The 143503-nt window shown below is 39.3% G+C and overlaps 1 protein-coding gene across 1 annotated transcript; it reads right to left on the bottom strand.

The window, feature by feature from the left end:
• Window positions 1–27737: 27737 nt before the first annotated feature.
• LOC122815558 (vomeronasal type-2 receptor 26-like) lies at window positions 27738–115945 on the bottom strand. Its single transcript, XM_044088152.1, has 4 exons — window positions 115904–115945; window positions 92593–92716; window positions 75363–75368; window positions 27738–28642 (listed from the first exon to the last, which is right to left on the bottom strand). Exons 1-4 carry the CDS (start codon window positions 115943–115945, stop codon window positions 27738–27740), a joined length of 1077 nt encoding a protein of 358 aa, XP_043944087.1.
• Between the last annotated feature and the right edge of the window lie 27558 nt (window positions 115946–143503).

Raw genomic sequence — 143503 nt, 5'->3', positions numbered from 1 at the left:
AAGCTCCCTAATTTTGTAGCTATTTTCAATTTTTGGGCAAACAATGGGCAAACCCGCACAAACACGCGCAAATACGGTCAGCTATATAGGATGAAATATAAAAATAAAAAAATCTTTTTATTTTTAATTTTGTCAGTTGTTTAACATATGGGGGAGTGTAGTGTTACATTGTGCACATGTGTGTAACTTGAAATTCTGGCATTTCTTCATTGCAGGGGCGTGAGTTTTTGGACTTCTCGGCAGTCCAACATGCCCCCTACACTCGTCCACACTCCGTGTAAGCTTTAGAGTTGAGGCAGTGTGCCCTCATTAATATGCATGGCACGCTGCCGTCGTACTCTTAGACTGGCGCTTCCGTGTAAGATTAATCTAGTCTTACACGGAAGATTAGTAAATCCTGGGGTTTGACTTTGACTTTGACTTTGACTTTGCCTTTGACTTGACTTTGACTCTGACTTTGACTACTAAACATGCAAGTGTATGCCTCCATTTTCTTGCACTTCATTTCACAGTTCAAATTCCCTCTCTTTTAATTTTCTTTAACTAGTATCTCGGATTCACATGGCAAATGACAGTCTGCACCTGACAGGGTAATGTGTAATTCAGTACATTTCAATGAGTCTCAGCCATGTACGAATAATAAAACTACTATTAATATTTCATTAACAGTTTTCCCCAAACTATCGACCTTTGAGACATTTTTATGCTGCAATGAATATGAATCATAAGATGCATTATCTCTTTAATGTTAAACCTGAAGAATAATCAAAAGGCAAAAAATGCCCAAAAATGGAGTAAGTAAATGAAATGTTAGTGCAGTGGGTGGCATATGAGGAAAATTTTTGCTTAAACCATGCCATCTTCTATGATGTAACAAATAATTATTTTTGTGTCCTTTCTCCATGTACTGCATCTGCAATAGTTTATGATGAATAAAATGAACAATAAAAATCATATACAATATATATATATCTGTTGAAGCACTTCAAAAATTCTTCTCTTGAAGAAAAGCTCCTGATTCATTTTGTGAGATTGCATCTTGTAGTGCTCAAAGTTGAGGCCTATCATGGAGTGGCAGTTAATCAGCAACAACGCAAACTCTAAAAACAAGCCACACTGGTAGAATCCTAACCTTAAGAGGGTATATAACAAAAGGAAAAAAAATCATAGCTAAAATCAGGAAGAGCAACTCACATAGTGATAGGAGCTTAAGCTAAACAGGAAACAAAGAGCCTAATTAAGTCCAACAAAGATAATTATGAGGTGAAAATAGCTTTACAGACTGAAGACAACCATAAGGCCTTCTACAACTATGTCCAAAACCTCAAAGGCAGCACACGTCAATCTGCTGAACTAGTGGTCAATGGTGCCACCTTCACTGAGCAGACTGCCACAATGAATTTGCTGGCTGACAAATTCAGCTGAAGCCTTACGCCCACTACCCCTCTGCCTTCCCCATGAAACTCCTACTAGTCTAACCCCCACAACTATTAACAATTAACAAGGAGTAGGTCCTTGCTGTGTCACTAAGGCCAAAAAGACAGCCTCAATGGACTCGCATGATGCCTCCTAAATTGCTGGAAACATGACCTGTCAGGAGCCCTAAAGTCACTTTTCAACTTTAGGCTCAAAATAGGCTTTGTATCATGAGAATGGAGGACTGCCGGTCAGATGATTTACTCTTTTATCATTCCCAAAATGTGGAACTCTCTCCTAGCATTTACCAGGGCCACTAGCAATTCAACTAGCTTCAAAAAAATCCTGAAACATCTTTCCTTTTCATGGAAATGTACATGCACCAATTCCATTCCCTTGAAAACTTGACTCCTCCCCTCGGTAATATTTTCTTGCTCCTACCTTGTGCCCCCTCCCATCCCCACTCTTCACTAGACATTTAAACAAGTCGTTCATATTCATGTACTCTTCTATCTTTTTACCTCTCAAGCTTATATTTCTCCAATAACCTACTATACGTTATGCTTGATATCCTATTCTGGGACATCTAACTGCATCTGAATGGATCTCTTACAATGTAATGCAATTTAACTTAGTTTTGTAACTGACTATGTTTAGCAATTTTTTTAAATCCTACTATGTACAATCTATATTCTATTTTGTCTCCTTCAACATGTTGTAACTTGAATAACTTGCTCAATGTCTAACTCTTACTTTATGTAAACAATTGTGTCTTTTGCATATCCTTTGTATGTGGAGCTTTTCTCCCTGGGCCACCACTGAAAATGGATTCACTTAGGCCCAGTGGACCATCCTGGAAAACAAATGCAAATAAATAAATAAATAAATAAATAAAATATGCAAAGCCACGAATTGAATTACCATGGAATTGATCAATAAAGACATAGGCAAACTTCAGACACTGTTTCCAGCCTAGTTTGGCTTTGTCAAGGGAAGATCATGGCTAGTAAATTGAGGAACTTCTTGAAGAAAATCACAAAGGCCAAGGATGAGGTGTATGCCCTCTACCTGGACCTGGCCGTGGCATTTGATACAATACCCCACTTGGTTATAACTGACAAACACACAGAACTGGGCATAACCCTCTACATAATGCACTGGTTTGCTAGCCACCTCACAGACAGGACCCAGGAAGCCAGGATTAGTGAAGCACCTTCACTAAGAGACTGGTCATCAGTGGGGTACCTCAGGGCTCCATTCTGAGACTGCTACTATTTGGCATCTACTTCTCAGAAGTAAAGGTTAATGCAATGGGCCTTTGGCTGATCAAGTTCACTGATAACTTCAAACTGGGAGCTGTCATAGATTCCCTCCAAATGACACAAACATCTTACAAGATGGTCTAACACAGACAAATGACTAGTACCAAAGTTACAGATTAAAGCTCAATGCCAAGACATGCATTATAGTACCTTTTGGAAAAACTGATAGCCAGGCTAATTAATCCATCAGTAAGATACCACTAAGAGTTGACCCAGTAGTCAGTGATCTGAGAATATATGTAAACAGTAATCTGGCCTTTGACCAACATTTGGCCAAAGTAATAAGTAAATCATTCTGTGTAACTCAACTCATAAGACAAAAACATGGCAAGCAGATCCAAGAAAGTTACTTTTCACTTTATTTTCCCCTTATCAGGCCCATCATTGAGTATAATGTCCCATTAGGCATGTACCTAAGCAGACATATGCAACAGATGGAACTCACACAAAGGTTCTGTACTAGCAGAATTCACTGTATAAATGCATTGTTCTGTATGGATTGCCTTAAAGCCCTAAATCCTACAGGGTTACTGAGAGGTGATCTATACCTGCTATACAAGGCACCCTCAGATTCAGCTCTGATAGATGTTTTGCACATCCATAAAATGTACAACATCAGAACCAGTAGATGCAAGGATTTAAATTTTGCTTGTGACATAAATCAGACATGTTGGTGATACAGATACTTGTCTTAGAGGATCCCGATGCTCTGGAACAGGCTCCTCATCCATGTGAATCAGAGTCCATTCCTAACCCTATTTAAACATAACCTTGACCAATGGATGTGAAATCATAAATTCACCTCTGGTCTGACTCCAATGCTTGTGATATACAGATGCAGACAGTAATGCCTAAATTAACATATCCCCCCCCCAAATAACATCTAGAAACCTCCTAACTAACATACCCTCTCCTAATAAAAGCCTGTTACACATAGGAACATGAATAACTTGGATTGCATGGCAAGGCTTATAAAGCCCTGGTGGACATTAGCGTAGTATATACCTATGAAACTAAGAACCTATAAACAAACATCACATTCACACTGCTGGCAAGTACTGATGGGCCCCACATGGTGTGCAGTCCTTGACCAGTTACCCAAAGAAAAAGTTCAACTCACAACCAAAGGAACTTGTGTTGTCTGTGCTGAATTATAATGTTTTGTTTATAGTTTTTGGTTCTATTCCCCGCAGAGTTCACAGTGCCGTACAGATGAGTGTTCTGTTGATTAAGGCAAGGAGTACTTGTGCATGTTGTACCCACAAGGAATTTCCAACACAGCAACAAAGGGGCTTCCTCACCAGAGTGATCTCAGCCATGGTCACTTTATGAATCTTATTTTGCTTAGTACTATATTTTTCTAAATAGTCTTTACATTTTACAGGCTCAGTGGCATTAATCGGTAAAGAAGAATCTACAGTGAATGATCTAGACATTTTAAGGTTGTTTAGAATGCTGTGACTTCAACTGCTGTGAGGTGGTATATTAACATTAATAAGCTGTGGCAAAGTGGGATTGTGATAAATTCATCTTTTTTTTCCTTCCGAAGGTTTACTCATCTCCCTTGCAGGAAGAAACTAATCTTTCTCTACAAATCATTATAAATACATAGTACGTGTCTGAACTAAAATTCAACAGAGTAGGAATGTGAAGTTTTAAGATCTGAAGTTTGGAATAACATTATCAGGTTTGTGGTTTACTTGTATGTTTACTTTTTCAGTTTATTCTTTTAGCAATTCTTTAACAATAAGCAATTATTTAAAAATAAGCAATCCTTTTTTTTTTTTAAATATTTTTATTCATTTCCAAAAACAAGAAAACATGAATGCAGGTTATTTATGACAATGAAGTATTTACAAATTATTTAAAAAGGTAGGCTAAAACCTCTAAACAGATATCAAACATTAAAACCAAAATAAAGTATTTACAAGGGTGTCTATTGTTGACATATAATTGACTTTCTATACAATTGTTTCCTGATTATAATCTGCTGCAGTCATTATTCTCCAGTATTTCAGTTACTTTTTGCCATGCTACGTATAATGATGTAGTTCTTTCAGTTCTTCCTTTAATAGTGTTCATTTCCAATTGCGATACTGCTGACACCATATTCATGAATTGCTTAAAAGTTGCAGAAGCTTTGGATTTCCAGTTTGATGTAATGTTCTTCCTTGCAATAGCTAGGAGAGCCCATAAGATTACATATTTTGTTCTTGGCACACAGTCGGGTACAGGTGCATTAAACAAAATAATAGATTTGGAAATCTGGAATTTATCATTGAATACCATTTGCAGAAAATAATTTATTTTATCCCAATATGGTTTAATCAAATGGCATTAGTAGAACATATGTTGCCAGTCTGCTTTTATTGATAAATCACATCTCCAGCAGCCAATATTTTTCTTAAACATAAGTTCCATTTTATGAGGGGTTACATAAGATCTGTGTATGAATTGCCATGTAAAAAGTCTCCAATGTAATGAAAGTGATTTCTGCTTTGGAGAGAGAAGAATTAGTTTTTTATCTCTATCATTTGGCACATGTCCATTAACTGATCTATAATAATTCCATATTCTGTCATTATTATGCATTTTTATTTATGTGCTTGTTTTATAAATAGATGATAAGTATCCCTTTCCAGTAATGGGTTGATTTGTTAGTAATATTATATGTTCTATAAGGTTAGGAACATTTTGTCTTATTGATGGTTGCATTGTTTCTTGTTTGCTTAATATATACTGTCTTAATTCTTGTACATGTAACCACAAACTATCTTCCATATTTAATTTCTGTTTAATCTGGTCTATTGTCAGAGGTTTTCCAGAGTTTAGCAATTGATGCCAATATATTAATCCCTTTTCTTTAAGCATGTTGACTACTTCCATATTAAATGTTATTATATTACCTTGTGTATGCGCTACTGGATATAAAAGAAATGACCATTCTTTAATATCAGGATTGCTATTAATAAGATTTTGGAAAATTTTTAATGTATTAGTAATGTATTTGGAACTTATATTTTTATTCTTATGTATCATCATATATTCCTTCATCAGCCATAGAAAATTGTTTGGTATGAAATCTGTATACTTATTTGCTACTACAAATCCTGATTTTAACCAGATTCTCTCATGAACTAGCTTCCATTTTGATGTATATTTTGTATTTAGCCATAATGATATTGTTTTAATAATGGATGAATGCAAATATATTTCTATGTCTGGTAAACCTATGCCACCTATATCCCAATCATCTAGATGATACTTCATAGCTATCCTTGGTTTTTTTTTGGATACTATAGGAATCTTACCATTAAATCATTTAATTGTTTTAGGTGCGATTTAGCTGGTGGCAAAGAACAAGCTTGTATGACATAAAGAATTTTTGGAAATATGATCATTTTAATTATATAAAGCCTTTCTTCCATTGAAAAGAAGAATTTATTCCATCTTTGTATTAGATTTTTAATATTATTTAAGGTCTCTTTATAATTTGTTTCAATTGTAGTATCTAGGTTGTTAGTTATTATAATTCCCAAGTATTTAATTATATTATCGGTAGAGATATATTTATGATATTTTTATTTAGATCTTTTTTATTAGTATTTATAAGCAATACATTTGTTTTGTTCTCATTAAATTTAAGACTTGAAAAGTTTTGAAGGTTTTGAATTGAGTCCCATAATGCTTTTAAACTGCTATTATTATTTTTTAAGGTAATTAAAATATCATCAGCAAAAGTTGAATTTTAAGCTCTAGGCTGTTGTCTAGTTGTATTCCTTCAATATTTTTATCCATACATATATTATTTGCTAAGGGTTCAATGACTAGCGCAAACAATAACGGAGAAAGAGAGCAGCCTTGTTTTGTGCCCTTAGTTATTTTAATAGATTTAGACAGACAGGATCCCAGTTTTATATAAGCCAATGATTTTTCATATAATGATTTTATTAACAAAGTGAAGTTGTTTGAGAAGCCATATTCTTCTAAAACTAACCACAGATAATCCCAGTTCACTGAATCAAATGCTATTTATGTCTAAGCTAATAACATTCATTTTGTTTTTTGTGACATTTATATAATCAATTAAGGAAAGAATTATTTTAATGTTGTCATAAGTGTTCCTATCTTTTATAAAACCTGTTTGATCCTCCTCTATCAAAAGTGGTAGTAATTGTTTTATTCGAGCAGCATGTATTGCCATAAAAATTTATAATCTATATTAAGAAGTGAAATGGGTCTGTATGATGAACATTCACTGGGATCTTTATTTTGTTTCAGAATTGGTGATATTAATGTGTACTTCCAAGAAGGAGGAATATCTTTACCATTTTTAACTGATGTAAAGACATTCAATAACAACAGCAAAGCCTCATTTGATAGTAATTTAAACATTTCTGGGGTGATATTATCTATACCTGGAGCTTTGTTTAATTTTAGCTTATTTACTTCAGCTTTAAGTTCTGTCATTGTTATTTGTTTATCTATTAGTTGTACCTGCTCCTCTAATAACCTAACTTTAACATTGTTTTTGAGAAAAGCTTTCAATGCTGAATGTGTTTCTGTTTTCTCATTTTGATTATTAAGTTTATGAAAAAATAGCCTAAAAGCTTCTAGTATTCCTTCTAAATCAGATATTTTCTTTTTGGTTTCTATATTATGTATTTCCTTGATTTGATTTGTTTTAATAATCTTTTTAGTCCTATTTGCTATTCTTCATTGGTTTTTAGGGTTCATTGAATAGTAACAATAGTATCAATTTCAACAATTGGCTTAAGTATTGGTGTCATTCAAAGGGGATCCAATGCCTGTCAGCCTGGGATGACATGCTCGACAAGCCACGATGCTTCGCTAGGGACGGCTTGCACCTGTCACCCCTGGGCTTTCGGATATTGGCGAAGGCTCTTGCTACCCCCATAGTGCCTTTTTTAGGCAAGGCTCAAAAGACAAACCCACCTCCATAGGTATCACAAGGGATAAGAAACTAAGAGTAATGCTACTCATGCCAGAAGTCTAAACCTCAAGATGCCTTCGAAACTCTCCTTAGCATGGAGAACATCGATATCTGTGCAGTAACAGAAACCTGGTTCAAGGCTCTCGAGAGCACCCCAGCACTACCAGGTTATACCTCATACCATGTTTTTCGGCCCCAAAACTTGGACTGAACCAGAAAAGGAGGTGGAGTATCAATATTCGTCAAAGATACCCACACCTCCAGGTTGGTGGCACAGCACGAAGCATCAGAGACTATCCATGTGCAACTAACAGTGGGTAAAACTGCCTTCCAGTTTATAGCCTGCTACAGACCACCCTCCCAAACCCAGGAACCCCATTCGGCCTTCCTGAGAACACTGGAAAATATGAAGGTCTCTCCAAACACCATTATATTGGGTGACTTTAACTACACAACCATAGACTGGGAGCATTACTCTAGCTCCAACACCCTAGCCCAAAGGTTCCTAGAATTTATAAACTCAAATGCTATGGAACAACTTGTTACTACTCCCACAAGAGGGGAAAACATACTGGACCTGATCATCACCAACATGGGGACTCTATGCTCCAGACCAGAAGTGTATCCCTCACTGGTAAGATCAGACCATAAACTAATCTTGCTAGATATTCACATCCCGACCCCACCCCCTGCCCAGAAAACCACAGTGAAAAACTTCTCTAAAGCAAATTTCACACTCCTCAAAACCGAGGTGGAATCCTTCAAAGCCCCCGGGCCTCTGGATAATACTGCCCAGACCACAAAATCCTTTATAAACGCATTCTATGAACACCTTCAGGAATGCATGGATCATGCAATCCCAAATAAAACCAAGACCCAATCATCCAAAGGCAGGCGTCCTGTCTGGTGGACCCCAGCCATAAACAAACTATACAATAGAAGGAGGAAGCTACTACATGACAGAGCAAAATCCCAAAGGAAGGCATCTCTGATCAGTATTAGCAAAAAACTATGGGCACTCATAAAATCGTATAAGGCCAGCCGAGAGAAAAATTGCACAGGACACTAAGGATAATCACAAGGCTTTCTTTAGTTATGTTAGGAACCTGGGTGGGAATTCCCAGATATGCTCAGAATTAGTCCAAAATTACAAAATACACGAACCCACAGACATTGCCAACATCCCAGCTGACAGGTTCAGCAAACTTCTCCTCCCACCAAAGGGCTAATATCTATCCCAGCAGAGTGCTGCTCCCCTGACATCTCAGTTGCTCAGGTAAGAGCTGCCCTCTCCAAAGCAAGAAACACAGCATCAATGGGACCAGACGGTGTCCCGGGCTGCATCCTACATGAACTCCAAGAAGAGCTAAACCAAAACCTAAAACTACTGTTCAATCTCAGCCTTACTACAGGATATGTACCCAAAGAGTGGCACAGCAACAGTGGTCCCTCTCCACAAAGGTGGTGCCTCAACGGATCCTGGAAACTATCGCCCCATAAGTCTCACTAGCATGGTCTGCAAAGCTATGGAAAGGATCATCATGGACCTTATAAATAAAGATATTGGGGACCTACAGACACTGGATCCTACCCAGTTCGGCTTTGTTAAGGGCAGATCCTGCCTCTTAAACCTGGTCAATTTCTTTGAAACAGTCACCAAGGCCATTGACAAGGGGAAGGTGGTCCACACAGCCTACCTGGACCTCGCAAAAGCCTTCGATACAATACCCCACTCGGGCATTATAGATAAGCTCACCAGCTTAAATATAAACCCCTATTTCACTAGATGGGTTGCACACTGGCTCAAGGACAGAACCCACATGGTTAGAATAGCTGGAGCCATGTCAGACTCCAAACCAGTTACAAGTGGCGTCCCACAAGGCTCAGTCTTGGGACCTCTCTTGTTCGGTATATATTTCTCGGAGGTACAGGCCAACATGGAAGGACTGTGGCTGACCAAGTTCGCAGATGACTGCAAACTGGGCACCATAATAGACTCTCCAGCTGACACAAGCATCCTCCAAAAGGGCCAGAGCCATGGCCTCAAGCTAAACGCCAAAAAGTGTATAGTCATTCCCTTTGGCAAAAACAAAGGGCCCACAAATTACCACATAGGTGGTAATCCATTAAGTACAGAAGAAGTAATTAGGGTCATGGGGACCCAAGTTGATAGCAATCTCTCATTTGACAACCACGTGGCCAAAGTGGTTAGAAAAACATTTTATATAGCCCACCTAATCATGAAGGGATTCACATCTAGATCAGGGGAGGTCATCGTGCCTCTTTACTCATCCCTCATCAGGCCCATAATTGAGTACAATGCCCCTTTTGGGATGTACCTTACCAGACACCTGCAACAACTGGAAAGACCCCAAAAGTACCTCACCAAGAGGATCAAGGGGCTCAAACAGATGCCATATGCTGCCGGTTAAAGAAACTCCAGCTCTACTCAGTGGCATACCGCCTGCTCAGAGGCGATCTGTGCCTGACTTATAAAGCCATGTCCAACCCGGAATTAATGGACATGCTGCACCTCAGAAAATCCAAATCCCGTCGAGCTACGAGGGACTTAAACCTCAGCACTGAAATAAATAGGACATGCTGGAGGGACAGATTCATAACCCAGAGGCTCCCTTCACTCTGGAATAAAATCCCAGTCCAGGTTAGGCAGAGTCCCTCATTGACTCTCTTCAAGAGGAATCTTGATGAGTAGATGGGAGATCGTAGGTTTACCCTGGGTATCACTTCTGTGTCACTGTTAGACAGAAGCGCAGTATACTAACCTCGAAAAAGGGCATAGCAAAATTAATTTAAAATGGGTGGCGAAAGCCATACACACTCTGGCTAGGCTTATAAATGCCCTAGGGCAGATAGCCTAGTATGAACCTATGAACCTATGAACATAGTTTAATTTTTTCTAAGTTGATCATTGTTTTGTGGTGTAGCGTCTCTGAGTATTTTTTATTAGTATCTTCTAGTTCTTTTATTAAGTTGGTGTTTCCATTTTGAATATCAAGCTTTAAATCATCTACTTTTGACTGTAATTCCATTAATTCCTTATTCCACTGTTTTTGTTTATTTTTATACCATCCCACTGCTCTTCCATATAGGTATGCTTTCAATGCATCCCATATATATATTTCAGATACATCTTTTGTAAGATTGATATCTAGGAATGTTTGTGTCTCTTTAATATAAAATTCCTTAAAATCTTTGAGATTTGTTATGTAAGATGGTATTCTTGTTATTGATATCCTTCTCTTGAAACATAAGTCTATCTCAAATGTTATGGTGTTATGGTCCGAAAATGGACATGAAATTGTCTTGACTTTATTTAATTTAGAGGTTAAATCCTTTGTTATGTACACTCTATCTATTCTAGAGTATGTATTATGTCTATGGGAAAAATGTGTAAAGAATAGTGAATCTGGGATAGCATACTCATTTATGTCAACTATATTAAAAGTTTCAACAAACTCAGATAACAACTTTGTTAAAGGTGATCTCTTACGTGTAGTTTTAGTATTTGTGTCAGTTTCTTTTATAATGCAATTGAAATCTCCAGCTATGATTAAATTGCCTTTGGTATATTGTACAATGTCTTCTAAGTGTTGTTTGGCCACTCTAACACCTAGTCCTGGTATCCAATAAATATTCACTAATGTATATATCATTTCATTGATAGATATTGTCACTAGACAAAACATTCCTGATTTGTCATGGAACGTGTTTATGATTTTAGGCATTAAAGTAGTGTTTTTCCACAAAATTGCTACTCCCCTTCGCTTCTGATTATAGGTGGAACTTACTAGTATTGTATAATTTTTATTGTTTATTTTATTTATGTCTTCCTGTGTAAGGTGTGTTTCCTGTAAAAATACTAGTTGCGCTTCACATAGCTTTAAATATCTATAAAGACTTCCCCTTTTGCAGCTATTATTTAAACCATTTACATTAAGAGATATACATTTTGCAATTGGATTTATATATCAAAAAAAGAATATACAAGTGCACTTTAAGACCCTTTATATTATGTGGTTGGCTTATTACTTGAATGTTATACCTGAATGCCACTCAATAGTTTAGTTTAAGATACAGCATGTGGCCATTAAAATGTGTATTTTCCAAAACCTGCTATTTGATTAATAGGAAATAAAGGTGACAAGCCCAGTTTCTCATATTCTGATATTGCCACTTACCCTCTCAAGCATGTGATAGTCTCCGTGATAATTTCTACATGCTGTACATGGTGCTCTGATAGTGTCACATTTATTTATTGGTGGTTAAGCGTTGTAACCTAACAGCAAACAGTAAGAGGTTCTCCAGCTAGGGTGCCTTCTGGTGTGTGGAGTTTGCATGTTCTCCTGTGCTTAACGCGTGGGTTTCCAGGTAGGTACTCGGTTTCCTCCCACATTCAAAGACATGCATCTGGAGCGTTCTCCCGGGCCTCAGCTGAAAACAGGCTCTGTGGAACCTAGTCGGACATTCCCGGTCAACAAATGTTAAATAAATAAATAAAATAAATAAATAAATATTAAGCTGGAAGTCTTAGATGAAGTTATGCACCATAGTCTTGCTTCCAGTGCTTTACAATGCTAACGGTGCTGGTATTAGATAGGACTTCCAAAAATTTTGTTTAGATTAATATAAGCAACTATTCATTACAAGATATGCAGAATAGCAAAGATAAGGGGTGTATTAACTGAAAAAAAATGGTTAGGTGACAGAGTTGTATGTTTTTCTGCAACATTTTTTTAAATTTAAGGCTTTCATTTAACAGCAAATCTTAATTTTATCTTGAATAAGACAAGTTTGATTAATAACAAGATTCATAAAATAGGCAATGATTGCAGTTCTCTCTCAAGACAGGCAATTACTCAACAGAAATAAGAAATTATACACTCATCTCTTTGCTCAGTTTTGATGTCAAGATTCTTGCAAAAATATTAGCCAAGAGTTTCAAAAAAGTTTTACTATGTTTATCAGTGTCAGATCAAAATGGGATTTTAGCCAGAAGATAGACTACAGATCATAGGGTACAGTCCCAAAACTTTCTTTTCAACTCAGTGTTCTGGAAATACAGAAGCAAGAGTTGGTTTGTATGGTATCATGAAAGGTTTTGACAATTACCATATAGGTGGCAGTACACTAAACACCGAAAGTGTGATAAGAGACTTAGGGACACAGGTGGACAGTGGTCTCACCTTCGATAACCACATCGCCACAACAGTCAGGAAATCCTTCTATGTGGCACACCTCATCACTAGGCTTTTCATCCAGAAAAAAGGAGGTCATTGTCCCACTGTACTCATCCCTCATTAGAACCATTATAGAATACAATGTCCCATTTGCTATGTACCTCTCAATACATCTGCAACAACTGGAAAGGCTGCAAAAATATCTCACTAAAAGAATCACAGGCCTAAAGCAGATGTCCTATGCTGACAGCCTTAAAAAACTCCAGCTATACTCTGTCGCATATCGTCTACTCAGAGGCGATCGCTGCTTAACATACAAGGCCATGTCAAACCCAGAGCTGTTGGACATGCTACACTTAAAGTAATACCAATCCCTCAGAGCCACACACTCCAGGGATCTAAACCTTGTCATCACAATAAACAAAACATGCTGGAGGGATAGGTTCCTGACCCAGAGACGCCCCAGACTCTGGAATAGATTGCTCATACATGTCAAGCAGAGTGCCTCTTTGGCCCTCTTCAAAAGGAACCTTGACGATTGGATGGGATAAAGGAAATTCACTCCGGGGATCACGTCAGTCACTCTGCTAGACAGGGGTCCAGGGAAGTAAATAGTGTGGGAAGAAATAGCCAGGGAATTGTTATGGCTAAGCTTGTATAGGCCCTAGGGTTGATAGCCTAGTACCAACCTATGAACCTATGAACCAATGTTTTCTGGAATTTTATGTCTAACGTATTGTACAGGACAGCCTTTGGTAATAAGTTTATATTGAGAATAGAAGCCCTGTATTTCAGCCCTAGATTCCAGTTCCAAATTCATGCAGGCCTTTCTGGCATAGAGGAACTAAGCAGGACTTGACACCAGGAATGTCACCTTTCACTGATCCTCTTCATGTTAGTCGCAGAAAAGCCAACATTATAACACAACATAGACCTAACATGCCAGACATAGGCAAATGTGGTAGTAGCTTTGTTATAATGTTTGCTGATGACCATGTATTACTTGGTGAAATACATGATTTAAAGCTAGCGTTCATTCTTACAATTTTCAGACATTTGGCAATGTTTCAGGGCACAGGTGCAATGAAGCCAAAAAAAAAAAAAGAAAACCAGTCCTGTTTTAGCTATGGTCAGATGTAGGTTAGTGAGAGGCAGCTAACATCAATGAGTACACGATCCAATGATATTTGTAGATGGTTATTGGGATAACACCAGTGAAAGAAATCCTCAGATATTCAAAAACAAGTTAATGGTTAATTATGCTAGCAAGATTGACAAATTTGGCACTTTTTTAGGTCTTATTTGAGCGATCAAAACAATTGCCTTACTACACGTTTTTCATGTGGTAAGAAGCCTGTGGTTACCCCCCCCCCCAATCATCTTATGGATTCAGCATCAGTTGAAGACTATTGAGAGGCATGTTTTAGAAAGGAGATGAATAGAGAAGTAGAGAAAGAAAGAAAGACAACAACTTTGGCAATGGTTTAGAAGAATCAGGAATGGTCAAACCTTTGAGACCACCAAAGGAAATGATTTATGGTTTGCATTTTACTTTAAGGAAAGTATTTACTATAGGCAGGAAGACAGCAGGCAATTACTAGAGGTGTTGCAAGGAGCAATTACATTTGTAAAACATGATCTGATTTTGTCCTAGAGCTCATTCTTAGCTATCGTCAATAAACATTTTTGGTATTCCAACACCAAACACATGGAATCTGGCTTATTTCATTTAAAAGAAAGGGATGTCTTAATAGCAAAGTAATGAAAACAGATGTTTTGGAACTTTACTCCCCTTAGAATAGTTCATTTATGAGCTTTCTCTCTAAAATTGATTTATTTCAAAAATAGGAACTTGTTAGCTATTACTCCAAAAGAATGACAGAGTCTTTTTTATTATTTTAAAATTCTTCCTGATTTATATCTGGCATTTATCATGAGACTGGTAGGAGTAAGACAGTATTTGATGCATTTCATAACTGGATCAAGTAACTAGAGGTTGGCATAACAGTTAAGGTGTGCACCTTTCAGATATAAGGTGTAGGGTTTGATTCTCATATGGAGTAATTGGCTAGCCTTAAAATGGCTGCTAAGTGCAGTTTGCTTTTTCCTAATCTATGAATTCTAGTATGTTGTGAAAATGTATATAACTATACATTATTATTTCTTTTTTATAACAGGATTGAGCCATGAAAAGGTGTACACAGTTTGGTTACATATTACATCTGTACTGCCACTCCTAATCACTGTCAAAAAGGTATGTTCATAGGATCATAGGATCATAGGAAGTTACTAGGCTATTGGCCCTGAGGCCCTTATCAGCCTAGCCAAGAGTTTAGCCCACGCATATACAAATTAGCACCCAATGCCCCTGTCCAGCAGGGGCACAGGTGGAATCCCAGGGATGTTTTTTCTATTTCCTATCCAGTTATCCAGATTGTGCTTAAAAGGGTAAAGAGGTACTCTGCTTGACATGGAAAGGGAGTCTATTCCATAGATGGGGGAGTCTCTGGGACACAAATGTGTCCCACCAGTAAGTCCTATTGATGTCACAGACCAGGTTGAGGCCGCATGTGTGGGTTACTCGTGTGGAACTTGTCTTGTAGATATGCAGCAGTCCCATCAAGGCGGGTTCTGAGATCGCCTTGTATGCCACACATAGGTCACCTCTGAGGAGTCTGTATGAAACAAGATTAGAGGGATAGGGCTTTTAGCCTATCTGTATATGGTAGATTTTTGAGGCCGTGGATTGTCCTGGTGAGGAACTTATGTGGTCTGTCCAGCTGCTGCGTGTTCTTTGTGAGGTACATGCCAAATGGGGCATTGTTCACAATAATGGGCCTTTTAAGGGAAGAATACAGGGATGTTATGACCTCCTTGTCCCTGGATGAGATACCCATACTTATGAGGTGGGCCATGTAGAAAGCTTTCTGCACAATGGAAGCAACATGGTGGTCAAAAGTCAGGCTGCTATCAATCTTGGTGCCCAGATCCCTCACGACTGACTGTGTGCTTAGAACATTGTTATTATTGTGATAATTTGTGGGGACATCTCTCTCCCCAAAGGGGATGATGATGCATTTTTTTGTATTCAGCTTAAGGCCTTGCTTCTGGCACCAGTCATTTGTTTGGGTGAGACTCTCTTGGAGGATGTCCAGGTTCCTAGGGGAATTGATGACAGCTCCAAACTTGCAGTCATCTGCAAACTTGGTCAGCCATTGCCTACTGGTTTTGGCCTGTACCTCAGAAAAGTATATCCCAAATAACAGAGGCCCCAAGACAGAACTCTCGGGTACACCACTCAATACGGGTGTACTGCTTAAGGTGGCTTCCCCTATTTTGACTAGGTGGGTTCTATGTGAGCCAGTTGGCTACCCATCTGGTAACATATGGATTGATGCCTAGTTGAGAGAGTTTATCTATTATACCTGAGTGGGAAAAAGTGTTGAAAGCTTTGGCCAGGTCAAGGTAGGTGGTATGCACTGTGTTCCCCTCATCCATGGCTTTGGTGACTGTCTCAAAATTGTTGCCCAAATTTAACAGACATGACCTCCCCTTGATGAAGCCAGACTATGTGGAATTGAGTGTTTGGAGGTTGCCAATGTCCTTGTTAATGGGGTCCATGATAATCCGTTCCATGGCCTTGCAGATCAAGCTAGTAAGGCTGATGGTGTTGGTTCACAGAAATTTATTACATTGTTTTAACTTGTAATAAAATGTCTTCAAGGAAACAATAAAGGAAATCCAATAAATCATAGAAATTCTTGTCTTAGTTATGAATTTTATAGCTGCTCTATAAGGCCTTAATTTCCTTAAGAAATAATTTCCAGTGTATTATTGATAATATCTTTGACAGCCAGACAAAATAATCTTCAGCCAGGAACACAGTCTAAACAAAACTGGATTACTTTACCGGCTGTTTTCAGCAGTTATTTGTTGTCTTGCTGAGAGAGCGCTATTTAAAATGCTTCTCATCTAATGACCATTTTGAAAAAAAATCCCATTTCCACTACATTGATCCTATGTTGTGAATGAGGAAACAGTCTGGAGAATAGAACAGTTACCCTGTAAAAAGGTAAAAGTGTAGTTGCACTTCCAGTATTCTTATTGAACTGTATGAGTCATATGTAAAAATTATATATATAAATATATTGGTCGGTGGGTTTATGTTGCTTCTTTAATAGAGCAGCATATGAAATTGCAACAGTAAATCCTCAAAATGTATTAAGAAAACAGCATTTTCTCAGGGGGAAGTCCCCCACACCACCTAATTATATATCCCAACTCCAAGACTGCATTACAGTGGAGAAGAGGGCACAATTCCTTATCCACACTGTACTGTGAACTCAAACAAAGATAAAGCAGACAAGTTTGAGCAGCTTATTTGCAATCAGTTGTGCTGCCTTATTTTTGGGTTCAACAAGTTGTTATTGACTATCATACACACATACACACACACACACAGACAGATATATATATATATATATATATATATATATATATATATATATATATATATATATATATATATATATATATATATATATATATATATATATATATTCAGTAGACAATCTCTAAATACTGAAATGTCGAATTTCAGTATTTTGAGACTTAGTAGAAAACCCACATATCCAGAAACCCACAACCGCGAAAAGCACAACTGTGACCACGCACACACACACACACACACACACACACACACACATGCACATGCACACACACACACACACACACACACACACACACACACACACACACACACACACACACACACACACACACACACATATACACCTAACTATAAGCAGGGGAGCGAGCCCCCCCTGCACCCCCCATGTGTGGGGCTGTGCCCCCCACACCCTCCCTACTTATATATACTAACTCTGAGGTCACACTAAACACACAAACACACAAAGACCACCACTACACACACTAAAATCCCTACCCAATACCCTTACATAAACACCAGTTACCTGAATCCCCAGATAAATCCACAAACTGCACTGCATGTCACAAACGTGACACCACAACAGTGAATTCAACATTTCCGTATTCGACATAGTACAATTTTGCATAACTGCACTTTCCACTATTCAGTCTCGAAATACTGAAATTCGACATTTCAGTATTTCAAGATTGTCTAGTATATATATATATATATATATATATATATATATATATATATATATATATGTATACAGTATATATATGCAGATATGTATGGGAGAGAGGAAACTTTAGCACCTTGGACAGTACTCAGCAGCTTCAGTGTCTTAATGGTAGAGCAGCTGAGACAATGACTCGAGTATCTAGATTTAACTCTTAGTTGAAACACAGTTTTGCAGTGCTATGCTCCTATGCTTTGACCAATACCTTTGCCTCTAGCAGTTCATCTGACTTTTGTTTCAGGGAGTTTTTTGTTGCATTATCTCCTTTTTTGCTACTCCACCCATTTTAGTAATGCATGCTTACCAGAGCTGGATCTGGCACTAGGGACCTAGGCAGTCACCTAGGGCCCACTGGCTGGAGGGTTGTCATGTTTAGTTTTTTAATAAAAAACAATTGTGTGTGTTATCATTGTCATCAGACACAGACACCTATTGCTTGCTTCTTCCTTTCCATCCTTGCATGAGTTGTCTTCCCATTGCTTCTTTCTTCCTTTCTGTGTTCTGTGCACAGACTTTAAATATAAGAATACCGACTTTGTCCATCTCTCTCTCCATGAAATGTACACGACTTTTTCACGGACCGGCTTCCATCATTCCATCACACATGGAAATAAGTGAGAGTGTGTGTGTGTGTGTGTGTGTGTGTGTGTGTGTGTGTGTGTGTGTGTGTGTGTGTGTGTGTGTGTGTGTGTGTAAAATGTCCTAGTTAGGGATGCCAGGTTAGTTTATGTGCTCAGGCTCAAACGCTGCACCTTAATTACAGGATATAAGAGCCTGAATCATCTACATCAACTACCAAATTGCACAAAAATGTTTTGAAGTAAATGAGTTTCAGTGCATTTTTAAGGAATTGTCAATTTTAGTGCATTTACAAGGAAATGGGAGGTTCAAGGGGAAGAGACTTTAATTGCTGCTTGTGCTGTTTATCAAGTGCAGTTGTTTTGTTTAGCAAGTGGTCATCACTATTGTGCTATAAAACTTTAAAGTGTTGGTAGTAGCACAAAAGGTAGAATCTTTGCTTTTGATGCTAAAGGCTGGGGGCTCTACTCCCACAACATGTAAATGGATTTCTGATACTATGTCCTGTGCTTGAGTAGGGGTGGGTTGCTGCAGTCCTGAGTGTGTTGTCCTTTGGATTATATGCCTAGTAATTATGAACCTTTTGTTAGTTTACTGTTGCAATATTATGAACTTACCATTTTTTTAATGTAGCATAGGCAATTTAGTGTTCAAGGGCAGCAGGCAGTGAATTTGTAGATGAAACACTGAAATGTAAAGTTGTTTGCTAGCAGCAACCTCTTCATTAGTTACTGATCTCTTTAATCTGGAATTATTCAGATGACTTTTGCTTTTGCAGAGATTGTGCATATTGTTTGATATTGATGGATTGGAATGGCAGAGGTTTGAGAAGCCTTTTATGGTTGAAATGTTCTCAACTGGACAGTTTTGTCATTATTGGTTCATATATTTTGTTTCATTGCTTACTGGAAAAAATGTTGAAAATTACAAATTTAAAACACACTGTAACAACTGGTGGTGTATTATACAAATAATATAATTTAATACAATCATGAAGGTGTATGAACGGACGTGCAGGTATGCATTGTTCCGGAGAATGTATGCATGGGCCTGTGGTTTGAAAACAGCCCAGAGGTAAACTTTATCCATCACTGGCCAGACGCATTTTCTTTGAATGTGGGTTTCAATGACATTTCAAGGAATGTGAGTTTCAAGGGCAGAGAAGTTTAATGCTAATGCTAAGTCCTTTCATTCAGAGATTGTATTGTTTTGTTTAGTAAATGTCTATCAGAGTTTGTGCAGTAAAATTTGAAATAAAAGTTTTAAATTAAATCCAAATATCTGTTATCATTGTAGAAGTAAAGCAGAAAATAGTATGCACACTCAGAGGCTTGAACAGTGCTTATGGTAAGTGGGATGTCCTGTTTAGTGTAGTGACATGGTTTAGGTCCCTAGAGCGTGTAGCTTGGAGGGATTGGGATTTCTTTAGCTGTAGCATGTCCAACAGTTCTGGGTTTAGCATAGCTTTATATGTTAAGCAGAGATCTCCATGGAGTAGGCGATATGCCACGAAGTAAAGCTGGAGTTTTTTGATACGGTCAGTGTAGTGCATCTGTTTGAGGCCAGTAATCCTCTTTGTGAAGTACTTCTATGGCCTTTCCAGCTGCTGCAGATGCCTTGTGAGGTACATCCCAAAAGGGGCATTGTACTCTATAATGGGTCTAATGAGTGTCGAGTAGAGGGGAAGAATTACCTCTTTTTTTCCTGGATGAGAACCCTTTTGTGATGAGGTGTACCACGTAGAAGGATTTCCAGACTACTGTGGCGATGTGATTATCAAAGGAGAGACTACTATCCACCTGGGTCCCAAGGACTCTTATCACACATTTGGCGTTAAGTAGACTGCCACCTATGTGATAGTTCATGGGTACAGAGTTGTTTTACCAAAGGGGATGACAATGCACTTTTTGGCATTGAGCTTCAGGCCATGGCTCTGTCACCAGGCATCTGTCTCAGACAGGCCCTTCTGTAGGATGTCCACATCATTTGGGGACTGAAGTATGGCTCCTAGTTTGCAGTCATCTGTTAACTTCATTAGCCAAAGGTCTTCTGTGTTAGCCTGTACTTCAGAGAAGTAGATACCAAACAGGAGAGGTCCCTGGACTGAACCCTGTGATACTCCACTGTCACTGGTTTGAAGTAAGATTTGGAGTCTGCACCTTTTACAGTGTGGGTTCTGTCAGTGAGCCAGTTGGCAACCCATCTTGTGAAGTAAGGATTTATACCTAGTTTAGTGAGTTTATCTATAATTCCAGAATAGGGGATGGTGTTGAAAGCCTTGGAGAGGTCAAGATAGGCTGTGTGAACTACCTTACCTTTGTCTACAGCTTTGGTGACTGCCTCAAAGAAGTCAATCAGGTTCAGGAGGTATGATCTGCCTTTCACAAACCTGAACTGGGTGGGGTCCAGAGTGTGGAGGTTGCCAGTGTCTTTGTTTATGAGTTCCATGATGATACGTTTCATGGCCTTACAGACCAGGCTCATAAGGCTAATAGGGCAATAGTTCCTGGGATCAGTGGTGGCTCACCCTTTGTGGAGTGGGATAACTGTTGCTGTGCACCATTCAGTGGACACAAAGACTGATGTGAGGCTATGATTTAACATGGTGCTTAGGTGGGGAGCCAGTTCATTTTGAAGTTCATGTAAAACGCAGCCTGAGATATTGTCCGGTCTCATGGATGCTGTGTTTTTGTATTTAAAGTGTGCAGCTTTTACCTGCATAGTTGTGATTGCAGGGACTCTGCATTCTTCCCGTATAGATATGGGGCCTTTAGGGGGTGAGAGGGGGGAAATTAGCACTGCCAGGATGTTGGCAATATCAGTTGGTTCTGTAATTTTTGTGCCGTTGGGCTGTAACTCAGAGCAGATCTGGGTGTTGCTACTGGAATTCCTGAAATAGCTATAGAATGTTTTGTGGTTGTCCTTAGAATCAGTGGTGATTTTGTTTTCATAGCTAGTTTGGAGGATCTTATAAGGGATCTTAGCTTCTTACTGAGGCTGACCAGGGAGCTCCTCCACTCATGGGATTTTACTCTCTTTTGCAACAGTTTCTTCCTTATGTTGCAGAGTTTGTTTATGGCAGGGGACCACCAGATTGGCTTCCTTTTTTTTGGAGGATAGTGTCTTGGTTCTGTTTGGGATAGCACGATCCATGCACTCGTGTAAGTGCTTATAGAGTGCATTTGTGTAGGATTCAGCAGTCGTAACTGTATTGTCCTTCTGCATGGGTGTCATGTTCGCCACTCCTGTCTTAAGAAGAATGAAGGTGGCTTTGGAGAAATTTTTTGCTGTGGTTTCCTTAATGGTGGGGTGTGGGTGGGATGTGGATATCTATGGTGATTAGCTTATGGTCAGATCTGAACATTGAGGAGTTGACTTCAGATGTGGAACACTGGTCACTTATGTTGCTAATGACTAGATCTAGGATATTGTTGCCTCTGGTGGGGGTGTGGATAAGTTGATCCAGGGCACTGGAATTTATGAATTCCAGAAAACGTTGAGCACCAGTTAATGGTGGGGTAGTTGAAATCGCCCATTATTCGGGTGTTTGGGTGAACCCTAATATTTTCCAGTATATCAAGAAAAGAGCAGTGGGAATCCTAGGGCATGGTGGGGGATCTGTAGCAAGCTACAATTTGGATTGCAGTTTTGCCCAGAGTTCGTTGCACTTGGATAACCTCGGATGCATTATGCTGAGCAACTAGCCTGGAGATGTGGATATCCTTAATGAATATGGACACACCTCCACATTTGGTGTTCTGGTCCAGGTTAGATGGCCGAAAAGTGTGGTATGAGTTTTAGCCTGGTAATGCAGGAGTGCACTCTGCAGCCTTGAACCAGGTCTCAGTCACTGCACAGATATTGATGTTCTCCATTTAAGGAGTGCCTCAAGGGAGTGCATTATGAGATTTAGACTTCTAGCATTGAGTAGCATTACCCTCAGTGTTTGCTTGGCTGTTCCTGTTATGATGGTGAATTTGTCATTTGAACCTTGCCTAAAAAGGCACTATAGGGGTGGCAAGACCCTTAGCCAGTATCTGGAAACCCAGGGGTGACAGGTGCAGGCCATCTCTGGCAAAGCATCATGGTCTGTTGACCATGTCGTCCCAGGCAGACAGATACTGGATCCCCTTAGAATGACACCAGAAGCTTAGCCAATTGTTGAAGTCAATCATTTTGTCCTTGTACTGTGGTATCCTTCTGGGTGATGGCAGGATGCTACTCAGGGCTAGGGTCATATCTGCCTGGGCTACAAGATTGGAGAGCTTTTCCATGTCTCTTTTCATGTAGTCCAGAGAGGTATGTCTGAGGTCATTCACACCAACATGGACAGTGACAGAGTCATATTTGTACTTGTTGTGGAGTGACCTGAGTGGATGGGTTATATGGTGGATCCTGGCACCCAACAGGCAGCTGACAGTAACCTTCTCCTTGTTTAGCCTGGTGAGTGGTCATCAGTGTGGCTGACTATAGAGTCACCTATGACTAGTGTGTTGGGTACGTTGTTTTGCCTTGTGGGCTGTGATTGAGTGGCACACTGAGTCTGTGGGCTATGTGTCATTTGGGTTGTGTTGAGGGGTGGAGGTTGATTGTGTTTCTGCTTTGCAGGTCTCTGTTGCTTGAGCAGATTATTATTGAGAGCCTCCGTGAATGTTTTTGTTTTTCTATGTGTGGATTTTGTTGGTGTAGGTTTAGTGGGACTATGTGTTGAGTGTGGTGTGGTGGAAGTGTTCACCTTCTCCTCTTGACTGTCAGGTTTAGTCTTGGATGGAGTCAGCTTTACCGCCAGTTTGGCTAGATAAGTGCATCTCTCACAGGTTATACTGTTGGGTGGTAGGAGGAGGGGGTTGTCTGTGTACATGAGGCAATAGCTGCATTGCACCAAGAGGCCCAGATTCATCAGATAGACAGGAGAGAACACTGGGAGCTAACCCTTGAACATGCCCGAATAAAAAGCTATTTTCCTCTAGACAAGTGAGGAAAGTGAGTACAAGAGCTGTTTTCTCTAAGCAAGTGAGGAAAGTAAATACAAAAACTGTTTTCCTCTACGTAATGAGGAATGTTAAGTGCTGTAGTAATTTCTAGATTATTTAACACTTAAAATAAGTTCTGAACAAGTGCTGAGCACGAATAAGCAAATTCCAGTGCTAAAACCAAGAATCTGTATCTGAAGTAGACTAGTTACAGGAAAGAAACAAGTGCAAATGCGGCTTTTAAATCATAGTTGAGAGAGATGTAAAAACTGCTCAAACGGCCAATAACTACAATTTATGGGCCAGAACCATTCCTTATGTGGTAGATAGGTTTCCTAGTGCTTACCACTCCCACTGATAAGCTAAAAGGCTTCCCTCCAACACAGAAAGGCTTTATAGGTTCATAGGTTCGTACTAAGCTAACTGCCCTTGCGAGCCATTTTAAGCATAGCCAATTATCCCTTGTGAGACTCAAACCCTGCACCTTGTGTTTGTAAGGCAACACCTTAACCATTAGGCCACCCTCCCATTTGGGGGCTCAGGAGCTTACAAACAGTCCTGGATACAGCAAATCTGTATCTGGACTAGACTAGTTACAGGAATGGGTGTAAACAAGTGCAAATGTGGGCTTTTAAATCAAAGTTGAGAGAGATGAAAAAACTGCTCAAATGGCCAATAACTACAATTTCTGGCCAGAACCACTCCTTATGTGGTAGATAGGTTACCTAGTGCTTACCACTCCCACTGATAACACAGACAGGCTTGGGGGGCTCAGAAGCATTCAAACAGTCTTGGATATAGCAAATCTGCATCTGGACTAGACTAGTTACAGGAAAGGCAGCAAACAAGCGTAATTTTTTTTTGTTACAGTTAAGCAGAACACAGGGAGATTCTAGCAAAGGGTTTTTTTTTTTTTTTTTAGGTTCATAGGTAGGTACTAGGCTATCTGCCCGGAGGCATTTATAAGCCTAGCTGGAATATATTGGCTTTTGCCACCCCCTTAGATTAGTTCCCTGTGCCTCTGTCCAGCAGAGCCATTGAAGTGATCCCCGGGGTAAACTTTCTGTTTCTCATCCCCTCATCAAGGTTTCTCTTGAAGAGTATTAGTGTGGAGCTCTGCCTAATGTAGATTGGAATCTTGATCCAAAGCATGGGAAGTCTCTAGGACAGGAATCTATCCCTCCAAGACGTCCTATTTATTGTTGTGGTGAGGTTTAGATCCCTGGAGCATGTGGCTCGAAAGGGTATGATTTTCTTTAAGTGGAGCATGTCCATCAATTCTGGGTTGGACATGGCCTTGTATGTCAGGCAGAGATCACCTCTGAGTAGGCGGTATGCAACCGAGTGCAGCTGGAGTTTGTTCAGTCGAGCTGCATAGGGCATCTGCTTGAGGCCAGTGATCCTCTTGGTGAGGTACTTCTGTGGTCTTTCCAGCTGTTGCAGGTGTCTTGTAAGGTACATCCCAAATGGGGCATTATACTCTATGGTGGGTCTGATGAGTGATGCGTAGAGGGGCACAATGACCTCTTTTGATCTGGATGTAAAACCTTTTGTGATTTAGGTGGACCACATAGAAGGATTTTCTAACCACTTTGGCAATGTGATTATCAAAGGAGAGATTACTATCTACTTGGGTCCCCAGATCCCTTATTACGTCTTCCATATTTAGGGGGCTATGACCTATGTGGTAGTTTGTGGGTACTTTGATTTTTCCAAAGGGGATAACTATGCACTTTCTGGCATTTAGCTTGAGGCCATGGTTTTGACACCAGGTATCTGTCTCAGTGAGACCCTTTTGGAAGATGCCTGTGTTAGCCAGAGAGTCAATTATAGCCCATAGTTTGCAGTCATCTGTGAACTTGGTAAGCCATAGTTCTCCTGTGCTTGCCTGTTCCTCTGAGAAGTATATGCCAAACAGGAAAGGTCCTAGGACTTAGCCCTGGGGAACACCACTTGTAACCAGTTTAGAGTCAGACCTAGCTCCCGCAACTCTTACCGTGTGGGTTCTGCCTGTGAGCCAGTTGGCAACCCATCTCATGACATATGGGTTTAGGTTCAGGCTGGTGATCTTGTCTATAATACCAGAATGGGGAATGGTGTCGAAGGCCTTTGTGAGGTCTAGGTAGGCTGTGTGGACCACCTTTCCCTCATCTATAGCCTTGGTAACTGTCTCAAAGAAGTCCACCAGGTTTAGGAGGCATGATCTGCCCTTAGCAAAGCTGAATTGGGTAGAGTCCCGTGTTTGGAGGTTCCCAATGTCTCTGTTAATGAGATCCATGATGATGAGCTCCATAGCCTTGGAGACCAAGCTAGTCAGGCTTATAGGGTGATAGTTCCCAGGGTCTGTTGTGGCTCCACCTTTGTGGAGCGGAATAACCGTTGCTGTGCCCCACTCTATGGGCACATAGCCTGTGGAGAGGCTGAGTTTGAACAGTGTGTTTAGGTGAGGAGTTAGTTCATCTTTGAGCTTGTGTAGGATGCAGCTTGGGACACTGTCAGGTCCCATTTATTCTGTGTTTTGGCTTTGGAGAGGGCTGTTTTAACCTGCATGTCTGTGATTTCAGGGGCACTACATTCTTCTGGTATGGTTATGGGCCCTTTTGGGGGTGAGAGGAGGGTGAAGTTTGCACTGAACCTGTCTGCCAGGATGTTGTTGATATCGATCAGTTCAGTGTATTTTGTGCCATTCTGCACTAACTCCAAGCAGATCTGAGACATGCCACTTAGATTCTTGACATAGCTAAAGTATGCCTTGTGGTTATCTTTGGAGTCCTTGGCAATTTGTCTTTCGAAGCTAGCCTTGGATGATTTTATGAGAGATCATTGTTTCTTGCTGATACTGATCAGGGATGTCTTCCCTTCTTGGGATTTTACTCTTTTCTGTACTAGTTTCCTCCTTCTATTGTATAGCTTGTTTATGGCAGGAGTCCACCAGACTGGTTTCCTTTTTTTGGAGGAGTGAGTCTTGATTTTTCTTGGGATAGCACGATCCATGCATTCTTGTAGGTCCCCTTTAGAGTGCATTAGTAAAGGATTTTGCAGCTTGGGCAGCATTATCCTTTAGCATGGGGGCTTTAAAACTTTCCACCTCGGTCTTAAGTAACGTGAAGTTTGCTTTTGAAATGTTTTTACCCTACAAAATCACTTTCTACAAAACTACCACTATTCAGACAAATTTGGTTTGTATGTAGCAGTAGGCTTTGTGTTATAAGATAGAAAGGTAAACTGTTTTGTTTCTGTTTCCATTTTTTTTATTTAATGTATTTATTATTTACATTGTTGTTATTATTTTGCGAGGTGTGTTCTGATTTCATACCATTTAAGGCTAATGTGGATCTTGATGTAGAGGGAGCCATCAATGTTTTTCTCTATTTACCATACATCAGACATGATATTGACTCTAGAAAATAACATTTTGATAGAATCTGCTAGTCCTAAATGACATGAGACCTTGTTGAACTACCCAATTGCATGTAACTTTGTAGAAAAAATAATTTGTTTTCAGTGAAAAAACTATAAAAAAGGTCTTAAATGTACAAACACTAAGAAATTATGCACAAGTTTTATACAAAGTAGTTAGAGAAAATCAACAAAAATGTGAGCAAACTATATTAAGATAAAGACTTGGCATGACAGTTTCTAAATTCTACAAATGCTACTTCCAGGAGACCTAAAGTGCATTACATGGTTATTCTGATAATATTACTGTTATTAGCTTTGTGCCACAGTATTGTCATAGCTATTCTGCAATAGAATCAGAAACACATTTAGAGTTACAAATAAACATTATTAAACATATAAAGCTGGCTGTAACTCAGAACTATTACTCTATACTAATGTCAATGCCTAACTAAGTTTTCCTTATATTGTCTCAATATGTTGTTTTTGAAATGTCTAGTGCTTCTATTGTAATGTCTAAATGCTATGCAATGTTTTTTTGTATATTGTTATTATACTGTATAATTGGAGCTTTTCTCCCCAGGCCTTCACTGAAAATGGACATGTATCCAGTTGGACAAACCCGGTAAACAAAAGTAAAATAAAATAAAATAAAAATAAAATAATATTAGGTAAAGCCAGCATAGCAACACAGATCCATTAATATTTTTTGTAGTGTAGGTGCCAGTTTATTTAAGTACAGTATTTTGCTGCCTCACAATGTATCCTTTTGTATTCATGTGTGGTCTTATTACAATAATATAGCACTTTGGTAAAAAAATACAAAGTAGTAATCCAATGCTGGATGAGAGAATGGCGAAAATCTCAACTGCTACCATATATTTCCCTTTTGTGCTGATGTAAGCTGGAATAAATGTCAACCAAACACTTACAAAAACAATCATACTAAATGTGATAAACCTGGTCTCATTGAAGCTATCTGGTAGATTTCTTGCAAGAAAAGCTATTAAGAGGCTTAGAGTTGCTAATATACCTAAATATCCCAGCATGCAATAGAACATGAATACCGAACCCTCATTGCATTGAATCACTTTTTTCTCTGGAAGCTTTTTGTCTGTCTCTGGGAAGGGTGGAGAAACTGATATCCACACAATACATATAATAAACTGAAACAAAAAACAACAAAATATTATACAAAATGATGTTTTTGACCCAACCAAGTTTTTCAGTCGGCTTCCAGGTTTTGTTGCCTTAAAAGCAATTACTACAGTGATAGTTTTGGCAAGTACAGCAGAAACACAGATAGAAAAGAATATGCCAAAAGCTGGCTGTCTGAAAATGCATGTTTCATTCTTTGGGGGACCAATGAATATTAAAGCAGTCAGCAAACATAAGAGGTTACTTATAAGGAGAAAGTAGCTGACTTCCCGGTTATTTGCTTTGACAACTGGTGTGTCATGATGTTTGATGAATATACAAAGGACCCCCACAGGCATGAGTGAGAAAACAACAGCAATGGCAGCTAGTGAGGTACCCAGGGGGTCTTCATACGAGAGGAACTCAACATATTTTGCGATACAGAAATCTTTCTCGGTATTTGACGAATAATCTTCTGGACATTTTATACAAATACCTGTAATAGTAGAAAATTACTCATGAAAAAATAGATCTACAATGTAATGCAGTAAACACAGACACTTTTTCTATACCACCATTATATGATGAATATTCTATTGAATTCTTAATAGAAACAGTACATTTTTATGAAAGCATACCATTACTAGAACATTAACCGTAATGATAATGCATTCGATTGATATGAAGTTGAAGTTATTAATAGTAATATACTTAATGTATGTATGAATTTTGAATGGTATGTAAATCAACATCACAAAAAAGGGAAAAGTAATTTTATATCATTTAAATTATGCTTTGACCTTGATTTTTAAAAAAAGATGATTTAACATCAATAGTATGATAATCTGGGGTGGAGCTTAGATGGCCAACTGAGAGCAAAGAATTTTGAGAGCTCCATAAACTAGTAAAATAATATAGGAAAATGTTATTATTTTTCAAGTTTAAAACATCATAAATCTATAGATAAACTTCTAAACTACATACATATCAATTTTGGTGGAGATATACAAAACTTTTCCTGTCAAGTAACTTGGAGATATATTGAGTCACTGAATATGAGCCACTCAAGGAATTATCATCCAGATGCTGCTTTGAAAAAAGAACTGCAATTGATGACATCTACCTTGCCATGTACCTTGCCATCTACGTTACAGGAACTATCTTTGAAGCTGGATGGCTTTAAAATGACTTAGAAAACCTCAAATTAAATTCTCAAAAACAGACTGATACTCTTAAGGAACTATTATAGCAACACCATACAAAAATAACAAATAAAGAGACTTCTCTAAATGACATTGAAGGGAGACTCAAAGAGGAAGAATTCCAAAAATAATTTCTGCTTAAACAGAATACATGTCTGCTTAACAAAATAGATGACTTAGAAAACAGGGAAAGGAGAAACAACATAAGGATCTTTGGTCTGCCTGAAAACACTGAAAACACTAAAGGAGAAGACATTATTTCATTCTTAACAACCTGGATTCCTGAATTTTTAGACTTGAAAGAGGGACTTTCATTTGGAATTGAAAGGGCACATAGAGCACTGAGGAAACCTGCTTTTAACTCAACAAATACTCCACCTAGATCCATAGTTATAAAATGTCTTTCATTTCTGGGCAAGGAACTAATATTAAAATATCCTTGGAGAAAATCACCCTTGATAAGGTTTGACAATGATTATTCTTCCAGAATACTAGAACAAAGGAAAACATTCTAGCCAATAATAAAACTGTTGAAACAAAACAACATTAAAGCACAGCTGGTCTTTCCAGCCAAGACAAAAATACATTTTGACAATGAGATGAGAACCTTTAATGACTTAGTAGAAGCTACTATATTCATCAAAAACAACAGTGTCTCTCCCAGAAGAAATGGAATGGGTGCCACCTACTCTTAACTGAATAAAAGAAACAAATCCTTGGACTGATGCTAGAAAGAAGAAACAAAAAACTGATTCCAAGATAGCTATCCCAAAAAAAAAACTCTTACAGCTACATCTCTCAAAGTATCAACTGATATGGTACATCACTTGTCATCTGTTTTTATTAAAAAAGGAGGGTTTTTTAAACAAGTGAGAAACAGTAATGATTTATTCAGAATATTCAAAGAGTCCAATAATTCTTCACAAATAAAGGTAGGTCAAGATGGGTTACTATTTACATTATTTATATATCCAAACAATGCAACATATAATACAAACATAGACATTTCTATTCCTCTACTTGAACTCAGTGAATACTTAACTTGTTCATTTTTCATTGTTTTTACTTATAATAATTTAAGTAATTAATTAACTAATTCAACAAGGTACCATTTATCAGAGTTCAAACTCAAATGTAACAAATTAACATCATATATAATAGCAGTAACAGTAGAGTGTTTTTAAAAAAAAATGCTGCATGGAGACTAATGCCTTCTTCAGTTAAAGTATGATTTAGAAATGTTACGTATATCCTGGTTAAATAATAGTAGCAAACTCTTAGTACAAATGTCATCATTATTCTGTCTTAATATAGTTAATATTAATTATGGCAGGTATCACAGCTTCAAGTGCTATTTGAGCAATCCTGATATGGGGGTGTGTGGATGCAGCTGTGTCTGGCAGCTAGTACAACTGTCATTATTATTCTGTCTAAACATAGTTAATATCAACTATGGCAGGTATCATAGCTTCGAGTGCTGTTTGATTAAGCCTGACATAGGTTGTGTGGATGCAGCTGTGTTTGGCATCTGTTGTATGTTATCGTTTTTGTCTCCGGGAAGCTGTGGGTTGCGGCTTGTGATCAAGGTTTACTGATGCTTGTGTATTAGGAAGAGACATTTAGTGTTTTAGCCTGGATCCAGAGGAAGGGGGGTAGATAAAACTAGAATTTGGGATATTTTGGCAGAGAATAGTTTGTTTATACATCTGCTGAGTGAGAGGAGGGAAGGCTGGAAGAATGTGTTATCTCTTGTTGTGACGGCTTGTTGGGAGGTTTTTTTTTTTTTTATCTGTTTGCTCTCTGTTCTTCTCCTGGCCACTGCCTCACTGAAAGGGAGGGAATTTTGGCTTGAAGTTGCAGTGAAGTGAAGCTTTGCTTTAGGTGCATTGTGGCCTCTGGTATGCGGTACACAAACACACTAACAGAAACAGATGCTCCCAGGTTGCTATGGTAATGGAGACAGAGTGACCATAATGTTTAACTGTTCTGAGGTGCCTCCAAGATGATGCTCGGCAATGAAGTTTTTGGTTTAAAAAATATAATAAAAGGGCTGTTTTAAACCATACGTACACATATTGATCGTCTCCCAACACTTCGTTTAACTCATTAAGTTGATTCTTGATAAAAAAATAAATTAAAATAATAATAAGCGTAATTTTTTATTTAAAATGTATTTGGTCCAAACACATTAAGGACTTTACATAAGAGTGGAAGTCTGAGTTATTGTGAAAGACTAAGGGCACTTGGTCTTGTGCAGTACCCTTTGCAGTGGTCTGGGAGGTGAGCTTGCTTGGACATTTTGGGCATATGGGGATAGCTGATTCTAGGGGTGTTTGGGGTTGCAGGGAAGTGCTAGAGAGTCATCAGTTTTCTTTCATTGAAATATCTGTGGGAATAGAAAGTGTGCTGAGTGGTTCACTGGCAGAGTGGCCACTGCATGGAACAGGCTGGTAAAATGGAACAGGACAAATATTGGTTTGGATATTTTAAGAACAGCCTGGAAAAACACCACATGAACTAGTGAATGGTATTCTGGCAAAACTGGATGGGCATTGTTGCCCGTGCTTGAAGTACTGATATATGTGTATGTAAGGATGGAAATATACTTATAACAAATAAGAAACTAGAAGGGTCTCATAATTTAAAGTCTATGGACTGTATAAACATGCTTGGAAGTAGCTAATAATAAGAATAATCATTACAGCTTGTGGTCTCTCAAATAACTAAGCAACAGCCAAAAAAAAAAAAAAAAACACACACACACACACACACACATACACACACACACACACACACACACACACAGTAGTCATGTAATGTATGATTTTAGTAAATCTAGACATAAAATATATAATCATCATATAAGATGAAGCAGTCTGTTGAATTTAGATATTAAAGACAGGATTTAATAACATGAGCTTCTGTATAATAACAGCACTACTGTCTTAACCTGTCATAAATGACATACACTACATTGAACATCAAGGGGAAGCATGATGATTTTCTTATATAAGTAAATATGCATAAAAAGTCATGTAATTGCTTTACCTTGAATTGTAGTTTTTGTAGCCCATCTTGACCATATATAATACTTAAGCGGTAACCAAGGTAACTAATGTTTTATACATGACATCAAACTGGCAAAGTTGTTCAAGAGAAAGAATAGAAGCCTGAACTTGAAATGTCACAGAATGTAACAATCATATTCTGAACAAATAGTACTAAATTGACAATAGACACTCAGTTTAATAACATGGGCTTGTGTATAATAACACTGCTGTATTAACGTGTCATAAATGACATACACTATATTGAACATCTCATATAAGTAAATGTGCATACATCAAATAATTGCTTTAACTTGAATTGTGGTTTTGTATCCCATCTTGACCACATATAATACTTAAGCTGTTACCAAGGTAATTAATGTTTTACACACAACATCAAACTGACAAAGTTGTTCAAGGGAAACAATAGAAGCCTGAACTAGGAATGTCACAGAATGTAACAATCACATTCTGAACAAATAGTATTAAATTGACAATAATCACTCAGTTTAACCTTTGCTGATTATAAAAAATAGAATGTTGCCATTTAAATCTAAAATCTTTCAGTGTATGCCATAAAATGGCAATTTATGAATATGGAATGGGAACTTGTAATCATTAATCACAATAAGTGAATTTGTTGTTTTTAACCTATAATTTCACTCATTTTATAAGAAATGACAGATATGAAAATCCTTATGTGTAGGAAATGGGGGAAAGAGGGATGCACTGATAATTAAAATGCACTAACTTTCATCAATGTTCACATAAAACAAACTTGATGCTTTAAGTAAGTTAGCAACAAACAAAGTGATTAATTAAATGCTGGCAAACAATGAAATATAATTTCTGATATATCCAGCAAAATACATTGTATTATAAACATTAGGTATCTATTTATATTAAGTAATAAGTTTTGAAAGACTTCATCAATAAGGGTGAATATGTTAAATAACTGTGTGCTATACTCTTTTACTGAGGTTTTATATATGATACATCCTACTTTTCTATAATTTAAATCCTTGTCATCTATCTTTCATGTAAATATTAATTGCTTATACAATAAGTAGACATTTATATTGTATTAGAATTCTGTCTAATCTACAATAGTACTGTATCTGTTCAAAATAATATAAATATTGCTTATTCCTATTACAAATATTCTACATATGATAATTCAATTTATGGAGCTCAGATGTTTTGGATTGTCAAGGTATGAGTGATAATCTGATGGACGTATGTTTCTCCATCAGATTAGGAATGATTTTCATTTCATGGCTAGTGCGGATCTTAGTTTTGTTAACATTTATTAATTTAAATTTGTTATTTCACAAAAGCACTTTTAGTATGCCTGACCAAAACATTACTTTATTGGTAAACACTCAACGTATAAAACTGATAATTCCCTTCAAAAGCTCAAACATATACTTTATAGTTATCAGAGGAAAATGTTCAATAATCACAATAAAACAAAAAAAACATAGTCTAAATAACCTAAGATGGATTTAACTTTATTATCTTTAAATACCAATGGCTTAAACATTCCTAGCAAGAGATCAAATCTACTGAAATATTTAAAACTGAACAAGGCACAAATTGTTTTCCTTTAAGAAACTCATTTCAAAACAAATGACAATTACAAATGGAATCCTAAGGAATATATTATATTGGCACAATCCACTCATAAGACAAAGCAAAAGGGGTAACAATTTTATGGAAAACAAATGTGATTAACACAGAAATCAAAGATAAAGAAGGCCTTATGGCATTAGTAATAGTGAAATATAATAACAGAATATGGACCCTAGCCAATCTATACTGGTTCTCAGGCATTGGAACTGGAACTGTTAAAAAAACACTTGGATTTAATTTCCAATAATTATAAAGGCAACTTAATATTAGGAGGAGATTTTAACTGTATATTTGATATTTCTGAAACTACAAATAAAAGACTGCTGCATACATCTTGCTGTATCAAAAGCTTTAAACAAGTGGGTAGAATAATTTCATCTTGCAGATACTTTCATATTTAAAAAAGATAAATAGTTGTTGTTTTCCCATCAAGATCACAGTTTTGGTACCCAAACTAGAATATATAAAATATTTGCTGCCCATGACTTACACTCTAAAGTCATTAATTTTTCAATCACTCCCTGCCCCTTTTCATACCACAATTCATTGATACTAAAACTTCAAAATGGGTACAAACCATTAATCTTTAACTCCAGAATTCCAGCATATATAACTAAAATTAAAGAGTTCAAACCCTGGTTATTATCTGAATTACAGTTCTTCTCACATATTAATTACACCACAGAGATAAATAAAATAATGATATGGGACTCATTAAATGCTTACATATATGTTAAAACCCTAACTTGGTATAAAAAAATCAGAGAATGGGATTCTAAATTATTAGATCTACAATCCCAACTTTTGTCAGTAAAAGCTGAAAAAATAAAAATCATTTGGAGATGAAAAAGAAAGTAGAAGTATTAAACAATAAATACAATGACATTCTAAGACATAAAACTAGTTTAGCTTTAGAAAAACTAAAAATTAATACCTGGGCCACTTCTCCCAAATATCTACACAATTTATCCACAAGAATCAAAATACAATCAAAAGCTAATAACATTAAAAGTATCTTCCATGAAAAGAAAGGGAAAACTGTCTCAGATATAGGTGACATTCTTGATGCCTATGAAAATCACTATATGGAGCATTTCCAAAATGAAAATATACATATCGATCAATTAAATCCAGATGAAAAATGTTCTAATATAAAAAAAATACCAGACAAATTAAAACTAGATCTGCAAGCACCCATATTCTACAAAGAAATTGCAAATACAATAAAAGAGGGTAAAAATAATAAGGCTCCAGGTATAGATTGCATAATTATGGAAATATATAAACATCCTCCTTCAAAGATACTATCCCTCTTCCATTAAACTCTATTAGAACTTCAGTCACAAGCTTTAATACCACCATCTAGGAGATATTCCTTAATCACCCCAATCCTAAAAGAAAACAAATCTCCAAACCACTGTACCTCATATAGACCTATATCATTATTAAATAATGACTATAAGATATTTATGACAATATTAACTAACAGAATGAAAATACCACTATCCAAAACAATAAATAATGATCAAACTGGATTTACATATCATAGACACACACATGACAATATTAAAATGATAATTTCTCTTATAGATTATGTTAATAAAGAGAAACACTCATAATTGGCTTAGAGATAGAGAAAGCCTTTGATTCCCTAAATATGGACCATCTATTCAAAATCCTAATCTTAATCCTAATCCTAACTAGGGCCAATAGCCTAGTACCAACCTATGAACCTATAGGGGACCAGGGAAGTAAATAGTGTGGGAAGAAATAGCCAGGGAATTGTTATGGCTAGGCTTATATAGGCCCTAGGGCTGATAGACTAGTACCAACCTATGAACCGATGAACCTTGAATGCTATTTGAATTTCCTGCATCCTTTGTTCATCTCCTAAAGAATATATATATATATATACAAATAATTCAGCATATGTCAATTTAGGTCCTTTTACCTATGAATCTATACGTATAACAAAAGGCACTAAACAAGGATGTCCCATGTCACCGATTCTGTTTGCTCTGGCTATTGAATTATTGGCAGATTCAATTAGTAACAACATAAAAATCAAAGGAATAGATGTTTATGAACAATACAATTCTAAAGTAATGCTATTTGCTAATGACATATTACTAACATAATCTAATATAAAAGAGACATTAGAAGAATTAGATCTATTAATTGGCAAATTTCACATTACTTCAGGACTCCATTTCAATAAATCAAAATCAAATTTTTTATTTAAAAAAAAGAACTGCAGACTAAGGGGGGGTCGTCACATCATTGGGAAACAAGAATCTACCTTAAAATATCTAGAAATTGAGTTATGCAAGGATACTAGTGAATTAGTCTCAAACAACTACAATAATATCATCAATGCAATTAAAATCTATGTGGAAAAATGGAACAAAATAATATTAGCATTTGAAAGTAGACTACAGTTAATAAAAATAGTTTTACTGCCCAAGTTCCTATATATAGCTTTGGCAATACAACTGTTACCAGAAAGGAATATACTTAAAGAAATAAATTCATGCCTAATCAATTTTTTATGGATTCTCAGAAGAAACAGAATAGCTTTAATACATCTTATTAGACCATGAAAACAGGGAGTATTAAACTTTCCTGATACAGAAACATATATAAAAGCATCAATATGTAAAACAATCTGAGATTGGATAAGTCCAAATGACTCTGCAAATTGGAAATAATTACCAACTGTAATATTAATAAATTAATTTGATTTACAAAAAAAAATTCAAATAACAAATAAAAACAATTTTCCATAGCACATATTATGCATTTGTATGCAATATAACATAACTAAACCCACTAAAACTAATATGATTAATTAATACATTGACTCATTTAGGAAAATTATTAATGCAAATATAGATTTAAAAATCTGGTTTGATCTTTTAACACCATTTATAATTATAAAGAACTTTCCACATAAAATATATAGAGAAATTATTAATTCCTGGGAAAATAAAGGATTTGTTTGCAGGCTCCAATGAATCAAAGAACTAAAAGTTTTAGATATGCAAGTAATAAAAACAACATACAAAATTCCACAACAGGACTGGCTAACTTTACAGAGTATTACTTCATATTTGCAATATGTAAGTAGAATAATTAACAATTCTTCGTTTAAAGAAATACCCATATTTACGAAATACATATATGGAATCATATATAATGGCTTTGACATGGGAAACAGTATTTCAACATTTTACAAAATATTGATAAACTATAAAACACCCAAAACCTCATATTGGAAATATATAACAAAAGGACACTCAATACAGTTAATTGAAGATATTAAAACAAATATGTTATCGATAAAATATACATCCCTTACACAAAACTGAGAAGTTTTTAATTGGAAATGCTTGCACAGAGCATTCTTAACTCCAGACAGAATCAGTAAAATTAGTTCATCCATAAAAGGAATATGTTGGAGATGTGAGCAAGTACACAATGCAGATTGGAACCACATTTTCTTTGATTGTGTTAAAATTAAGTCATTTTAGAATGATATTAATAACTTTCTACAAGCTTTACTTAATGAATCATTTTATTTAACTAAAGCTCTTGTATTATTAAATGTGAAAGAAGGTCCTCATTTGAATAGGTCAAACATGTATCTAGTATGGGATATACTTGCAATTTCAAGGAAGTGTATAACAAGAAGATGGAATACAAACAATACAACTTTGGAAGACTTCTACAGCCTACTGAAGACCACAGCATTATTGGAAATTAAAATTAAAGAACTACAAATTTATCCAAAGCCATTTATCAACAACCCTTGGGGAAAAGTCTTATCGTTGATTGACACTATACAATAATTCATCAAACACTCTGATAATGGATTGGACATATTTATAAAGTAACTGTATACATTAAGATCTGTTATAGTGTCAGGCTAATGTAAATAGTGTACACAGTTATTTAAGATATTATTTACAAATACTATGGAATTCATTCAAATGTATTTGAAAAATAAAAAAAAATTGAGAAATAGTAGGATATTCTCCCTACCTCTTTCTGTCACCACATTGTTGGTATTAATGTGCATAGCATAAACATTACATGGAAATCCAGTTGGTTAATAACAAAATAAGTGTCATTAATGATTGTTTGCAAATATTAGTCAAAATAATTATTATATTCTTATATAGCAACTGGGGCTTAGGTTACACTGCAGTGTAATCTTAAATATATCAGTCACCAAGATAAATGAAAAAAACAAAAAACAAGACCAAGAAATATTGGTACAAAAAGGCTTTACTTCACAAATTAGGCATCTGGGTACCTTAGACATTAACCTTCAATGGCTACATTGCATCAGCAAGCTTGCAATTTATACCAGGTTAACCCCTCATCTACCGGGAAGGCCTATTGTTTCTGGGATTGATTCTTATTTACAGAATGTAGGGACACTATTGGAGTCATTGTTGAAAGAATTTTAGTCAGTATCTTGGCACATATTAAGAACACCCAGGAACTGTGTGAAATGGTGATAAAGATTAAATAGCAAGAAGAGTTTTATTGAGCTACAAATTATATTGGTTCACCTTATATGAATATACAGCTCAGATGGGGTCTGGAGGCTGTTTGGAGCATCATGGGTGAGAGTCCTCGTATCGCTTTTATTGCCAGCCTTTTACAGTTTTGTTTAACACAGTTATTTCAAGTTCAGTAACAAAATAATAAATAAATAACTAAATAACTAAATAAATAAATAAATAAATCTCTAAAAAAAAGGTGACAGTGATGGATGTCCCTTATGGTCCCACTTATGCCATCATATATATGGGGGATTTTGAAAGAAAGTTTATTTCTGGGACTGAGTTTTATAAGAAATGTGATGATATAGAGGCATTATATCTACAATTTAATTTTCATTTGTAATGGACATCCTTCAGATTTTAGTTATTTCATTTGTGAGTTGAATAGAAACAATCTTAGATTAAAATTTTCCATGGTGGATCATTGGACATCCATTTAATTTCTGGATGTAGAATTTTAAGTGGATGGTTCACTTAAAATTCAGCACAGGCTATTTATAAAACCTATTGTGGTCAATAATTGTTTGCATTCTGATAGCATACACCCCCCTGCCCACCTTATGTATTACCTTCCATATAGGGAATTCAAACATATTTTTCAATATTTCTGAGTTGAAACTTAAAGATAGATACCTGCAAGAATTGAAAAGTAGATTAAAAGAAAGGGGTTATAATGAAGAAATGTTAAATCTTGCCCTGGATAGTATTTATGGCAATAGAACAGACCAGAAGAAGGTTTTAGCTGAAAATGGAATGTGTGGAATGAGACCGAGAGAAGGAGAGAATGATTATGCAGGCATTTTGAAGAAGGGATACTTTGTGATTAAATATTTCCCTTTCTCTGAGATTATGAAAAAAACTGATTTTGGAATTTTGGTACCTCATTTGTATGAGGTGGTAGTACATTTGTTTCCAAGATATATTACTTTTTTGAATGGCAGGTTGTTGTGTCTTTCGGCTTTTCCCGGTTAGGGGTCGCCACAGCGGAACTCCGGTCCACTAATGATTGGCAGTTGATTTTTACGTGCTGAGTTGCCAGCGATGATGCACAACCTTCAATGAAGGTACGCCCATTCAAGCATGTCTCTATGCAGAAGACGCTCTAGCTGAGAATCAAACCGGACAGGGTCTCTCTGTGAGGTGACAACGCTACTGCAGCATAAATTTAAAGGAACTTCTGCATATGACATTGTTTACCATGCCAGAGGGATCAGTTGGCTCTTTTGCATATGGACACTGCAAAACTTGTTGCAGGATCAGAAACATATCTGGTACTTTTATTAATGGTCAAAGGTTTATGTCCAGGGAGACATTTCATTGCAACTCATGTGGGGTGGGCTATATTGTGGGGTGTGTATGCAACAATGTTAGGTGGCACATAGCACAGACAAAATGGTCAGTAAAGGTTTGAATACTTGAACATTTGGAGGCATACAGAATAAGAATAGGAAAAGTCCCATAAGTGAACACTTTAATTCTGTGCATTCTGGTTTTGATGAGTCTTTTTTCCTTGAGTATTTTGGTACGACCTGTTTTCCCGGGGGAGGGGGGGGGGCTTTAAGAGCAAGTTAAATGAGTTGGAAAGTAAAATGATTTTAAATTTTAGAACACTTCATCCAAGGGGTCTTAATCTTGAAGTTAATTTAAATTAATTGCTGTTATGTATAATAATGCATTTAATTAATATACAGCAACCGAATTAGGCAATTGTTTGCATTCTATATTTATTTTCTATATACTGTATCATTTATGTAAAGTTTTTAGTGGAAGTGTGTTATATGGATTTAAAGCACAGTGCCCTTTAAGATAATTGACTTAGTTTAATATGAGGGGTTCACCTAGAATAAATTGCAAGCTAGCTGATGCAATGTATCCCTTGAAGGTGAATGGCTGAGGTACCAGATGTCTAATTTGTGACGTAAAGCTTTTTTGAACCACTAGTTTATGGTTTTGTTTTTTTTGTTTCTTTCGTATGCTGTAGTGTAACTCAAGAAACTCCAGAAATTAGTGAATGTTTAAGACATGGGTAAGATATTAAATACATTAGCACATTTTTCACAAAAGCCAAAAAAAAAAAATTAAGTACAACCTAGTACTGTGTAGCCCTAACAGAGTTGCTGTAAGACAAAACATGGAAGAATTTGACCATTAATATATGTGTGCAACCTATTTTCCCCTACCAACTGAAAAACCTATAATGGCCCCATGTTTATTAGTCTGAGTCTGTTTGAAAGTGCAGCTTAAACTTTTCATTCTTACTTTTCTGTTACTTTGCTTTTATTTGTGGCCACATTATACAAGCACATTTAACCATCCTAGCAAGTTGATCATGTCTGTTACTAATGTGTATTCTTCGGTAGCTACACATTTAAAGAGATCATTAGGCAAAACTGAGACATTCCTCAATCAGTAGCCTAGTACAGGAGTTTCAAAGAAACACGGAGGCTGTGAGATGACTACCACCCTAAGCAGAGGGCCATAAATCTTCAAAACAAAATGAAAGGTAGTAAGTGAAAACAGGACTATAGTGTGGCCATTTCTCCTTATGTATAATTATGCCTGTTTGAGAGCTGCTTGATGCTCAGTGGCAGTAAGTTTGAGGTCCTTTGGCTAGTAGCTTCTAGAGCCAGACATGGTCCTAATTTTGCTTAGAAATGAAGAAAAAACTTCAGTGATCAAGACCAGCATAAGAAACATAATAGGCAACAAGTCATAAAATGGCAGCAAGACTGCTCTTCTTTCCAGAGCATCTCTGTGGGAATCTCCCATAGATGAGGCTTAGGCCATTTCTATTCAACATCTTTACAAATAACACCCACACAGCTACTAAATGTGCTACCTTTAGTACATACACATATTGTACTAAAGGTGGCACATATTGTACTAAATGTGCCACCTTTGGTACAATATGCGGATCACTCCACCATTTTCTGTTCAGTCCTAATCCTCACAAAACGTCAACAAATCACTCAAGTTTCTTTCTCAGCAATTGAAATCTAACTGTAACTTTCCTTTCTCCTTCTCAACCCCAAGAAAACAAAGTAAATACTTTTTACCCCCCAAAATCGCACTGATCTAAAACAGTATTTTTTCATTAGTGGAAACAATATTACCTGAAAATTGGTATCCCAATCAAAAATGCTTTGAGTTATAATAAATAATAATGTGAAATTTGATCCTCACATACTAGAGACATTTAAAAAGCTCACCAAAACTTTACTTACTCTATTCATCAAAGACTTCCTTAGAAATACACCTGGGAAAAAAAAAAAAAACATAGCATCAGCTTACCTCTTCCTTCCCTACTTTGTGCTTCCCCTATTTTCAACAATCTCCACATCTCTCAAAAAACAAAACTGGAATCATGCTGTAATAAAATTGCTAAATTTGCCTCCAACTGACCCTCCTTCTACTATAATTGAGTATCCCTTAAATAGCTAAGATGGCTCCAACTACCTCACCATGTAATGTTCACACAACTGCTAACAGTCCATACCATAGTATACAAACAAAATAACTGCCTCACACTACAAAACATAGTGGAGCTTTTCTCCCCGGGCCTCCACTGAATAAGGGCTTTGTCCCAGTTGGACTTTGATGGTAAACAAAGATAAATAAATAAACATTATGCAGCAATACTCTCCAATTAGAGATCTCTGCTTGTGTAACAAAGTACTGATAAATACCACAAAATTCAAACATTCCACAAGGGAGTTCATAGGTTCATAGGTTCATAGGTTGGTACTAGGCTATCGGCCCTAAGGCCTATGCAAGCCTAGCCATAACAACTCCCTGGAAAATTTTTTCTACAATATTTACTTCTCTGGGCCCCTGTCTAGCAGGGCGACTGACATGATCCCCGGGGTGAATTTCCTATCGCCCATCCAATCATCAAGGTTCCTTTTGAAGAGGGCCAATGAGGCGCTCTGCTTGACATGTATGGGCAGTCTATTCCAGAGTATGGGGAGTCTCTGGGTCAGGAACCTATCCCTCCAGCATGTTTTGTTCATTGTGATGATAAGGTTTAGATCCCTGGAGCATGTGGCTCTGAGGGATTGGGATTTCTTTAAGTGGAGCATGTCCAACAGCTCAAGGTTTGACATGGCCTTGTATGTTAAGCAGAAATCGCCTCTGAGTAAACGATATGCCACAGAGTATAGCTGAAGTTGTTTTAGACGGTCAGCATATGGCATCTGCTTTAGGCCTGTGATTCTTTTAGTGAGGTATTTCTGTGGCCTTTCCAGCTGTTGCAGAGGTGTGCCACGTAGAAGGATTTCCTGACTGTTATGGCGATGTGGTTATCGAAACTGAGACCACTCTTCACTTGTGTCCCTAAGTCTCTCATCACACTTTCGATGTTTAGTGTCCTGCCACCTATGTGGTAGTTTATAGGTACATGTTTTTTTTCAAAGGGGATAACTATACATTTCTTGGCATTAAGCTTGAGCCCACGGCTCTGGCACCAGGTATCTGTTTCTGTAAGGCCCTTTTGTAGAATATCCACATCATTTGGGGATTCAATAATGGCTCCCAGTTTGCAGTCATCTGCAAACTTTGTTAGCCAGAGTCCCTTAGTGTTGACCTGTACTTCAGAGACGTAGATGCCAAACAAGAGTGGTCCCAGGACTGAACCCTGAGGTACTCCACTTGTCACTTGTCTGGAGATGGATTTGGAGTCGGCTACTTTTACAGTCTGGGTTCTGTCAGTAAGCCAGTTGGCAACCCATCGAGTGACGTAGGGATTTATGCCCAGCTTAGTAAGTTTATCTATGATTCCAGAGTGGGGGGTGGTGTTGAAGGCCTTGGTGAGGTCCAGATAGGCTGTGTGGACTGCCTTACCCTCATCCACAGCTCTGGAGACCGATTCAAAGAAGTCAGTCAGTTTCAGGAGACAAGATCGGCCCTTCACAAACCCAAACTGGGTGGGGTCCAGTGTCTGTAGGTTGCCAATGTCTTTGTTTATAAGTACCATGATAATGCGTTCCATGCCCTTGCAGATCAGGCTTGTCAGACTGATGGGATCCTCCCTTGTGGAGTGGGATAACTGTAACTGTGTGCCACTCAGTGGGCATGAAGCCTGAGGTGAGGCTATGATTAAACATGACACTTAGGTGGGGTGCCAGTTCATTTTGTAGTTCATGTAGTACACAGCCTGGGATGTCATCTGGTCCCATGGATGCTGTATTCTTAGCTTTGGAGAATGCTGTTTCTACCTCTGTGGCTGTGATTATTGGAATTTGGCAATCTTTTGGTATTGAGATGGGCCCTTTAGGGGGTGAGAGGGGAGTGAAGTTGGCACTAAATCGATCTGCTAGGATATTGGCAATATCCTTGGGATCAGTATATTTAATGCCATTCTGTTGTAGCTCAGAGCAGATCTGAGCATTGCCATTTAGATTCTTGACATAACTATAGAATGCTTTGTGGTTGTCTTTGGAATCTTTGGCAATTTTATTTTTGTAACTTGCTTTTGAGGATTTTATGAGGGATCTCAGCTTCTTACTGAGGCTGGTGAGGGAGTTTTTTGCATCCTGGGATTTTCCTCTTTTCTGCAACAGTTTCTTCCTTCTGTTGTATAGTTTGTTTATAGCAGGGGACCACCAGATTGGCTTCCTTTTTTTGGAGAAGAGCATCTTGGTTCTATTTGGTATGGCACGATTCATGCATGAGTGGATGTGCTCGTACAGTGCCTTAGTGTAGGATTCTGCAGTCGAACTTCCAGATCCCGTCTGCATGGGTGTTGTGAAGTTTGTCACTTCTGACTTCAGTAGCATGAAGTTGGCTTTGGAGAAGTTTTTTAAGGAGGTTTCCTTACTGGGGGATGGGGGTGGGATGTGGATGTCAAGGATGATTTGCTTATGGTCAGACCTGACCAATGAGGGGGTGACCACTGGTGTGGAGCATCTATCTCCCATGTTGGTAATGACCAGGTCTAGAATATTGGAGCCCCTGGTGGGACAATGGATTAGCTGATCCAGGGCATTGGAATTTATGAATTCCAAGAACCGTTGGGAAAAGGAGTTGGTACCCAAGTAGTTTTCCCAATTAATGGCAGGGTAGTTGAAATCATCCAGTATTAGGGTGTTTGGTTGTATCTTAATATTTTCCAGTATGTTTAGGAAGGTGTAGTGAGAATCTTGGGGTATGGTGGGGGATCTGTAGCAAGCTACAATTTGGATTGCAGTCTTACCTAGTGTTAGTTGTATCTGGAGAATTTCAGATGCATTGTGTTGGGCAACTAGCCTGGAGGTGTGAATATCCTTGGTGAATATGGACACTCCTCCACCTTTAATGTTTCGGTCATGGTTTTGTGGCCGAAAAGTGTGGTAAGAATTGTAGCCTGGTATTGCAGGGGTGCTCTCTGGAGCCTTGAACCAGGTCTCAGTCACTGGACAGATATCGATGTTCTCCATTTTTAGGAGTGCCTCGAGAGTGCATTTTGAGGTTTAGACTTCTAGCATTGAGTAGCATTACCTTCAGATTTTGCATGCTTGTATCTGTTATGGTGGTGGTTTTATCCTTTGAACCTTGCCTAAAAAAGGCACTATAGGGGTGGCAAGAGCTTTAGCCAGTAACCTGAATCCCAGGGGTGACAGGTGCAGACCATCTCTGGCAAATCATCGTGGTTTGTCAATCATGTCTTCCCAGGCAGACAAATACTGGATCCCCTTTGAATGACACCAGAAGCTTAGCCAATTGTTGAAGTCAATCATTTTGTCCTTATACTGAGGTATCATTCTGGGTGAAGGCAGGTTGCTACTCAGGGCTAGGGTCATACCTGCCTGGGTCACATGATCCAAGAGCTCTTCCATGTCTCTTTTCATGTAGTCCAGGGAGGTACGTCTCAAGTCATTTACTCCAGCATGGACAATGACAGAGTCATATTTGTACTTGTTGTGGAGTGACTTGAGTGCATGCGTTATGTGGCAGATCCTGGCACCCGACAGGCAGCTGACTGTAATTTTCTCCTTGTTCAGCCTGGTGAGTGGGACATCAATGTGCCTGACTATAGAGTCACCTATGACTAAAGTGTTGGGTACATTGTCTTGCCTTAGGGGCTGTTGTTGGGGTGGCACACTGGTGTTGTGAGCTGTGTATCACTTTGGTTGTGACTGGTGTTTGTTTGCGTTTCGGCTTCGGAGGTCCTTGTTGCTGTATTCAAATTATGTTGCAAAGCTGTGAAACTCCTTACCACTCAACATAAAACAAACAGATAAAATATGCTTTAAAGTTCAAGTGAAGCAATGCCTAAATGCCTCTTGGCAATGCCCAAGTTCTATACTAGGGTAAAACTCTTCTTTTATAGTCTCTCTTATCCTTCTACAGTGACATCTAAAACTTTTATTTCTTTCAACTCTCTAATTCCACCCAAGAGTTACTACTTCCAAACTAGCCTGGTCCACCAATATATCACCAATTAGCTAATATTACTTTTCTTTAACTTTTTATGAGCTTAATCACATTCTCAGCCTAGTTGTCACTACTCATTTCCACTTTCCTTTTATGCTATTTACTCTACTTTACATGAACTCCTTACCCTAACACTGTAGTCATTATATCTAGCAGTTTCTTTTTTCCCTGATCTTTCATAGCATATCAGGCATTTTTTTATTCTAACCTCTTCATAATCTACTTGTGGTAAGAATTTTTTAATTCACTGTTATAAAGTCCTACAATCTAAAGACAGCTATTGTGATAGGCTCCTATGTGTGAAGAGAAGCTGTGACATATTGTTGAACAGTTATATATATATAGGTTCAAAGGGTTATAGTAGGCTAATGACCACCAGGGTCATTCCAAGCCTAGCCATGCAACCCAAACCAGTTTTGTCCCCAAGTTCCTTGAATGTCTATATGGACTGGTATGTTAGTAAGAAGGTAGCTAAGGGGTATATAGGGATATGTTAGTTGGGGGTTAATTTATTTTCCAGACTGAGGATGAATTTGTGATTGCTCATCCAATAATCAAGGATTCTTTTGAATAGGGTAAGAGATGATCTCTGTTCCATATAAATGGGGAGCTTATTCCATAGTGTAGGGATCTTTTAAGACACATATTGGTCTCTCCAGCATGTTCTATTTATGTGACATGCAAAGCTCAGGTTCTTGCATATAATGTTTCTGGTGCTGTTTGCTTTGCGGATGTACAAGAAATCCATTAGAGTTGTATCTGATACAAAATGTAGTTACCTATTGTGGAGGGATTTATGTTGAATGATCAAAGTCAGTTTTGACAAATAGAGACTGAATCCTGTTTGCTGAAACTGCCTTCACCCACATCTCCTGGAATTACATATATGTGTATATATATATATCTATATATATATATATATATATCTATATATATATATATATATATATATATATATATATATATATATATGTGTGTGTGTGTGTGTGTGTGTAACACACACACACACACACACACACACACACACACACACACACACACACACACACACACACACACACACACACACAATAGTGGAGAGAAAAAGCAATCTTCACTTTCATTGAAGGTGGTTTTGCCAAACTCTCTTTGTTGTTTTTTTTGCTTTTGCTGAAATTGCCTTCAATGGATTGATATGCTGCCATTGTGAAGTAGGTCCCCTTACAGGCTCCCCAAACCCAGCATAGTTGTTCTTTCTCCCTGGGACCAACAAGTAAAAAAGAAAATCATCTTTTTTATGAGTAATCCACTGTTGTATTCCTGTATGTATTTTCTACGCAGAGAGTGGACCAGAGAAGAATGTACACATTCTCAAAATCAAGCAATGAAGACAGGAAACAATCCGTCTTTGAAACTTAAGTTATCTGGTTTATTCAAAGTAATGAGTGCCTTTGTCTATCAGACTGCATCAGATACAATGTTTCATTTGCATTTAAGTCTGAGCTACTGAAAGAAGTCAGAGAAATTTGACACTAAGTTTATAGTCCACAGTATATCTGGTCTGTAAGCTTACTAGTTAAATCAAAAAATACACCACACTTTTATTTCATTTCTTTTGATGAAAAGCTTATTTTTCAAAGTTTTGGGCTTCCCATGCTTTCCAGAAATCATGAGTAAAGGTTGCTGGATGGGAATAGCTCTGTGCTAGTTGTGGAAGACTAGTAAGAGAAGGATCCAATCAAATACTCATGGGGGACAGGGAAAACTGTAATTAATGTACAAGCAGTAGGGTGCAGCAGGGAGGGAAGTACTTATTTTATCAGTGGGGACTGAGACAGAAATAAAAACAAGGGAAAATCAGTAAAAATGTAACAAACAGAAAGGCACTAGAATAGAACATTTAAGCAGGCAAATGATAAATAGATTATAAGCAACAAAGGTGAAATCTAAGCAGCTAAAACAGAAGCACAACAGCTCTAGCAAAAATGACAATACTGCCAGTACTGCAATCCCAATGCAGTCTAAGTCAACAGACTAGGCAGAAATTTATCAGTAACATTATTTATGGAAAATGCAGTAATACATGACTGAATGAGGCTCAGCTCTGGCAAGAGTGCACAATTCTCAAAGTGAGAGTGAAACTACAAGACTAAGGCCTCAGACTGAGTTCAAAACACAAACAGCCACCCTTTTTTAAGTAATCTACTTAAGGAAGTAGAAGTGTAGTACAATGTCTAAACTGTGTTTAGATCCTGTAGTATTTTTTAATTATCCCATAACTGTAAATGAAGCTACAACACTAAGGTCCCAGAACAAACTAAAGATGCAAACAGATAACTTTTTTGGCTAAAACACCAAAATGGGTCTATATTAGTTTGCCGAAAGCTATTTTCAGTGAGAACCACTTCGTCGATACATATTCAGTAAAAATCACTTCTTCGATTAACTGAATTTTCCAAGGGCAATTAAACAATTTCCCTGCAGCACAATGAAACCCAAACTAACTAAATCAAACCCACTCAAGTGGGGGGCTTTGCCTCCCATACCTTTTGATGTAGGGGGCTACACACCACATACCCCCCTAACTATATATGCCAACTCTGAGATCATACTACAGTGGGAAAAAGGGCAAAGTTTATTGCCCTTGGAAAATTCAGTGAATCACAGAAGTGATTTTTTTCACAATATGTGTCGATGAAGAGGTATTCGCTGAAAATAACTTTTGGCAAACTGATATAGACCCCACGGAAACATGTGAAAATTACAAAATAAATAAATAAATTAAAACAGTGAAACAGTGTCAGCACACAAGTCACTATAAGTTCAACTGAAAAATATTTAAGCAAAATTGAAATAAAAATCTTTCTTTCTTATATTTTTGATGAAACATTTGCTTCTCATAGTTCAGAGCATCCCACACTTTTATGAATCTTGACTAGAACACCCTGGATGGGCTTGGCTCATTGCTGGTTACAGCAGACTAGCTAGAAAGGAATGCAATCAAAGCCAGTAGTGAAATCCGTGATTGCAAAACCTGTGGCAAGTCGCTGTTGTCTTAGTCCTGTAACTGTGAGCTACAGGTCAATACCCTAGGTAGGTTAGAATTTTAGAAACTTTAGTTTTTACAATGGGACAAGAAAAAATATAATTAGTGTAAAACCAGTCTGAGCCAGTGGCAAAGAGAGCTGTATTTAAGTATCAGTGGGGGGCTTGGGGAAAAAACAGAAAGACACTGGAGTAAAACTTTAAGCAGGTCAATGATCAACATAATATACGACTCTAGCAGTAAAACCAGTATATAAAGTGTAGTAAAAGCAAAGAGGATGAACAAATCCTTTAGCAAAATTTACAATACTGTCACTACTACAATCCCTCTAAAGTCTAAAGCCCTAGACCAGGCACCACTTTACTGATTATGCTGTTTATGGAGAAATGCAGTAATATGATAAAATGAGGCTTATACCTGAGAGGGGTTCATAATTCTACCATAACTGTGAATGCAACTACAAGATTAAGGTCCCAGACTGAGTTCCAAATGCAAAAGCTAGCTTTTCAAGTAATTCTATTTATGGAGATAGAAATGTAGTACAATATATGCATGATACTCAGATTGTGTAGTAATTCACAACTCTCTCAAAACTTCAAATTAAGCTACAAGTGCAAGGTTTCAGAAAAAAGTAAAACTCCAAAACAAAACTTTTTTTTTTACTAAAACACCAAAAGGTGCAGAAAAAGGGGAGTGGGAAAGATTGTGAGATGTTAACAGCACTAATTTTAGCTCTGCTTCATTTCAATGTCTCTGACAGGCTTTTTAGGTTCATAGGTAGGTACTAGGCTATCTGCCCGGAGGCATTTATAAGCCTTTCCAGAATGTGTTGGCTTTCACCGCCCCCCTTAGATTAGTTCCATGTGTCTCTGTCCAACAGAGCCAATGAAGTGATCCCCGGGGTAAACTTTCTGTTTCCCATCCACTCGTCAAGGTTTTTTTTGAAGAGTGTTAGTGAGGGGCTCTGCCTAATGTAGATTATAATCTTGTTCCAAATCATGGGAAGTCTCTGGGACAGGGATCTATCCCTCCAGCACATCCTATTTATTGTTGTGGTGAGGTTTAGATCCCTAGACCATGTGGCTCGTGGGGATTTGGTTTTCTTTAGGTGGAGCATGTCTATCAATTCAGGGTTGGACATGGCCTTGTATGTCAGGCAGAGATCACCACTGAGTAGGCGGTATGCAACTGAATACAGCTGGAGTTTCTTTAGTTGAGCTGCATAGGGCATCTGTTTGAGGCCATTAATCCTCTTGGTGAGGAACTTCTGTGGTCTTTCCAGTTGTTGCAGGTGTCTTGTAAGGTACATCCCAAATGGGGCATCATACTCTATGATGGGCCTGATGAGTGATGAGTAGAGGGGAACAATAACCTCTTTTGATCTAGATGCGAACCCTTTTGTGATTAGGTGGGCCACATAGAAGGATTTTCTAACCGCTTTGGCAATGTGATTATCAAAAGAGAGATTACTATCTACTTGGGTCCCCAGATCCCTTATTACATCTTCCATATTTAGGGGACAACCACCTATGTGGTAGTTCATGGGTACTTTGTTTTTTCCAAAGGGGATGACTATGCACTTTTTGGCATTTAGCTTGAGGCCATGATTTTGACACCGGGTGTCCATCTCAGTGAGACCCTTTTGGAGGATGTCTGTGTCAGCTGGTGAGTCAATTATAGCCCCTAGTTTGCAGTCATCTGTGAACTTGGTCAGCCTAGTCCTTCTGTGTTTGCCTGTACTTCTGAGAAGTATATGCCAAACTGGAAGGGTCTCAAGACTGAGCCTTGGGGAACTCAACTTGTAACCGGTTTAGAGTCGGACTTAGATCCCGCAACTCTTACCATATGGGTTCTGTCCATGAGCCAGTTGGCAACCTATCTCGTGACGTAAGGGTTTATGTTCAGGCTGGTGAGCTTGTCTATAATACCAGAATGGGGAATGGTATTGAAGGCCTTTGCAAGGTCTAGGTAGGTCTTAAAGAAGTCCACCAGGTTTAGGAGGCATGATCTTCCCTTAACAAAGCCAAACTGGGTAGGGTCCAGTGTTTGGAGGTTACCAGTGTCTCGGTTAATGAATTCCATGATGATGCACTCCATGGCCTTGCAGACTAGGCTGGTCAGGCTTATAGGGCAATAGTTCCCAGGGTCTGTTGTGGCTCCACCTTTGTAGAATGGAATAACCGTTGCTGTGCTCCACTCTATGGGTACATAGCCTGTGGAGAGGCTGAGTTTGAACAGTGTGTTTTGGTGAGGGGTTAGTTCATTTTGGAGCTTGCGTAAGACACAGCCTGGGACACCGTCTGGTCCCATTGATGCTGTGTGTTTGGTTTTGGATAGTGCTGTTTTAACCTTAGTGTCTGTGATTTCAGGGGCTCTACATTCTTCTGGTATGGTTATGGACCCTTTTGGGGGTGAGATGGGGTGAAGTTTGCACTGAATCTGTCTGCCAGGATGTTGGCAAGATCAGTCATTTCAGTGTATTTTGTGCCATTCTGCACTAACTCTGAGCAGATCTGAGAATTGTCACTTAGATTCTTGACACAGCTAAAGAATGCCTTGTGGTTATCTTTGGAGTCCTTGGCAATTTTTCTTTCGAAGCTCGCCTTGTATGATTTTATGAGGGATCGTAGTTTCTTGCTGATAGTGATCAGGGATGTCTTCCCTTCTTGGGATTTTACTCTTTTCTGTACTAGTTTCTTCCTCCTATTGTATAGCTTGTTTATGGCAGGGGTCCACCAGACTGGTTTGCTTTTCTTGGAGGAGTGAATCTTGGTTTTGCTTGGGATAGCACGATCCATGCATTCTTGTAGGTGCCCATAGAGTGCTTTAGTAAATAATTCTGCAGCTTGGACAGCGTTATCCTTCAGCATGGGGGCTTTGAAATTTTCCACCTTGGTCTTAAGTAACATGAAGTTTGCTTTTGAAAAGTTTTTCATGGTGGTTTCCTTGACCGGGGGTGGGGGCAGAATGTGGATATCCAGAGTGATTAGTTTATGGTCAGATCTAACCAGCCAGGGGTTGACCTCTGGTGTGGAACACTGGTCGCCCATGTTGGTGATGACCAGGTCCAATATGTTGTCTCCTCTGGTGGGAGTGTTGACCAATTGGTCCAGGGTGTTTGAGTTTATAAATTCTAGGAAATGTTGGGCAAGTCAGTTTGTACTTGAGTAGCTCTCCCGGTTAATGTTTGGGTAATTGAAATCACCCATTATTAGGGTGTTTGGTAGGACCTTTTTGTTTTTCAGTGTTTCCAGAAATGTGGAATGAGGGTCCTGGGACATGGGGGGTGATCTGTAGCAAGCTACAATTTGAATTGCATTTTTGCCTATTGTTAGCTGCACATGGATGATCTCTGATGCATCGTGCTGTGGCACTATCCTGGAGGTGTGGGTATCCTTGATGAATATGGATATGCCTCCACCTTTTGTATTTCGGTCTGGGTTCTGTGAACGAAATGTATGGTATGAGTAGTATCCTGGTAGTGCTGGGGTGCTCTCTGGAGCCTTAAACCAGGTTTCTGTTATTGCACATATACCGATTGTCTCCATACTGAGGAGATCCTTGAGTGCGTGCATTTTGAGGTTTAGACTTCTGGCATTAAGTAGCATTACCCTCAGTTTTTCGTTACTTGTGCTATTTATGGAGGTGGGTTTGTCTTTTGAGCCTTGCCTTAAAAAGGCACTATGGCAGTGGCAAGAGCCTTGGCCAATATTCAAAAGCCCAAGGGTGACAGGTGCAAGCTGTCTCTAGTGAAGCAGCATGGCTTGTCAAGCATGTCATCCCAGGCAGACAGACACTGGATCCCCTTTGAATGACACCAGAAGCTTAGCCAGTTGTTGAAATTGATCATTTTTTTCTTTCTACAGTGGTATCATTCGTGGTGAGGCAGGATGCTACTCAGGGTCAGGGTCATACTGGCCTGGGCTACATGATCAGAGAGCTCTTCCATGTCTCTTTTCATGAAGTCCAAGGAGCTATGTCTCAGGTCATTCACACCAACATGTACAATGACAAGTCATATTTGTACTTGTTCTAGAGTGACCTGAGTGCTTGTGTTATATGGTGGATCCTGGCACCTGACAGGCAGCTAACAGTAACCTTCTCCTTGTTCAGCCTAGTGAGTGGGACGTCAGTGTGCCTGACTATAGAATCACCTATTATGAGTGTGTTGGGTATGTTATTTTGCTTTAAGTGCTTTGATTGCATGGCACACTGATTTTAAGAAGTATGTGTTTTATGGTTTGTGTTGGGAGGTAGAGGTTGCCTGGATATCTGCTTTGGAGGTCTCTATTGCTTTTGCAGATTTTTATTTAGAGCCTCCAAGTATGTTTTTGCATATTTATGTGTGTTTTATGCCATTGCTGGTTTAATAGGTCAATCTGAGACTGGTGGTGTGATGCAAGTATTTTCCTTCTCCTGTTGACTGTCTGATCCAGTCATGGGTTGAGAGAGCTTTGCCTCCAGTTTGGCTGTATAATTGCATCTCTCACATGTGTTAGTGTTTGGTGGTAGAAGGAGAGGGTTGTCTGTGTACAATGGGCAGTTAAATGCCCAGATTCACCAGTTGGACTGTAGAGTACACCTGAAACCACCCTTTGGACATGCCTGGATAGGTAAGGTGAACTGTTTTGCTGGTTGGCTGGTAGGGCCGAATAGAGAGTCTTGTCCTTCTGGACAGTATAGGGGGGGTCTAGTGCTAGGGTTTATTAGTGCTTGCTATGAGTTTTGAGCAGGTCCTAGGCTGAGAAATGAATGGTTTGAGTGCTTAAGTTGAACATTTGTCTAGTTCCAAGGGAAAAATTGAAGAATAGACTTTGTGGAGCTGGAAATAGTTTAACCCTAGCTAACTGGCGCTGCTCGGCGCTCAAAACCTCGCAAATGCATTTTTTATAGCAGGGAAATGAAAGCGATAGAAATTAGCCCAAACTGGCCAATAACCTACTAATTTCTGGCCTGAAGCCATGCCTCCAGGGACAGCTAGGCTGCTCAAAGCTCCTGTCTCTCACAGGTGAACAGAGAAACTTCCTTCTATCCAAGTAAGGTATGGGCAAACACAGAAACTTGTAACACAACCCTGAATTCAGCACTAACCTGAAAACTGGACTATACTAGTTAGAAAGGCAGGAAACAAGTATTTTTTTTTTTTTTTCAGAAAATAAAGCAGATACAATCAAAAAACACTTTAAATGCACAGAAATGGCTATCCCTCTTGAGTGAGAAGCCTACAATAGTTAAACAGATAATTTAAACACAAAAATGACTTTGTTAAAGTACAGGCAGTAAAATCAGTACAATACGTAGCTGAAACAAGTTTTTATAAATCACAGAAATGCTAAAAATGGCGTTTTAGGTGGAATTAGGTAAATACAGCAAGGAAATGCAGAAAAATGATACTTAATCACTCCAAAGTCTCCCTTTTGTCTCTCTGCTGCTGTAGAACTCTACAGGACACCAGGCAGGATCTTGCTGAGCTGTATACAAGTGCAAAAACTGTGCAAATTCGGTTTTTATAGCAGGGAAATGAAAGAGATAGAAATTAGCCCAAAATGGCCAATAAACTACTAATTTCTGGGCTGAAACCACTCTTCCAGGGGCAGATAGGCTGCTCAAAGCTCCCCTCTTTCGAAGGTGAATAGAGAAACTTCCTTCTATCCAAGTAAGCTATGGGCAAACACAGAAACTTGTAACACAGCCCTGAATTCAGTACTAACCTGAAAACTGGACAATACTAGTTAGAAAGGCACTTTAAGTGCACAGAAATGGCTATCCCACTTGAGTGAGAAGCCTACAACAGTTAAACAGACAGTTTAAACACAAAAATGACTTTGTTAAAGTGCAGTAAGTAAAATAAGTACAATAAGGAGCTGAAATAAGCTTTTTAAATCACAGAAATGCTAAAAATTGGCGTTTTAGGTGGAATTAGGTAAATACAGCAAGGAAATGCAGAAAAAATGATACTTAATCACTCCAAAGTCTCCCTTTTGTCTCTCTGCTGCTGTAGAACTCTACAGGACACCAGGCAGGATCTTGCTGAGCTGTATACTGCAAAACTGAATGAAAACATCTCAAAATACATGGAAGTATAGTTAAACAACTGCTGAAACACTTTCTAAAGGAAAAATCAAATTTGAAACTTTTTAGCTGTTCTTTTCTGTCAAGAAAACTAGAAAGTTCAAACTGACTCATAATGAGTCACTCCAAGCGCAGTGTACAGGACAGTATGATGAAAATAGACATACAATCTATAATGGCTATTATTAATGAAATGTCCTTAAATATGGATAAACAGGAAAACAAAATGTGTAATTTTAAAGAGGAGTGTAAAAAGCAAGTAGAAGTAATGAATGAAGTTCTTAAACAACAATCATAAGAGTTCATGAGTACTGAAGAGACCATGTCGAATTTTGATGGAAGTATCCTTGAAAATGAAAATAACATTAAATTTGTCCTGAAAAAAAACAACCTACTCCTGGAAAAAATACAAGACTTTGAGAACAGGTCTAGAAGAAACAACATAAGAATCTATGGAATTCCTGAGAAAGAAGAGGGGACAGCATGATCCAGTTCCTTAATACCTGGCTATTCAAGACTTTGAACCTGCCTGAAGCTTTTTTTCCTTTGTTATTGAAAGGGGACACATATCTCTCTCCAGCATTTCCTCCAAAAGAAATCCACCCTCACCAAGGTCTGTGATTGTTAGATTTTTCTCAAGTCAAGACAAGGACATAGTTCTAAAAGCAGCATGAACTAATTTTCCAGTAAAAAAAAAACATCATTAGATTTGACAATGATTACTCTGTATTGGTCATGGCAAAAAGGAATGCATGTCTGCCAGTTGTTAAAAGTTTAAAGTAAAATATTATCAAAACTCAAATCTTATTTCCAGAAAAAAAATAAGGCTTCACATTACAGATCTGAAGAAGTGTTTTAACACCCTGGAAAAAGCAATGGACATTATACAGGAAAATAAAATCCTGGAAAAGACAGAAGAAATGGACTGCAATCCTTCTACATCTTTGAAAAGAAATGCAACAAAGGATGGTTGGACAGTAAAGGTAAAAAAACAGTAAAAAACTGAAACACAAATGAAAGTTTGTGCTTTCATGACCATGATTATTTTGTAATCTAAAGAAGTGCTTGAACAGTAAGAAATGGTTGCCATATGCTACTTTTTACAAGGTAAATATTTTCACTTTGACTGCAATAGTTGCTAGTTCATAGGTTCATAGGTTCATACTAGGCTATCTGCCCTAGGGCATTTACAAGCCTAGCCAGAGTGTGTTTGGCTTTCGCCACCAATTTTAAATGAGTTTTGCTATGCCCTTTTTCGAGGTTAGTATACTGTGCCTCTGTCTAACAGTGACACAGAAGTGATACCCGGAGTAAATCTACGATCTCCCATCCACTCATCAAGATTCCTCTTGAAGAGAGTCAATGAGGGACTCTGCCTAACCTGGACTGGGATTTTATTCCAGAGTGAAGGGAGCCTCTGGGTTATGAATCTGTCCCTCTAGCATGTCCTATTTATTTCACTGCTGAGGTTCAAGTCTCTCGAGCGTGTAGCTCAATGGGATTTGGATTTACTGAGGTGCAGCATGTCCATTAATTCCGGGTTGGACATGGCTTTATATGTCAGGCACAGATCGCCTCTGAGCAGGCAGTATGCCACTGAGTAGAGCTGGAGTTTCTTTAACCGGGCAGCATATGGCATCTGTTTGAGCCCTTTGATCCTCTTGGTGAGGTACATTTGGGGTCTTTCCAGTTGCTGCAGGTGTCTGGTAAGGTACATCCCAAAAGGGGCATTGTACTCAATTATGGGCCTGATGAGGGATGAGTAAAGAGGCACGATGACCTCCCCTGATCTAGATGTGAATCCCTTCGTGATTAGGTGGGCTATATAAAATGTTTTTCTAACCACTTTGGCCACGTGGTTGTCGAATGAGAGCTTGCTATCAACTTGGGTCCCCAGGTCCCTAATTACTTCTTCTGTACTTAATGGATTACCATCTATGTGGTAATTTGTGGGCACTTTGTTTTTGCTGAAGGGGATGACTATACACTTTTTGGCGTTTAGCTTGAGGCCATGGCTCTGGCACCAGTTGTCTATTTCTATGAGGCCCATTTGTAGGATGCTTGTGTCGGCTGGAGAGTCGATTATGGTGCCCAGTTTGCAGTCATCTGCGAACTTGGTCAGCCACAGTCCTTCTGTGTTGGCCTGTACCTCCGAGAAATATATACTGAACAAGAGAGGTCCCAGGACTGAGCCTTGTGGGATGCCACTTGTAACTGGTTTGGAGTCTGACATGGCTCCAGCAATTCTAACCATGTGGGTTCTGTCCTTGAGCCAGTTTGCAACTCATCTAGTGACATAGGGGTTTATATTTAAGCTGGTGAGCTTATCTATAATGCCTGAGTGGGGTATTGTATCGAAGGCCTTTGCGAGGTCCAGGTAGGCTGTGTGGACCACCTTCCCCTCGTCAATGGCCTTGGTGACTGTTTCAAAGAAATCGATCAGGTTTAAGAGGCAGGATCTGCCCTTAACAAAGCCAAACTGGGTAGGATCCAGTGTCTGTAGGTCCCCAATATCTTTATTTATGAGGTCCATGATGATCCTTTCCATAGCTTTGCAGACCAAGCTAGTCAGGCTTATGGGGCGATAGTTTCCAGGATCCACTGAGGCACCACCTTTGTGGAGAGGGACCACTGTTGCTGTACACCACTCTTTGGGTACATATCCTGTAGTAAGGCTGAGATTGAACAGTAGTTTGATGTTTGGATTTAGTCCTTCTTGGAGTTCATGTAGGATGCAGTCCGGGACACCATCTGGTCCCATTGATGCTGTGTTTTTTGCTTTGGAGAGGGCGGCTCTTACCTGAGCATCTCAGATGTCAGGGGGGCAGCACTCTGCTGGGATAGATATTTGCCCTTTTGGTGGGGAAGGGGGGAGAAGTTTGCGCTGAACCTGTCAGCTAGGATGTTGGCAATGTCTGTGGGTTCGGTGTATTTTATATATATATATATATATATATATATATATATATATATATATATATATATATCTATAGGAACATGGGTGGGAATTCCCAGATATGCTCAGAATTAGTCCAAAATGACATTGCCAACATCCTAGCTGACAGGTTGCCACCCCCATAGTTCCCTTTTTAAAGTGATAAAGCTTAATTTTATTACTTAAATAAAGTTGTTTTATTTTCAGTTGATAAAAGCTTATATTAAATGGTAAACTCCTTTAAAAAGGTTCCCTTTCATATAGTTCAGAAATGTATAATACCAGAAATATAAAATTACACTAAAGGCACATGTTAAACCACACCCTAATTTATAAATGATATGGCTCCCTATATATATAGATTCATAGGTAGGTACTAGGCTATTGGTCCTAGGGCCTATATAAGCCTAGCCAAAAACGTACCCTGGCTTTTGCCACCCAAGAAAATTATTTTCCTGTGCCCCTGTTGAGCAGAGCCACAAAGGTGATCCCCAGGGTGTATTTCCTATTTCCCATCCAATCATCAAGATTTTTTCTTGAAGAGTGCCAATGAGGAGCTTTGTTTGATATAGATAGGTAGTTTGTTCCAGAGTATGGGAAGTTTCTGGGACAGGAATCTACCCTCCAGCATGTTCAGTTTATTGTGGTGGCAAGGTTTTGGTCCCTAGAGCGTGTAGCTCAGAGGGATTGGGATTCCTTTAAGTGGAGCATGTCCAACAGCTCTGGGTTTGACATAGCTTTGTATGTTAGGCAGAGATAGCCTCTGATTAGGTGATATGTGATGGAGTAAAGCTGGAGTTTTTTGAGACGGTCTGCGTAGGGCATCTGTTTGAGGCCGGTAATCCTCTTTGTGATGTATTTCTGCGGCCTTTCCAGTTGTTGTAAATGTCTTGTGAGGGACATACCAAAAGGGGTGTTGTACTCTATAATGGGTCTAATGAGTGATGAGTAGAGGGGAACAATTACCTTATTTTTCCTGGATGAGAAACCTTTTGTGATGAGGTGTGCCACATAGAAGGATTTCCTGACTGCTGTGGTGATGTGATTATCAAAGGAGAGACTACTGTCCACCTGTGTCCCAAGGTCTCTTATCAGACATTTGGTGTTAAGCAGACTATTACCTATGGGTTGCTCATGGGTACAGAGTTTTTACCAAAGCAGATGATAATGTACTTTTTGGCATTGAGCTTGAGGCCATGGCTTTGACACTAGGCATCTGTCTCAGTGAGGCCCCTTTATAGGATGTTCACATAATTAGGAGTTTAGATTATGGCTCCTAGTTTGCAGACATCTGCGAACTTCATTAGCCAAAGACCTTCTGTGTTAGCCTGTACTTCAGAAAAGTAGATACCAAACAAGAGAGGACCCAGGACTGAACCCTGTGGTACTCCACTTGTCACTGGTCTGAAGTCGGATATGGAGTCTGCTACTTTCACAGTGTGGGTTCTGTCAGTGACCAGCGCCTTATATCAACATACACTAAAACATCCTCAAGCTAGGTTCACTTTTATGGTTATTGACCGTATTTCTGGAGACAGAACCAATAAACAAGGTTGGCATGGGCTACTGGATCAAAAAGAGAAATATTGGATTATTACATTGGGGGGTTTATTTCATCCGGGACTGAATGATCATTTATAGGGAAATATGGTTAGTTTGTATTAGTACATTGAACAATAGGACACTAAGTTGTGGATTTCCATTTGTCTCCTCCTTATATGTCCTTAAGTACATGGATTATTATTGAACAGGGTGTTTAGATATTGAGCCATAAGGGCTATCCAAATGTAGTTAATGAATAATTTCTATTCCTGGGTACCTAATTTGCCAGCCAGGTGACTGAGCATTTATATATGTTAGTTTAACCTCACTTGAAACTAGATGCATCTACTGTCACTTTTCTTGTTTTGGAAGTTAAGCCTCATGTTGAGGGTCTTATCCATACCACTGACTGTTGGTCAAATTGTCTTATTTTGTGTAACACTTGTTTTATATACATATATACACATTTGTGTATATATAATTCAACTTTTCAAATATATCCGACACAGAATGTCTGAGCCCTTTCCATATATGTACTGGATACACAATATCTTTAATGCCTATTCTGAAGAAATGTTTAAGCCTTTATGTTCAGGTTGTTACCTTCATCATTGTCGATCTAATTTTTACATTGTGTTCCATGTTTACTACCTGTTTTGCCCACTATAAATCTATATATACAAACTCAACCTGTCAAACAAATGCTCCCTTATGATATAGCATGTTTGAGTCCTTTTGAACATAAGTACTTGATATTTATTACCTATGGTGCCTCTAACCAAGAACTGCTCAACAGCACGTGACAGTGGCTTATCCAATATGGAATGATAAAAAGCCAAATTTCATGTATTTATTTGGTGGTTATCTTTCCTGTTATGGACGGACCTCAACAGTGTATATATTATTTTTCCACTGTACATTTGTATGACATACTTCATGTCTCATAAATATGTTTTAAATCTATGAATATTCATGAGCTTAATTTTTTGATTGGCTCTTGATATGTATTTAAATGATGACTCAAATGAACTTGACTATACTGTTTTACACTGAAGAAAACTAGTTTGTTATATTTATCAGTATTCAATAAATCTATTGAACTCTGTGCTGCCTTGCTGGTCTATTTGGTGCTTTCTACTTGGTTCATAGGACTTGGTTTACTCGGTTCTGTCAGTGAGCCAGTTGGCAACCCATCTTGTGACATAGGGATTTATACCTAGTTTAGTGAGTTTATCTATAATTCCAGAGTGGAGGATGGTGTCAAAAGCCTTGGTGAGCTCTAGATAGGCTGTGTGAACCACCTAATCCTCGTCTATGGCTTTGGTGACTACTTCAAAGAAGTCTATCAGGTTTAGGAGACATGATCTGCCTTTTACAAACCCGAACTGGGTTGGGTCCAGAGTTTGGAGATTACCAATGTCTTTGTTTATAAGTTCCATGATGATACATTCCATGTCCTTGCAGACCAGGTTCTACAAAGGAAATCAAATAAAAGTTATTAAATATGTAGGACTTCTTTCACTTGTTCACAAGTTAAACACATAACTGTCATTTCTTCTAAGGAATGGCAGTATGTTTCATATAAAACAAATCATATTAAAACTTGAGTATATAAGGGCATAAGTGACATTGACAATGAATATCGTACTAAGATTTAAAGAGTTTTCTCACTTACATCACTTAAAATATCTAATTTAGGGGATGATACAGGTGTGGTTTGATTTACTTTGGTATTTTGAAGTGGTACTATTTTGTACTACTGATATTATACTTGAATTTCAAAGGGACCCAGAAAAAGTATGCTATGCTGTTTACTAAAAATGCAAAAAATATGACACTCTATATATAGATAAAAGTTTTTATTGAAATGATACTAAATAATTAGAGTATTATGGACACTCCCTGCAAGTTAAGACTAGATTTCACAATACTATCATTCTTTTAACATAAGCTTAAGTATTGTGTCTCCATTAATAAATAACAACATGCTTATGTGGAATAATGTATTCATATCTTGAAAATATGTCAGTTTAGCTGATTTCATAATCTCTGTTACTCCTTTGTTTGTGCTTTAATATATAGGAATATAATAATTAATAGTTATTCTATTTTAATCAGCATAAACTATTTCACGTTTTGAAGCAAAGGATTGAAACTTGCACTTCTGAATGAAGCTAGTTTATTGGAGCTTACAGAATCCTTAAAATGCAATTTTTCTGCATACAAAAGATTTTTAAAAATTATTCAAAGTATATTGGAATGTTTTAGCAGTTTTTAGTGGATTAGCAGGGTTTGAGTGGCTAAAAAATTGTATAGAAGTAACTTAAATAAACTCATGAGTGTCACACGTTTTTTTGTGCTCTTAACCTATACATTAGCTAAAACTACAGTGGTCAGAAAGTCCTTCTATGTGGTACATCTCATTACTAAGGGTTTTGCATCCAGGAAGAAAGAGGTCATTGTCTCCCTCTACTCTTCCCTCATTAGGCCAATCATCGAGTACAGTTCCCCATTTGGCATGTACCTCACTAGACACCTGCAACAATGGGAGGGGCTGCAAAAGTACCTCAAAAAGGGGATCCTACGCCTTAAACACTTGTCCTATATGGACAGACTCAAAAAACTCCAACTATTCTCTGTCTCATATCGTCTACTTAAAGGCGATCTCTGCTTGACTTACAAAGCCATGTCTAACCCAGCTCTGTTAGAAATGTTACATCTAAAGAAATTCCAATCCCTCTGCACAAAACACTCCAGAGACCTCAACCTCATTATCACAATCAACACAACAAGCTGGAGGGACAGGTTCATAACACAGAGACCGCCCGTGCTATAAAATAGACTTCCCATACATGTCAAGCGGAGCACCTTACTAGCCCTCTTCAAAAGAAATCTTGATGAGTGGATGGGAAATAGAAAATTCACCCCAGGGATCATTCCAGTGACTCTACTCAACAGAGGCACTGAGAACTAAGGTCTGGTGGCACGATGCCAGGGTAATCCTATGGGCTAGGCTTGTAAAGGCTCCAGGGCCATTAGTCTAGTACACACCTATGAACCTATAAACAAGCTACTTAAGTCTCCAAGCACTTTTTTAAGGATTTTAAAGCTTTGAAAATTCTACAATGATGTCCTATTTAATCTTCCTGTCTGAAAGTGAAAGCTGACCTTTCAACTCACTCTCTAAATGGGAAGTGATGCATTAGAATGTTAAAATGTGAATTACGGGGTGTTTTCACTGCGAAAACTGTTAATGTAGATCAAAACATCATATTTTGGATCATCTAGCTTTTAGTTTTGTATCATTTGTAATGCTATACTATAAGAATAAGATTACAAGTGGTATTGTTGCTTTTTTTATATCTTTGTTTAGGTACTTTTAGATATTATATTTAAAGAAAAAATAGATCTGATTTTAATAGTAAATAGTTTAATCATTAACAGATATATAAGAGACAATATTCTGCTCTTCTAATTTGTTCTCTATGCTAAGAATATCCCCAAAACACAGAACCTATATACTTAATAATAGTATAAGTACTATATATGTTAAAATAAAATGGGATTAGGATAAGTGTATAAATGCATACAGTCCGTATGTTACATTGATAGCTTTTCACATAGTAAACAAAACATCTAGATATGATAGCACTTCCTCATAATATAATAAACATAAAAATAACAGCTGATTTCTTCCTAATAGTAGAGTAGGAAAATAATATGAGATTACAAGATATGATAATAGTACAAACGGTCTGGTTGAACTATTAGGAATAAATCCAAACTGCTTTCAGCCTATTTTGTTCGTAGCAACTCAAGCATGGGCCTTCAAGATGATACATATTAAAATACGAGCCGTATCAATAGATAATAAAAGTAGGAACTAGACATAGTCAGTCTAATAAGGTGGTTTAGAAGTAGTTTGTTTGATTTTTTTCAACAAACTAGGAATACGTAATTCCATGACATAATGTTATAGGATTATAATATTAGGTCATTTTTTTACTAGTTTCAAAAGTTTTGTCCATAGCTAAAGATTTCATGTTACTAGTATGAGAAGTTCTCTATATAATTGTGATTTTATAATGTCTGTTTTCCTTTTATAGGTTCTTAGATTTATAGGATGTTACTAGGCTATTGGCTCTAGGGTCTTGACAAGTGTAGCCATTAAATCCCACTATAATACTAGATAAGATATAGTGTCTACATCCAAGGTTTTTCTAGCAAGGACTACCCATGTCCAGGAGAGAAGCCGGGGCAATCCCCAGCATAAATTTATGGTTTCCCATCCAGTCATCCAGGTTGCACTTAAATAGGGTCATGGAGGTGCTCTACTTGATATGGACTGGAAGCCTCTTCCATAGGAGTGGCAACCCCTGAGAGATGTATCTGTCTCTGCAACAGGACCTGTTTATGTTGCAGGCTAGATTGAGGTCCCTGGAATGAGTGACTCCAGTCACAGTGGAATTATGGATGTGCAGCATTTCCGTTAGATTTGGGCCAGAGATAGCCTGTAAACCAGACACAAGTTGCCTCTGAGTAGTCTATATGCTGCTGAGTACAGAGACAGTGACTTCAGTCCATTTATATAAGACATGTGCTGGAGACCCTGAATTTTCTTAGTTAGAAATCGTTGAGGTATCTCAAATGGCTGCAGGTGGCTGGTACAGTATATACCAAAGAGAGCATTATATTCAATGACAGGCCTGATGAGGGAAAAGGACAGGGAAGTTATAACCTCATTTGCTCTTCAGGAAATGTCTTTGCTAATCAGGTGAATAATGTAGAATGCCTTCCTCAACACAGTAGAGACATGGTGATCAAAGTTGAGGTCAGTCCACTTGTGTTTCCTGGTCTCTCAATAATGAGTTGTTACTTAGGGTATTATTGTTATTTTTTAATCAGCAGAAACATTGTTTTTACTGAAGGGAAAGATGATGCATTATTTTAGCATTTAGTTTAAGACCATAGTTTTAGCACCAATCACTGGTCTGTGTAAGCCCCTTTTGAAGTATGCTGGCATTGCTAGGGGATTCAATGGTAACATCTAAATTCCACAAATGTGGATAACCACAGCCCCTCCATTTTGAACTGGACTTCTGGAAGTATATGCCAAACAATAGGGGCCAAGCACTGACCGTTATGGGAACCCAGTGGTGGTAGGTCTGCTGGTAGAGGTAAAGTCTCCACTTTGACTGAGTGTTGTCAATGTGTGAGCCAGTTTGCAATCTGCCTGACAACATAAGGGCTGATATTTAACTGAGTTAGTTTGTCAATGATGCCCAAATGTGGGATAGTGTTGAAGGCTTTGGCCAGGTCAAGATAGGCTGTGTGCATGGCTTTTCCCTCATCTGTGGTTCTGGTTATGTTCGTGAAGAAGTCCACCAGGTTTAGCAGGTATGATCTGCCCTTGACAAAACTGAACTAGGATAGTTCCAGTGTATGGACATCACCTACTTCCTTATTTATGAGGTCCATAATGATTCATTCCATTGCCTTACAGATGAGGCTGGTTAAGCGTATGGGTCTATAGTGACCTGGGTCTGTTGCCAAGTGGCCATTGTGGACAGGGATGACAGTCATTGTTTTCCATTCAGTGGGGACAAAGCCAATACTCAGGCTGTGGTTGAATAGAGTGCCTAATGGACTAGCTAGCTCTTGTTTTAGAACATTAAGAATGCAGCCTGGAATGCCATCTGGTCCCATGGAGGCTGTGGTCGTAGTCTTGGAGAGAACATTGATGACTTGCTCTGTGGAGATACAGGGAGGAGGAAATGATGAAGACATGGTTTGTGGTATGCTTTGGGGGGAATGTGGGGTGTAATTTTCACCAAACCTGTCTGCTAGCAGGTCTGCAATTTCTGCAGGGTCAATGTGTGTGATGCCATCCACCATTAGTTCAGCACACATCTAAGTCCTAACTTCTAGATTGCAGACGTAGCTGAAGAAAGTCTTATGATTATCCTTGGCTATGGTTGCTAAATTTTACTCATAGTTGCTCTTTGAATGTTTTATGAGTTGTCTTATTTGCTTATTTAGGCTAAGGAGGATATTTGTCCAGTTCTGGGATCTCACTTTTGTATTTTTAGACAGCAGCTTCTTTTGCTTATTGTATAATTTATTAATGCTAGATGTCCACCAGTATGGTACTTTTTTTCTTGAGGATCTTGTTTTAATCCTATCCAGCACAGCTGTGTCTCTACAATTGTATAGATGTTTATACAGGGCATCAGTGTATACCTTAGTATAACCATCAATGCCACATGTGGAAATTGAAGCCTTGAAGCCAATTATACCTTCTTTTAGGAGGGTATAGTTAGATTTGGTGAATTTTTTAGCCTGACTTCTTTGGGAGTTCTGGTGCTATTGTTACTTAAAAATGACTAGTTTATGTTTGGATTTAACCAGTAAAGGCCCTACACTTCAGGCATTCCATTGGCCACTCATATTGCTATGGACCAGGTGTAGAATATCAGAGCCCCTTGTGGGGTGGTGAACTATTTGTTCCATGGAATTTGAGTTAACAAAGCCCAGGAATTTTTGTGTGCATGAGTTTGGACTTATATAAGTTTTCCAATTAATGGAAGGAGAGTTAAAATCACTCATGACTAGGGAGTTAGGTTGTACCTCAATTTTCCCAAGTAGGTCTAAATAAGCTGTGTGGGCATCTTGGTTCATGTAGCCATAACGAAACACAGACAACACCTCCAAAATGAACTAAAATTCAAGGCACGAGAAGCACAGAAGTATTACAAAATTTAATAACTTCACATCTCCACAGTGAATAAATAACTCCACAATAAAATAATAAAGATTGGACTTTTTCAGATAATTAACTCCATTCAAAACCTGCCATAAATAATCACACTTAAATCATGTGACAGACACACCTCCAAATAGTGGATACATTTAAAATAACATTTCAATATTTATAAAACCACACACTCTGCTAATAAAACTTATGTATAAAACCAGTATTAGAAAAGTCAACAAATACAATGAAAGGTCAAGACCACAAGCTGCACCACCATGAAGTAAAACTATGTAACTATTTTATTTAACTTGTTTACCACTTTCATCCACATGTATCTAGAACTTCTTCAGAGCAAATACTTCAGTACATCATAGAGTTTAAATATACTCCAGTGACCTTCACCTTGATAATTTTCAGGAATACTCAGCAAATACTGTAACGGAAAGTGAGGTTTATGAAAATGTACAACAAAATGATGCACCTTTAGAATATCCCCCTTTAAGGAGGTCACAGAGATTAAGGGAATGAATGGAAATGAATCCTCAGAACAGACAAGAGGAGAATTATTAACCGACCCACCCCTCCTGTGGGAGTGGGAGAGGGAATCTCTGGAGAACTCATCAATAAACCACCTTCAGGTAGTAACTAATGATCTAGGTGACATTCAGATTTATAATTATAGTAGTTTAGAGCTGGAGGCTAGTTGGGCCAATTTATTTGAAAAGGCATTTACATTTGTCCCAACTAGAAGAAGTGGAATAGAAGATGTTTTAATACAATTAAAACTATTTTCAAGGAAACTAAACTTTGCATTTTATTTTAAAGATGTTACTAATATGTTGAGAAACCTAAACAGTATTAAGAGACCTAGTACGTTCAACCTCCCCATTCACCCAATGGTTTCACTTTTTGAAAAACTGTGAGAAGTTAAATAAGGGATTACCTTAGGAATCCAAGGAGGATATATACGGAAGATAACTTAAATCACAATGAAAGAGATTTTTTAAAAGACATTTCTGCAGATTAGAGTGATGAAACTTGATAAAGGTGGGGGTTTGGTGGTGATGGACTTTAATGATTATGTTGATAAAATGTTAGGCATATTATATTCTGATTTTTACAAAGCAACATCTCTAAACCAGATACATATTCCTTATAGGAATATTGAATTAATACTAGAAGACATGCTTCTAAATAAACAATTATGGTTGGAAGAATCTAACTTTGTTAGTGACCAAAACCCCAAAACCCCCACTATTTTTGGCATCCCTAAGGTACATAAAATATAATGGACCCCTTTGTGGCCAATCATAGAAACAAAAGCATCAAAAACTTTTGACTTGGTTAAGTACATAGACTACTATACTAAAAATGTACTAGACACCAACCCATGTTTTTTAAAAGATTCCTGGGACTTTTTGTCTCAGGTATCACACGACTTTTCAAAGAAAATTTATATTTTGTCACTATGGACATCCAGGATTTATAATCGGTTATCCCACATGACACAGGGCTTGAATGGTTTTATGATTATCTTAGACCTAATACATCCCTGTGCCATGAAAGAATAGACACCCTGAGGGTATTCATGCAACTAGTATTAGAAAACAATTACTTGGTCTTTGAAAATCAACTTTTTAGACAAAGGACGGGAATAGCAATGGGGACATCACGTGCCCCTATTTTTCCTAATATAGTACTTTCCCATTGGTAATTAAAACATATATTAATGGGGGACTACAGAAATAGTTGTGTTTATTATGGCCGCTATCTGGATGACATGATTTTATGTTGGAATGATTCTCAGAATTTGTTAGAAGAACTTTTTAATTATCTGAACACCACTACTGATTTCCTTAAATTGACCATTGAGGTTCATTGGGATATTGTGAACTTCTTAGATATTACTTTAAGGAAGAATTACCAGAAGAGAACTTTTGAATCGAGTATCTACTGAAAAACCCACTTACTCTAATTCTTTGCTCCATTTTGAGAGTATGCACCCCTTACCCCAAAAAAGGAGTTTGGTGAGGGGGCAATGTATAAGGCTTGCACTTATGGTTTCTACTTTTCTGGAATTTGGAAACAAAATGGCCAATTTCAGAAATATGTTTAACAGGGGAGGGTACCCTGAGATTTTTTTTTTATCTAACATATTTACAGAAGTTGAAGTAAAGAGAAAATAAGTTTATTTTTACTTTTACTGGGGCAAAGTAGAGGTTACCCAACTGAGAGGTTACTGAAAATATCAGGAATAATCTAGGGGTGGTGGCATATAATCACTGCCATACCTTAACATATACTATTACTTTCCAGGAGATTAAATGCATAGTAGAAAAGAATTGGAAGATATTTGGGCTAGACAAGGAATATACTGATATAGTGGGGGGAAAAAAACAATAACAGTATATAAAAAAGACACAAGCTTCAAGCCAATCTTGGAAGGACTGGGTAATAATGAACATAGAGGCAGGATGCACAAATGTGGCACCTGCCCCCAGTGTAGTTATATACTAGAGGGCTCTGTAGTTAATATAGAAATATACAGTGGGATAAAACTTCACCGTAAATTTCAGTGTAACAGTAAAGGAGTGGTCAGTGTGGCTCTTTGTGATCTTTGTAGGGCATTTTATATTGGGAAGACAAAACTAGGGTTAAGTAAAAGGATTTACCAGCATATATACAAGATAATGAAGAAAGAAGGAAAAAAAGCACTTTTTAGACATGTAAAAGAATACCCTGAACACAAATTTATGTTCTCGGTAATAGATCAGGTTGATTTAGGACAGAGGGGTGGTCCAAGTGAGGACTACCTGGAATTTTTGGAATTTAGATGGCAGGTTAAGACAAATGCAACTGTCCACCCTGGTCTTAAAGAGAATTTATCTATCAGTAGTATCTTGAAGATGAGGGCTGAATACTTTTTTCCTGAGTTTTTCTCTGGTTATTGTCCATATCAGTCATCATTTTTATTGTGTAAAATAGTTAGAATATATGATTATATGGGTCTATATTATATATTCAAAGTTTCAAAACTTCGAATCCCATGTGTTCAACAACATATGATCGAAGTTTGAAATTTCAATATATAATAAAACATAAAAAAAAAAAATAAAACTTACCTTAACGCTCCGAGCAGGGGTCAAGCCTCCCTGCACCCCCCACCCCCCTACTTAAATATACCAACTCAGAGATCGCACTTCAGTGCAGAAAAGGGAAATTCTCCCATTCTGCACCATACGGCACCGTTACATTTAACCTTCTAACTTTTCAAAGTTCGATCATAAGGTGTCGAGCTTTGAAAAGTTTGTTCATGTAATAGGAATCTGATTTTATTAACATGCAACTAGGGTTAAATTAATATGTATTAATTCTGTTTTTCTGGCATTAGAATACAATGCTTTTATATTGGTTTGATTACAATCAATGTGACTGTATGTGGATGGGGGTTGTTTCACTTTTAAGAAGTACAAGCTTTAATTGGAGGGAGGGGCTTGGAGTATATGTAAACTGTATGGTGTACTGAAGTATTTGTTCTGAAGAGGTCCAAGATACCTGTGGATGAAAGTGCTAAACAAGTTAAGTAAAATAGTTACATTGGTTTTACGTCATGGTGGTGTAGCTTGTTGTCTGTGGTCTAGACCTGTCATAATATTTACTCAGCATTAGAAAATACATATATAAAATGATCATACTACTTGTAAATAAAACTGTTTACTTAACATATGCTCTCCTTTTTAATAAGCTTTGAATGGAAATGACATTGCTTAAATCAGGGGGAGCTGTAGCATTATGACATACCTGCCACCATAAGTCTCTTTCTTCTACTCGGATTTTTCAAGGACCACTCTTAGGATCCTATTTTATTGGTTCTAGAACACAAAAACAGAAGTAGTGGGGTGGAAAGCTTTAATGCGTACCTACTAAGAGCATTGGTGTTTTTTGTGTATGAATATCATAACAATATTCATATATGCGATCTCTAAGCCTCCTCTCTGATTTGCCAATACAAAAACCATCATGTAACAAAGCGCAGCGTACAGTATCCCCCTTGGTATTACAATACAATTTAACTGAGATTCTTTAAGTCTGTTTTTTTTTATAATAAAAGTACCTCCCTCTAAAATGAAGGAACATTTAGAGCATGCTCCACACCTATGTATACCACCCCTAGTGGCTTTAGGGTCAATGACCATGCTATCATATAACCATTTAAAATTAAACCCTTTCTTATAAAAAATTATTGGCTGAATGCCTAATTGTGCATAACGTATATGATCATTCACAATGTATTACCAATGTTTCCTCACAATACTACTCACCTCAGGGCTATGTATAGAATATGTAATGATAAAAAAATGTTGATAGCTTAGTGTATGTTCGGTAATACCACCCCATACACATTCATCATTAATATCCCTGATATTATGTATCGCTGAGGCCATAGTAGAAATAACATTGCTCTTGTCATGTAACAAAGTGACATATGTACCATTTAATTTTTTTCTCATAACTTCATCCTTAATAGTCTTAAGAGAAGACACTAAATATCCCCTATTTTAACATATTAAATTGCAATTTACATTCATTCAAAAAATCATCTGCATTAGACACCATTCTGGCAGCACACACCAGCTGTCCCTTAATGCCTGCTCTCTTTTGATGTATCGGGTGGCTGCTAGAAAAGTGAAGAGGTGAGGTTGAATATGTTGGTTTTCTATAAATGCTTGAACTAAGTTGAAATTTTACAGGGTTCGTGGTTAATTTAACATCCAAGTAACCTGTAGTATCGGTGATTATACTATGGGTAAATCGCAAGAATGAAGTTGTGTTGTTAATGCATGTAATAAACTCATCAATTTTCCTTTCGTCGTCTGACCAAGTGATAAATATATCATCTAGGTAATCTATATAAATACTCCAAGATGAACTGAAACTACAATTAAAGATGTACCAGTCCTCCCCAAGTTGCCATAACTATATTGATATATAAAGGAACACATGCCGCACTCATTGCAATACCCTTTTCTTTCTGGTGATAGTGAAATCATTTTTATGGAGAACACTATCCATTAGGGTAGTCAAAGTATTGTTAATTCCTTGGAGGAAATATAAAGTATGAGCTAAATAATCAATGAACCATTCCAATCCTATAGTGTGAGGAATGTACTTAAACAAATCTTACACATCAATTGTGATGAAAATTAAATCTTGAACATGAACAAGTTCATTTACTTTCTTCAGGAACTCCCATAAATCTTTGCATATGTGCTTAATATTATTATAAACACTATTATTCAACTGGTTATCTATGTATCGAGCCAAAAAAATAGTCTTGGATGCATCAGCATCCACAATTGGTTGAAATCTGCTTAACATACAAGGCCATGTCAAACCAGAGCTGTTGGACATGCTACACTTAAAGAAATCCCAATCCCTCAGAGCTACACGCTCCAGGGATCTAAACCTTGTCATCACAATAAACAAAACATGCTGAAGGGATAGGTTCCTGACCCAGAGACTCCCCAGACTCTGGAATAGATTGCCCATACATGTCAAGCAGAGTGCCTCTTTGGACCTCTTCAAGAGGAACTATGACGACTGGATGGGAGAAAGGAAATTCACCACAGGGATCACGTCAGTCACCCTGCTAGACAGGGGTCCAGGAAAGTAAATAATGTGGGAAGAAATAGCCAGGGAATTGTTATGGCTAGGCTTGTATAGGCCCTAGGGCTGATAGCCTAGTACCAACCTATGAACCTATGAACCTATGAAAGGGGGGACTCTCTATACATTTATATATCTTAGGTACACCAAATCATTTGGAATCTTGGGATCCTTTACTGATAGAAAACAATATTCGTCCTGACTAATCTCATTCTACATAAGCATGCCATGTAGTATTATATCAATTTTAGAATAAGACAGATGCACCTCAATAAGTGATACCTCAGTATATGCATAATCATATAATAAATTAAACATGTGTTGTTCATAATCCATTTGATGCATAACAGCCAGGCCCCCTTCCTTGTCAGGACACATAAACCTTAAATTATTCTCTTGTTTTAATTCCATTAATAAATCATGTTGACGAGGGGTTAAATTATACAATTGGAAACAATAGTCGTTTGTTTTGCAAATGTCATAAATCTACCAATAAAGAGATGTTCAAACAATTTTAATGTAGGGTGGAAGTCAGGGTCAAAGGTACTAGGAGTTTGTAATACTCATGTAGAAATGTTTTATTGAACCTGATTAGCCATGATTAATTGCAAGATCAAATTCTAAGCATAAAGTTTAAGTTCACAAATAGTCCTAGTCAAGTCCATCCTTCTTGCAGGTACAAAGGATCGCCCCCTACAAAATAAATCAGTGTGTTCAACTGTAAAGTTAAATGAACTATAATTATAGATTTTAAAATTATAAGCAACATTATTAATAATGTTACAACAATTTAATTCAGTCATCTCTTGCAGCCTCACTGGTTCCTCTTGTTCCCTCTTCCCACAGACAAACTGATGTTCTTGGAATATGGATGGTAACTCTGGTGTTCACTGTTCGATCTCATATTTTTCATCAGATCTAAGCATCTGAGCAGGAGATGTTCTAAAGGGAGATATTCATGTTCTGACTGAGGGTTAACAAATTCAGATATTGATGCTCTCTGAAAAACTTCAGTGTCTTCTTGTGAATCCAAATTAGAATTCATTGTTTTTTTGTGGATAAGCTTTTCTCTCACCATAGTCTTTCCTATCGTGCTCCAATGTTTTTACTTTCAGCTGATAGATTTTAGTGCAAACTTATTGGCTTAGTGCAAACATCTTGGCTTATGGAAGGGGATCTACAACTGTTGATGAGCTGAAGTGAGTGTCTTATCCATAGTAATTTGGACTTTTTAGCAGCTCCATAGAGTTTTCTTGTCTAACCAGTCTCGAGGTGTAATTATCTTTAATGAAGATAGATACTCTACCTCCTTTGGTTCTCACATCTTCAATTTTCAGTCTGAAAGTGTGACAGGCATTGTAGCCTTGCAAGGCCAGGGTACATTATGCAGCCTTGACCCAAGGTTCTGTGTCTGCACAGAAATCAACATTTTCCAGAGAATGGAGTGCTTCCAGAGAATGCAGTTTCAGATTTAAACTCCTAGCATTTAGCATGATGACCTTTAGTTTCTTTGTGTTTGATATCTTCATGTCAGGAATTTTGTTGTTATGACCTAGTCTATCTGCCATGTCATCCCTGGCTGACAGGAACTGGATCAGCTTAGAATGACACCAGAAAGTAAGCCAATTATTAAAATCAATAATTTTCTGTTTATATTGTGGTATCATCCTAGGTGAGGGTAAAACTAGGGACATAACCACACATATTCAAATAGCTCAATCATGCTCTTTTCATATAGTTCAGAGAGGTACATTTCAAGTTGTTCATACTAACATGAACTATGAGGGAATCATAGCAGTACTTGTTGTTGTGAGACTTGAGTGCCTGCATGATCTGGTTAATCCTTGCACCAGACAGATGACCATAACCTTCTCCTTGTTCAACGTGGTGAATGGGGTGTCTGTATATCTCACTATAGAGCCACCTATAAATAAATTATCTGGAATAGTTTTTATAGCCTTAAGGATGTATTTGGTGAGACACAGGTGCTAGTATGTATTGGGTGCTTTGGGTGTTGTGTTAGATGTAGCATGTTTGTGTTTTGGAGGTCTCTGATATTTAGGTAAGTTTCTGGAGAGTACCTCTGCATATGAAGGTTTATGTACTGGATGGATATTACGAACAGAAGTCATGGTGTGAGCTGGCAACCTGTTTAGTGTTGCTGCTCTGGGCATATGCTAGAGCAGTGATTCCAGATTCATAGAGTAGGAGCATCTCTCACAAATTCTACTTGAGTAATTTAGGAGTAAGGGGTTGTCAGTGTACATGAGACAGTTGCTATACTTCCTCAAAAATAATGTCCACCATGCTGTCAAGAGAAACAGAGGGAAACTGACAGTCCATAATGCAATGTTTGAACCTGGTATCTCAGCAGATATGGAGAAAAAGATGCAAGCAAGAGTAAAGCAGTTAATACAAAGAAACCAATGAAAAAGCTCAAACTGAGCCCTGCACCAATGAAAATGCTCAAACAGATCCCTGAACCAGTAACCACTGTACACTCCAGCCACAAGGGTACAGGGGGGCTTCTCTAATACAAGTGCTCAGTCTACAAACAGGACTGAATTCAGCCAGTTTGAATCCAGTCTATGCTATGGTCAACAGAAGTGCAAAAGAACAACAGAAAAAAACAGGATTTTTTTAATTAAATAAGCAACAGTGTAAAAAACAGCACAGTTTTTTTAATTAATAATAACAACAGAACAAAGCACTAGAAACAGGTCTTTTCTTAAATTAAGAAAAAGCAGCAGTTGGTGTGAAATACAGTCAAAGTGCAACAAATGCAGTAGTAGCATACTGTGCAAAGCAGCAGCAAACAGTACAGTTTTTTTAACTGCTGAAGTACAGTCATAGTATAATAGAGAAGTATAAAAAAATACTTATAACCATTTAGTGGGTTTCCCAGCTTAGAAAGATCAGGTAAACACCTCCACTAGATAAATAATCCCAGTCCTCCTAATGTAAATTTTCTTATGTAAATGGATGATTTTAAATGTGTATACATTAATATTAATGGACTAAATAATCAAGTTAAGAGGGGAAACATACTTTAATATCTACAGTTGCATAAGTCTCAAATAGTATTTTTACAAGAAATGTATTCACTCAACAAAGATATTAATAATGTATCATTAAATAACTATTTAATTTTAGCAGGATCTGGCTTTTGAATCAAAAGAAGAGGTACTCTCTTTCTGTGGAAGAACTCATCAGTAATGCTTATAGTAAAAGATTGCTATGTTGATAAAAATGGTATGTTAAGCATTGTTGTTACTGAGTCGAATAAAAAATTACTTACTTTGGTAAACTCGTATTACATTCAGGGGTCAGAGCTAAAGATGCAAACATTATTTGGATACTATTGCCTGTCATATACAAGGTGAGACTTCAATTGTATTTTATCAGACAAAGACACCTATGCGGAAAGGAAACTGAGAATCGCATCTTCAGCAAAATAATTGTCAAGTGTTATAAATCTAATGAATTCAAAAGCTGTATATGAACAAACTCACTTCAGTTTACCCATTACTCATATAGATATGGCACACAAACAAATATTGATAAAGTTTTTGTTACAAGCAATCTTTCAATAGTATCATGTTCATTAGATTTTAAGTATTTTTCTTCAGATTATTTGCTACGTTTTTCTGCATAGCCACCTACTTTGAGCATTTTATGGCTTGTTAAACTTGATTTCTGCATTGGTAACTGTATTTAGAACACAACCTAGAGCTGTTTACTGAATTTCCTGTTTGCACTTATTTTTAAAATCGTTTTTTTCTTAAAACTTGCATTTTATCTGTCTCTGGCCTAGCACTCAAGTGTGGGGTCATTTACTGCACTGTTATAAATTGTTGATACTTGTGAACCTCTGCTATCTTTAAAAAAACAAGAAAACAAAAAAATCTTGCTTTTTTTCCCACTTTTCTGAGATTTAAAAAAGTTCAGTTACAGGCTTGCTGTTCTGAACTGTTTGTAAGTTTCTTGGAGGCCATTTTTTGATTGGGCTAAAGGGAAGTCTCTCTGTTCATCAGTGGCTGTGATCAACATTGAGCAGCCTGCCTGCCCCTGTGGGAGTGGTTACTGCCTTAAAACTGTAGTTTTATTGGCCATTTTGGGTCAATTCCAAACTCCTTGATCTCCCTCTCTTAAAACCAGATTGCCTCATGGTTTTGGCATCTTTTCAGACTTGTTGACTGTTGGGGAAGCACCCACCAAGAGAAGAAATCGCTGAGAGAAGAAAGGAGCCACTTTTGAGATTTTAAGTATTTTTCTTCAGATTATTTGCTAAGTTTTTCTGCATAGCCACCTACTTTGAGCATTTTCTGGCTTGTTAAACTTGATTTCTGCATTGGTGGCTGTATTTAGAACACAACCTAGAGCTGTTTACTGAATTTCCTGTTTGCACTTATTTTTAAAATCGTTTTTTTTTCTTAAAACTTGCATTTTATCTGTCTCTGGCCTAGCACTCAAGGGTGGGGTCATTTACTGCACTGTTATAACTTGTTGATACTTGTGAACCTCTGCTATCTTTAAAAAAAAACAAAAAAACTTGCTTTTTTTCCCACTTTTTTGAGATTTAAAAAAGTTCAGTTACAGGCTTGCTGTTCTGAACTGTTTGTAAGTTTCTTGGAGGCCATTTTTTGCTTGGGCTAAAGGGAAGTCTCTCTGTTCATCAGTGGCAGTGATAAACATTGAGCAGCCTGCCTGCCCCTGTGGGAGTGGTTACTGCCTTGAAACTGTAGTTTTATTGGCCATTTTGGGTCAATTCCAAACTCCTTGATCTCCCTCTCTTAAAACCCTCTTTTGTGCGGTTTTGCACATTTTTGTGCATAGCGCAACAATGGGCAGCACCGCCTAATTGGGTTTAAACTATTCCTGGCTCCACGAAGTCTGCTCTTCACTTTTTCCCTTAGAACTGCTCTATCTCTCAAATTAAACACCATATTCTCATTCTAAGGCCCTTCACTGGTCCAAATAAGTAATCTTACAAGTTAGCACTATTAAACCATAAGCACTACTTACTCTTATACTCTCTACAATTACCTTGACCCCTATTGGTCCGTCTTAATTCAGTTTCCCTATATTACTCTAGCATGTCCAAAGGTCAGTCAATGGTTTCCTCTCCAGTCCAGCTGGTGAATCTGGGAATTTTGAGGCAATGTTACAACTGTCTCATGTACACGGACAACCCACTCCTAATCCAAACAGGTTCAAATATATGTGAGAGACGCAACCATATAGCCAAACTGGAGGCTGAGCTCTCTCATCTCAAAACTGGTGAAACCAGTCAGGAGGAGAAGGTAACCTCACACAACACAATTCCAGTATCACATAGTCCCACCACATCAGTGAACCAAACACATAAATACACAAAAACATACTCAGAGGCTCTAAATAAAAATCTACCTAAGCAACAGAGACCTCCAAAGCAGACATCCAAGCAAACGCTACCCCAAAACAAAACACCCCAACACATAGCCCACAAACTCAGTGTGCCAAGCAGCCACAGCCCTTAAGGCTGAATAACACACTTGATACTCTTGTAATAGGTGACTCTATTGTCAGACACACTGACGTCCCGCTCACCAGGCTGAACAAAGAGAAGGTCACAGTGAGCTGCCTGTCGGGCGCTAGGATCCGGCACATAATGCAAGCACTCAGGTCAATCCAAAGCAAATAGAAATATGACTCAGTCATCGTACATGCTGGTGTGAATGACCTGACACGTACCTCCCTGGACTACATGAAAAGAGACATAGAGTAGCTCTCTGATCATGTAGCCCAGGCCGGTATGACCCTGACCTTGAGCAGCATCTTACCCTCACCTAGAATGATGCCACAGTACAAAGACAAAATGATCGATTTTAACAATTGGCTAAAATGTTGGTGTCATTCAAAGGGGATCCAGTGTCTGTTAGCCTGGGATGACATGCTCGACAAGCCACGTTGCTTCACTAGGGACGGCTTGCACCAGTCACCACTGGGCTTTCGGATATTGGCAAAGGCTCTTTCCACCCCCATAGTGCCTTTTTTAGGCAAGGCTCAAAAGTCAAACTCACCTCCATAGATAGCACAAGGAACAAGAAACTAAGGGTAATGCTGCTAAACGCCAGAAGTCTTAACCTCAAGATGCATGCACTCGAAGCTCTCCTCAGTATGGAGAACATTGATATCTGTGCAGTGACAGAAACCTGGTTCAAGGCTCCAGAGAGCACCCCAGCACTACCAGGTTATACCTCATATCATGCTTTTCGGCCCCAAAACCCGGACCGAACCACAAAAGGAGGGGAAGTTTCCATATTTATCAAGGATATCCACACCTCCAGGTTAGTGGCATTGCACGAAGTATCGGAGATCATCCATGTGCAACTAACAGTGAGCAAGACTGCTTTTCAGTTTATAGCATCCTACAGACCACCCTCTCAAAGTCAGAAATCCCACTTGGCTTTCCTGAAAACACTGGAGAACATGAAGATCTCTCCGAACACCATTATATTGGGCGACTTCAACTACCCAAACATAGACTGCGAGCACTATTCAAGCCCCAGCACCTTAGCCCAAAGGTTCCTGGAAATTATAAACTCAAATGCTATGGAACAACTAGTCACCACTCCCACAAGAGGGGATAACATACTAGACCTGATCATTACCAACATGGGTACTCTATGCTCCATACCAGAAGTATATCCCTCATTGGTAAGATCAGACTATAAATTAATTTCACTGGATATCCACATACCGACCCCACCCCCAACCCAGAAAACCACAGTGAAAAACTTCTCAAAAGCGAACTTCTCACTTCTCAAAACTGAAGTGGAATCCTTCAAGGCCCCAGGGCGAGTGGAAACTATGGCCCAAACTGCAGAATCCTATATAAATGCATTCTACGGACATCTCCAGGAATGCATGGATCATGCTATCCCATACAAAACCAAGACCCAATCATCCAAAGGCAGGCGTCCAGTCTGGTGGACCCCAGCCATAAATAAACTGTACAACATAAGGAGGAAGCTACTGCATGATAGAGCAAAATCTCTAATAGGGAAGGCAGCTCTGATCAGTACTAGCAAAAAATTACGATCCCTCATAAAATCCTCCAAGGCCAGCTTTGAGAGAAAAATTGCACAGGACACTAAAGACAATCATAAGGCTTTTTTCAGTTATGTTAGGAACCTGGGATGCAACTCCCAGACTTGTTCTGAGTTGATTCTAAATGACAAAAAATACACTGAACCCACAGTTATCATCAATATCCTGGCAGACAGGTTCAGTGCAAACTTCTCCACCCCCTCCCCCCCAAAAGAGCAAGCATCTATCCCGGCAGAGGGCTGCCTCCCAAACATCTCTGATGCTCAGGTGAAGGCTGCCCTCTCCAAAGCAAAAAACACTGCTTCCATGGGACCAGATGACGTCCCGGGTTGTGTCTTACATGAACTCCAAGAAGAACTAACCCCTCAAATAAAACAGCTGTACAATCTCAGCCTCACTACAGGATATGTGCCCACAGAATGGCGTACAGCAGCAGTGGTCCCACTCCACAAAGGTGGAGCCTCTACAGACCCTGGAAACTATTGCCCCATAAGCCTGACTAGCTTAGTCTGCAAGGCTATGGAGGGGATCATCATGGAGCTCATAAACAAAGACATTGGGGAACTACAGACACTAGATCCTACCCAATTCGGCTTCGTCAAGGGCAGATCCTGCCTTTTGAACCTGGTCGACTTCTTTGAAACAGTCACCAAAGCCATAGATGAAGGGAAGGTAGTCCACACAGCCTATCTGGACCTAGCAAAGGCATTTGACACAATACCCCACTCGGGCATCATAGATAAGCTATCCAGCTTAAATATAAACCCCTATGTCACAAGATGGGTCGCAAACTGGCTCAAAGACAGAACCCACAGAGTGAGAGTTGCTGGAGCCATGTCAGACTCGAAACCGGTCACAAGTGGCATCCCACAAGGTTCTGTCCTGGGACTGCTCTTGTTCGGTATATACTTTTCCGAGGTGCAGGCAAACGTGAGAGGACTATGGCTCACCAAGTTCGAAGATGACTGCAAACTGGGCGCCATAATCGACTCTCCAGTTGACACAAACATCCTTCAAAAAGGTCTCACAGAGACGGATAACTGGTGCCAGAGCCATGGTCTAAAGCTAAATGCCAAAAAGTGTATAGTCATACCCTTTGGCAAAAACAAAGTGCCCACAAATTACCACATAGGCGGTAACCCATTAAGTACAGAGAAAGTAATTAGGGATCTGGGGACCCATGTTGATAGCAATCTCTCCTTTGACAACCACATTGCCAAAGTGGTTAGAGAGACCTTCTACATAGCCCACCTCATCATGAAAGGATTCACATCTAGATCAAGAGAGGTAATCGTGCCCCTTTATTCATCCCTCATCAGGCCTATCATAGAATATAATGCTTTTGGAATGTACCTTACCCGACACCTGCAGCAATTAGAAAGACCTCAAAAGTACCTCACCAAGAGGATCAAGGGACTCAAGCAGATGCCATATGCTGCTCGGTTAAAAAAACTCCAGCTCTACTCAGTTGCATACCGCCTACTTCGAGGCGATCTATGCCTGACATATAAAGCTATGTCTAATCCAGAATTAATGGACATGCTCCACCTCAGTAAATCTAAATCCCTTAGAGCCACACGCTCGAGGGACTTGAACCTCAGCACAGAAATAAATAGAACTTGCTGGAGGGACAGATTCATAACCCAGAGGCTCCCTTCGCTCTGGAATAGAATTCCAATTCATGTTAGGCAGAGCACCTCACTGAATCTCTTCAAGAAGAATCTCGATGAGTGGATGGGAGATTGTAGGTTTGTCCCGGGGATTACTTCCGTGTCACTATTAGACAGAGGCACAGTAAACTAAACCTTAAAAAGGGCACAGTATACTCAAATCAAGGGGTGGCATAAGCCAAAAAAAATCGGGCTAGGCTTGTAATTGCCCCAGGGCAGATAGCCTAGTATGAACCTATGAACCTATGAACCTATTATCAGATCATAATGTTATTGTATTCAGTGTTATATTAAATACTGACAGTTAAGTATATCATAGGAGATTTCCAGCATACATTGTTAAAATAAAGCATTTTAAGGAATGGTATCTTAAGGATGTCAAATATTTCTTAGAAATAAAATGAATGATGAAGTATCTGACATAGTCTTGTGTGATTCACTGAAGGCATATTTAAATGGAAAAGTTACAAGTTGGTATATTAATAAAATAAGAGAATGTGACAAATAATTAATAGCCCTACAGGCTAAAATAGATAAACTAAAGTTATGCCTAAAACCAAAAGATACCATAAGTCAGTCAGATCTTAAAAATTTAAATGCAAAATATGTTGAAATTCTAATGACAAAATTTCAATAAACCTGAAAAAATTAAACTTCAAACATTTTTAGTAAACCCATTAAGTTTACATAAACTTGATGTTAGATCCAAGAATATGAACAAAATAAACCAATATCAGAGAAATTATAACACATACAAACAGAAAGAAAGAAGAACTGATATTAAAGGTATACTTGAGAGCTTCAGACTATTTTATGAGAAAATGAATAAGAGCACGAATATCTTAAACAATGTTGATATAGTTGGATGTAGTGATTGGACGCTGCAGTGGTGCAAGCAGTATTGTTGCCTCACAGCAAGAGGTTCTCCGGTTCAATTCTCTGGAGTGCCTTCTGTGCAGAGTCTGCATGTCCTCCTTCCATTCATATGGGTTTCCTCCAGATGCTCTGGATTCATCCCATCTTAAAAAAAACATGCTTCTAGAGCATTTCTCCCTGGGCCTCCACTGAAAATTGGCTTTGTTTCAAGTCGGACTTTCCCGGTAAACAAAAGTTAAATAAATAAAAAAATAATAAAATGGTTGAAACTTTTTTAAGAGAAAATATAAAAAATAAATTAACAAACAAACAAATGGAAGAACTGATAGACAATTCACTTTAACAGAAATAAAGCACAAAATAAAGGAGCTAGAAAATAATAAAGTACCAGGTCTAGGTGGTCTTATACCAGAATTATACAAGATACTGCCAGATGTGGCTGTTAAATTATTAGATACGGTCTATAAAGAAGTAAAAACAGCTGCTGAAATTCTTCCATCATGGAAGTATTATCTCGTGTCTCTTATTTTAAAACCAGATAAAAAACGCTATGTAATGCACATCTTACATCCTACATAATGCACATTTTTACAAGCCCACCTCACTATTAAAAGATCAAACTGGGTTTATCTTAAATAGACAAGAGCAGTATAATATAATAAGAATACACACGCTGATAGATTATGCAAATAGAAATAAAAAAGAGCTATCCGTAATTTGTCTGGATCTAGATAAGTTTTTTGACTCTGTCAAGCCATTGTATTTATTTAAAACACTAAAAATCTATAAAGTCTAAGATAAGCTAATTGCATTCATCTCAGAGTTTTATAATAACGCTTATTCCTATGTTAAAACAGGGTCTTTTCTTTTCTTTCTAAGTCTTTCAAATTAAAAAAAGGTATTAAATAAGGTTGTCCTTTATCTCCCTTGCTTTTTGCATTAGCAATAGAACCCTTTGCTAACAGTATTAGATCCAATAAAAACATTAATAGATTCAAAATAAATGATAATTTTGAATTAAAGATACATCTCTTTGCTGATGATATTTTGTTAACAATAGAAAATATAAAAAAATATGTAGAACATATAACCTGTTCCATGAGACAGCTTGAAGAAATCTTGAACCTAAAATTTAACCATGATAGGAAAAGTACAATATTAATCAATAAGAAATTAAAAAGTTTCTATAAAAATATTCTTACTTTAATTGGAATAATACTCCAATTAAGCATCTTGGTATAACCATAAAGTCTAATAACAAAGAAATTATACAAATACACTTTTAACAGGTAGTTGATAAAATCTCAAGTTTGGTTGCAAATTGGAATAAATTCTTCTTCACCATGGAAGAACTACTAATGTTAATAAAGATGGTAATTCTCTCTAAATGACTATTTGTTATTCAAGTCCTTAATTCTATCTCCATCAAAAAATATTAAAGAAAATAAATAATATTCTACTTAAATATATTTGGTATCCTAAAAAACAAGAATATTTTTAATTGTCACTGAAAAAGTTTGGATAGTGGGGGAACAGAGTTCCCTGATATCCAATGATATGCTACCTCAACAATTGTAAAATAATATTGCTTTCTGGATAAATTCATCATACTATTCAAAATGGAAACAAATACATTGAGAAATAATATCTGTAAATAACAAATATATTACAACTAATTACAGTATATACAAACTGTCACTAATTGTTTTAGCTGTTAAAAGCCTCTTATGTAAATAACAACACTTCTTCTAACCAAATTCCTTATATAAATAATGTTAGTGGGGTATGGCTTTATTTGCCTGAATTTGACCATAACAGACTTAAAAAGGGAAAAAAGTAATGGACATTCAGAACTGCCATATAGCTGAAACATCTGATGCCCTTAAGGGGTCATTTGCATATATCCATGTTACCTCTAATGCAATAAGTTTCAAGTAATCACATAGTAGAAAGTCTAGCTTGGTTAGATTTTTCTTTTACTTTTTACTGTTTGGTTTGTCTGTTTGACCTTGGTACTCATTGTTTAGGATTATATAAGTAATATTCTCTATTCATTTGGGAAGTTCACATACTTTAACCATTGTATCACATACTTAATATTTACAATATTCCCAACAGCATACACAAATGAATGCCTAAAAACCCATAATTCACCAAAATGATGACATTGAAAAAGAAGAGTAACTGAACGTATTGTCATCAATTCTTACATGGTACCAAAATTAACATGGTTGAAAATATAAGGTCTAGATACAATAATGATTCTAAGAATTGGCTAGCATTACAAATATTTAAAGACTTTGTGAATGCAGAAGTCAATGAGATATATGATTTGGATAGGAAATCTTTCCCCAAAATACTGGAATTTCTAATAAGTATTACTAATAATGCAAAGGAAAACAAATATTTGTCACAAATCTATAAAATTTGTGGATCAGATCTCACAGATTTAAATGGCTGACTGAAACATAGCTAAGCTTTTTAGGGGTTTGAAAATTTTAAATTTGTTATCCTTAACATTATACCTAGGATCCTAGAGGAGGATGGTAGGAGCTAGAAATAGAAACATGGGAATTGCAATGGCAATTGAAACTAAATACTACAATGCCACCAAGCCTTAATGAAAACGTATCTATTCTGCCAAATTTAAAAAGCAAAGCACAAGAGTTATAAAATCAAGCATGATACTAACAATTTTTAGAGTTCACATTTCATATTTTTATTTAAGTTTTTCAAGGCAAAAGTTTTTATTAGTTAGTGTATCCACACTATTTAAGAGAAAAATTGTTTTATGAATAAGGATGGCAATTTTTTATGTATTTTATTCATTTGCATCTCAAATTATTTAAAATATTTAATATTATTTTTATTTGTATTTTATGATTTTTAGATGCATATATGCACTTTTACAAAGGTCTGTCCTTAGTGTATCAATTAATGTAGGTCACATGATTTTTAAATGTATTTAAACTTCAGTGTTAACTTGACTTGATTATTCTGGAAAAGTACAACACTAAAGGGACAAATGTGCTTGACCTCTTATTTGTGAATAAACTTTTGTATTTCTACATTTTTGGCAGTGTTATTTATGGAACTTTGATAATTAGCAGGGTGATGTTTCTGTCCCCCATTTTAATTATTTTATGTGTTGTTTTATTTGGCTTTTTTTTCATGCTATGAGACTTTGTTACCAGTTTGGCTAAAATAATTTGCTGTAGTGAATTGCATACTATAAAAATGAGAATGTCTAACTTTACACATTTATATAAGTCTTGGCTTAAACTTAAAGATACATTAGATAAATATTAACTATTGTTGATTTGTATAATTTGATATATTGATCAGCTGTAGATTTATATAAATATTTATATTTTGGTTTTATAATTAATCTGTTTTGTTCATTGTTATGAAAACACAATAAAGAAATTAAAAAGAAAAATACAGAAAAGTAAAAAAGAAACAAAATTAAGCAGAATAGAAATAATTTTTTTCTTTTTAATGGAAAGCAGTTTTTTCTCAGAGTTCAGGGCTTTCTGGGCTTCTCGTAGTCTTGAAGAAAAGATCCTGGGTAGGTGTAGCTCTATGCTCATTATACAGAATAGCTAGAGATGAATGCAATCAAATAAAGCCAATAGTGGAGGTCTGTGACTTCAGAACCTACACCAGGTCACAGTTTTCATAGTCCTGTCTGAGTTTCATGAGTCTGAGCTATTATGGGGAAAGGAAAAATGTTCATGTATGACCAGTAGGGAGCTGTGGGAAGAGAAGTATTTAATGTATCAGTATGGTCTGGCACAAATACCAGAAAAGGGAAAAAAGTAGCACAATAGAAAAAAGAAAGGATCTAAAATACTTCAAGCAGGAAAATGACAAGTAGAATATGAGGCTCTATCAGTAAAACTAGAATCTAAGGGTTTGCATTATGTTACGGAAATAAAAAGTATTACATTAAGCACATGTGATTGGAAAGAGTGAGATGGTAGTCAAAGTATAACTGAAATGATGGGAAGGTTTGACCTTGGAGTACAAAATGCAGTGGAACATAGACTAGAATTTTCACAAGATAATTCACTTTTATATATGATTCTGAGCAAGATGGCTGACTGATAGCACTAGAGAAGAACTCTTTAGATATCCATTTTTTTCTGACAAGATCTTAAATTTAGGAATTCAGAAGCTTCATCTTAACTTCAAGTCATAATACCTGGAAGAACAACATGAGGAAAGAATTTAGTCACTTGCTTCAAGTATTCAGAAGATATCTTTGAAAATGGTCAAGTAAGCTACTAAAAGGGATTTTCAAATGAAGATTGTAATAAGCAAATTTGCTTCTTGATGGAAATGGTTAAACAACAAAAGACAACTGCAGCCATTCAAGAAACATTAAATGACAATGGCAGCAGACTAAGAGAAGAGGAATCACAACTTGAATTTTTATTATTTCAAAGCAGTTAATTTCTGGAAAAGGATGATAGACTTGAAAACAGAGGAAGAAGAAACAATTTAAGGAAAACAGAGTTCCAGAAAAACTTGAAGGTGATAACATGGTTAATTTCTTTACTGAATGGATTACAAATATCTTAAATCTTCCTAAATAAAGCCCATAGATCTTTAACATCTCTAATCAAGAAAAAAACACCTCTAAGATCACTCACTGTTAAATTTATTTCTAATATTGACAAAGGCTTGTTTATGAAAACAGTTTTGTCTAATCTACTCCCCTAATGCAGGAGACAGTGTAATCATGCTTGATAATGGCAACTCTAGAAAATGTGTTCAAAAAGGCAATAACTTCCAGTTATTAAATAATGTGAAAAATAACATAAAGTTACATCTTCTGTTTCCAGTAAGACTTAAGACCATTTCTTCAAAATGGATCTATGTTATTTCTCTCCATGAATGATCACATTTCTTATGTTTACAAAAACAAAATGCAAGCTTCTTCTGAGTCAGTGGACTGGGTCCGTATGAGTTTAAAGAGACAAAAAGAAAGACTTTCATAAAAATGTACAGGATCGGAAAAAAATGAAGAAAGATAAAAATACAAATGTGTTTTATATATATATATATATATATATATATATATATATATATATATATATATATATGTGTGTGTGTGTGTGTGTGTGTGTGTGTGTGTGTTAGTATTCATTCAGTTACTCACTAATCTAATGAGAAACTACATTATACATTTCATATTAATAGTCTTATTTAAGTTAGCATGAATGTTTTAGCCTGCTTATGTTTTATAAGATATTGATATAGTTTTCATAAATAATTTATTTAATGTTTTTCTACAGTACTTTATATAGTCTGTTACTAACAAATAATTAATTTACATTTATCACAGTATTTTTGTTTTTACCCTATTATAGATTCATAGGTTCATAGGCTCATAGGTGATTACTAGGCTAATGGCACAAGAGCCATTATAAGCCCAGCCAATAATACTCATGATATGGCAATACTATATCTTAATTCTCCAAATATGGGATAGCATAGTATCAGGTAGTGGGTCTTTCAGTGTTGGAGCCCTCAGTCATTTTACATACTACCTCTGTCCATAAGGGACATTAGCAGTACCCCAGGAGTGAATTCCCCATTGATTTATCCAATATTCATTTTGAACATAGTAAGGGATAGGCTTTGTTTTTCAAAAATGGGAAGTTTATTCCATAGACGAGTTGTCCTTTGGGATATGATTCTGTCTCTCCAGCAGGTTCTGTCAGAGACACAGATAAGGTTCAGGTCCATAGACCTTGTATAATTTTGTTCTTGTTAATATGAAAATTTTCATCAGTGCTGGATCAGAGAATGCCTTTTAGGTTAGGCATAAGTCCCCTCTCAGTAAATGATATGAGATGCAGTAAAGGGATAGGGCCTTTAGTCAGTCTGTATAAGACATGTTGTGTCTTACCCTTTGTATTTATTTAGTGAGAAACCAATGGGACCAATTTAGCTGGTGTAAGTGCCTAGTTAGGTACATGCAGAAGGGAGCATTGTACTCAATTACTTCGTTTGATCTTGATGTCATACCTTTACTTATAAGTTGAACCACACAGAAGGATTTCCTCACTACCCTAGCTACCTGGAGGTCAATCTTTAGGTTACTATCTACCTTTTAGATTGGCAATTACATTTCCCTTTATAATAAAGGTTCTGTTGTTAGACATAGTTTCCCACCTTGATTTACGTACAATAATGAAATTTATCGCGCATTATCATACCCCTAACCACAGTTTTAGGGTGGTAGTTTTTTTGGGATTTTTCGAGAATATTTTTCAAACTACATCCTTTCTTGTAAGCAACGATAGGTTTAACCCCTAATTCACTGTAAATTTCTCCATCATCCTCTATAATGGCCCAATTCTTTTCAAGGACCCATCTTATTACATCACAATCCAAGCTAAAGCTAGTGATAAACAAGCTCTTATAAGAACAAGATGTGCACCTAAGAGAGTTCTCAAAAAAGTTAAAGTTATTCATTTAAATAAGCTCAAGTAATTCCTCATATAGACTATTTTTTTCCTTGTTCAAATGTTTTTTTTCAAATACATACACAAAAGTGTGATTGATCCACCAATGATGGTATATGGGAGAGGATCAGTAACTAGTACATATGTAAAATGTCTGGACACCACGTTAAAATGACTATTAGAGGATGAGAAGCAGGTTTGCAGGGGTAGATGGGATTTTTTTGAAAAAATGAATTACCTGACCTTTACTCAGTCCTTCTGCACACATTGGGGGTTAAATGGTTTTATGAGATTTTATTTGAAATGTATACAGATGCATGTATATATATATATATATATATATATATATATATATATATATACACACACACATATGTATATATATATATATATATATATATATATATATATATATATATATATATATATGAGTCTACCTTGTTTCAATGAAATTACATTTCTCCAAATGTTACTTACCCAACTAACTGCACTTCTCCAAAATGTCACTAAACTGAAAACAAGGACTGCCAAAATCTTTTCCCTGTGAAAGGAACTACTTGGCCACCACGGTAAAAAATCTCTAAATGGACAAAAAGTAAACCCACTAAAGTGTGGGGATTCACCCCCAATGCACCCCCAATGCCCCCCTACTTAAATATACATGTTCCAGTTGGCATAAACCCTTACTATTGGTGCCTTTCTTCATTTAGCATATAATATAACCAGACAGCAGACTGATGAAAACAAAATCTGCAGATATGGACTCCTAGCAGAGTCTTGTTAAAACAGTTTTAACCTTCTTGCTTTAAATGACTCAAAGTGAGTAAAACGTCAACCTTCCTATTAAGTACACATGTATGCAAACTATTAAAACATGGATACCGTCAAACTACCTTTCAGTTACTAATTATAGTCTGTAGGAAGCAAGCAAGATGATGTAATTTCCATAACCAGGGCCCCATTTAAATGAGTTATTTGAGGAATGTACCTTTTCCAGACTGTGCCGTGTTATGTGAATTAAACTATGCACTCTGAGATCAATTTGCAAAATACCCTTCTTTGTTTTAAAAATACTGTTTCAGGCCACCTGCATAAGGATATTGTGAGTAAATGTTTTAGTGACAATGGCTAAAATAAAAAGCAGCACATTGCCTGATGTACTGTTGCACTAACTAGCCTTATAATCCCTGACAACAGATATATCAAACTGTATATATAGTGTATATGCTGTATACAGAGTAACTATAGGTTTTAGTACTATATACGCTTTCATTCCCAATAGCTGTTCTTGTATTAATATCTTGCTTGTGAACAGATGCCAGTAGATATTGAATTTGACTATTTCATCTAATTTTTTAGTTATATGCCTGCACTTTACATTTTTATGTATTTAAAACTCAGTATTCTTGCTTGTGATCCAAGGCAGAGGCTGACAAGGACCATAAATGATCAATCCAACTACACAGATAACAAATAAATAAATACATTTAATGGAAAATAAATAGAGGTTTTAGTGCCTATGCAGTTTTGACAAAATATAAAGTAACAGTACCAAAAGCTAGAGCATTAGATGTGTTAATTCTTCATGAATTCAACAGAGTGAAGCTGTGCTGAGACCAGCATTAGTAGTAGCCAGGCAGTAGCTATTCATGTGAATCCCCTCTTTTCATCATACTTGACAAGCTAATTCTTTATTTTTCAGTAAGTACTGCTTGATTTCTTTCTAACTTCAGAATATCTGCCTAAATACTTCATCCTTAAATTTTCAGGGTCTATGTATTACTTTCCCCTCAAGTGCTTGGCAGTGCTCAGTACAGACACCTTGAGTGACATTTTTCCTGTAAAAGGACTATATAAGTAAACAGCTCCAGTACTTAGTAATAACATCCACCCCTCCTGGCATGTCTAAAGGTCAGTTCCCTGTGCTATCTCCTTTTAACCTGGTGAACTCGGGCATTCTGAAGCAGTGTAGCAACTGCCTTATGTAAAGAGAACTCTCTCCTCTTACCTCGCAACACTCAGATTTGTGAGAGATACATTTATATATCCAAATTGGAAGCAATGCACTCTCAAGCCAAGACCGTAATAGCTGATCAAGCGAAGAAGGTCAACACCTGCATCACACCACATGCAATACATAGCCCTTCAGAACACCCACAATCACAGCTCTCACATAAAAACACAAACCACACACCCATCTTCCCGGTGGCTCTCAGTAGAAATCTAACCAAGCAGCAGAGACCTCCAAAGCAGAAATGCACTTAACCACCACAACACAGCACAAACCACAAGACACAAAGCTCATTTACACAGTGTGCCCCTCAACCTAAGCCCTTAAGGCAAAATAGCTTGCCCAATACACTTATCATTAGTGACTCGATAATGATGCACACTGATGTCCCACTCACTAGGTTGACTAAGTAGAAGGCAACAGTCAGCTGTCTATCAGGTGCCAGAATTCGACAAATAACACACGCACTCAGGTCACTCCACAACAAGTACAAGTATGACTCTGTCACTCTCCATGTGGGAGTGAATGACCTGAGATGCACCTCCCTGGACTACATGAAAAGAGACATGGAGGAGCGCTTGGAATATGTGGCCCAGTCAGGTATGACCGTAGCTCTGAGCAGCATCCTACTGTCACCCAGAATGATAGTGCAGTCCAAGTAGAAATTGATTGACTTCAACAATTGGCTAAGTTTCTGGTGTTATTCTAATGGGATCCAGTATCTGTCTGCTTGGGATGACATGATTGACAGACCTCGATGCTTTGCCAGAGATGGCCTGCAGCTGTCACCCCTGGATTTCTGGTTACTGGCCAAGGTTCTTGCCACCCCTATAGTGGCTTTTTAGCTGATGTGCCAAAGAGCAAATTACCACTGGTAATGTCCTTGCATCACAGCATTGTTAAAGTCGTTTTAGTCCAGTAATAATAATCTTACCTCACAGCACTGTTACAGTTGTTTTAGTCCAGTAATAATGTCCTTGCTTCACAGCATTGTTGTAGTTGTTTTAGTCCAGTGATAACATCCTTGCTTCACTGCATTGTTACAGTTGTTTTAGTCCAGTGATATTGTCCTTGCTTCACAACATTGTTACTGTTGTTTTAGCCCAGTGATAACATCCTTGCTTCACAGCATTGTTACACTTGTTTTAGTCCAGTTGCAATGTCCTTGCTTCACAGCCTTTTACAGTTGTTGTAGTCCAGTGATAGCGTCCTCACTTCATAGCATTGTTACAGTTGTTGTAGTCTAGTGATAACGTCCTTACTTCACAGCATTATTACAGTTGTTTTAGTCCAGTGATAACGTCCTTGCTTCACAGCATTGTTAACAATTGTTTTAGTCCAGTGGTGATGTCCTTGCATTACAGAATTGTTACAGTTGTTTTTGTCAAGTGATAACGTTCTTCCTTCACAGCATTGTTACAGTTGTTTTAGTCCAGTGATAATTTTCTTGCTTCACAGCATTGTTGCAGTTGTTTTAGTCCAGTGATAACATCCTTGCTTCACAGCATTGTTACAGTTGTTTTAGTCCAGTGATAATGTCCTTGCTTCACAGCATTGTTACAGTTGCTTTAGTCCAGTGATAATGTCCTTGCTTCACAGCATTATTACAGTGGTTTTAGTCCAGTGATAACATCCTTGCTTCACAGCATTGTTACAGTTGTTTTATGCAGTGGTAATGTCCTTGCTTCACAGCATTGCTCAACCCTCAAATTGCTGCCCCTATACACTTTAGAAAATGATACACTATTTTCAGTTGTTGCTATTTATAACCACAAAAAGGCTAGTTTTAAAAGCACATTCTTAATTTGAAAGCATTATTTGTACAGCACTGTAGAGCTGACACTAATTTACCCAGTTCTAAACATTTTGTGCTGTTTGATCCACAAAGTTTCTAAGATTTGTTCAGAAAAACTATATACTTACTTTAGTACATTTAATATGCCTCGCTACACCCTTGAGTGTTAATGTCCTACTGAAAATTTTGTTTGGATTTAATTTGACTGTAAACTTTGGTAATTTAGATAGGCTTTCTGCTGTCAGTGATATATTTTATCCTGAATATTTAATTTATATTATTCAAGCTTGGGTGTTGACTTAGAAGGCAATTGTTTGACCGTGCATTTAATTATCAGTCAATCTATCAATCCAATGAGCAAACAAATTAGACAGAAAACATTGAGGTTTCATTTATCAGGGTTTCTGGACTGTATGAAATGGAATGTTAAGATAACAACAAATTACAAAGAGATACATCTTGAGCGTTTCTCCCCGGGCCTTTGCTGAAAATTGACTCTTTCCAAGTCAGACTTTCCTGGTAAAGAAATGTTAAATAAATAAATAATACTTTTCACCCTATTTCAGTCGATTTAGTTCATGATAACTACAACCATTCAGAAAATCCATGAGGCTTAACACGTTTAAAATTGAAAACAGGAAATACATTTACTAATATAAAACTATTTACCAGATTTGTTAGAAATCTCTCCATCTGAACAAGGGAGACAGTCAAAGCAACACAATGGTTGTCCTTGTCGTACAACTTTTCTGAATCCTGGATGGCAGGCTTCACTGCACACAGATTTTGGCACCTGAAATATAATGTTTATGAACAAAGAAAACAATGTTAATATATTCTAAAACATCAATGTACCAGAAAAGTGTACGTTGATAAAAAATCTCAATACAGTCATTGTATAGGTAATAATTCTAGTCAAATATTGTATGAGACACCTTTCAGATTATAGCAATAACCCACGCCTGGGTGTGGGTAATGAGGGATTTAACCACGGTTGGAGTGGTTTGGTCCCGAGGGCGAAGCCCGATGGACCAAACAAAGACAACCGTGGTTAAATCCCGCATTACCCACACCCAGAAGTGGGTTATTGCTATTATACTATGACATTATTTAAGAAAAGAAACAATTACTTTTCTTAAATAATGGCATTGTATAATGCCTCTTTGCTGCCCTTCCAGAGCTGTCTGGCATCCGCGGCAGTTCTGATGTACTGCTCATGCCTACACAGTACATCAGAGCTGTGGCCAAAAGCAACGGAGAAAGCATGTTCTTCATTGCTTTTTACTGTTTCACTATGTTAAATGTGTTTAACATAGCGAGACAGCTTTAAAATAAGCAACGGAGATGTCCGTTGCTTATTTTAAAGCTGTCTCGCTATGTTAAACCCATTTAACATAGCGAAACAGTAAAAAGCAATGGAGATCTTGCTTTCTCCGTTGTTTTTTTTTTAAAACCTGTCTCGCTATGTTAAACTCCTTTAACATAGCAACACAGTGTATAAAAAGCAACGGAGATCTTGCTTTCTCCGTTGCTTTTTTTTTAAACCTGTCTCGCTATGTTAAATGGGTTTAACATAGTGAGACAGGTTTAAAAAAAAAGCAACGGAGAAAGCAAGATCTCCGCTTTTATATTGTGTCGCTATGTTAAAGGAGTTTAACATAGCGAGACAGCTTTAAAAAAAGCAATGGAGATCTTTGTTGCTTTTTTTAAACCTGTGTCGCTATGTTAAACTCTTTTAACATAGCGAGACAGTGTTTTAAAAAGACTTATACTAATGGAAAAAGTCCGGGCGACCGGACCTTTTTCCATTAGTATAAGTCGATTTACAACGTGCACGCTGGCCAATCAGCATGCACGTTTTGGAATATTAATAGGGGGTCATGGTATAATATAGCTTATAGCACTGCACTGATGTAGAAATTAACACAACACCACAGTAGAGCTTCTGCTGGTTTACAAGTTCTGAAACATTGTTATACAAGGAACAGCAGCCTGAGTTCCAAAGAAAATAAAAAAAAATAAAAAAGATTTTCAAGAAAGGAAAGATGCTGTCCTGAAACTGTAAAACTTCTGTATGGGAACACGTTTGAAGAAGCTTTGTTAACAAGCTATGCAAACAAATATATGTTTAAGCATTTGAGGTCCTGTTTTTCATACACTGCATGGTAATAGAAACCTTTCCCAAGATAACGGTATGCCGTATGTAATGGCCATTGTATATATAAGCTTCTAAAATTCAAAATGATTGGAAAATTGGCTGCAATATTGCATGCCCTTAATACACTCTGTACATTACATCTATGTGTGTGCATGTATGTTTGTGTTTATAATCTGGTATCAGAGAATATTGATAGCATTTATTTATATACACATGGCGAAGTATAGTTTAATGAAATACCATATCTACAAAAGATACATACATTCTTATCACTCAGTTATTGTAGAGTTCTGCAACATTGTAGAGGATGAGACCAGCACTGAAGTATGGTTAGGATAAATGTAATGTTTCTAAAATGCTGTGCCCTTCAGACAGATTTTTTTCCTTTAGAATTAGGATGATATTTTCATAGGTAAGAACTAGGTTAGTTGCCCTAGCAGGTCATTTCAAACAAAACCAGATTACCTTGTCATGCCTGAATTAACCTAATCCATTTGGTGTTAGTTTGATCTTACCTATCTTATGGTTATATATTACCCCTACTGAGAATAACTGAAATCACACCATAGATAATTTGAGAGGACCTATGCATGGGATAAGGCATTAAGAGGCTGCCACTATTTATCCACAGTACAGGGGCCAGTCCTGGTGTTAATTTTCTATTGCCAATCATTCGATCTAAGTTGTTCATAGGTTCATAGGTAGATACTAGGCTATTGGCCCTAGGGCCCATATAAGCTTAGCCAAAAAGGTACCCTGACTTTCGCCACCCAAGAAAATTATTTTACTGTGCCCCTGTTGAGCAGAGCAATAGAGGTGATCCCCGGGGTGAATTTCCTATTTCCCATCCAGTCATCAAGATTTTTCTTGAAGAGTGCTAATGAGGATATTTGTTTGATTTAGATAGGTAGTTTGTTCCAGAGTATGGGAAGTCCCTGGGACAGGAATCTATCCCTCCAGCATGTTCTGTTTATTGTGGTGACAAGGTTCAGGTCCCTAGAGCTTGTAGCTCAGAGGGATTGGGGTTTCTTTAAGTGGAGCATGTCCAACAGCTCTGGGTTTGACATAGCTTTGTATGTTAAGCAGAGATCGCCTCTGAGTAGGCGATATGCAAAGGACTAAAGCTGGAGTTTTTGAGACGGTCTGCATAGGGCATCTGTTTGAGGCCAGTAATCCTCTGTGTGAGGTATTTCTGTGGCCTTTCCAGTTGTTGTAGATGTCTTGTGAGGTACATTCCAAAAGGGGCATTGTACTCTTTAATGGGTCTAATGAGTGTTGAGTAGAGGGGAACAAGACCTCTTTTTTCCTGGATGAGAAACCTTTTGTGATGAGGTGTGCCACACAGAAGGATTTCCTGACTACTGTGGCAATGTGATTATCAAAGGAGAGATTACTGTCCACCTGTGTCCCAAGGACTCTTATCACACTTTCGGTGTTAAGCAGACTACCACATATGTGGTAGCTCATGGGTACAGAGTTTTTACCAAAGGGTATGACAATGGACTTTTTGGCATTAAGCTTGAGGCCATGGTTTTGACAACAGGTGTCTGTCTTCATGAGGCCCTTTTGTAGGATGTCCACATCATTAGGAGTTTTGATTATGGCTCCTAGTTTGCAGTCATCTGTGAACTTCATTAGCCAAAGACCTTCTGTGTTAGCCTGTACTTCAGAAAAGTAGATACCAAACAGGCGGGGACGCAGGACTGAACCCTGTGGTACTCCACTTGTCTGAAGTTGGATTTGGAGTCTGCTACTTTCACAGTGTTGGTTCTGTCAGTGAGCCAGTTGGCAACCTAGCTTGTGACATAGGGAGTTATTCTTAGTTAAGTGAGTTTATCTGTAATTCCAGAGTGGGGGATGGTGTCAAAAGCCTTGGCGAGATCTAGATAGGCTGTGTGAACCACCTTACCCTTGTCTACGGCTTTGGTGACTGTTTCAAAGAAGTCTTTCAGGTTTAGGAGACATGATCTGCCTTTTAAAAACCCAAACTGGGTGGGGTCCAGAGTTTGGAGATTACCAATGTCTTTGTTTATAAGTTCCATGATGATATGTTCCATGGCCTTGCAGGCCAGGCTCGTTAGGCTAATGGGCTGGTAGTTCCCAAGGGCCGTGGTGGCTCCCACATTGTGGAGTGGGATAACCGTCATTGTGCGCCATTCAGTGGGCACAAAGCCTGAGGTGAGGCTATGACTGAATGTGGTGCTTAGGTGGGGTGCCAGTTCATTCTGCAGTTCGTGTAGAATGCAGCCTGGGATGTTGTCAGGTCCCATGGATGCTGTGCTCTTGGCTTTGGAGTGTGTGTTTTTTACCTGTGCAGCTGTGATTTCAGGAACTTTGCCTTCTTCTGGTATAGAGATGGGCCCTTTAGGGGGTGAGAGCAGGGTAAAGTTAGCACTAATCCTATCTGCTAGGATGCTGACAATATTGGTTGGTTCTGTATACTTAGTGCCATTGTGCTGTAACTCAGAGCAGATCTGAGTGTTGCCATTGAGATTCTTGTCATAGCTATAGAATGCTTTGTGATTGTCTTTAGAATCAGTGGTAATTTTGTTTTCGTAACTAGCTTTGGAGGATTTTATGAGGGATTTCAGCTTCTTACTGAGACTGACCAGGGAGTTCCTCCAGTCATGGGATTTACTCTTTTTTGCAACAGTTTCTTCCTTCTGTTGTAGAGTTTGTTTATGCAGAGGACCACCATATTGGCTTCCTTTTTTTGGAAGATAGCATCTTGGTTCTGTTAGGGATAGCACGATCCATGCACTCGTGTAAGTACTTATAAAGTGCATTTGTGTAGGATTCAGCAGTCATACCTCTATTGTCCATCTGCATGGGTGTTGTGAAGTTTGCCATTTCTGTCTTAAGAAGCGTAAAGTTGGCTTTGGAGAAATTTTTTACGGTGGTTTCCCTAATGGGGGTTTGGGGCAAGATGCGGATGTCTAGGGTGATTAGCTTGTGGTCAGATCTGACAAACGAGAAATTGACCTGTGGTGTGGAACACCTGTTGCCCATGTTGGTAACGACCAGGTCTAGGATATTGCTGCCCCTGGTGGGAGTGTGTATAATTTGATCCAAGGCATTGGAATTTATGAATTCCAGAAAACGTTGAGTGAAAGAGTTGGTACATGAGTAGTTTTCCCAGTTAATGGTGGGGTAGTTGAAATCGCCCATTATTAGGGTGCTGGGTTGTACCCTAATATTTCCAGTGTATCAAGAAATGAGGAGTGGGAATCCTGGGGCATGGTGGGGGATCTGTAGCAAGTTATAATTTGGATTGCGGTCTTGCCCAGAATTAGTTGCACTTGGATAATCTCGGATACATTATGCTGAGCAACTAGCCTGGAGGTGTGGATATCCTTAATGAATATGGACACGCCTCCACCTTTAGTGTTTCGGTTCAGGTTAGGTGGCCCAAAGGTGTGGTATGAATTATAGCCTGGTAATGCAGGGGTGCTCTCTGGAGCCTTGAACCAGGTCTCTGTCACTGAACATATGTCAATGTTCTCCATTTTAAGGAGAGCCTCAAGTGAATGCATTTTGAGGTTTAGACTTCTAGCATTGAGTAGCTTTACCCACAGATTTTGCTTGCTTGTACCAGTTACAGTGGTGAATTTATCATTTGAACCTTGCCTTAAAAAGGCACTATAGGGGTGGCAAGAGCCTTAGCCAGTATCTGGAATCCTAAGGGTGACAGGTGCAGGCCATCTCTGGCAAAGCATCATGGTCTGTCGATCATGTCATCCCAGACAGACAGATACTGGATCTCCTTAGAATGACACCAGAAGCTTAGCCAATTGTTGAAGGAAATCCTTTTGTCCCTGTACTGTGATATCATTCTGGCTGATAGCAGGATGCTACTCAGGGCTAGGGTCATACTTGCCTGGGCTACAAATTCAGAGAGCTCCTCCATGTCTCTTTTAATGTAGTCCAGGGAGGTACGTCTCAGGTCATTCACACCAACATGGACAATGACAGAGTCATATTTGTACTTGTTGTGGAGTAACCTGAGTGCATGCATTATGTGGTGGATCCTGGCACCCAACAGGCAGCTGACAGTAACTTTCTCCTTATTCAGCCTGGTGAGTGGAACATCAGTGTGCCTGACTATAGAGGTACCCATGACTAGAGTTTTGGGTACATTGTTATGCCTTATGGGATGTGGTTGAGTGGCACACTGAGTTTGTGGGCTATGTGTCATTTGAGTTGTGTTGGGGGAGTGGAGGTTGCTTGCATTTCTGCTTTGGAGGTCTCTGTTGCTTGAGCAGATTTTTATTGAGAGCCTCCAGGAATGTAGGTGTGTGTTTCATGTTTCTATGTGTGCGTTTTGGTCACTAGGTTTTGAGGGACTATGTGATGAGTGTGGTGTGGTGCAAGTGTTTACCCTCTCATCTTGACTGTCTAGTCCATTCTTGGGTGAAGAGAGCTTTGCTTACAGTTTGGCAATATAAGTGCATCTCTCACAGGTTGTAGTGTTGGGTGGTAGGAGGAGAGGGTTGTCTGTGTACTTGAGGCAATGGTGCTTGAACATGAATAGGGTGAACTTTGTTTTTCATGGGTGGGGAGCAATGGTGCCCTATGCAAGATATAGCTATCCCTCCAAATTGGAGTGCAGTGTACTTAATGACATGTAACTTGACTCATTCCCTCCAGCAGAGCTCTTTTGAGTGTGTTCCTTTAACTCCTAGTGGGTGTGGCTTCAGCATTTAAAAGTTGAAGTTATCACCTTACATTTTTAACAAATACCCATTGACAGAGGTCATATATCAATACACTTGTGTTTGTCATCATGTATGCTTCAAGATAAAATTTTCTGATACCTTGTATGTAGCATGGTTTTGGAATTATTAATGCAAATATGAACAAGTAATATTTGATGCCTAGAGGAGCAGTAGGAGGTAACTGCAGAAATGCCTGGGAACGTCACTCGGCTGTAATCAGTGAAATACCTTATGAATATTTACCCACTAATCCCTTTCAGTTAGGAGACTGTTTTAAATCACACAGAGCAAAGGGATACCAATACTGAGATAGCAAACCATCTTGAATATCTTATATATTATATTATATTATATTATATTATATTATATTATATTATATTATATTATATTACATTACATTATATTATATTATAATATATTATATTATATTATGTTATATTATGTTATATTGTATTAGATTAGATTAGATTATGTTATATTATATTATATTATGGTCAAGTCTCACAGTGGCCATATGTAAGGTAGACACCATAAGACTAATACTCCTATGGTTTCTAAGAGTCATTGCTAACAGCATTGACTATTACAATAGATACACTTGTGTTGTCTGGTCCTTTATAACACTTGGCTATGGCATTATTCACAGGCAAAAACAACTGTAATTTGTCAGAGTTACGCCTCCACCCCACTACCCCCCATGGCTCAGACTTCAGCTCATCATTGATTTCTTGGGCAGAGAATCCTTCTTATGCTTCATACAAGACCCATAATTTTACATAAAACGAAGAACATGAGAGAACCATTTTTTTTCTTTTTTATCTGGCTAATGGGAAAATTATATTCATTTGACTCTCCATTAACCAGCAGAATGAAGCCTGTCAGGTCAAGGTTCACACAAAAAATGTATTACTTAATTCCAAGGTTCTGACACTATGGAAGTAGTTCTAATGTTTAGGAGATACACATGGGTACAAGCTCTTACAATTATTAATTGAGCCAGCTTTGATAAGTATAGCATCAAAGAAGAATAACATATTCAGCAAATATAAATGCTGAAACTTTGAGCAAGCTGTCTGTGCTGCAGAACGTCAGGAATGAGGACATTCAACTGCCTGAAACACCACTTTGAATTAAGTATATATAAGGACCAGCTTCCCTTCAGGGGTTTGAGACTCATCTGATCATTTTGTAATCACTGAAGCTTGTTGGCACAATGCATTGTTTGATCGCCTTTGCTTGTTATCAGTGAAGCAATATACATGAGGACTTGGATGGTACCTGTTATAGGGGTATTCAAAGAGTGCAGCTTCCTGGATTATCACATATTGTTTTCAAAGAGTGTACTTTCTCCAAAGTGGTGTGACATTGAAGTGAGAATAATAAAGCAAAGGCATGTGAGGAGTGAGGTGTTAGCATAATAGTGAATCAACATGGACAATATTGTCATCTGAGAGAACATCATTTTGGATGATGATCAGTGTCTCTTTCCTGAGGATAGTAATAAAGAAAAACTGATGAAAACCAGGACATCTGCAGCACCTGACACCCCTCCCCTCATCACCAGGGAACAGGTACTTAATGTCCTCTCAAAGACAAAAAATACTGTCTCTATGAGACCCAATAACATTCCTGGTTGTATCCTACATGAACTCAGACATGAGCTCTCAGCTCCATTAGACACCCTATTCAACCAAAGCCTGAGCACTGGCTTCATCCCAGCTTAAAGGAGGATGGCCACTGTCATCCCTCTACAAAAAAGAGGAGTGTCCAAAGACCCAGGAAATTATAGGCCCATAAGCCTAACTAGCCCGATCTGCAAAGCCATTGAATGCATTGTCATGGACCTTATAATCAAGGACATTGGCAACCTCCAAATGTTTGACTCCACACAGTTTGGTTTTGTCAAAGGGAGATCATGCCTATTAAACTTGGTCAACTTCTTTGAAACACTCACCAAAGGCATGGATGAGGGGAAGATGGAGCACATCACCTACCTTGACCTAGCCAAAGCCTTTGATACTATTCCCCACTCAGGCATAATAGATAAACTCTCCCAGCTAGGCATCATGCCATATGTTACCATATGGGTAGCTAACTGGCTCACTAATAGAACCCACTCAGTCAAAGTAGGGGAAAACACCTCTAGTAGTAGACCCTTAATGAGCAGTGTACCCCAAGGATCAGTCTATGGGCCTCTACTGTTTGGGATACACTTTTCTGATGTGCAAGCCAAAACCAGTGGTCTGTGGCTGACCAAGTTTGCAGATGACTGCAAGCTGGGTGCTGTCGTAAATTCCCCTGTTGATGTGAGCATCCTCCAAGAGGGCCTTACTCCAAACTAATGACAGGTGCCAGAAGCATGGCCTCAAACTAGATTCCAAAAAATGCATCATTATCCCCTTTGGGGAAAATGGCATCCCCGCTAATTATAACATTAATAACAATGTACTAAGCATGCAATCAGTTGTGAGGGACTTGTGCACCCAGGTTGATAGAAACTTGACTTTTGACCACCACATTGCCTCCATTGTACAGAAGGCTTTCTACATGGTCCACCACATAAATAAGGGCATTTCATGTAGAAACAAGGAGGTCATAACATCCTTGTACTCCTCCCTTATCAGACCCATTATCAAGTACAATGCCCCCTTTGGCATGTACCTTGCCAAGCACATGCAGCAGTTGGAGAGACCACAGAGTTTCCTGACCAGATAGCCTAAAAGCCCTGTCCCTCTACTCAGTCTCATACAGACTGCTCAGAGGTGACCTGTGTCTGGCATACAAGGCCATTGAGACCTTATAAACAAGGACATTGGCAACCTCCAAATGTTTGACTCCACACAGTTTGGTTTTGTCAAAGGGAGATCATGCCTATTAAACTTGGTCGACTTCTTTGAAACAGTCACCAAAGCCATGAATGAGGGGAAGATGGAGCACATCACCTACCTTGACCTAGCCAAAGCCTTTGATACTATTCCCCACTCAGGCATAATAGATAAACTCTTCCAGCTAGACATCAACCCATATGTTACCAGACGGGTAGCTAACTGGCTCACTAACAGAATCCACTCAGTCAAAGTAAGGGAAGCCAACTCTATTAGTAGACCCGTAATGAGTGGTGTACCCCAAGGATCAGTCTATGGGTCTCTACTGTTTGGGATATACTTTTCTGAGGTGCAAGCCAAAACCAGTGGTCTGTGGCTGACCAAGTTTGCAGATGACTGCAAGCTGGGTGCTGTCTTAAATTCCCCTAGTGATGTGAGCATCCTCCAAGAGGGCCTTACCCCAAACTAATGACTGGTGCCAGAAGCATGGCCTCAAACTGAATGCCAAGAAATGCATCATTATCCCCTTTGGGGAAAATGGCATCCCTACCAATTATAACATTAATAACAATGTACTAAGCATGCAATCAGTTGTGAGGGACTTGGGCACCCAGGTTGATAGCAACCTGACTTTTAACCACCACATTGCCTCTGTTGTACAGAAGGCTTTCTACATGGTCTACCACATAAATAAGGGTATTTCATCTAGGAACAAGGAGGTCATAACATCCCTGTACTCCTCCCTTATCAGACCCATTATTAAGTACAATGCCCCCTTTGGCATGTACCTTGCCAAGCACATGCAGCAGTTGGAGAGACCACAGATGTTCCTGACCAGATAGCCTAAAAGCTCTGTCCCTATACTCAGCTTCATACAGACTGCTCAGAGGTGACCTGTGCCTGGCATACAAGGCCATTTAGACCCAGCCTTGATGGAGTTGCTGCATATCCATAAGACAAACTCCACTTGCTCAACCTGCAGGCAAGGCCTTAACCTGGTCTGTGACATTAATATAACTTGTTGGTGGGATAGATTTGTGTCCCAAAGACTCCCCTGTCTGTGGAATAGACTCCCTCTCCATGTCAAGCAGAGTACCTCTCTAGCCCTCTTTAAGAGGAACCTGGATGTCTGGATGGGAAACAGAAAATATACCCCTGGGATCCCACCTGTGTCCCTGCTGGACAGGGGAAACAGGTGCTGACTTTGAGAGAAGATGGGCAAAATTCTTGGCTAAGATTATAAGGCCCTCTCAGCAAATAGTCTAGTATCATCCTTTGAACCTATGAACCTATGATGGATTTATGCCCAGTTAAAAGAGATTTTCTGTCATTTACTCTCATTGCTTACTGGTCTGATTTTTGCTCTCCCACTTCATTGGACTGGACAAAACAGTTATCAAAGAAAAAGGTTGTAAAAAAATCATATCATATCATAATTTGACAGCTTCTTTTGGCCAGGTAAAATAGACTTTATCGTAGAAATACCATATAAGTTACACTATTAAGAAAAAAATAATGAAACCACAGGAATTAGTAATATATATATATATATATATATATATATATATATATATATATATATATATATATATATATATATATATATATACATGCATACACACAGTGGATATAAAAAGTTTACACACCCCTGTTAAAATGCCAGGTTTTTGTGATATAAAAAAATGAGACCACATTAAATCATTTCATAACTTTTCCCACGTTTAATGTGACCTATAGCCTGCACAATTCAATTGAAAAAGAAATCTGTTAAGGGAAAAAATTAAAAAAAATAAAAAATATACAACATGCTGGTTGCATAAGTGTGCACACCCTTAAACTAATACTTTGTGTGTACATACGCTTAAACTAATACTTTGTTGAAGCACCTTTTGATTTAATTACTGCATTCATTCTTCTTGGGTAGGAGTCTACAAGCATGGCACATCTTGACATGGCAATATTTGCCAACTTTTCCTTGCAAAAGTGCTCCACATCTGTCAGATTGCGAGGGCATCTCTTGTGCACAGCCCTCTTTAGGTCGCCCAACAAATTTTCTAATGAATTTAAGTCTGGTCTCTGGCAGGGCCATTCCAAAACTTTAATTTTCTTCTGGTGAAGACATTATTTTGTTGATTTGGATGTATGTTTGGGGTCATTATCTTGTTGAAAGGTGAAACCTACCCCATAGTCCAGACATATGGAGAATACAGGAGATTGTTGTCACATGTAGTACACAACCAGTACTTTGCCAGAAATTCCTGCAGATCCTTCAGTGTTGCTGTAGGTCCCTTGGCAGACTCCCTGACCAGTTTTCGTCTTGTCTTTTCATAAATGTTGAAGGGACATCCAGTTTTTTGCAAAGTAACTGTTGTCCCATATTTTCTCCACTTTTTGATGATTGTCTTCACTGTGTTCATGATATATCCAATGCTGTGGAAAATTTTTGTACCCTTCGCCTGACTGATACTTTTCAACAATGAGATCCATTTGATGGTTTGTAAGCTCGCTATGAACTATGGCTTTTACTGTAGTAAATGTCAGGAAAACCCTACCAGGACAGCTGAACTTTATTTGGGGTTAATCAGAACCCCAGATTGAGCAAGCAAGTCCTGCATGGCGTGCATGATTAGTGTAAGAGGTAATGCTGGCAATATGGCGGCCGAGCGATCCAAGTACGTGCTCATTTGCCATGCACGAGCACACTTGAACTAGTCCTGCACATTCCCAGCCCATGTATGCAAATTACCAAAAAAAAAAAAAAAAAAAAAATCTTGCTTTTTTCCCACTTTTCTGAGAGTTAAAAAAGTTCATTTACAGGCTTGCTGTTCCTGAACTGTTTGAAAGTTTCTGTGAGGCAATTCTTGCTTGGGCTGAGGGAGGGTCTCTCTGTTGATCAGTGGCAGTGACTAACATTGAGCAGCTTCCCTGCCCCCCGTAGTGGTGGTTACTGACTTGAAACTGTAGTTTTATTGGCCACTAGGGGTCATTTCCATAACTCCTTCATCTTCCTCTCTTAAAACCTAGTTGCCTCGTGGTTTGGGCGTCTTTTCAGGCTTGTTGGCTGTTGGTGAAGCACCTCCAAGAGGAAAAACGCTGAGAGAAGAAGGGAGCCACTTTTGAGATTTTAAGTATTTTTTCTCTGTTTATTTGCTAAGTTTTTCTGCATAGCTGCCTAGCTTGAGCATTTTCTGGCTTGTTAAACTTGATTTCTTTATTAGTAGCTGTATTTAGAGCACAACCAAAAGCTGTTTGCTGAATTTCCTGTTTGCACTTAATTTTAAATCGTTTTTTTCTTAAAACTTGCATATTTTCTGTCCTTGACCAAGCACTCTTGTGTGGGGTCATTTACTGCACTGTTATAACTTGATATTACTCGTGAACCTCTGCTATCTCTGTAAAAAACAAAAACAAAAAAAAAAATCTTGCTTTTTTCCCACTTTTCTGAGAGTTAAAAAAGTTCAGTTACAGGCTTGCTGTTCCTGAACTGTTTGAAAGTTTCTGTGAGGCCATTTTTGCTTGGGCTGAAGGAGGGTCTCTCTGTTGATCAGTGGCAGTGAATAACATTGAGCAGCTTCCCTGCCCCCCCCCCCCCGCAGAGGTGGTTACTGGCTTGAAACTGTAGTTTTATTGTCCCTTTTGGGTCTATTCCTGCTTCTTTCCAGCCCCTGCTATCAAGCACGCTTTAACGTGCTTTTAGCTGAGTTGCCACTAGAGCAGCATCGGGCAGTTAAACAAGGTTAAACTCTTTCTGGCTCCAGAAAGTCTGTTCTTCAATTTTTCCCTTAGAACTGCTCTGTTAGGAACCTAAACAGTTTACACCTACACTAAAAAGTGCAGCACTTGTTCCAAATAACTTTTACTTCTCAAAAAGCTCAGCACTTGTCTTATAAGCATATCCCTTGTCTTATAAGCATTCTCTTTGCAGGTCAAGCACTCCTATATTATACAAATCTCTCACTAGCAAAACCCCCAGGAGTGCCCACTTCCCTGCTAAGCCCACTACTTTTCTGTCTCATACCAACTCATAATTCTTTCTAGCATGTCGAAGGGTCAGATGCTGGCGTCCTCTCCTGCCCAGATGGTGAATCTGGGAATTCTGAGACAATGTTACAATTGCCTCATGTACACGGACAACCCTCTCCTCCTCCCATGTAACACTAACACTTGTGAGAGATGCAGCTATTTAGCCAGACTGGAGGCTGAGCTCTCTCAACTCAGGACTGGCAAGACCAGGCAGGAGGAGAAGGCAACTACACACACCACAATACCAGTCTCACATAACTCAACCACACCACTGAATCAAACACATAAACACACTAAGACATACTCGGAGGCTCTGAGTACAAATTTACCTAAACAGCAGAGGCCTCCAAAGCAGACACCCAAGCAACTGCAAACTCAATACACCACACAAACAACACATAAACAACAAAATCAGTCACTGCCCTTAAGGCCAAATACAACACCAAACATACTTGTCATAGGTGACTCCATAGTCAGACACACTGACGTCCCGCTCACCAGACTGAGTAAGGAGAAGGTCACAGTAAGCTGCCTGTCGGGCGCTAGAATCCGCCACATAACGCAAGCACTCAGGTCTCTCAACAGCAGGTACAAGTACGACTCAGTCATTGTCCACGCTGGTGTCAACGACCTGAGACGTACCTCCTTGGACTACATGAAAAGAGACATTGAGGAGCTCTCTGATTATGTAGCCCAGGCAGGTATGACCCTGACCTTGAGCAGTATCCTACCTTCACCTAGAATGATGCCACAATACAGTGATAAGATGATCAGCTTTAATAATTGGCTTAAATTCTGGTGTCATTCAAAGGGGATCCAATGTCTGTCTGCCTGGGATGACGTTGGACAAGCCACGCTGCTTCGCAAGGGACGGCTTGCACCTGTCACCCCTAGGCTTCCGGATATTGGCAAAGGCTCTTGCCACATCCATAGTGCCTTTTTTAGGCAAGGCTCAAATTCTAAACCTACCACCCTAGAACACAACGATTCTCAGTTAAAGCGCCTACTGTGTGACGACATGCGAAATGGCTTCGTTGAAGGTTGTGCGTTAGGCCCGGCAAGCCAGCATGTAAACTCTACTGCCAATCATTAGCGGACCGGAGTTCCGCTGTGGCGACCCCTAACCGGGAAAAGCCGAAAGACACACACACACACACCACCCTAGAACACAAAAAAGGAAAAAAAACTAAGGGTAATGCTGCTCAATGCCAGAAGTCTCAATCTCAAGATGCACGCACTCGAGGCCCTTCTCAGTATGGAGAACATCGATGTCTGTGCTGTGACAGAAACCTGGTTCAAGGCTCCTGAGAGCACCCCAGCACTATCAGGTTTCACCTCATATCATGTGTTCCGGCCCCAAAATCCGGACAACACCAAGAAAGGAGGGGGGGTGTCCATATTCATAAAGGACACCCACACCTCAAGGTGGTGGCAATGCACGATGCATCGGAGACCATCCAGGTGCAATTAACCATAGGCAAGACTACTCTGCAATTTGTAGCATGTTACAGGCCACCCTCTCAAACTCAGGAACCTCACATGGCCTTCCTGAAAACATTGGAGGGGATAAATGTATCTCCAAACACCATCATACTAGGTGACTTCAACTACCCTAATATAGACTGGGAACACTACTCAAGCCCAAACACTCTAGCCCAAAGGTTCCTGGAGTTCATAAACTCAAATGCCATGGAACAACTAGTCACCATCCCCACAAGAGGAGAAAACATACTTGATCTCATCATCACGAACATGGGATCACAATGTTCAACACCAGAAGTATACCCCTCACTGGTGAGATCAGATCATAAACTAATCTCGCTGGAGGTCCTCATCCCGCCCCCACCTGAAATAAAAACGACCACAGTGAAAAACTTCTCAAAAGCCGACTTCACACTTCTAAAAACTAGTGTGGTCTCCTTTAAGGCCCCTGAGCCAGTAGTAAACATTACTCAAACCGCTGAATCACTTACAAATGCCTTCTACCAGCACCTACAGGACTGCATGGATCAGGCAATCCCAAACAAAACTAAGACTCTTTGTACCAAAGGCAAGCGTCCAGTCTGGTGGACCCCAGCCATAAACAAGCTCTACAACAAAAGGAGGAAGCTACTACAAGATAGAGCAAAATCCTTGAAAGGTAAGACACCTTTGATCATTATAAGTAAAAAACTAAGAGCTCTCATAAAATCATCCAAGGCAAATTTTGAGAGAAAAATTGCCAAGGACTCAAAAGACAATCATAAGGTCTTCTTTAGCTATGTTAGAAACCTAGGAGGAAACTCCCAGATATGCTCAGAATTAGTTCAAAATGATGTGAAGATTACTGAACCTACACACATTGCCAACATACTGGCTGACAGGTTCAGTGCAAACTTCTCCCCCCCCTCCCCCCCAAAAGGAGAGATATCTATACCAGAGGATTGTAGCCCCCAAACATCTCCAACGCCCAGGTCAGAACCGCTCTCTCCAAAGCAAAAACACAGCATCCATGGGACCGGATGGTGTCCCCGGCTGTGTGCTCCACGAACTCAATGAGGAATTAAACCCGCAGTTAGGAAAGCTGTTTAATCTTAGCCTCACCTCAGGATACGTACCCAAGGAGTGGCGCACGGCGACTGTGGTCCCACTTCACAAGGGCGGTGCCTCCACCGACCCTGGAAATTACCGTCCCATTAGCTTGACAAGCCTTATCTGCAAAGCCATGGAGAGGATCATAATGGAACTCATAAATAAAGACATAGGGAACTTGCAGACTTTGGATCCAACCCAGTTTGGCTTTGTCAAAGGCAGATCATGCCTTTTAAACTTGGTTGACTTTTTCGAGACAGTCACCAAGGCCATTGATGAGAGAAAGACAGTCCATACAGCCTACCTTGACCTGGCAAAGGCCTTCGACACAATACCCCACTCAGGTATCATCGAAAAACTCATCAGCTTGAATGTAAACCCATACATCACAAGATGGGTTGCAAACTGGCTAAGTGACAGAACCCACAGGGTCAGAGTTGCTGGAGCCATGTCAGACTCAAAGCCTGTCACAAGTGGTGTCCCACAGGGCTCAGTCCTGGGTCCACTCTTGTTCGGCATCTACTTTTCTGAAGTACAAGCAAATGCAGGAGGGTTATGGCTGACAAAGTTTGCAGATGACTGCAAACTGGGCCATAGTCGAAAACACATCTGACACAGATATCCTTCAGAAGGGCCTCACAGAAACGGATAACTGGTGCCAGAGCCATGGCCTAAAGTTAAATGCCAAGAAATGCATAGTCATACCCTTCGGGAAAAACAAGGTTACCCCTAGCTACCATATAGGTGGCAATCCACTGAGCACAGAAGAAGTCATCAGGGATCTGGGGACCCAGGTTGACAGTAGCCTTCGCTTGACACTCATGTTGCTAAAGTAGTTAGGAAAACCTTCTACATTGCCCATCTGATCATGAAGGGATTCACATCTAGATCAAGGGAGGTCATCGTCCCCCTGCACTCATCACTCATTAGACCTATGATTGAGTACAATGCCCCATTCGGAATGTATCTGACCCGACACCTGCAGCAGCTGGAAAGGCCCCAAAAGTTCCTCACCAAAAGGATAAAGGGTCTCAAAAATATGTCTTATGCTGCCAGACTGAAAGAACTCCAGCTCTATTCAGTCTCATACTGCTTGCTCAGAGGTGACCTGTGCCTGACATATAAGGCCATGTCAAACCCAGATTTGATGAATATGCTTCACCTCAAAAACTCTAGATCCCTCAGAACCACAAGGGCAGGAGACTTAAACCTTGACACGGTTATTAATAGAACGTGCTGGAGGGACAGATTCATCACCCAGAGACTCCCTATGCTGTGGAACAAAATCCCGGTACATGTGAGGCAGAGCACCTCGCTGGTCTTGTTCAAGAGGAATCTTGACCAATGGATGGGAGATCGCAGATATACCCCAGGGATTACTTCAGTGTCACTGCTTGACAGAGGCACAGCAAAATAATAGGCATAGTTTTATTCAAACTAAAGGGGTGGCGAAAGCCAAATAACTATGGGCTAGGTTTATAAATGCCCTTTGGCAGATAGCCTAGTATGAACCTATGAACCTATGTAGGTGAAAAACATGCAAATGAGGTAAATCAGCTATCCAGGAAGCTGCAATCAGGCCATGCAGGACTAGCTTAATCTGCAGAAATGTACTCGGTTAGCAACCGAGTACATTTCTGCAAAATCCAAAACTGAGACATGACAGCTCCAAATAAAGGCTGCATATCATCGAGGAAGCATGCCAATGGCCAAGTATAAGGCCATTGGCATTGCAAACAATACAAAAATTTAAAAAATAAACTTTTATTTCATTTTCGCCACTCTCTGCTGTTTAAGCATAGGGCAGCGGCGCACAAATGGGATCGTTGGAAAAATAAGAAAATAAACCTAAAACAAGCATTCTAACTAAAGTCAGTATTCTGCCATGCAAGTCAATGGCAGGTAAAAGACCACCTGGCCAGTGAATAGTGGTTACTAAGGGTGGAGGCTCAGTGTGACACATGCAACTATGCATTAGCAGGCAATCCTATGCAAATGAGGAGAAGGATAGTGAATCCCAGTTTTCCCCAGCATGTGAGGCAGGTCCCAAAAGTTTAAGAGTATGAATAGCTGAGTGCAAGACTAGGAGGTAGGTGACATCATGGGTGGGTGTGTCAGGCATACTGTAAGCAGATTGGAGCCCTGTGGCTTGGGTTTGCTCCTAGCTTAGTACAGCTAAGCTAGGGGGTGTGTCTAAACCTGCCTACCGCTCTTTACAAAGTGTAAGCGTTTTACTGGAAGAAAAAATAAGTTAAACCAGGAAATAGCAGCAATGTGCACATTTGAGCACTTTCTTTGCATGGTGCGCACACGGGCTCAAACAGGGAGGCAATGGGAAGGGAAAACAGCAGTAGGGAGGTAATCAAGGAGAACTAGCTTAGCTGGCAGGTGAAATCTATCAGAATCAGCCAATTACACAGGCAGCACACCAGCCCAGCCCAGAACACTACTATAAACTAAGCAAACATCTTCCCCACTGTTATTTCCCACAATCTACACCACCGATGTATACAAGCAGGGAATTTCTAACAAACAAACCTACAAAATGTGAAGGGCTGCAGCAGGCAAGATAGAACAACATGTGCAAGAGGCTGAGGGTGGTGAGGATGAGAATGCTGCCAAACAACCCACAGTGAGGAGATGGAGAAAAGTGTACAGACCTAGGGTAACCTACCAAGGGCTACATGAGGTGGAGATAGTGGAGTGCTATAGGGTGGACAGAGACCTCCTACAGCAAATTGTTGAGGTGTGCCAGCCACACCTGACATGTCAAACTGACTGAGGGGAACCCATCCCAGTGGATACCAAGGTATGTGTAGGCCTAGGTATACTAGCCACAGGTACCTCCCAAAGCACAACTGGGGATATCATGGGGATCTCACAGGCATCAGCATCCTTGAGGTGTTGACCAGCAATATGCGTCTCTTCCACCAAATAACAGGATACCCTGGGATAGTGGGTGCTATAGACTGCATGCAAATATGCATCAAAGCACCACCTTGTGAGCAGGGTAGGGCCTACATCAACCACAGTGGCATCACCTCCATCAACTGCCAGGTCGTATGTGATGCCCAGGGCATTATAATGAATGTGTGTGCTGGCTGCCCTGGAAGCTATGCTGATTCCCACATATGGCATCTGATGCAGCTGTACCACAGATTTGCCAATGGGGACATCCCCTAAGGTCACCTAGTGGAGGATGCTGGGTACACACTGGAGCCGTGGCTGATGACACCCATCAGAAATGCACACACACCTGAACAAGAATGCCATAATGAGGCACATGCACAGCCCAGACATAAAATAGAGCATGTGTTTGGGATGCTGAGATCATGGTTCCAGTGTCTGGACACATCCGGTAGAGCCCTGCAGTATTCACCAGCTACATGTACCCAAATTTTTATGGTATGTGCTATGCTACACAATATGATTCTGTGGAAACAGCTGCAGCAGGAACAGCATGGGGCAGTGCCACACAGCCCCCCACCAATGCCAAGGCCTGCACAGGGACAGAGTGACTCAGAGGAGGAACAACCTGATCCTGCCCCAGTAGGCAGAAAAAGGAGTGCCCAGTATGCCCTGGCCTTGGCAAAGAGGCAACACATAGCACATGCACTGACACAGTAGGGACCCAGGGAATGACACCTCTTTCTGACTCTCACATGCAGTAAAAGGGATGCTAAACATGACACTACCTGTGCTCAACCATGTATAGGTAGTGTACTATGTGCATCCAACATAGGCAGCCCTCCAGCACCATCCACAAGTATGACACACCCTCAAGGTAAGTCAATCAACCTACCATTTGCCAAATGGAGTAGAATGTGTTGTTACCTGTGCTATAGTATGGATGGGAGCATGCAAGGAAATTGGGTGGCTGAATGTTATGGCAGCAGACAGTAGACACCCATAGGGGCACCCTGACATCTGTAACACATACTGGAGTCACCATAGTAGCCAGTACTACACAGGGTGACAAAACCCACTGCAGGAAATGTGCTGAGCAACATGTGTGCCCATATGACCCACACATGCCAGTCAGGATGGTTCACATACCCAACAACAGTCGCAGCCAGCAGGACAGGTGTAGACAAACCCAAACAGAGCCTGTGCCATGGCCCCAGAATAATGGCTATGGTTAACCTCACCCCAGGCTATGCAGACAGACCACATCAGAGCAGGCAGTGGGATGTTAGTTCTAAAGGGTAAGAAGTCAGACAATAATATGTAAGCAACCAAATCCACAATCTGTAGTACACTGGTATGCCTCTAGTCAGCATGCTAGTTAGAAATACAGAATGAAATGGAGTACATGACATACCAGTACAGTCATAGCAAATGTGTACAAGTGTCACGTGTGCCCCTCCATCCTACATAGCAATGTAATAACAGTGAGGTGTGCCCCCCAACCCTGTGTACAAATGTAGAAATAGTCAGATGTGCCCCCCCATCCTACATAGAAATGTAATAACAGTCAGGTGTGCCCCCCCACTCCTGTGTATAAATGTAGAAACAGTCAGGTGTGCCCCCCCTGCTATGCAGAAATGTAGTAACAGTCAAAGTCAACTGATCAATGGATACCCGGCAGAGACAGCATGCTACCTGTCTGTGTACAACACAAAGGTCAGCACTGCAGCACAAACTACCTGGACACAATCCACACATTCACTAAAGATGGTCATACTGGGCATGCTCACACACAAACACATGAAGGCCATGACTGCAAACACCGGTGGACCAGGCATATCTGGCAGCTGCAGTTGTTAGTGCAGACGCTCGTCAGTATGCACCACTCATGCCTTGCACACACAGTGGATAGGAATACAGACATATATGTCAGGACAACACACTGTAATAAGCCAAAGGTAGATGTACATAGATGTGTGGAAGAGGGTGACTGTGACAAGGAGCTATCCAGGCCTGTCCCACCCAGCACACAGCCAAAGGGCCCCAAACACATGAGGTGCACATGTCACTCACTGCAGATACTAGCCACCAGTATCTGTCAGCATTACAGACTAAGTGGTGCATGTTCCAGCTGTGCACCATGACTGTACAAGGAAGTAGTCCTCTAACAGCTGTATACATGTACCTGTGACATATGACCCCATGTGTGCCCACATGTGGCGTGTCAACCCGTACACGAATGGGTTATGGCTCATGCACACACCTCCCTACCCATAGTCCTACTATGACAAGCCTGCTGAGGTAATCCAATGTGAAATACACCTTTGGGAGAGTTGTATCCCAGTAATCCCAGTAATCTCTGTGGTGCATCCCATAACTGTGTACTGCTGTAGTGTGATAAATTACTTAGGTAGGAGTTCTAACCCCAGACGTAGCAACTGTGTGTAGGAGTTTGTGTGTGTGTGTCTGGCTGTGTAGAGAATGATTTTAGGGTACTCACACTCCTTACAATTCATATACTCAACTCTGGCAAGGCTGCTGATGTCACCCAACTAGAAATAAACCTCTGGGAAGGCTATAGCCTAGTAATCTCCATAGCGCATCATGTAACTGCATACTGCTGTAGTGTGATAAAGTAGTTAGGTTGGTGTTCTAACCCCAGACTTGGCAAATGTGTGTGTGTGTTTGATTGTGTAGAGAGCAATGCTTTTTAGGGTACTCACACTCCATGCATTTCATATACTCAACCCTGGCAAGGCTGCTGATGTCACCCACCTAGAAATACACCTCTGGGAAGGTTGTAGCCCAGTAATCTCTGTAGCGTGTCCTGAAACTGAGGACTGCTGGATTGTGATTTAGAACTATGGTCAAGTTCCATCCCCACCCATGGCAGTTCTGGATGTTTTGTGTGTGTTTCAATGTCTGTATATGGAGCAATGCATTATAGGCTAGTCACACTCAGTCCATTTCAAATGGCCTACTTTGGTAATCCTGCTGATGTCATTCATTGTGAAATACACCTTTGGGGAAGGAGTTCTCTAGTAATCCCCATGTTGCAACCTATAACAGCTCCATGCTGTAGTGTGATATAGACCACTGTCAAGGGTTCTATACCCACACGTGTCTGTTCTGGATATTTTGTGTGTGTCTCACTGTCTGTGTAGGGAGCAATACATTTTAGTCTAGTCACTCACAGTACTTTTCAAATGGCCTACTTTGGCAATCCTGCTGATGTCATTCATTGTGAAATACACCTTTAGGGAAAGAATACTCCAGTAATGTGCGTGGTGTGCACTATAACTGCATAGTACTGTAGTGTAATAAATTAGTTAGGCAGGGGTTCTACTCCAAGATGTGACAGGTGTGTGTGTGTGTGTGTGTGTGTGTGTGTGTGTGTGTGTGTGTGTGTGTGTGTGTGTGTGTGTGTGTGTGTGTGTGTGTAACTCGTATCTTGTGTAGAGGTGGTTGTGAGTGTGTGACACCTGTGGCCAATGTGTAGCGGGTTTTGCATATTTCTTATATGGTGGCCCTACTATATATCACAATGTCCACTGTACAGGGATAACAGATGTAAAATAGCTGAGAGGCTGGGGTGCAAAGCCATACCCATACATGTGACATCAGGGCCAGGCAAGCACAGTTAACAACCCCAGTGTTATCCAGAGCACACTCTCAACCCATGTCTCATACACACACACACACACACACACACACACACACACACACACACACACATGCCTAGGCAACAGCCAGTATGTGGGTAGTACACTGCATACTGGCCACTGATAGTAACTATGGAGTTATAACAGTGAGCTACAGAGGGAATGTCACCCTGTCCATGTGTCCAATATGCACATACATGCAGACAGTGCATCTTCCCCAATGGACACCTGCACCACCTCTGGTGCCATCACATGTGACCCACATTGGACATACCATGCCTGACAACATGCCTTGCATGGCAGATGCCACTGACCCCAGGGAATGCTGTTAGCATGCTATCAATGTAGGTGCAGGGTAAACCTGCTGCCCATTACCAGTTCCCACCACAGGTGGGCAAGACTGACACATCTGATGATAATCTCTGCTCACAACATGGGCCAGACACCCAAGGTACAGTTCCGTATGTCACTGTACATGCATGTGGGAGGTGTGCACATCCCGACGCTGTCCATGTCATGGACTAAGGAACACATGAATGACAAGCGATGCACAGCATTGGCCATACACAATAGTCACCCAGGTGACTGGATGGGGGATACAATACCCACCTGTATGGGTAAATGCAGAAACTACAGCCCTGAGCCACAATGCAGACCATTGTCATGTGGCCTGATGCCAAGGTATACTCATCGTCTACCCTTGTATATCCTGCTGGCACAGTCGACCACCACACACCCGTGCAGACAGGCACCCATGCATGTTAGTACTGGCACCTTGTGTGTTTGTCTGTGTGTTGTATGGTGCGTATGTTCACATCCACACTCACTACAACCCCCATGGGTATGCTGAAGCATGCTGTCTGATGTCAGACACCTCCTCATACCCTTTGCCCATACAACCTCCATATGACCCGTGTGGTGCATGTGATACCTGCACAGTGATGTGCTGTGGCAATCCCACTACTGATGAGTTGTACTCTTGGCCCTGCCAAGTGTGTCAATGTGTGTGTGTCTCTGTGAGAGTGTGGCTGTGTTAACACTGGCACCTGTTCATGTGGACAGGCACATGTTCCTCACCTACCGTATAGCTACCATATCCCTGTTGCAGATGTCACTCACCATCACATATATGTTCTGAGTACTACACACTAGGTAACCCATGTGGCACATCCAATAACTGCAGCAAACTGTGATAGCACTACATAGTTGTCAGGGGTTTGATACCCTGTGTTGGAAGGTGTGTGACACAAACAAGCTTCAGTTTTACTCTCCCACCCCTCCCTGACATGTCTTTGCCTCTGTATGCCTCTCCCACTCCCTCTCTGGTGGATGTGAAGACCTGTGCAGGTTAGAGCACTATGCTCAATGACTTGGATTTTTTTCTTTTCAAATATAAAACACTTGACATGGATAATGCATACTTAAAGCATTGTTTATCACTGAATATTGTTCCAAAGGGGTTGAGAGTGTGCAAATATCCGAATAATGTTTTTGAGGGGACAGAATTTTTCAATGAGCTTATTGCTATTTTTGATAAATGTGGTTTTGACATTATGAAAGCTATCATTAAGAACAATGAAATACTAATGGACAAATTGCACCACGACATAGACAACATTAACAAAGCTATACTGGGTGACTTGATGTACACTGTAGAAGTAGAGAGGGTCAAATACCACAATTTACTCAAAAATGTTGAATTAAAATGTAAGGAAGTACAAGATAGAAAAATTGGGAAAATTAAAAGGGATCTGGATGAATACAAAAATAAAACACACTACCCAAAACCTAAAACCCCAGCCAGGAAAGGTTTTGGTAACTGGGCTAGGGAGCAAAATGATGAGCATGGATGGACTAATGAGGAAAACACAGAACAGGTCACAGACACCGAGGTCTTCCCCCCCCGTAAGAAGATGTGAAAGGTTAATGAACCAGGAAAGAGTTGTGTACAATTCAAAAAACTACAGGGGCAGAGGGTGGAGGCCCTTTGTGAGAAGAGATCAAGCCTGGCAGTAACTGACGCTATTACTAATGTCATGTGTACTTGGACTTACAATGATTTTAACATTTTTAATTATTCAAATGTTAAGGTTGACAAAACTTGGTTTGACTTGTTTTCCAAGGGATTTACTTACATCCCTAGACAAAAAACAGACATTTTTAGGCTTTTGGTAGACATAAAATTGTTCATAAGAAAGAAAAATCTGGAATTATTTTTCAAAGGTAAAATACGGGACCTTGATATGGGCAACTTAAGGCGTAGAAGTACCTTCAATCCACCCATACACCCCCAACTCAGAAATTTTGAGTTGAAAGTGGAAAATGAAATAAGAGCATGTGGCATGGGTAAATACACACACTCCAATTTAACATCGGCAGAAATGAGTACACTAAAAGATATTAGTAACAATCATGGTTTGAGAGTTATGAAACCTGACAAAGGTGGGGGAGTGGTAGTGATGGAATCAATTCTATATGAAGGTAAAATGATGAACTTGCTCAATGACACGGACAAATATTCAAGGGTTTCTATAAACGAAATCAATATTGCCCACAGAAAGATACAAACTATGTTATATGACATGTTATTGGATGGTTCTATTGATAGTGATACATACAAGTACCTCAATGTGGAAAAACCAAGAATACCTTGTATCTTTGGTATTCCCAAGGTACACAAAGATAGTGTTGATCCACCATTAAGGCCTATTGTATCAGCTGAAGGTTCCATGACTGCACCTTTAGCAAAATTTGTGGACCAAAAAGTAAAAAGTGTTTTAGAAGGCATCAACCACATTTTAAAGGATTCCTGGGATTTCCTAAGGAAATTGCAACCTTCGATATTTTCTGAGAATCTTTCATTTGGTACTATGGATGTAACAGATTTATTTGGATGTATTCCACACGAGGTGGGTTTACTTTGGTTTGAAGAAATGCTTGCTGACAGTCAGAAGCTGGAGCAAAAAGATTTTAGGAATACACTCACCCTGATGGAAATTGTGTTAAAGAACAATTTCTTATACTTTCAGGGTGAGTATTTTAAACAGGAAAAAGGTGTGGCCATGGGGGCCCATTGTGCCCCGAGTTATGCCAATATAATTATGGCGTATTGGGAGAACAAATTTCTACTCAACTCTTCTTTTGACAATCAATGGGCCTTGTACACCAGATTCCTTGATGATTTGTGTTTTCTCTGGTATGGAGATCAAGAAGATTTTTTCAAACTTTTCAACTATGTTTACACGACCACAAGTTTTTTGAAGTTTACACAACATTTTGATCATCAGGAACTGAGATACCTGGACGTCTGTATAGATAAGATGGATGGCGCATTTACATCACGGGTGCATAGAAAGGATACATTTTCCAATTCTTACCTACACTACACTAGTTGCCATCCACCCCACCAAAAGAAGGGTGTGGTGAAGGGGCAGCTTGTGCGTTTAAGTAGGATGACATCTGATAACCAAATATTTTTGGAAGAGGTCAACTATCTTAGGGGATTATTTACCAACAGAGGTTATCCACAGGAATTATTCAACAACATTTTTGAAGAAGTTAACATCAAAAGGGAGGATACTTTTGCCCCTATATTAGGTAAGGTTATCACTATTAAACCAGAAACACCAGGAAAGCAGACTATCGATCAATATGGGGCAGGTCTTGTTACTACCTTTGATGGACAGTCAGCATTCATTAGAAAGATTTTTATGAGAGAGTGGAATAACTTTTCTGCAATATCTGATCTAGACTACATCTTTGAAAACGAACTAACTTTCACTTACAGGAAGGGAATGACCATTAAGAATATGCTGGAAAATGGCTTCAATGCTGAGTTCAGGAACAAGAATAACAAATCAAAGAAAGGGGTATTTAAGTGTGGCAGATGCAGTTATTGTACATACTTAGCTTGTGGGGATTATCTCTATCTGCAAGCCAGGGGTAAAAACTTTTTTTGAACACCTTTGTAAATTGTGACACCAAAGGTATAATTTACATTGCCACTTGCAAAAAATGTGATGCATTTTTTATAGGGAAAAGCGAATTTATGAGCATGTATATGATATCAGAGTTAAGAACGAAAAAAATGCATTATGCAAACATGCTTTGAAATGTGGAACTGCAGGATATCAATTCTTTGTATTGGAGGTAGTACCCACGAATCTTAGGGGAGGCATGTGGGAAACCCTTATAGAATATCGTGAGTTATACTGGCAAGTGGTTTTAGATGCAAGTAGAAATGTGGGGCTTAATGATATGGTGTCTTTAGCACCAGTCTTAAAACTAAGAGCTGCAAAACTTTAAACACACATGTTTTTTAGTTTTATGATTACATTTTGGTCAGTGAATATTATATTTAAAGTAATGAAACAGCTTCATTTTGTTACCTTAACTGATGACAAAAAACACAGTTTAAGGGTTTAGTTTTTAAGAAAAACCACCAGATGGTGCTAGACACCACACCAACAGCACCTATTATGTAGGTCTCATTGAACTGATATTAGCTTATTTTGTGCAATGGTTTAATGTTATTAATACATATTTTTTTAAAAAGATGTTTCTTTAACAAAATCAAAAGACTGTACAGCCTTTTATGGATTTTTATATTTAATCCACTGCCTATGTTATTTGTTTTTTTTATGTGTTATGTATTTAACCAAAAGTTTCTTTAAGAAACAATTAAGCCAGGTGGAATCTGATTGGTGCTTTTGAATTTGTGTTTGTGTGGGGAAGCATAAAATGGATGTGTTTTATGATGGTAGTTATAGCTGATAAAGTTGAAGACGAAAACGTGAAGTTGATTGCGTTACTGTGATTTCTGTGTTTGCGAAATATTAAACTGATAAAATATAATCAGATCCTGCAGATAGACTAGTGGTGGACCGTAGCTGGGATAGCTACTAAAGTTCAAAAAAATGACACGGATATATGAAACTTGAATTATGTCACTGATAAAACAGAACGAAAAAAATGAAAAAACACTCTTTAAATCCACAGATTGGCAAGATGTTGAACTAAAGTGTAACAAAAAGACTGTTACACACTGATGTTTAGCAGTTCAAAAGTAAAGTAGGACTAAATCTGTTTATATCCCAGGCATATACATTCCTATAACTCTTCCAAATGATGCAAAGTAACTTGAACACAACTCACAACAGTCTGTGGGAGACCACAACAACCATAAAAGTACCTTAGAATGTTTGTAAAGCTGATGAAATGTTGTAAAGCAAATGCCTGGTTGCTCAGGAAGTCCTGACTATCCGTTTAGCTTGTGGTAGAGAAAACCCAATCCAAAACTTTGTAGTTAGAAAAACACAAGAAGCTTCCCTTGGCAAACTCAATAGTTCCAGACTTGCAGGAAGCAAATGAAGCACTAGCACAATTGCTATGTAAACAAACTCAGAAGTTCCAAACTCATAGGAAGCAAAAAAGGCGCTGTAGACTGAAAATAAATCCTTTATTACAACGATAGCATTCCTTCATCTGCACCATCGCAGACTTCATCAGAACTAACTAACTACAAAGTATTGGATTGGGTTTTTTACTTTTGAACTGCTAAACATCAGTGTGTAACAGTCTTTTTGTTACACTTTAGTTCAACATCTTGCCAATTCGGCGAAGCAGTGAGGTTTCTGTGGATTTAAAAGGAGTGTTTTTTCATTTTTTTTCGTTCTGTTTTATCAGTGACATAATTCAAGTTTCATATATCCGTGTCATTTTTTTGAACTTTAGTAGCTATCCCAGCTACGGTCCACCACTAGTCTATCTGCAGGATCTGATTATATTTTATCAGTTGTTTGTTCTTGCACAAAGAAATATTAAACTGGTTTAGTTTTCCTCCTGGACCTGGATTTATTTGTGTTCGGTGACTGTGGTGGCTGTTTTGATTACTATACCTGCTTTGCTTAGGCAGCAGCATGTGTATTTTAAGTGATACTCATGATCAGCTGTAGGCCTCTGCATGGATTGCAGCCCCTCCCCTAGCTGATTGCATGCAGAACAGCTGTGGTAACATTCCAATAGCCAATTGCATGGAAATACACTCCAATATCTATAAACATCATGTTGATGTTGGCCCTTTTCATTCACTATGAGCAGGAACTAGATCTGTTGTTTGGCAAACAGCATCTCAGATGGATTGGGCATTTACTTCTAACAACATACACTGTGGAAACAGGGCAACACACAGGAAATGGATGTGTCTGACCTGACTACAGACTCTAAGTGCTGCTATACTGCATGTGGAGTACTGTTGGTTTTAATAGTGAGTGAGTGTGTGTGTGGATATTCCTACATGTCTCCATACCTGCCATGTCAGTTACATTTTTATGTGGAATGCCAATCTACAGGGTCATCTGCAGACAGGGCAGTGTGTTGTGCCTTTAGTTTCATTTGTTACCAACAGAGCAAGTATCTGTGGACTGCAGAAGGTAGTGTAAGGATTGCAGTCTGTAGATGGTGAAAGCCATGACAGTTACTGGCTTCTTATCACTCAAAGGACATATGTTGCCACAAACCCTGTTACAACAGTAAATGTATAAGGTTATCACATCAACATGCCATTATTGGCCCTGTGTATGTGCTTCCAGCCACAACACTGTCAACCTGTGTACATATGTCGTGCAAGAAGTGGTGCATATGTGCTGTACACCAGCAGCTACATAATTGTAGGAGGTTCACAAACTAAAGGCAGAGTGTGAGTAGAGTTGTGTCATGCTTTGTATAGTACTGGTGTTACAGGGTGTGTGTGTACATACTACTTTACCTTGGAATGCAGTCTGGCTGAATAGCTCTCAACTGTGGGCCTATCCTCTTGGTGGCCAGAGGTGCACCTATCATATGTTGTCTGTCCACCACACAGGTCCTGTGTCAGATATTTTACTGGCAGTGTGTGTGTTGAGTGCTATCAGTACATGGCTACATCCATTTCTATTTCTAACTGCAATTCCTTGACTATGGGTATGTTGCAGACTATCCTGTAACACCAGCGACTTGCTTAGTGTATGGCAACAGTTCTCCACATTTGTGCCTGTGTTCCAGCCTCTGTCCTCCACCTACATATCAAGCTTTGCACATATGACATACTGTCGGGGGTTGTTCCATAGTGGACTGTGAGTATATCATACTGCCATTGCTGCCATCGGTCCACTTCTGTTGTATCCCCCACACATATGGTGGGGCTGGGGCCATATATGTGTGGGTGTCACCTACTCAATACATGTGTGCTTTTATGCACTCCAGAGGCCAGTGTATGCAACAGTGGTATATGGCTCTGTATTATTGAGTCTGGGGAAAGCACCATAAATGACCTAGGCTGTTAAAATATGTGGGAGTATCAGGGGTGAGCTGCCTTAAGGTAAAGTGCCGTATACTTCATCTATATTTACATAACTTACATATATTGGGTTAATGCAAGCCTACTGCTTCCTGTCATACAGACTGTTCTGTTTGTCAGTATGTATGTGATGGTGTCAGTTATGCCTTGTTTTGTAACAGTTACAACCCATTTGGACACATGACGTTTTTACCACCTACTGATTTTGTACAGAGTGGCCCAGTCTGTCCTCACTATTGTACAATTTGAAGGGCTTGGCCTGGACAACAACAGTTGTGAACTTTTCCAGACTACTGTATTACTATAACTGCTTCACAGTTGCATTCCTCTGTTTATATGGATGTCAGTGTCTGAACAGCTATATGACATGTTATACAGAACTGTAATAGTACACAATGAAAGGTATTTCATTTCTGCAAACCTGTGTGTGGTGTTTTCTCTATGACCTCTCTGTGGGTATATGTTGCAGGCAATGATTGTCATTTGTATGCATGACCCATACTTAACTGTAGACATAGTGGCTGTTCCATATTGTGTGTACCTTCTACATATGTATCTTACTGTACATATATCCGCGTGTGTATGTGTAGTCAAATGTATAGTTTATATATATATATATATATATATATATATATATATATATATATATGTGTGTGTACATATGTATTTATGTCTGTGTATCTCTATCTTGGGGATGTTGATGGCTTCCACATTTTACATTTCCTGTGGGAGGCAGACTGTACTGCATGATATGTCACCAATACCAGCCTGACATCATAAAGTTGGGATGTAGTACTGTTAACATGTTGTGCCCATGTCGTGTCAGGTCCTGGTTATGGGATCTGCAACACTTGGTAGTTTATTGCAGGGTGGATGTGTTTGGCTGTGGAGAGGATGCTTATTTGTACAAGACGTATAGTGTGTGGGGCCTCTCAACCCCATTAATGGTGCATGTGGACATATGTGTGTTTGTTAATCTGCCATTGTTATCTACAGATGTATGGCTGTATATATATATATATATATATATATATATATATATATATATATATATATATCTGCTTACATATATATAACTATGTCCTTATATACCTACATAGATCTATATCTGTGTACACATATGTAACTTGCTGTGCATATGTAGACATATAGGTGCAGACACATATATGTGTCGATGTAGGCATTTGCATGTATATATGTTCATGTATAGTAATATATATATATATATATATATATATATATATATATATATATATATATATATATATGTATATAGTTTTAGAAATTTATACATGATATATATCTATATGTATATATATATATATATATATATATATATATATATATATATATATATATATGTTGTATCTGTTTATATATTAATATATTTACACACAGATACATCTAGATGATGGTATATATTTTCTGTACTGTTGCATTACTGGACTGGATGATATGTTTCTGTAAACATCTACTTTATTTGTAACTGGCATGGCTTAGTGGTAGATCACTTTGTGAATGGTGTGCTGAGTCATGGGTTTGAACTTTGCAGGAGCTGATTATTTTGATGTTGGGCAGAACATGGCCCATTGGATACACAGTGATTAAGGCACCTTTGAGCAGTTGTGAGTTTGCACGGGGGTAAGCGCAGATTACACAAATTTCGCACTTTAGAAGTTAAGTGTAAGACACTGAAACTGGAAGTTAGCAGTGCTTAGCTCTGTGCAAACCCACTTACAACTGCTTAAAAGTGCCTAAATCAGTCTGTATTCAACGGGCCGTGTTCTGCCCAGCAACAAAATAAACAGCTCCTGCAAGGCTCAAACCCAGGACCCTGCACATCATAGACAAAGGGCGATACCACTAAGCCATGGCAACTATGTCTAATCATGATGTTTTCACAAACATATCATCCAGCCCAGGTATTCAACACTACGATGAATGTATTTCAAGATGTAGATGCATGTGTGTGTAGGGTGGCCACGGTGGTGCAGCAGTTAGCATTGTCATGTCACAGCAAGAGGCTCTCCGGTTCGATTCTCGGCTGGGGTGTCTTCTGTGCGGAGTCTGCATATACTCCCTGTGGTCGCGTGGGTTACTTCTGGGTGCTCCAGTTTCCTACCACATCCCAAAGACATGCAATAGGTGGATTGGACACTCTAAATTGGCCCAAGGTGTGAGTGTGTGCGTGTGCATGTGTGTGCCTTCTGTGGAAGGTTGGGCGCCGGTATGGCAACTTGACACCGTAAAAACTTCACTGCCAATCATGACTGGACAGATGATCTGCTGTGGTGACCCCTAACCGGGAAAAGCCGAAAGAAGAATATGCTGTATGTGTGTGTGTGTGTGTGTGTGTGTGTGTGTGTGTGTGTGTGTGTGTGTGTGTGTGTGTGTGTAGATATAGATAAAGAAATATATATATCAATATAAACATATATACATAGATACGCATAAATCTATAGATAGATAGATATATATATATGTCTACATCCATATGTCCACATATATACAGCTATATATATATATATATATATATATATATATATATATATATATATATATATATATATATATATATATATATACATAGGTATATATGGACATACATCTGTAGATAAAATTGGGAACATAACAAGAACATATATGTCCACATGCACCATTATTGGGTTTGAGAGGCCCAAACAACATACATCTGGCATGAATAAGTATTCCCACCCCCCAGCCAAACACGTCTGGCCTGCAATACACTACCAGTTGTTGCAGATCCCATAGCCAGGACCTTACATGACAAGGTCACTACATGTTAACAGTACTCCATCCCACCTGTATGATGTCAGGCTGGCATCAGTATCATGTCATGCAGTACAGTCAAGTGAAGTGTCATGCTTGGGGGAACCCCCTAGGCAGGCTCAGTAAGTAGCTAGGATCCTTCGTACTATCCAACAGGCCTACACCTGACAATTGATTCACCACTGTTGCCAAGGACACCCACAAAGCAGTGTATATCTCAATGGCAATATTCACATCTGCTCTGAGTTACAGCACAATGGCAGTATTAGATAGAAGCAACAGATAATGCCAGCAGCCAGGCAGATGGGTTCATTGCACACATGAACCCCATCTCACCCCCTAAATTACCCATCTGTACACCAGACTGATACAAGGTTACTGTAATTACGGATGCGCAGGTAAGAACCACACTCTCCAAATCAAGTAACACAGCACCCATGGGACCAAAAACCAAAACAGGCTGCCTTCTACACATACTACAGAACAAACCGGCACCCTTCCTAAGTGCTTTGTTCAATCATAGACTCAGCTCAGCCTACTGAATGGCACACAGCAACAGTCATCCCACTCCACAAAGGGTGTTCCACCATGTCAGCTGGGAAATACCACCCAATAGCCTGATAAGCCTGATCTGCAGGGACATGGAACATATCAACACTGAACCCATGGCCAATGTCACTGGTAATCTTAAAATCCTGGACCCCACCAATGTTGGGTTTGTCAAAGGCAGAGAATGCCACCTAAACCTGGTATACCTCCTTGAAGCAGTCATGACAGTTGTAGATGAGGGTGAGGGAATTCACACAGCCTATGTAGATCATAACAGGCTTGTCTACACCATCCAACAGGTAGGAATGTATGTAGATGTTAAGGGATCTACCTCCGTTCACAGAATATGTTTCCCCCAGGACTGCTTGGCAAATGCCAACATTTCACAGGTGCCATCCTATGGACATAAAGTCCTTCACAGGGTGTAGATGTGTTAATGCACTCCTCCACACTGTAGTGGTGTGCAGTCATACTGGGGTTGCTATAATTCACTGTCTGTGGCTGTTGTGGGCACATCCACCATCATTGCAGTTACTGTTGCGTCTTTCCCCCCACATAGCTGTCTGTAATACTGTACAGTGTATGTTATTGGGTTGAGTAGTTGTTTACACCATTTGCAGTAGTAGAGCGCCTCACACTCTCTTAAGGGTAGGGCTATACTACCAGCAGTGGCACACCCATGTTACCGAGGTGAGGATCACAGTAGAGTGGGAAAAGAGACATACACCCTGCTGTTAGGATTTTCAATGTCATTCAAATAGCATACTGCATATATACCAATGTGTGGTTGTGCCTATCTTGTGTTGGTGAGATTACATGGCCAACAGATGCGTTACCTGCACAGGGACATACCTCCATGTGTACAGTCTTGTATCTATACTGCATCCAAACCAAAGGTTCTGAGTGTTGTACCCAGCCATGTCATGTGTACCACCCACTACACCTACCAGTGTACACTGTAGAAGGCCTGCTGACACCACTACACCCATCAGCCATGTAGCACCTGGACAACCACAACACAATCAGAATAGATAATGGTGAAAACAATGCAACATTGTTAATAACAGCTATAATGCATCATGGTTGCACAGCTGCACATTCCAGAATGTTAGCATTTCACTTTACTGCTGACAACATGCTACACAGCATTCCATTGCTACACTGTTGTACAGAACCATGTTAGGCCTAGGCTGAGCCATACAAGGGACAATGTGTGCTTGTGTGTGTGAGGGGGCTGAGTTGTGTTATGGGCCAATTGTGATGTTGTGTGTGCAGGTATGTGGTTGCCCTAGGTTTGTTGATTTGTGTGTGTCTGCATGTGCACAGGTCCACCATGTGGCTGCCCTATACAGGGATTTGTGGGACAGCTGCAGACTGCACCTGGCAGGGTTTTCAATTCACCATCTTGGCCACAGAAATGGGAACTGTGCCTGGCAGGGGTACCATAGGCACTATCAGGTACAAATCCAGATAGGGTACTTTCCCCTGAGGTTGAAAAATGTCCACTGGATCCAGATCCCTCCTGGGACTGGCCAGGGCCACATGCATGTGGCCTGTTACAATGGTCTGTGGACAGCACCCCCCCACAGTGCTGGGGCTGGTACTGCCTCTACAGGAGCGGCTTTGACAGGTGGGATGTCCACGGCGACCTCCACCTGCTGATGTTGCTGGCATACGTCCACATGGCTGTTGCAACCCTCCTGCCCTGTCCTGATGCATGGACATGACATTGCTGATGAGATCCAATGTCTCACCCCACCGTCTATCCATGACCTCAGTGAAATTATGAATGGCACCTGCTAGGTCACAGATGCTGCAATTTACAGAGGTGTGATAAGCCCTCTGCGCCTTTAGAACTTTCTGGTGTACCTTTCCATTCATGCCTGTGCCTCCATGATGGCCTGGAACATGTGTGTGGTAGATATACATGTGGCACATCTGCCAGGGGCATGATGACCAGCAGCGCTCCGGTGAGCACCCCTGAACATCTGCCTATGTGGTACCCTGACGGACATCCAGCTATGGCTGCTGTGCCCTGACACACATGCCATGGATACCACACTGTCCTGGCCAATGCCAACCATAGACTGTCCCTCAGCTAAGGCCAATGGTGATGAGGTATGTAGAGGCAGTGTGACTGTGTGCGTGGATGGGGTGGATACTTGTGGGATGTCAACTGGTGGCCCAGCATCAGCCCCTGACAACCCTGCCTGTGCCTCAACACACCTATCCTCATGGTCACTGTCTGTATCAGTGACATCAGATTCCCTGCTGGTGGATCCTAGCCCCAGCCCCACCTTGCCACCTGTGAGGGGAAAACAGGAAATGAACTATAAGACCTGTACATCACTGCTTAACAGTACATATACACACACACAAACACACACACGCACACACACACACACACACACACGCACACACACACACACACACACACACACACACACACACACGCGCACACACACACACACACACACACACACACACACACACACACACACACACACACACACACACACACACACTGGGTTGGGAGGGTGGCCTAATGGTTAAGGTGTTTGCCTTACAAACACAAGGTGTAGGGTTGGAGTCTCACAAGGGATAATTGGCTAGGCTTAAAATGGCTCACAAGGGCAGTTAGCCTAATACTAATCTATGCACCTAATCTATGAACACACACACACACACACACACACACACACACACACGCACGCGCGTGTGCACACACACATACACACACACACGTGCGCGTGCACACATGCACAGACATGCACACACCCTAGAATTGCAACACAATAATGGACTTTACCTGTGTATAGACAAAGTCCCTACTTAATTGTCTGTGATCCCTCGTCCAGCATCAGACCTGAATAATTACAATAACTGTTGCCAATCATTCAGGTATAATTCATCTAATAGCTCAGACATGTGATCACAACACATGACCTGTTATTTTATTACCTCTTTCCCTTGTTTGGGGTCTGTTTTGTCCACAACACCCTATTCTTATCCGGGTATCACCCTGGTGTGGCCCACATGTGTTGAGAATGTCTGCCATTTGTTATTAGCTACTGCAGTCTGTCAATGATGTCACATACAGGGGTGGCATACATAAGTGTTGTTCAATAGCTGCATGATCTGTTGCACTAACTACTGTCTATGTGGAGTACATTGCAATATGGAAACACTCTGCAGGTGTAGGCTAATAATTCCCCACTGCATCCGTAATGCTGCATAAATGGGTTTACCTTCCCATTTCTGCTGTTTGCAGTTAAACCAGTATCCCTGTTGTGTAATATTACCTCCCTATGCATTTTTCTGGCAGTGGGACACTCATATACTATTGGCTGTCCTACAGTCACAGTTCAGACATGTATTCCTGGTGTATAATATGTCTGTTCATGTCCATCTACTGCACGACTCCTATGGGAAGCTGACAGGTATGAATGACACCACACACACACACACACACACACACACACACACACACACACACACACACACACACACACACACACACGTGCAGACATGGACACACACACACATACACACACAGACTTACACACATGCAGTCGACATACATGACAACCCATACACTCCACCAGAAAGCACCTATAAACAACTACAGCACCCCCATAACACACACAATAGCAGGTGATGGTGCACTGCATTATCACACGCAGACCTGCAATTACACACGTCAGCATGCAGGACATGTGGTGTTCAACTGCATGCAGTGCAACTGTAGTCAATCCCTGTTACCAACATTCTACATGGCTGTGATGCATGGCTTCTGTTAGTAGGTGATGGCCCTTCTCTGGAACACACTGCACCCATGTCCACAGGATTACTGTGCATCTGTTCAGCACCCTGGTAGTACCATACCTCACAGATGTACACTCCAGTGCAGGATGTGTATCTGTGTGTCAGCTATGTTTTCTCTGCTGCTCACAGCCTCTGTGTGTTTGTGGATTATATGTGGACACATGTGGTTTGGGAATGCCTGATGTGTATTCACAGATGTCATCATCAGTGGTGCATGTATGAATGATAGAATACCATTAAACTGACAACAGACACACTTTACTCTACCTATGGTGAGTGTACAGACAGATTATTGACATGGTAGCCTCTTCCCTGACATGCCATGGTGCAACACTACTGTATATGTCAAAAATACACATACCTGATATGTGACATATGACCTAGGCACTCAATTGCATTATGAGCTATATGTGTCAGTTGTGCAGATGCTGATTGGGATGCATACCATTTGTGGGTGCATATGTGTGCACACATATATGATGGTGTGTAGCAACAACTGCTATGTGTACTACTGCGGTCACAATACCTGGCAGAGGTATAGTAGCATGGGCCATCATCATGAGCCAGTAGTTGGTCAGTCAGCCCTGCAAATGTTCCCCAAACCTGCATGTTTGCATGATAAACACATGCACATAGACTCATAAGTGAGTACTAGTCTATTGGTCCTGGGGCCTACATAAGCCTAGCCACAGGGCTTCCCAGGCATGCACCACCCAATAATGTTATTCTCCTGTGCCCCTGTCAGGCTGTGGTACAAACATACTACCCAGAGTGAATTCCCTATTTCCCATCCAGTTGTCAAGTGTTTTTGTAAAGAGGTCCAATTAGTAGCATTGCTGACATGACTGGGTAGTCTGTTCCAGAGTGTGGAAATTCTCCAGTACAGGACCCTATCATCCATTATGTTCTGTTTATTGCGTTGATGAGGTTTAGGACCCTGGAGCATGTGTTTGCAGAGGGATTGTGATTTCCTTATGTGTAGCATGTTGAACTGCTCTGTGTATGACATAGCTGTGTATGTTAGGCAGATGTCACCTGTGCCTGGGCAATGTGCACTGGAATATAGCCACAGTTGTCTGAGATGGTCTGTGTATTGCATGTGTTTGAGGCTGGTAAGCCCATTAGTGAGGTGTGTGCTCTGTCAGTGAACATGTACAGCATGCATTATGGGAAGGTGTGTTAGATGTGTATATGGCCTAAACCTTAGCTATGACATCCTGTACGGCAGCAGCACGATGACGTACATGGCGGAGCAGGTCACTACAATGATGGCAGACATGCTCATAAGTACAGCTGTGCATGCCGATATCATTTGCCCTGCGGACTACATCATTTCACATGGCGGTGCGCTCATGCTGTTCATGGCTTGTCCTGGAGAAGAGCAGCTGATAGTGCTGGATGAGGCTGTTAATGATGATGTCATCCTCAGTGGCACTGTAGGCTGGATTCCTTGGATGTGCCATTGTCCCTGAAAGACATAAAGATGGAAATATGTCTGAGCAACTCATATGGCACAGTTACCATAATACAATACAAATATCAGTCTCCCACCACCATATCAGTTCCAACTTAATGTTCACACGATGCAAGTGGTATGGCTCCAGTTTATCTACCATTGGGACATATATTGTAATATACAATACTTCCTGCTATGTGTTTGTACACATGCTTCTTGTGGGGACACTGGAATTACTGACCTGTTAAGGAGTATTTCACCTGCATGCCATTGTCACTGCCACTGCGATTCCACATATGCATGTGGTATGCTTGCTATTTGATTGCTACACATCTGCCATTCTGTGTTATTGGGGATATCTATGCATGCTGTTGGACATGTTCTGGGATTGTGTGGACTTTTACAACCCACATAGGTTCCATGACAGTGACACAATAGTATGTGTAGGGGATATCTGTCAGCAGGAACACCTCTCCCACCTAATGTGGACATGCTACCAAGCCACATCACATCCGCGACCCACCACAGAACCTAATTATCTAATGTTCCTGCACTAACTTCATATGGAGCCACCTCAGGGGATGGTGCCCCCCCCCACCTGGAGCACACACAGACATATGTCTGTCACCCACAGTTAAGTCCAGGGTCTGGTGCATAGGGAACTCCACAGAGACATGGGGCATGTGCTACATCACCTAGAGGCATGCTGTACACATACAAAGGTTAGACATGCTTGCTCCTCCTGCTCAGCCCACAGCCCAGGCACCTTTATGACCATGTAGATGCTGTCGTGACTATCCATGGGTGGGCACCATGGTCCCTTTGTTCCCATATGGAGGCTCAATGGCCTCCACATTCCAAATGAAACTACCTATCCACAGTGTTTACCCACCATATGTGTCATATACCAGCCCTGTATGCTGCCTTGTTTGTCATCCAACCAAACCTACATACCAGTATGTATCTACTACCCCTCACCAACATAGATATCCCATCTTCTCAAACAATTACGATGTGTTCCCAACATGGGTACACACCACACTCCACAATCCATTTTGCAGCCATGTACTGCTGTGTAGATATGCTGTGTATTGATGTGTGCTTTTCTCTCATACATGTCATAGCAGGGAACATGCATTGACACACACACATATATATATATATATATATATATATATATATATATATATATATATATATATGTGTCAGTATTATGTATATGTATGTATGTCTTTGTTTATATATATATATATATATATATATATATATATATATATATATATATATATGTGTGTGTGTGTGTGTGTGTGTGTGTGTGTGTGTGTGTGTGTGTGTATACATATATACATATATGTGTAGATATCATTTTGTGTTGTGTATATACCTATATATATATGTATAACTGTCTGAGGTTCTGTAGACATACACAGCTGTCAATATAAATCACACATATATTTATCTATATGTGGGGTGCATACAAACATCTGGTCTGCACTCCTATAATTCTCTTTTCTTCACAGCTGAACTGTTGTGCCTTGGTGCAACACAGACAAGTGTCACACGTGAACACAGACTAACATTGGGGATATATATATATATATATATATATATGTATGGTGACAGATTGTAGGTAAGCATATTATACAGCTATAGCAGTTGGGCATGCTAAGCTACACATTAGCATGACTGTCCTGCAGGTGTTGTGCTCTGACACCCATGTGTCTATCATGACAGTGTTAATACCACCACCAGGCATTGGCCACAGTAATGTACAGAACACAGATATCATGGGTCACATCTTTGTCATTCACTGCTGATCTGTACAGTTGACAGGTATGTCCCACTGCCCACAGGAACAGACAGTATTGTCCAGAGCATTTGTTGAGCAGAATATCATTACAGGTACAACTACTGGTGGCACATATAAATCATTCCACATTATAAATCCTATTATTCTATATCAAATACTAAATGCAAGTAAATACATATGTTTCACATGCCTTTTAAATTTTTTCCACTATAACAAATCCCAGAGTGTTGTTATTTGTTTTTAATTTGTTATGGTTAATTTTTAAAAAAATTCTTCTTCTTCTTTCTCTTTCTCTCTCTCTCTCTCTTTCTAACTCTCTCTACCTCTTACAGCAGATCCTGCAGACACAGGCCAAAGACACATTTGGGTAAGGTTCCAGACCTACAGACAGCGTGAGTAGTGTTGTTATGTGCTTTGTATCTTGCTGGTCTTACAGGGCTTCTGTGTACATGGTAGTTTAGCATGGAATGTAGTCTGTTTGCATATCTCTCAACTGTGGGCCTATCCATATGATAGCCAGAGGATTGCCTGTTAGATTTTGTCTGTGCACCACACAGGTCTTATCCCAGATGTATCAGTGGCATTCTATCTGTTGAGTGCTATCAGTACATGGCTACATCCATTTGTATTTTGATGTCGTATTCCTGCATAAGGGTATGTTGCAACAAATCCTATAACACCAGCAATTTCCAGGGTGTGTGACAGCCATAATGCAAATATGGCCCCGTGTTCCTTCCTCTGTCCCTCACATATATGCCAGTCTTTGTCCTGCTGTGATACAGTAAGGGGTTGTTTGGTAATGGCCTATCATTATTTACTGCTAACATTACTGCTTTCATCCCAGTCATGTCATGGACTCCCACAACAACTGTTGGGCAAGCTCCATATATATGGGGGCAATAGCTGGACAACACATATGTGTCCTTGTACATTGCAGAGGTCAGTGTGTGGTATAGAGTGTTCCTTGCCCTTGTACATCCTTTTATGGGGGAGTTAATGCCATTACCCTAGGATGTGACACCTTTTCAGGGATATAAATGTTAAGACACATTGAGGTGTATGGTTGTACACTTTCATACATTCCTCCATGGGAAAAGTGGTGGGCTACAGCTTACAGTGGTACACAAAGTTCAATCAGTCAGTGTTGTAGTGAGATGTTAGGTTCATAGGTTCATAGGTTCATACTAGGCTATCTGCCCTAGGGCATTTATAAGCCTAGCCAGAGTATGTTTGGCTTTCGCCACCCATTTTAAATTAATTTTGCTATGTCTTTTTTCGAGGTTAGTATACTGTGCCTCTGTCTAACAGTGACACAGAAGTGATACCCAGGGTAAACCTACGATGTCCCATCCACTCATCAAGATTCCTCTTGAAGAGAGTCACTGAGGGACTCTGCCTAACCTGGACTGGGATTTTATTCCAGAGTGAAGGGAGCCTCTGGATTATGAATCTGTCCCTCCAGCATGTCCTATTTATTTCAGTGCTGAGGTTCAAGTCTCTCAAGCATGTAGCTCGATGGGATTTGGATTTTTTGAGGTGCAGCATGTCCCTTAATTCCGGGTTGGACATGGCTTTATACATCAGGCACAGGTCACCTCTGTGCAGGTGGTATGCCACTGAGTAGAGCTGGAGTTTCTTTAACCGGGCAACATATGGCATCTGTCTGAGCCCTTTGATCCTCTTGGTGAGGTACTTTTAGCAATGTTATGTACAAGATACTCTGACATTACCACAACTACTACATTTCCCCCTAGGGCTTGACTACAGGCTGTTAATGGAGGCTGCTGACCTACATTTATGAGTGCTGATTTTTCTCATCTTGAATGCTAATGTTTTTTTAATGTTGTACTAATTGCAGGCCTCAGCCTGGACAGCATAGTATATTATATATCTACAGTGCTTGCATCTACTGTTTTGTGTGGGCCTTGCATTCATCATTATATTTGTATTTGGAATTCTATGTGCTGTCACAAATGACATACATTATTGTATTTACACAGATTAAAGGTTTTCTGAGTATGCAAACCTTTGTCTGGTGTCCTGAGCTTTGAATTGTGAATGGGTATATGTTGACTGTTACATATGCTCATTTGTGGGAATGGTTGCCGCACTACACTTTTCACAGGTGCCACTTACAGGGGTTATGTTTTTTGGATATACTGTGCACCCAGTACATCTACAGTACTTCTACATAGGTATGGCTACTAATATATTTTGTCTTTGTATATGTGTATACACACACACACACACACACACACACACACACACACACACACACACACACACACACACACACACACACACACACACACACACACACACATATATATATATATATATATATATATATATATATATATATATATAATTTATCTATAGATATCTCTCTCTATATATGTGTACATATATGTCTACATGAATATTCATGTATATGTATACATGTGTGTGCAAATCTGCAGCATTGTAATGTGTAGTCCTTCCACACTGACATTCCCTACAGTTGAATGACTTGTTTCAGATATTGCCCTGACTTTTTACAGTTGTATTGCCTTACTGTTAAACCATTGTAGCTGTGTTGCGGAGGGTCCTGGGGTCAAGAACTGCATGTGATGGATATTGCATTGCACAGCATATTTGTTATGGCTGTAGTGGGAGGGAACATAGCAGTAATCACCAGGTATCTCTCATTTGAACCCCCATCCCCATTAACAGTGCATAAGGTCAGTTATTTTGTGGTGGAGGTACCAGTTGTTTTTCCTGTTTGAAGATGCAATTCACATATCTATCTGCATATACATACATATATATATATATATATATATATATATATATATATATATATATATATATATACACACACACACACACACACACACACACACACACATATATATATATATATATATATATATATATATATATATATACACACACACACACATATATATATATATATAAATATATATATATATATATATATATATATATATATATATATACACACACACACACACACACACATATATATATATATATATATATATATATATATATATATACATATATATATATATATATATATATATATATATATATCAAAATATATGTGAACATATTTATCTATCTACTTATATACCATTGATGTGATAAGATTTATGTGTGAGTCATACATTTAAATGTAGCTGTGTATCTCTTTACATTTACAGATCTTTAACTGTCCATATATCCATGCATGTTTGGCTCACAATATTGGCCTGTTCCACATTTGTCTGGCCAATTGATGTGGATAATGTCAAGCATGAGGTCAGTCAGGAATGATGATACATTAGAGTTTCAGACTTCATGTTGTTCAGATTACGTGTTTTACAACAGATCACTGTTTAACTAGCAACGTTTTACATGTATAAGAACAATATTTTACATTTATCCAAATTTGTACCCCACTTTTGTCACACTGTGTCCAGAATGTTTGCAATAAGAGGTTGAGTGTTATGATATTAGTACAATTCCCCTTAAGCAGATTGACTGTGCTGCATGATATGTCTGGGAATACTTGGGATTTATGTATATCCAGCATGGTGTAGTGCTAATTCACTATGATTGTGGTATACAGGGTCCTGAGTTCAGGACTTGAGTGGCTGTCATATTTGTTGCTGGATAGAACAAGGGTGGTGGGATACAGGGTGAGTAAGGCAATTTTAAACAGTTGTAAGTGTGTTTGCGCAATGGTAAGTGTTGCCAACTGCAAGTAACATCCATTTACACCAGGTTAGCCTCAAAATTGCTTACTTTGTGCACACAGTTCGTACTGTCATGCAAACACTAACCTCTGGTTACATATGCTTAAAGATAGTTTGAGTCAGATTTGCTGAGCCTGTAAACTTAAACTTGCTTACTAGTGCTGACATATGCTTACTACTGCTTATTGATACTTAACCTAAGTACTGCTTTATGCATTATGATTCAGACACCTCACATGTGCATTTCCTGCAGTACTCCATTATGGCTTGTAGGATGACATTGGTGATTAAGAGGAGGAGGAGGAGTGTGAGGGCAGCAGCAAGGATCAAATGGTGGAAATTGAAAAAGGGTAATTGTGAGATGGCAGTGAAGAGTTACCAAATAGCTGGGTAACTACAGCAGAGCTAGTAAGGGAGACGGCTAGAAAGGTGCTTGGTATCACATCTGGACAAAGGAAGGACAACAAGGAGACAGGGTGGTGGAATGAGGAAGTACAGGAGAGTATACAGAGAAAGAGGTTGGCAAAGAAGAAGTGGGATTGTCAGAGAGATGAAGAAAGTAGACAGGAGTATAAGGAGATGAGGTGCATGGCAAAGAGAGAGGTGGCGAAGGCTAAGGATAAGGCATATGAAGAGTTGTATGAAAGGTTGGACACTAAGGAGGCAGAAAAGGATCTGTACCAATTGGCTAGACAGAGGGACCAAGCTAGGAAAGATGTGCAGCAGGTAAAGGTGATAAAGGATAATGAGGGAAACATACTCACAAGTGAGGAGAGTGTGTTGAGGAGATGGAAAGAGTACTTTGAGGGGTTGATGAATGAAGAGAATGAGAGGGAGAGAAAGTTGGATGATGTAGGGATAGGGAATCATGAAGTACAATGGATTAGCAAGGAGGAAGTAAGGATAGCTATGAAGAGAATGAAGAATGGAAAGGCTGTTGGCCCAGATGACATACCTGTGGAAGCATGGATGTGTTTAGGTGAAATGGCAGTGGAGGTTTTAACCAGATTGTTTAATGAAATCTTGGAAAGTGAGTGGATGCCTGAGGAATGGAGAAAAAGTGTTTTAGTACCGATTTTTAAGAATAAGGGTGATGTGCAGAGCTGTAGTAACTACAGAGGGATTAAATTGATCAGTCACAGCATGAAGTTGTGGGAAAGAGTAGTGGAAGCAAGATTAAGAAGGGAGGTGATGATTAGTGATCAGCAGTATGGTTTCATGCCAGGAAAGAGCACTACAGATGCGATGTTTGCTCTGAGAGTGTTGATGGAAAAGTACAGAGAATGTCAGAAGGAGTTGCATTGTGTTTTTGTAGACTTAGAGAAAGCATATGACAGGGTGCCTAGAGAGGGGTTATTGTATTGTATGAGGAAGTCAAGAGTGTCAGAGAAGTATGTAAGAGTGGTACATGATATGTATGAGGGTAGTGTGACAGCAATGATGTCTGCGGTGGGAGTGACAGATGCATTTAAGGTAGAGGTGGGGTTACATCAAGGATCAGCTCAGAGCCCTTTCTTATTTGCAATGGTGATGGACAGGTTGACGGACGAGATCATACAGGAGTCCCCGTGGACTATGATGTTTGCAGATGACATTGTGATCTGTAGTGAGAGTAGGGAACAGGTGGAGGAGACCCTGGAGAGATGGAGATATGCTCTAGAGAGAAGAGGAACGAAGGTCAGCAGGACTAAGACAGAATATATGTGTGTGAATGAGAGGGAGGATGGAGGAACAGTGAGGATGCAAGGAGTAGAGGTGGCAAAGTTGGATGAGTTTAAATACTTGGGGTTAATAGTTCAGAGTAATGGTGAGTGTGAAAGAGAGGTGAAGAAGAGAGTACAGGCAGGATGGAGTGGGTGGAGAAGAGTGTCAGGAGTGATTTGTGACAGTCAAGTACCTGTAAGAGTGAAAGGGAAGGTCTATAAGAAGGTAGAGGGACCAGCTATGTTATATGGATTGGAGACAGTGGCATTGACAAAAAGGTAGGAATCTGAGCTGAATGTGGCAGAATTAAAGATGTTAAGATTTGCACTGGGTGTGACGAGGGTGAACAGGTTAGGAATAAGTATATTAGAGGATCAGCCCAGGTTGGAAGGTTTGGAGACAAAGCCAGAGAGGCACGATTACATTGGTGTGGACATGTGCTGAGGAGGGATGCTGAGTATATTGGGAAAAGATGCTAAGGATGAAGTTACCAGGTAACAGGAAAAGAGGAAGGCCTAAGATAAGGTTTATGGATGTGGTAAGAGAGGACATGCAGGTGGTTGGTGTGACAGAGCAAGATGCAGAGGGCAGGAAGAAATGGAAACAGGTGATCTGCTGTGGCGACCCCTAATAGGAACAGCCGAAAGAAGATGATGATGATGATTGATATATATATATATATATATATATATATATATTTGTGTTATTTCATGGCTGCAGTACTCCAGTTCATATATATATATATATATATATATATATATATATATATATATATATGTTATTCCGCGGGTTATGCAACATACATATTACTAACAATGTGCCATGGGAAATGATATGTCTCAGTTCCTTCCCTGTTTCCCCCCTCCTTTCTCGATTACATCCATTGGCCGGTACCATTAAAACGGGCACATCCAACCCTGGCATGCCTCGGTCCATGATGTCATACCCATCATTCCCTATCCCCCATTCCTCCTCCACATCAATCATTCTTCCTACAGGTTCCAGCTGAATCTAACCACACCACTACACATTGCCCACTCTCCACTTCTCGGGACCCATCACGTACGTTGTCCCAACCCATGGATCTTCAGGCTTCCCACACATTTAGTCTGCGAACATATGTACCCTTCTTTGCTTACCTTTCAGGCATGGTATGTTACTCCGAAGATTCTTTTTAGCAGAATTTTTGGGGTCATCCCACCAGGGATGAACATGCATTTGTTTAAGATTAGACCTAGCAGGTTGACACTGTTTTTCCCACTGGTAGTATCCTGCCAGTAGTCTGCGAAGCAATGCTGTGCTGCGCTTAGCGGTGCTTATTATATGATTTGCATGATATTTGCCTTTTGGCATTGATTTCCCCTTCATTACATGTTATATATGTGTCTTGTATCTTTGATTCATGTGTTTGTACACTGTATGAGGTCCTGAGAACTTCTACACTTCATCAGAATAACACACATCTGGACTTACTGCAGTACTCCAGTTCACATATGTATGTTCTGTAGTCAGTTATGGCACATTTAACTGTATACTGATGCCTTTCACATGTTTAGTTTGGTTATACTATGGTGAGGACATGTTTACTACTACTTCATTCTTCTGTACTTCTGTGATGGCTTGGTGGATAACTACTGGGACTATGGTGTATAGGGTCCTGGGTTCGTGACCTGTATGGATATTTATTTTGTTGCTGGGCTGACAAAGGCCATTGGATACAAAGTGATTAAGGCACTTTAAAGCAGTTGTAAGGCCTTATGCCTGCTTACTAGTGAGTACATATGCTTACTATTGCTTATTTGTGCTTACACCTGCTTTCTAGTGCCTTATTCAGTCTGACACTGATACATCACATGTGCATTTCCTGCGGTACTCCAGTTCTTATTTATATATATGCTATTTAGTGGGTTTTGCAACAAAATTATTGGTTATGATGCGCTTTGCCATGTAAAATAGACTGTACTACAGTGGAACTCAAACCGGGAATGCCTGCTCATTGGTCAGCATATTTCTACCATAACGTCATACCCATGTTTCCTTCCCCTGGCCCCCAAGATCCACATACACAGCATCCATCCATTCTCAAGTTGCTAGCCCAGCCATACCACACCCTCACACATTGCCCTCTCTGCACGTCTCGGTACTCCTCCAGTATACTGTCTCGACCCAACCTTCTGCAGTCACTTCATCCGTTTAGTCCACATATGTATGAGCCTTGCCATGAAGGTACTCTGATACTGGTGCAGATATCAATGTTACTAACAATTTGTGGTTCGTCCCGCCAGGGACAGACCTGTTGTTGTGTCAAGACTTAGCTGGTCTACACTGTTTCTCCTACTGGTAGCATCCTGCCAGGGGTTTGAGAAGCCTTGGTTTGCTCACACACCTGGCCAGCTTCATCTCCTGGTTCTGTGGAACCGACACCCCAGGTGTGACATTCTGTGCATGAAGCATGTCCACATGCCCCCACAGGGTGCACCATTTTTTATTATTCTCTTCATCATTATGCAAGACTATTGTTCTCACAGTATGACTTGACAGGCACTGTTCTTTGATACACATAGACTGCTCAAAATACTGTGATTAAGCAATGTACACATGTTTGCTGGTATTAATCTACATACTTACATACATTTCCTATACTGTTGAATGACTGTGCTGGATGATATGTTTGTGATAACAGCAGCAGAATGTGTATCTGCCATGGCTTAGTGGTAACTCACTCTGAATGTAGTGTGCAGGATTGCGGGGATTGCAACCTGGGAGTGCAGATTATTTTGTTAATGGGCACAACGAGAGCTGTTGGCTACAGAGTGACTAAGGCACTTTTGAGCAATTGTAGGAGAGTATGCACTGGTTTGCGTGAGGGTCACCATTGCTGACCTCTGGTTATGGCGTCTTATACTGAGTTCGCTTATACATTGCTTAACCAGTGTGGGCATTGCTTACCGCAGCCCAAACAGGCTTAAACCTGCTTACTCCTGCTTACCCTGTGCTACTTTATGTATTAATTTTGCATTTGTTGACTGGGACAATCCGACTGGATGTTTGTCCATTTTCAGCGGTGGCCAGGGGGGTAGAGCTCCACAGTAAACCTCAGCTCCTCATTTCAAGTAATACAGTGGTGTTCACATTCATAGAGGCTAACAGACTTAAGATAGCTACATAACACATTCTTCACACTTAGTTTACGTTAACATGTCAGTATTATGCATGCTTAGGTAAGGTTTACATGTCAGGTATGACTGTTGCCAGAGGTCAGTTAAAGGTGAAGTTAGATTCCAGTTTAACACTTCTGGATAGGTTACATGCAGGTATTCAGGTTAAGATTTAGTTATTCCATACCGGTGTGGTAGAGCAGAAGAGAATAGTGAAGGAGTAGGTAGGTAGGTAGAGGGGGGGGGGGGGACATTGTAACTGTATAGTAGCCTGTGGGAATAATTGGTGGGGGAGCAATAGGGAAGGTTTGAAGGATGTTGGGATTTGTATGCGAGGCAGGACAAGAGGTGCCAGTTTCACTAGTTGATGTAGGGGTATAGAGTGTAAGGTGGGGGGGGGAGTTTCACCAGGTGGTGAGCATGTGCTGATACAAGTGTGCTTAAAGTGTTCCTTCAAGTGTTATTTACATGTGTCTTTTGGGACAGCTGACGTAATACATGCGGTTAGGTGGTTCCATATTCTGCCAATGTAGTTGGGGAAGAGGGTGTCACCAACTTTTAACTTTAAACATTAATAGAAATGAAAAAGGGGTTGATAGGTAAGTGGTGTTAATGGGGCACAAAGAGGGAAAGATAGTAGGGGAAATAGCCAGGGATGTGCAGGAAGGCTGAAGGGAAGGTCCACAGCTGGCCATTTCTTCTACAGCAACAGCTGTGCATATACACTGCATTTGGAGGTAGATTTGGGCACTCACATCACTTGGTGGGGGTGAGGACAACAATAATACCTAGGGATGCCAATTAGATCGGCCTACATGCCCTCAGTGGGGTGTTGCAACCATGTGTTCTTTGGTGTTATTTAGTGGGTTTTGCAACAACACATTTGGTTATACCGTACTTTGTCATGTAAAATAGATTCTGCTGTAGAGGGACTCGTACCAGGAATGGCTGCATGTTAGGTGGCAGCTCTTCCCAATTCACACTATTGCTTACATCCATGAGGTGGTCCGAATAGAACTCCTCCAGCCAACATCTGCACGCCTTAACCCATAATTTCATACCCATATCCCCCCCGCCCCTCCTCTACAGCACTCATCCTTACTCTGGGTGCAGGATGGGTATAACCACACCACTACACACTGCCCACTCTCCACTTCTCAGGACCCATCTTGCACGTTGTCTCGACCCATGGGTTATCAGGCTTTCCCAGCCTTGTAGTCCGAGTATATACATGCCCTGCCTTGATAAGTTGTTGCACAGATGGAACTCCAGTCACTAAGTAATTTTTGTGTTGTCCCACAAGGGATGTTCCTGTCTCTGCTTCAAGATTAGACTTAGCAGGTCCACAGTGTTACCCGCACTGGTTGTATCCTGCCTCTGGTTTGGGGAGCAGTGGATTGTTTACTTTGTTTGTGTGTTCATTTGTATGTTTCCCCTGTCTGGCTGGGGGGTAAGGGTTCATGTTAAATGTATGTTGACTGGGTCCCTCACCCCCACTGGCATGGCCTGTGATCACATGCAATTCTTAAGTGCTGTATCATCTCATAGAAATATATATGTGCATATATTTATATACACACACACATATATATATATATATATATATGTATATATATATATAAGTATATATATATATATATATATATATATATATATATATATATATATATATATATATATATATATATGTATATATATATATATATATATATATATATATATATATATATATATATATATATATATATATATATATATATACATATATATATATATATATATATATATATATATATATATATTGCTGAATATATAACTAACGACATATGGATGTATGGTTGTCTGCATATGTATATATCTATATGTGGGTATTTATATATATGTATGTCTATATATGTATACATATGTACTACAGAGAGGGAGAGGTATATATCTATTTAGTTATGGGTATATAGACACACACATACATCTACATATTTAGCTACATGCCCTGTAATGTTGACTGGTATTGCTGGATACTATGTTTCGTGTGCATACCGGCCAACCTTGTGTGCCATGTATGCTTTGTGATATCTACAAATAAAACCATTAGTGTAAACAAAGACACACATGAAATCTATTGTTAGTACCAGGGAAACATTCGTCCCATGTGGGACAACCCAAAAATTGGGTATTCTACTTTCGTCTAAAACCAGAGCTGGAGTTGTTATATATATAGTTGGGGGGTGGGGGGCACAGCCCCCCACAATGGGGAGTGTGGGGGTGAAGCCCCCTCCCCCACCTATTTTCGTTTAAAAGCATGAAAATACAAGACAAACTACACATTTTAAACAAAAATAGGTGGGGGGCTT

Source organism: Protopterus annectens, chromosome 1.part1 (assembly GCF_019279795.1).
Source record: "Protopterus annectens isolate FY-2018-M chromosome 1.part1, PAN1.0, whole genome shotgun sequence".
Classification (NCBI taxonomy): Eukaryota; Metazoa; Chordata; order Ceratodontiformes; family Protopteridae; genus Protopterus; species Protopterus annectens.
This window is presented reverse-complemented; position numbering and strand designations above follow the sequence as displayed.

Bases quoted from the DNA above. Each gene is read 5' to 3' on its own strand.
- LOC122815558 (XM_044088152.1), bottom strand. From the start codon at position 115,945: ATGGGTTACCTAGTGTGTAGTACTCAGAACATATATGTGATG. The intron at 92,717-115,903 runs GTGAGTGACATC...ATTATATTTCAG, and splicing joins CTCAGAACATATATGTGATG to GTGCCAAAATCTGTGTGCAG.